The following is a 121,896-nucleotide window of genomic DNA, read 5'->3' as shown; positions in this document are numbered from 1 at the left end:
GTATATTGAGAACTCTGTGTGCTGCACTGTAGAATTCCCATAAATCTGAAATTTATTTGGAATAAAAAGTGAAATCTTTTGTTATTGATTTCTAAATAATTACACTGTGGTTGGAGAACATGTGGGTATGGCCCAGCTTGGGCAAATTATAACCTTTCTCTACCTCAGTTTTGCCTTCTGAAAAATGAGAATAACAGCACCTGGCTTGTAGACTGTTGGTGAGCAAAAATTCGTATTTTTAAAGTACTCAGGATCTAGCCTGGCATAAAGTAAATATATATAAAAATGTTGTAGTAGCCTGAATAGTGGCCCCCAAAGATACCAGCTCCAGATCCCTGGACCCTGTGAACACTACCTTATGTGGAAAAAGGTCTTTGCAGGTGTGATTAAGTTAGAAGATCTTCAGATGAGATTATCTAAATGAGCCCTAAATGGAATCACAAATATCCTTAATAAGAGGACAATTACACACAGAAAAGGAGAAAGCAGTGGGACCTCGGAGGCAGAGATTGGAGGGACGCAGCCACAAGTCAAGGAATGCAGTCGGCTACTGGGCACTGTTAGAGGCCAGCAACTGGATTATTTCCCAGAGGTTCCCGAGGATTGAGGACCCAGCTGACACCTCGATTTTGGACTTCTGGCCTTCAGAACTGAGAGTGATCTTGTTTTAAGCCACTGAGTTTATGGTAATGTTACAGCAGCCATGGGAAACTAACACAAATGTAAACCCTTTACTTTAACCAATTCTTAGAAAGTTTTTGAGATGTATTTTATGTCTAGGTATGGCCAATTTTTTAAAAAGTTTTTTACTTAAATTCGATTTAATTAACATATACTGTATATTAGTTTCAGAGGTAGAATTTAGTGATTCATCAGTTGCATACAACACCCAGGCCTCATTACATCTTGTGTCCTCCTTAATACCCATCACCCACTTACCCCATCAACCCTCAGTTTGTTTCCTATGATTGAGTCTCTTATGATTTGCCTCCCTGTTTTTTAAAATGTACCATATGTGCTTAAGAAGAATGTTTATTTTCCAATTGTTATCTTCTATATATGTACATTAAGCTTACTAGTTGTTCAAATCTCCCCTGTCTTTACTAATGTTTGTTTGCCTGACCTGTCAATAATTGAGAGAAGTGTTTTGAAATCTCTCACTATAATGATGGATTTTCAGATTCCCTGTTTTATCAGTTTTTGCTTTATATATTTGGAGGCTATCTTGTTAGGCGAATAAAGTTTAGAATTATGCCTTCCTGGTGGGTTGAACTCTTTTTTTGGTCATGCAGTGACAGCCTTATTGCTAATGCTTTTTGCCTTAAAATCTGTTTTCTGCGATTCCAAACATCTGCTTTATTTTGGTTAGTATCTAGTAGTATATATTTTTCAATTGTTTTACTATCTATTTTTCTATGTATTTATGTTATTCTTTCCTGTAAATTCCAATTGTTTCTTGAAAAATCTACCTTTTTCAGTTTTCTTCTTTTCCTCAGTTTTTATAAATATTTATGAATTGTTTAAAGTTCTCTGCTTACTCCTACATTTGGATCCTCTGTAAATCTACTTAATTTGGTTTTTTTTTTTCTCTTGATGATCGGTCATATTTTTCTAACTCCTTGCATGTCCCATAATTTTCTTTTATTGTATGCCAGAAATTCTATATAAAAGAAACATAAAGACTAAAGTCAGGGCACCTGGGTGGCTCAGTGGGTTAAGCCTCTGCCTTTGGCTCAGGTCATGATCTCAGGGTCCTGGGACACAGCCCCGCATCAGGCTCTCTGCTCTGCAGGGAGCCTGCTTCCCCCTCTCTCTGCCTGCCTCTCTGCCTACTTGTCATCTCTCTGTGTCAAATAAATAAATAAATAAATAAATAAATCTTTAAAAAACAAAAAAAAAGTCTAAAATCAATGTTTTTATTCTTCAGAGAGGACTTGCCTCTTCCCTATTGGATAGAGTAAGGACTAATCACTCCAATATAAACAGGTGTTCAGCTGAGTTAGGGCTGGGTTGCCACTTTTTTTTTTTTTTTTAAGATTTTATTTATTTACTTGAGAGGGCACGAGCAGGAGGAGTGGCAGGCAGAAGGAGAGGGAGAAGCAGGCTCCCCGCAGAGCAGGGAGCCCAATGTAGTGTTTGATCCCAGGAGCCTGGGAGCCTGAGCTGAAGGCAGATGCTTAACTGACTGCGCCACCCAGGCGCCCCAAGTTGCCACTTTTTTAGACTTGGTGCCCTGTAGTTTCAAATGTCAGCAGAATGAAACCTGTCATATGTTTCTTGTGGACTCTTCTTTCTCAGAACCTTTTTTTTTTTTTTAAGCACTGTAAGACTATAAAAGCTTTCACCTTGTCTTCCCAGTCCAGCCCTCTCCCTTCTGTAGCCCTAGTACTCAGCAAATGCGGCAAAGGGCAAACTCAAGCATTTATGGGCTCCTCTAGCTTCCAATCCATCGTGCCATCCTGCTGGTTGTCAAAAGGTCTGTTGGATTCTCTTTCCCCTCATAGAGATGCCACTGCCTTTAGCAAGCCCAGTCCTCAGCTGTCACCCTTAGAAAATGTCCCCAGAGAAAAAGATGGCCGACTTATCTGGCAAGGGTTCTTTCGTTAGCAGTTAGTTAAGGTAGTCCCCATCACATCACAGAGTTCCAAAGTCTTCAAAGAAAATAAAAACTAATTTACTTAGTTTATTTTTTATGTTATAATGGAGTAATTGCTTGCTACTACCATGACCCACCCAGAAGTAGAGTCTTTATTGGGTTTTTATTTTTTTTAAGATTTTATTTATCTGAGAGTGAGGGAGCCCCTGACTGGGTTCTTGATCCCAGGGCCCCAAGATTGTGACCTGAGTCGAAGGCAGACGCTTAACCCACTGAGCCACCCAGCTGCTCCTTCACTGTGTTTTTAACTTGCATTGTTATATTTCATTCTTTTTTAAAAATAGCTTTGCATTTTTGATGATTTTGAACTCATATTTTTCATACTTTCATTTATTTATTAGGCATCCTTATGTTGTGTATGTAATAGTTTCAATAATCCAATAATCTTTTAAAGACTTATTTATTTTGAAAGAGAAAGCAAGCTTGCACAGGAGTAGGGGAGGGGCTTAGGGAGGGGGGGAGGGAGCAAGTGGTATTAGAAGTCTGAAAGATTTAAGGTGCCTTTTTTTTTTTTTTTTTTTTTGGACAGAAAGAGGAACACAAGCAGGGGGAGTGGGAGAGGGAGAAGCAGGCTTCCCTCTGAGCAGGGAGGATGATGAGGAGCTCGATTCCAGGATCTTAGGATCATGACCTGAGCCAAAGGCAGATGCTTAACCATGGAGCCACCCAGGCGCCCCTAAGGCGCTTTTTAACATGCCCAACTTACTGTTATCCCGTACATGGGAGTAACCTGGGTTCATTGTATTTTTCATCCGTGTGCCCACCCTGGTGCAGATGTTGGCTACATTTGACCGTCAAGCACTACACAACCTATTCGTGTAAGGGGAACCTCGCATAGCTATGCTGTCTGGTTCTTTCAGGGCAAAAGACAACCTAGGCACATTGGCTTAGTTTCCATGTTTCTCTACGTAATGAATTTGCTTCTAAAAAGTGGTTAATTTATTCCTAAGGCAAGAGAGGACCTACTCCACTAATCATTCACTTAATAATTTCAGCTGCTTTAAAATTTTTTTAAATAATAGGCTTTTGTTGCATATTTGCTTACCAGCATCCTAACCACTCGAAAGAAGGTATCCCTGTCTTAGGCACAGCACCAAAAACAAGGTCTCAACAATGGTTTCAAAGTATTCTATAAGACGGAAAGGAAGGGAAGGATGGGAGAATGAGTGTCTAATGTTAATCATAGGCTTCATACCATATACAAACACTAACTGCTTACTATGCCTCTCAAAGACTGCATGGTCTGACTCCTCTCTAGCCCCTCCCTATTCCTACAGGAACCCTCTTTCAGTCTTTCCAATACACCCCTTCATTCAGTGTGGTTGAACGATTGCAAAAACAGCTCCCATACTCTACTCCTCCCAGGATCCAGACCTTTTGCACTGTGACTTTGCATCAAGTCCAGTCAAGAGGTGAAGTCTATTTCCCCACTCCTTGAACTTGGTTTAGCTTGCTCTGGCCAGTAAATGAAATGCTTTGTGCCACTTCTAAGCCTAGACCTCCAGAGATGTGTTTGCACACGCCTCCCCTGACACCACTATTAGAATATGCCTGGTGAGCTTGTTCAAGGACGAGACGGCACATGGAGTCAAGGCTAGTCTACATCAGCCAACCCCCAGCTGCTGATGCACCAGCTGAATCAAACACAAATCAGAACTCCCAACCAATACAAGACTCGGCATGCATTGGAGATACTACTCCACTAGGTTAGGTTCTCCCATGAGAGTCTCATATCAAATACAACTACAATATTTATGTGTTTTTAAAAATGTCTACCTCTCCTGCTAGACCACAACTTCCATGAGGGCGGAAGTTGGGTCCGTCTTTTTTTTTTTTTTTTTAAAGATTTTATTTATTTATTTGACAGATCACAAGTAGGCAGAGAGGCAAGCAGAGAGAGAAGGGAGGAAGCAGGCTCCCTGCTGAGCAGAGAGCCCGATGCGGGGCTCGATCCCAGGACGCCGGGATCATGACCTGAGCCGAAGGCAGAGGCTTTAACCCACTGAGCCACCCAGGCGCCCCGCTGGGTCCGTCTTTGATCACTACTTTGTCCTTATATCCAGCACAGTGCTGTCTACAGTCAGTACTCATGACATTTGAATCAAGACTTGCCTGACATCCCAGTTCATACACTTGAAATAATGTGGTTCACGTGGCTCTGAAGACTTGGTGACTCCAGAGAAGAATCTGCTAAACCACCTAGATAAAGCCATCAAGAAGGATTTATAACCTAGGGTCTGCCCAATCCTTCACTTTCAAAGTCTCTGAAAGAACCCAGCTATTAGGCCCCAGGAAATGGCGCCATCTATCATTCCAGGAATAGTCCTGTCTTTCCTAATTTGGCTTTGCATATGCCACATATTTGCAGAGGAGGGCACGGTGGCCTCATGTAGCATAATGGTTCAGTTTTTTCCTTTGTAATTGGGACTAAGAAAATTGGATCAGTGTATGCACGTAACTACAGCATTACTCGGCATGCTCTCAGGAAATGTTAATATTATGTGCTATTATTTAGAAATCAGATGCGTAAATGGTGCCTGCTCTTTTTGGGAGTAATGTGACTATCAATATCTTAGCCACCGAATGCTCCATACTGTTTAATACTCTTGACATAACTTCCTGTTTGCCATATGCCTTCGCGGATGCCTGTAACCTCTAGTGACCTCTCTTGTCCTCGATATTTGTCCGCTCTCCACAATTTCACATCCGATTATGCTGTTCTTTCATTGTTCCTCACAGTTGGTGCTATGGCTTACTGGCAGATTTTATCTTGAGCAGCATCTGTAATTGTGCTGGGTGCTGAATGGGAGGAGTTCCTGTCTGGAGTCTGGGGAAGCATCCTGTCTTCCTCGATGTTGGTTAGAGTTGGTGGAGACTTGAAAGGATCCTTGCCCGCCTGCTGCAGACTTGGCGGCTTCCTGCCCTACTCTCCCCCAACTTCAAGCTGGGAACCGCTAAGCCTCTGGCAGTGAGACACGGGCTGGGAATTTCTCTATGTAGTACCTTCACTGAAAGCTATTAGCATGACGTGCCATTATTTTCCCTGGATTGGATTTTCTCCAGAATTCTCAGCGGGCACTCCACAAGCAGCATATGATCAAAACAGGCAAGGTTTGGCAAGAGTCTGGTGTGAAAATCAGCAACTGAAAATAAGCAGCAGTGTGTAGCTCATTCAGAATCCTTTTGGTAAAAGCTACCAGCACTTCAAAAGCATCTATCAGTTTTGCCATCCAAGGGATGGTGTATCTGTTGAGTAGTCACCTGCAGAAAGTAGGCAGCTAGAAAAAGTAGAAGTCTGGCAGGTTCTTGGAAGACGAAACAAGGCACAGTTAAATATCCAAGTTGCTTGGCCCTGCCCCAGACCCACTAACCCAGAATCTCGATGGGCGGCCTGGAATGTTCATTTTTTACAAGCATGCCCTAGGGACTCCAACGCAGATAGTCTTCCAACCATAAGCTGAGAAATGCTGGTTTCAGAGTAGAGGCAAGGCAACCAGCTCAGCAGAACTTTCAGAAGGCTGTCTTGGGTGAAGGAAAACAAGAGAGCAACACGAGAGCAAAGGACTGGGGTTGATAGTGTCCAAATCAGAGCCAAACCAATTGCTCACAGTTTAAGCGCAACTCTGGGGCCAACCACTTGGTGGCTATTGCTTCCAACCCCTGATATCACAATCACTCTGTAACAGTTAGGAATCAAACAGGAGACAGAAATTATATAGTTTCAGGGGAAAAATTAATAACCACAATAGGGTATCACCTACAAGGGGAAAGTAAATTCTAAGAATACAGAAACAGCAGAGGGAAGAGCCACTACCAGCATCTAGGTCCAGGCAGAGGCATGCATATGTGCGCGCACGCACACACACACCACCACCACCACCACCACCAAGGAAGGCACAGATCTGGGGGTGCTCTCCCATCTGTTAGGAAGTTCAGATCTATGCTGTGCATTTCAAGTCATCTGCTCCAGGTGAGGGTTTCACAGGGTTTTCAAGCAAAGGACTGCTCACGTCTTCAGACACAGGAGAGCAAGCTACTTCCACTGCCATGGGAAGTTCAGGGTGACTTGGGTGTCCAAGAGAGGTCAGTTTCCTCTAGGTCCAAGCAGATGTCACTATTTCAAAATTTGGGTTCCCATTCCTTCCCAATCAATGCCTTAATTTCACAATAGGAACTTAACAAGGCTGTCAATGTCACTAACATTGCAATTCAGCCCACAGAGAAATGCCAACCACTGCTGGCTGCTCTGCATTACAAAGCCAACTCAAAGGAGCGCTTAAATCAGGAAGAACCCCTTCCTCCTCTAATGTCCCTCCAGCACCCTCTACTGATGACGCTTCACATTGGACCAAATGGCAAGGGAGAAATGTTCCAGTATTGCAAGCAGGGCTGTGGAGGATGGGTTTGGAGCTGAGAATCAGTGGGCTGGTAACTGGCAAGACACCTCACTTTTCATTCCCTCTCCCACAGTCTCCACCACCACCCCCTGATAAAAGCACAAACACTGCCTATAGAAATGGGGAAACCCAGGATATAAGACTCACAAAGAACATCTTTCTACTACATACTTGCATGTATCTGGCACAACCAACCAAGTCTGCCGCCCAGTTCTTTCCTGCCTTTAGCATTTGAAGTCCTATGTCCTGGAAGCCCTCTCAGTACCAGACAAATGGGGACGATTTGACACCCTACATGCATCCTGAAGGTTTCTAAACGTTCTCTGCATCCAAATCACCTTGAACACTTGGTAAGAATGCAAGTGATTTTGTTAAAAATACAGTTATTTTGGATGCAAGCAAGCCATGGCTGGATTTTTGAGAAATGTTCTACGTGGAGGCTGAAAAGGTGTTAATCACTACTTTTAGGGACTCCTCAATCCAAACTTCTTTGTCCCTGTTCCAAAACCATAATCACTGAAAAGAAAGAAATAACATCCTTTGGAAGACACAGCCAAGGTTCCTGAACCAGAAACAGACACTGACAAATTACTAGTTGATGGAGGCAAAAAAAAAAAAAAAAAAAAAAAAGGATAAAAATTACAGTCTGGCCTTACCACTTTTCTCTCCTTTCAGTTCTAGGATAAATCATTTTCCTTCAGTGTCACAAAGGATAACAAAGAATGATGGATGCTGTGAAAATTAGATTTGTGGGATATACCGAGCTTTTGCGGGTAAGCAGTATATAATGCAAGACTTATTTTAAGGACTCCGACAGTGACTGTTGTTTGGTAGATCTTAGAGAATAAGCTGCACAAAACAGTCAATTCAGTGCTACTTTTTCTATTTTCACACTGTAAGATACATGGTTTAATACGGCCATATTAAAGATGCTTCTCAGAAACTCGGAGGCGGTGAAAAGAAGACACTCTTTGACCCCACTGGTCAAATTTATTTATTTATTTTTAATTCTATGTTTAAAAAATATTTTATTTATTTGACAGAGAGAGAAAGAGAGAGAGAGACAGCACAAGCAGGGGGAGCAGCAGAGGGAGAGGGAGAAGCAGACTCCCCACTGAGCAGGGAGCCTAATGTGTGGGGCTCGATCCCAGGATTCTGGGATCATGACCTGAGCCCAAGAGAGAAGCTTACCTGACTGAGTCACCCACATGCCCAAATTTATTCTATTTTTTATTTTTCAAGACACTCTTTTTTTTCTTTTAAAGATTTTGTTTATTTTTTATTTGACAGACAGAGATCACAAGAAGGCAGAGAGGCAGGCGGGGGGGGGGGGGGGGAAGCAGGCTCCCCGCTGAGCAGGGAGCCTAATGTGTGGGGCTCGATCCCAGGACCCTGAGATCATGACCTGAGCCGAAGGCAGAGGCTTAACCCACTGAGCCACCCAGGCGCGCCTTTCAAGACACTCTTAATATTAATTGAATTTCTATTGTGTTCCAAGGACCTGCTACATTCTTTATGTGCATTACCACATGTAACCCTCCCAACAAGAGCTACGCCCATTTCCTAAAGAAGTGGAGTACCGGGACACCTGGGTGGCTCAGTCAGTTAAGCGGCTGCCTTCAGCTCAGGCCATGATCCCAGAATCCTGGGATCGAGTCCCACATCGGGCTCCTTGCTCAGCAAGAAACCTGCTTCTTCTCTGTCTCTGCCTGCTGCTCTGCCTGCTTGTGCTCTCTCTCTCTTGCTCTCTGACAGATAAATACATAAAATCTAAAGAAAAAAGAAAAAAAAAAAAAGAAGTGGAGTACCTGCCCTATATCCAGGAATGTCTAGGATGCCCTAGACATCCAGTAACTGGTGTCGTCTGGCTCAAGCAACACGTGGTTAAGCACCGGAGAGGCAGGGAGGAGAAGGCGTGGTCCCGTGCCCTGCTGTGTTGTTGATGGAAAGACGCACGGGCTGCGGTGGGAACGCAAAGGAAGTGCCTGTTACACTCTCCAGGGCTTCCAGGGTAAAATTCAAATCCTTTTACTTCGCACATCACTACCTGGTTTCCCAACCCCCTCGCCCTTCCCCCAGCCCCGCTGGGACCGAGTCACTCTTTTTGCAGAGACCAAGGATGCCGGCGCTTAGACGTCTCCGGCTTGGTTTGGGTGCGAGGGGGGTGGATTATGGTCCGAGGGACCTCGGCCTACGAAATGCGTCTTCATTCCCGCCTTCGCCATGTCCCGGCTGCCGACGGGGCTCCAACCGCACCTTCAGTCCGCGCTCTGCTCCTATCCCGGCCCTCATCGGCACCTTCACCGAGCCGGACCTCTCGGCTCGGGGAACACGTAGCTGCCCGGACTCCAGCTAACGGCGCCGGAAGTAGTGGCGGCGGCGCGTGACGTCAGAGGAAATTCCTGACGCCGCAGCCTGTGGTTGCGAGCTGTCGGAGTCGGTGTTCCACTGTTAAGGGTCCCCGACAGCCGGTGGCAGCGCGGGTGTGGGCCAGCGGGGTTCGTTCCAGGACCGAGCGGGTTTGTACCTGTGCGCCGGGGTCCGCCGGCTGCCGTGGGGCCCCGGCTCCCCGCTGTGTGGCTGGGGGTTTGGGGACCGCCCCCTGAGGGCCCTCCCGGGTCGACCTCCAGGACCGCGTCCCGGGGCTCCTGGAAGAGAAGACTCGAAAATAGGGCAAGTTGCTAGCGCTGCTTGAGGACCAGGCTTTTTCACCGTCGAGGATCTCCTGATCTGCGCTTCAGCCGCGAGAGAGGTCTTGGTTCCGCTCATTACAGAGGAAGAAACTCGGGCCGGGAAAGGTGAAGTCAGCTGACAGGTCATGCAGCCGGGAGCTGCCAGATTTAGATTCGGAGCGAGTCAGGCTGGCGCCCGAGCTCTCGGCGTTTGCCTTCTGCGGGGTTCTCGAGCTTTATGTGGGTGAAGAACCCCAGGCTGGAAGGTGGGCTTGGTTAGCAGTTTCTGGGCCACAAAATCGGTTAGGTCTGGGGTAGGGCTCCGAAATCTCTATTTTCAGCAGCTGTGCCCTGGCCCATAACAGCGTCCTACTCCCCTGGGAACAGAGCGAGCCCTGCAGCTAAGTGTGTTCAGAGCTTTTGACCCTCCCGTTGAGAGAAAATGTAAGCTGTCTCGACACATCTTCTCTGTGTAGAAGGTTGTCATTTGACTCTGCCATTAGCTCTTTTGGGGCAGATGGCAGTCTCCGTCGTCTCCCTACCTATTAAAGGAGAAGGAATTATATACTTACCACCTGGGAAAATTTGTTTAGTGTACATATTCCTGGGCTCATCCCAGCTCAGAAGGTCTGGGGAAGGTCTGGACATTGGAGTGCTAAATAAGCCATAAAATGAGCTTGTCACCTGCGAGGACTTGAAATTTGAAGCTTTCTTAGAGCAATAAAGAAATGGATCATAGGTTCAGAACATGTGGCTTGAACCTCCCTGTGTTGGTCTCTTTAGTAGCTATGCTCCTGTATTTGCTGTAAGCTAAAATTTTATTGGCAGAAATGCCAAATTAGTATACTGAGTATTAGGAGGTGGGTTTTTTTTTTTTTTTCAGTTGATTGAAAACTGGAAGTTAATAAAGTTTGAATGTTAATCTACCTCCTGTTGACTTCCCCAAGTGACTCTGGGTGAGCCGCTTAACCTTATGGTCATCATTTGTGCCCCCTTAGCACCATCTCCCACGATGCTTGTCACAAAGACGAACACTTGTATCCATCCTGAGATGGATCCATTCTGAGACAGACCATGGGTATTTTTTTAAAAGATTTATTTATTTATTTATTCGACAAGGAGAGAGACATCACAAGTAGAGAGGCGGGCAGAGAGAGAGAGGAGGAGGCAGGCTCCCCGCCGAGCAGAGAGCCCGATGCGGGGCTCCATCCCAGGACCCTGGGATCATGACCTGAGCCAAAGGCAGAGGCTTAACCCACTGAGCCACCCAGGCGCCCCGACCATGGGTATTTTTAACAAGCTTCCAGGGAAGTTTGATATAGCCAGTTAAAACGGAACGTGGAAGTGCCCTTGGAAACGAAGTCTGCGCTATTTCTCAATATCCATATAGGTGAGAGAATATTACAGTTCCTTTGACACTACTAAGACTAATGTCATTTATGATAGATCTTAGAATTTCTAAAGGTGTACTTTCTTGGGAAAGAAGCAAATGTACTCTTAGGTCGTTGGGACGCCTGGGTGGCTCAGTCTGACTCTCAGTCTTGGCTCAGGTCATGATCTCAGGGTGGTGAGATCGAGCCCTACATGGGCTCTGCACCAGGGTGATAACTGTTTAAGATTTTCTCTCTCCACGGTGAACCCTCCTACACTGTTGGTGGGAATGCAAGCTGGTGCAGCCACTCAGGAAAACAGTATGGAAGTTCCTCAAAAAGTTGAAAATAGAACTACCCTCTGACCCAGCAATTGCACTACTGGGTATTTACCCTAAAGATACAAACGTAGTGATCTGAAAGGGCCCGTGCACCCAAATGTTTATAGCAGCAGTGTCCACAATAGCCAAACTATGGAAAGAACCTAGATGTCCATCAAGAGATGAATGGATAAAGAAGATGTAGTGTATATATACAATGGAATACTTTGCAGCCATCAAAACCCCCAAAATCTTGACATTTGCAACAATATGGATGGAACTAGAGGGTATTATGGTAAGCAAAATAAGTCAATCAGGGAAAGACAATTATCATATGATCTCACTGATATGAGGAATTTGAGAAACAAGACAGAGGATCATAGGGGAAGGGAGGGGAAAATGATGATGAAACCAGAGAAGGAGACAAATAGTAAGAGACTTAATCTCAGGAAACAAACTGACGGTTGCTGGAGGGGAGGGGGGTGAGGGATGGGGTGACTGGGTGATGGACATTGGGGAGGGTATGTGCTATGGTGAAGGAAAGAAAAAGAATTTCTCTCTTTTCTACCCCACCCCCAATGCACGCTCATTCTCTCAAAAAAAAAAAAAAAAGGTTCTATAAGATTGCAAAAATGAACATAAAAACCTGCAGTTCTAAGTGACTTAGTAGGCTCCTTGATTGAGATGTTGTGATGACAGAAATTAATTTTGTATAGAATCTCCGATTGCGTTGAGCTTGAAAGGATTATAATGACTTCCTTAGGTGGTTCACACTCACAATCCTAACTAAAAGCACCTTTTTTTTTTCCAAACAGATACCCTTGTGTGGTTTTAATCAGGAATGAAATGTGAAAGCTAAGAGCAGAAGCGTTTTGGTCAATATGGAGGACAAAAGACGGCGAGCCCGAGTGCAGGGAGCCTGGGCTGGCCCCCCTAAGAGCCAGGCCCCTGCTCAGCCAGGCAAGAACTCATGGGGATCTTGTGTGAATGCACTTGTGTTTCAGTTGATGTTAAGGAGTTATTTAAAATGTAGCTGATGCCTTGATTTTCTTGATGGTCATCTTTTTTTTCTTTTTTTTTTTTTTTAAGATTTGATTTATTTATTAGAGAGAGAGGGGTCACAAGTAGGCAGAGACAGGCAGAGAGAGGGGGAAAGCAGGCTCCTGGCTGAGCAGAGAGCCTGATGCGGGGCTCTATCCCAGGTTGATCCCAGCTCGATCATGATGCTTAACCATCTGAACCCCAGGCGCCCCATTGGTGGTCATCTTTTATTGACGGTTGAGGTATAGTGTTCCTCATATTTAGTCACAGGTCTCACAACTTTCAGTGTGTGTAGTGGGATCTCCGACAGACTTTACTAATTAATTTCTAGGTGTCATATCGGTTATCTTCAACTAGATTTTATTGGCCGTTGCTCCCTAGAGCAGACTTTTTGAGTCTGGTTCACGTCTCTTCTTGCTCGTTTCAGCTACCACTGCTAAGAGCCATCTCCACCAGAGACCTGGTCAGACATGGATGAACAAGGAGCATCATCTTTCAGACAGACAGTTTGTGTTCAAAGAACCCCAGCAGGTAAGTTCTTAATTCTCCTACAGTACTAACAGATTTCCTTATAAAAGCTATATTTACGTAGTAGACACTCCAATAGTGACTGAATAAATTCACTAATAAAAGGAATGTGAGGGGCGCCTGGGTGGCTCAGTGGGTTAAGGCCTCTGCCTTCGGCTCAGGTCATGATCCCAGGGTCCTGGGATCGAGCCCCGCATCGGGCTCTCTGCTCCGTGGAGAGCCTGCTTTCTCCTCTCTCTCTGCCTGCCTCTCTGCCTACTTGTCATCTCTGTCAAATAAATAAATAAAATCTTAAAAAAAAAAAAAAAGGAATGTGAAAGGCCTTTAATTATAATGAAATGTGGAGTATCAGTTCCTCAGTATGTCTGACGATTCTTTATAGTCTGCTCCCAACTGATGGGCAAGTATAATTCCCATTTTGGGGGGAAGGAGGTTATACCATGGTTAGCACTTGCATTCGTTATCTGAGTTCTAACATGGTTCTAACAAACCATGCTGTCTTTAGTGCTAGTGTAGCAGATGTCTCCAGGTTGGGTTGAAATTTTCAGCTACTACAATGCCTGATTTTTTAGCCTTTTTCCCCCCTGTGGGGAAAAATTATAAGAAACAGTGAAGATTCACTGTTGTTAATAACATGGAAAAAGCTAAAAATTAGTCATCTTGCTGTAATAGTGATTGTATAAATAATGATTAAAACTTATTTCTTAGTTTATCTTCTATTTTATTTTTATTTTTATTTATTTATTTATATTTTATTTATTTATTTGACAGAGATCACAAGTAGGCAGAGAGGCAGGCAGAGAGAGAGAGGGAAGCAGGCTCCCTGCTAAGCAGAGAGCCCGATACGGGGCTCGATCCCAGCACCCTGGGATCATGACCTGAGCCGAAGGCAGAGGCTTTAACCCACTGAGCCACCCAGGCACCCCATCTTCTATTTTATTTTTAAAAAGATTTAATTTAATTAATTTATTTGAGAGAGAGAGCATGCATGTGCATGACTCAGCAGAGGGAGAGGGAGAGAGAATCTTTGAGGCCAACTCTGCGCTGAGCACGGAGCCCAAGCAGGGCTCAATCTTACAACCCTGAGGTCATGACCTAAGCCGAAACCAAGAGTCGGACGCTCGACCAACTGTGCCACCTAGGCACCCCAGTATATCTTCTATTTTAAAAAGTCTCCTGGAAAAATAATTAAAATAAATAAATAGTCTCCTGGAAAGAAGGTTTTTCCAGAATTACTGGCGGCTCTGAAAATGAATTAATTCTACTTTTATTATTTTTTTCTTGCCCGCTAGTAACTGTGAGGTAGTTCTAAGAAAAGCAGACAGGGGTCTCTGGTAGGATCATAAAAGCTTGAAATAAAAAAAGGGATGGTTTTAAACTTGACTTATTTTTATCAGAAATGAGAAGATGTGGTAATCCTGCACATAAGCCTTTCCAAGGATTAGGGATCATTCCAGAAGTAAAATCTGCCTTTTTCCTTGCAGGTAGTACGCAGAGCTCCAGAGCCACAAGTAATTGAGTAAGTAATTTGTTGCCTTTCTGTATTTGTTGCCCACAGGGAAATGGAGAGCCCAGATCTTTCCCTCACTGGGTTTTCCATCTGAAAGAGATAAGGGCCCAGTTACTGTATTAATTTTAGGCTGGGATAGTTGTATCTTAGATGTCTTTAAACTTGGTCTTTTGGGAAGCCTTTCTCAATTTGCTGATGGTGTGGAAAATGCAAGAAGATACTTATACCTTAAACTGTGATTTTGGTGTGTATTTCCTGACCCTGATTCATTAAGATATCTGCAAACAGTAAGCTAAAATATCTCCTAGGTAAAGACAGAGGGGGATTTTTCCTGAGTCATTGAAATATGGCATTTTTTGTTTTTGTTTTTTTAAGATTTATTTATTTATTTTAGAGCACGCACAGGGAGGGGCAGACGGAGAAGGAGAGAGAAACTTTAGCAGACTCCTCACTGAGCTTCGAGTTCCACACGGAGCTTGATCTCAAGACCCTGAGCTCATGAATGAGCTAAAACCAAGAGTCGGATATTCAGCTGACTTTGCCACCTAGGCACCCTGAAACTGGCCTTTTTTTTTTTTTTTTTTTTTTTAGTAGATTTTATTTGTTTATTTGACACAGAGATCACAAGTAGGCAGAGAGAGAGGGGGAAGCAGGCGGCTCTCCGCTGAGCAGAGTGCCCGATGCGGGGCTTGATCCCAGGACCCTGAGATCATGATCCGAGCCGAAGGCAGCGGCTTAACCCACTGAACCACTCAGGCACCCCTGAAACTGGCCTTTTGAGAAGATTTTCATCAGGTACTATTTTACTAGCAATACTTATGAAAACTGCTGGAAATCTAGAGGGCCTTAAATGCTCATATAATTGTTCTAGAGCAATTTCATTTCCTCTTATGTTGATCTGTATATAAAATGTCATCTTTAATTTGTAATTCCTCTTACATTGATCTGTATATAAAATATTCTTTTCCAAAATTAATGAAAGATGCTTTGTGGGGTGCCTGAGTGGCTCAGTCAATGAAGTGGCCAACTTTTGATTTCCGCTCAGGTCATGATCTTAGGGTGGTGAGATCGAGCCCGACATCAGGCTCTGTGCTCAGTGGGGAGTTGGAGCCTGCTTGAGATTTTCTGCCCTTCCTCCTGCCCCTCCTCCTGTTTGAGGGCGTGCCCACACGTTCTCTCTCTCTCTCTCTCTCTCAAATAAATCTTTAAAAAAAAAAAAAAGATGCTTTGACTTCTCTTTTCTTTCTTCTCAGTTTCCATCTGATATGGATAAATTACCTGTAGAAAGTATCCTTTTATTTTATAAACAAATTAGCGTGTGTATGTTACTGCTTAGGAATAGTCTGTTAGGCTGCTTGGCTGTTTCCAGGTTGACTTGTAAGCCCAGGAAAAATTTGAAACAGGAATGTCGTACTTTTTTATTTTTATTTTTATTTTTTAATTTATTTGTTTGACAGAGATCACAAGTAGGCAGAGAGGCAGGCAAAGAGAGAGAGGAGGAAGCAGGCTCCCCTGCTGAGCAGAGAGCCCGATACGGAGCTCAATCCCAGGACCCTGGGATCACGACCCAAGCCGAAGGCAGAGGCTTTAACCCACTGAGCCACCCAGGCGCCCCAGGAATGTCATCATACTTTCAAAGAGGGTATATAGTTGTGGCCTGGCCACTAGTTAGCTATGTAACTAGTCCTTAGGTACATTAAGGCCATCTCTCTGAACTTTAGTTTCTTTGTCTGTAACATTAAAGGTTTGGACTACAGGATCACTTAAGCAGAGTCTGGTGGCTCTAACAGTCTTGGATTTGTTTGTGAACACCATGTGACATTGCCTCCATTGGTGATAAAGAGAATTAAAAAACCATGAAACTTGTTACTAGGTACAGATGGGACATTCAGGCTGAAAAAATCGGCAGTTGTGAATATTCAGGTCAGAGCAAAATGACAGAACTTCCTGCTCGACCCCAAGGTTTGTTAATTCTGGTTATCTAAAGTTAGCTCTGTTAGATTTTTATTTAATAGCCAAAAATGTCACCCATGTTTGAAGTGAGCCAATTTCTAAACATGGCCCAAAACATATCACACTGAAACATTGTAATTGTAATTTATAATTGCAATTAAACATTGTAATTTACACTCCGGGGAAACCATCTAGAGATGTGATAAATATATATGACAATAACCCTGCCCACATTTTTGCTCAGAGGGGCTCTCACATCTGCCCAAGAGCCCAGCTCACAGATCACAAACTACTAACTCACATGGCAGAGGGTGATGTGAAAACTGTCCCTTTATGTTCTCTGTAACTGAGCTCTGTCCAAGAAGGGTCTGACTGTTATCCTGGTACAGGAACCTATGCAGTCTAGATCAGTTTTCTCACTATGGACCTGGCCACACTGCATTTCCGGAACAATTTTGTATTTTTTCACATTTTATTAAATTCTGAGCTTTTACTGCTCATCTACAATGTGCAAGGCACTGGGAAACAGAACAGTAGCCTATTCCTTGCCCCTCAGTAGCCCACAGTTTAGTAAATGAAATAGATCTGTGATAAGAAATTGCAGTCATCTATGTTGTAAAACAGTAGACTTGTAGTAAGGTCTAGTGGTAGCACAGAGGATGAGATGGTTAACATTATTTGGGTGGGTTAGAGGTCAGGAAGGCATTACAGAAGGCGAGGCTGAACTGAGATGTTGAGGAATGAATTAGAATTTTCTCCCAGACTAAAGCTCAGGTGGGTTGGATTGGGGGTGCTGGATGGCAGGGAGCATTCCAGCTTGTAGGAAAGCAGGATTAGAAATACCATGGTGTAGAGTGCCTGGGTGGGTTCATTCAGTTAAGCATCTTCCTTTGGCTCAGGTCATGATCTTGGAGTCCTGGGATCAAGCCCCACATCGGGCTCCCAGCTCAGAGGGAGTCTGCTTCTCCTTTTGCCCCTCCCCCACTAGTGCTTGCTTGCTCGCTTGCTCTCGAAAAAATAAAATAAAATAAAATAAAGGAAAAAAAAATATTGTGGTGTATTCAGGAGATTCCAAACAGCAGTGGAGGATCATGAGTGAGCGGGAGCTGTCAGGAAGCGGAACTACATCATGGGGACCTTGAATACAATGCTGAAAAGTTGATGGGGAGCCTTTGAAGGATGTTAATCAGAGCGGGAACCTCATTAGACATGTATCTGAAAGCAGCAGAAGCTCAGAGCTCTGAGATGTATTTGCTATCTGTAAATGCACCTATTCCAGAGTCTCCAAAGAGGTGCTCTATTTGGTACCCCTTTATGATAGATCTCTGGACCCTATCAGCCTAAACTATGGGTGAAGTATAAAGGGGTAGAATCAGAATGTATTTTATCCCTGTCTTTGTCTCCATGGCCTGATCCTCTCAGGATTCAGTTCCCCGTGACGTCCGTTACCTGCCACCGCCTTGCCCTTCATCTCAGTAGTACAAGAGGTGGGGATGTGCGTCCCTCACAGTGCGTGCTCATTCTGAAATGGTGTAGGTGACCAGAAGTTGGGGAACTGCAAAGCACAGCTCTCCCTCTGGGGGGGAGTGTAGTATTTGCCTGGTACTAACGAGTCTGTTTTCTTATTTTCTGTAGCAAAGAGGGTGTGTATGAAATCAGCATGTCACCCACAGGCATATCTAGGTAAGTGTGTCTTCCCTAGAAAGTGACTGTAATTATTATCGAGTTACAGTCTCTTAAAATATTCTGCTCCCTGACTTGAAATAGGTAACTTCCGCCTCTGAAATTCTTGGGTATGTAATATCTCTTTTTATATAGCATTTCTAACTTCAGAACATTTTCACAGCCTCTCCGTCAGGTATGGTAACTGTTACTTCTGTAATTTTTTAGATGAGGAAATGTAGGCCAAGGAGATTGAGGACTTTTTCCTAGTGCCACATAGTAGCTTAAAATTCGAGTTGATCGGGACGCCTGGGTGGCTCAGTTGGTTAAGCGGCTGCCTTCGGCTCAGGTCATGATCCCAGCGTCCTGGGATCGAGTCCCACATCGGGCTCCTTGCTCGGCAGGGAGCCTGCTTCTCCCTCTGCCTGTGCTTGCTCTCTCTCTCTCTCTCTCTAACAAATAAATAAATTTAAAAAAAAAAATTAAAAAAAAAATCGAGTTGATCTAGCCTTCACTTCTATGCTCTGAGTGCTACATTTTATTATGTTACATTATATGTATTACTACATTCATTATCGTATTAATCATATTACTGCATATATTTATATGCAACATATTAAGTTATGTTAACCCTTAATCTGCATGAGTGGATCAATATCTTTATATTAAGGTAAGTTTTAGTAAAGGTAAAGCATATACAGTTTAGGGTATAGTTGGCATTAATCATTATTAAAAGTATTTTGAGGCGTACCTGGGTGGCTCAGTTGATTAAGCATCCACCTCTTGGTTTTGGCTCAGATCATGATCTCAGAGTCGCAGAATCAGGTTCAGCACGTAGTTGGCTTGAGCTTCTTTCTTCCTCCCCCTCTGCTCTTTCCTCTGCTTGCACATGCTCTCTCTCTGTCTCTCTCAAATAAATAGATACAATCTTAAAAAAGTTTTTTTGAAAACATCCCCTTAATTCAAGAATATACTAATTGTCACTATAAAATAATGAAGCATTTAAAATAAATGTACCTAAACTTGCATATCTGACTGCATTGCTTAGAAAGAGCTTCAGAGCCTCCCTTTCAAAGCCAGTTTAACAGTCACTCCAGAAACCCAGTTGCATTATTTTGGTCGCATCTCATTGTTAACCAGACATGGCTTCAGGTGAGCTTTGGCTCTTTCAAAAAATCAAACACACCCTCAGAGAGTGAAATTCAACAGAATGTTCCAAGGGCTTTGAGAACATTTCTTAAGAAGGATATCCAAAATGATTTTGAGCTGACTTGGCATTATTGAAATAAGTGTATATTCAGTGAGAGAAAGAACCCTCATTTGGAAATGTTTATTTTGATAGAGTCATAAATGATCCTTTTCCTTACCTGGCTTAGTCTCAGAAGACAACCAATTGTTAAAATAACACAGGGTCAGGCATTTTATTAATTATTCTACGTTCCATAGTGAGCCTATGAGGCGGGTATCATTTTTGTGTTACAGATAAGAAAAACCAAAGTTCAGAGAGGTTAAGTAATTTGCCCAAGATTTCACAGCAGGTGGTGGTAGAGCAGTATTTGAATCCTGTCTCTAAAAGCCCTCATGCATTATTTTTCCTTTATTGCCTCTTTTATTTGTCTTAACATGAACGTTTATTTCACGTTTGGAGCATCATGACCTGGTGATAATTAGGTTCTGCCATGAGAGATGTAAGATGATTTCATCTACCCATTAGGAAACATCCAGATTGACTCTCTTCATTAATGGTTAGAGACTAGCTCATCTTCTCTGTGTGTTTTTTTTTTTTTAAGATTTTTATTTATTTTGAGTGATAGAGAGTGTGCATGAGCAGGGGGAGAAGCAGAGGGAGAGAGGGAATCTCAGGCAAACTCCACACTGAGCACTGAGCCCCTGATGGGGGGCCTGGATCCCAGAACCCCGAGATCATGACCGGAGCCGAAATCAAGAATCGGATGCTTAACTGACTGAGCCACCCAGGCTCCCCTCTTTTCTATATTCTTCAGTTAATAATGGTTTAGTTATTTAGTTATATTTAGTTGTAATTATTTTATGTATATTTATATAAATATATTTATTTAGTTATATTTTATATTTAGTTATAATAATGCCTTAGTTAATAATGGTTCTTTCTGCATCAAGGGTGTGTTTGTATCCTGGCTTTATTGACTTAAAAGAAGCTGACTGCGTATTGGAACAGCTTTGTGAGGTCATTCCCTGGAAACAGAGGACTGGCATCAGAGACGGTAGGTAGATGTCTGAGATCGCACTTTTTGCTGCCTGGTCTCCCTTTCTAGAGTGTTTTCTGATACCGTTGCCTTTTTCACTATGCCCAGTCTTACGTAAACAGATTTAAAACCTAACAGAGATCCTAAGGATGAGTAGGGATTTGCCAATCAAAAGGGACAGGGAAGAGTATTCTAGGCAGAAGAAACAGCAGACAGCAGGCTCAGAGATCAGAGTGAACAGGGCAGGAGCATGGAGGTGGGATTCAGGCAACCAAAGGATGTTTGGTTTGGCTGAACTGTGGTTGATATCTCTCTTTTTGAGTTTGTTCATTACCTTTATTACTTTATATAGTGACAGTTTTCCTCTTTCTTCATAGAAACTTCCAGAGCTTTTCTTTTTCTGATTCCATTTGGCATATGTTCTTTTATGATCCTTATTACCGGCTTTTTATTCTCATTTTCATTTCATTAGAGGAGTCCAGTGTCCTTTAGTTTCAGCATTTGTGCTCTGGGAGTTTGTAAAGATTGCCTGGCTTGGAACCTGCTCCTCTGTGGGCATCCACAAGCCAACAGTACCTGCTATACTAGAGGTGGCCACTGGAGGACGTCTGTGCTCTAGCATAAAATTTCCTTTCTGGCACTTTGAATGAATTCAAATTTTCTGTAAAGAAAGAGGCAAAGTATACAGACTTCATTTTTGTGACTCAGACATCAGAATAGGAATCCACTTTTTCTCCTGACTCCCAGAGTGTCCACAGGAGGGCTTTGGTGGCAAGTTTGGCGTTGATCGCTGGCCTTGCCATTCAAAGTAATTGTTAATTTTAAGCAAGTTCTGGTTAAGTAGTTTTCCGATTCTTGGGTTTTTTTTTTTTTTTAAGATTTATTTATTTATTTGACAGACAGAGATCACAAGGAGGCAGAGAGGCAGGCAGAGAGAGAGGAGGAAGCAGGCTCCCTGCTGAGCAGAGAGCCCGATGTGGGGCTTGATCCCAGGACACTGAGATCATGACCTGAGCCGAAGGCAGAGGCTTTAACCCACTGAGCCACCCAGGCGCCCCTCGATTCTTGGTTTTCTGATCTGTAAAATGGTCTAATAATAATACCTACCTCGTAAGGTTGTTGTGATAATTAAATGAGATACAGCATGAAAAGTGCTTAGCAGAATGACTGGTACATGGTAAGCCTTCGGTGAATGTTAGCTACCTTTATCATTATTGTTCTTATTATAGCAGTTGATTTCATTTGTGGGGAAAAACAGCAGATCTATGGATAACTCCCTTCTCGATAAATTGGACATCAAAAACTTCTGACTGCTATCAACTTTGTGCTGTGGTTGGTCAGAACCCTTTTCTCTTAAAATCAAAAGGTGGCACGTGGATGAACAGTGTGTCTTGTTTTGTGTGGATGTTGGTGCCACAGATTCCTGCCTACAAGGGTTCAGACTCCATAACCTGCACTTTTTAGACCCTCTCTAATCTGAACTGTTCTCTGCAGTGTGACTCCACTCTTTTTTTTTTTTTTTTAAGATTTTCTTTATTTATTAGCGAGAGAAAGAGAGATCATGAGAAGGGAGAGGGTCAGAGGGAGAAGGAGACTCCCTGTGCAGGGAGCCCAATGTGGAACTCGATCCTGGGGCTCCTGGATCATGACCTGGGCCAAAGGCTATTGCTTAACCAGCTGAGCCACCCAGGAGCCCCTGACTCCACTCTTGCTTATGTCCTCACTGACACAAACAAGTCATATATACTTTCACCTCAGAGCTTTTGCTGCTATGGTTTGTGCCAGCATACCTTCTCTTGTCTTCTTTCTTTGAACTCTGAGTCACTCTACTCCTGAAATCCCGTGTATTCTAAGAATGTGTGGAACCCCGGGTCAGAGCTCATCTTTACTCTGCCCTTGTATTTCTCTTAGTTTCTTGCACATTGCATGGCGCTCAGGAGGCACACCTTAAGTAGCATTAAACCATTTCAAAGGCCCTGTATTTTCTTTCTTAGATGTAACTTACAAGCAACCAAGACTTACAGCATGGTATGGAGAACTTCCTTACACTTATTCAAGAATCACTATGGAACCAAATCCTCACGTATGTTGGAATATTGCTGTTGGTATGGTTTTATAGACTATGCACTATAAATGTAGAGTACTGTAAAATAATAGTACATTATTTTGCAGAGTTGCATGATGGTTCCTAGTAGCAAAAATCCTCTGGGTTCAAACACTGAGTCTTTGTGCTTATCATTCTCCCTGTGTTTTTTGATCTAGAGATGAACTCTGACGATGAGAAAAAAATTGAAGCTAGAATAAACAGGAACTGGGCTTAAGGATTTCAGAAAAATGAGCCATTTCTTCAAATCTTTCCCTTTTGCCTGCTTTTCTGGCCATAGCCTTCTGTGTACACCCTGGTACACGTTTGCTCTGGAACCAGATTCTTAGGACTGGCCAGTGAGGTCAGAACATCTCTTTCCATTTCTCAGGCTCTTTTGCCATTTGTGAAAAAAACCTGGTGTTTTTCTTGTTGACTTTGTACTCATTCTGTGGCTGCAGTTCTTAGACTTTGGAAATCTTATCGTGGGTTTGGCTTATTTCTACTGTTTCTTTTGTTTTTAAAAATTTCCATGACAGTAGACAAGGAGATTCTAGTATATAAATTAAGCTTGTCCAAAGGATAGAGTTAAGGTCCAAGAAATAGCTCCCTGTTTAGTTCCTGGAATCTTGCCTTTGGCAAATAATCTTATGCTTTACTGAACGAGACTTTGAAGAAAATGGAGTTTTGCTTATGACATTGGGATAAACAGAAGTATGACACATTTTAGAGCTTCTAGTAATTTGTAATAATAAACTCCCACTTGACTAAAATGTTCGGGAACAAAATATTGATGGGAGTGGGAGTGCGGATATGGCTTTTTCACGTGAAAAGATAGCTGCATGCTTTTGTTTGTCGGGCTGCGTTTAGAATATGACCCAGGAAAGTGTCGGGACCCTTTATAGCTGAGGTTGATTTGGAAACACGAAGAGAATTGAATTAGACCAATCCAACAGATGGCTGGCCATGTTTCTGTCAGAATTAATTTACCTTCTTGTCAACAGTCATAACAGAGAAGTTGAGGATTAAACAGGCTCTAGGGAAGAAGTTCTTTCCCATCATTTTAGTTAATCTTTTAGAACAGGATTTCTCAACCTTGGTATTAGTGGTTTTTGGGCTGGACAATTCCCTGTTGTTGGGGCTGTCCTGTACATTGTAGGATGTTTAACAGTATCCTTGACTTGTACCCAGTAGATGCTAGACATTTGCTAGGGAGCAGAACTGCCCTTGGCTAAAAACCCCTGCTTTATAATAAACATAAGGCACATCAGATATGCTGAGTAGTATGGCCTCTTATGCTTTGAGGACATTTTGACAACTCTTCAAAAGAATTCTTTAATGACAGTCTTTTTCTTATAATGTATGTAATATGAATTTATTTTTAAAAGTCTTAGAAACTACAGAAAATCCTGAAGAATATTAAAATTTTGGGTAATTCTTCCACCTAATGTTTGGTTCCAGTCTTTTTATTTTTTAAAGCAGGCTCCATGCCCTACATGGGGCTTGAACTCACGACTCTGAGATCCAGAGTCACATGCTCTACCAACTGATCCAGCCAGGCGCACCTCCCTCCCCCCCCCCTTTTTTTTCATTTTAAGGAAATAAACAGAATTTGTCTATAAAAATACCAATTACGTATAGTACATTTCATTTAACTGTATCATTAACATGTCTTCGTATCATTGAGTATTCTTTTAAATCATATTTAATAGCTGTGTAGTAGTCCATAATCTATATGTACATAGCATAATTTATTCAAACAAGCTTTTTTGTTGGATATTAAGGTCATCAGAATTCTTTCATTTGAATTTGGCTGGCTCATAACTTTGTATTCATTGGTTAAAGATTTAGTTTGTTTATGTGGCACTGTGAACAAAATCAAAAGAGATGCCTCTTAGACTTTTTAAAGGTATATATGTGTGTTGGGGTTCTTATATAATTTTAACTTGTTTAATTTTTGAATTATTACCTCAAGCTTAATAACCCAAAGCGCAGGCGCAAATTCAGTCAGAGGTTATTAAACTTCTTTTAGTCTTTTTTGAACTAAATCTTATATGAACCCAGTGTATGAAAATAAAGAAGTGCCTTGACTGGCTGGGAGTCCCACCAGCTTGACCTCTCCTTTCTCCTACTGTAATCCCAGAGACACCTCTGTGGTACCTAAGACTCTACAAAACACTTTTTGAAAGCCACTGAATAGGTCCTTTTACTTCTGTGATTCATATTTTCTCATACTCTTTTCCTCAAATGTCTTTTAAGGATAGAATGTCTTCACTGAACAGTGAGATGATGCTGAATTTTAATTTAGACATTCAGTTCTGAGGGATCTGTATATAGAGTATTGGTTGGAGAGTCTAAATTAATCCTCTAGTTCATTATCCCCTTTTTTTCTCCTTACTTCACCACCAAAAATAACCAGTAAAAATATATACCCACTTAGAAACATAAAGCAAACTTGGAGTTATCACAGTACTCAGTCCCTAAGCAAGTCAGGGAAGTGCTAATTAGTTTCTCAGTCACATTGCAAAAAAGCTATCTTCCTCTTTTACATTCTTGTTTTTCTTGCTAAGTGTATAATTCTAGCATCTGATCTTTCTCTCCATGAAGATAAGCTTAAAGCCATAAAATAAATAGGAAATACAGCTTGCTAACATTATTAGGAAAAGTTCCCTTTGAAATTTATTCTCTAGAACATAGGTTAGTTTAATAACATTTCTGTTTTACTGATCTAAGTTTGGTTTGTTGTTGTCATTGTTTATTTTTAAAAATTCTCTGCTCAGAATGTAATGCTAGTATCTGTAATAAGGAATCCCAGCTTACCACGACTGCTACATCACAGCAAAGCTGAGTGATTCCCACATATGCTTGCTTGGCAGTTTTACCTGACAGTAGCCATGGGATATACTTATAATATTATGTTTTCCTTTGCTGAACATCTTTTCCTTCACAAGCATACATAGAACATGATTTTGAAGGTGTTCTGTAAGGTGGAGTTTTAAAAATAGAATCAGTGGATATCTAGAGGGGTCCATGAAGTCCTTTTGGGAAGTGCACAGGTCAAAACTATTTATATCATACTTGGCGTGTGTGACGTTTTCACTCTGTCGAATTTTCACTGATGATACGAAAGTTATGGTGGGTAAAACTTCTGGTGCTTGAGCATCAGTCAGGTCATTGTCATCAAACTTTACTAGTAGTCATGGTATTCTTCACCACCATTCACTTCCGGTTTAAAAAAAAAAGGCTGTTTTCATTTAAGAACGTTCCTCAAAGCAATAAACATTATTAGTTTTATTAAATCTCAGTGTTTGGATTCATGTCTCTCTAATAGTTTGATGAAATGGAAAGTATGCATAAAGCACTCCTGCTACAAGCCAAGTGTGATGGTTGTCAAGGCGCAAAACACTTGTGTGATTCTTCAAGCCATAGCTGAACTGCCCACTTCTATTGTGGACCATTTTTGTTTGGAAGAACAACTAGCAGACAAACTGTAGTTATTCCAGCTTGAGTATTTGGTTGCCATTTTCTCATAAATGAGTGAAGTGAGTGTCCCTTGAAGGAAAACAGTGGATAGATTTTGTTACTTATAAAAGTTGAGTTTTCAAGAGAATTAGAGTTTTGGAAAAAGTCATACCCGCCACTTTGATCCTGACCTCTTTCTGTTACTTAGTCTTTTCTGATGAGATCAGTGGTGATATTAATGGATGTGATTTTTTAATATTGTATAATGAAATGTGTCAACAGTAATGTCTGTCTGTATTACTCATTGGATCAATATTTTCCACATGACCAATGCTTGATGTTATAGAATCATGAAAGATGAAAAGACTCATTTGAACTGCAAGCCGGACCAGTAGATTTAAATGTAATTGTTGGTGTGGTTTCCAGTTCCACACTGCAGCTGACCTTTAGGAAATCAGTACTTGTTGAGTTTTTGTGTAATAGCAAAGAATATCCACAATTATTTGGAAAGGCTGGAAAAGACTCCTGCCCTTTTCTAACTACATATTCATGTGAAGCCAATTTTCTTCACATACTTCAGCAAAAACAACATATTGTAACAGACTGAATGCAGAAGTAGATGTGAGAATCACCTCTCTTCAGTGAAGCCAAACATTAAAGAGATTTTCAAAACAGTGCCACTCTCTTCATGCCAATTTTTTGTATTGGAAAATAGAGTTATTTTTTGTAAAATAACATTTATGTTAACATGTCATGTGTTTGTATTTTTTAAAATGAATTAATAGTTTAACTTTTAGGTTTTAATTTTTAATATGATAAACATCATAGCTGTAACCCATGTAAACAGAAGTTTTGAGGTCTTTAAGTTTTGATGGGGGTGTGAGGACAACTGTCATGAAAGGAAGTTTTATTTAAAAAAAAAAAAAACAAGTTCTGTAAAGTACTTGAGGTTTCGTGGTGGGAAGACAGAGTTCTAACAAGAACTAATACAAGCTATGCTGATTGTAGCTCCCAGCTACAATCTAAGGTCAGGGGTCATAGCTTTCTGTACTGCATGTGGCAAGACATGCGTTTCAGAGACAAACCACACGAGTGGACTGGGTGCTCAGGAGGCAGGGCTGTGGCATCTCTGTAAACCGTCTATAGCTCATGGCCCAGGTGTTTTTCAAGGCCACGTCATAATTCTATTCTGTAGAATGTTTTTTCCCTTAGGTTCTATTTTTAGGAAGTTAGCCACTCTGGAAATACTGAATATCTTTTTAAAAAAGCAATTCTGTCATTCGTGATAAAATAGGAGTCGAATGAAGAGGGCCACCCAGCAGGAAAGTTGTTTCCCTCCTCAGACTTCAGTCTGTATCTGCCATTCCCCCGGCAGCCCGTCGGCTGTGGCGGCAAGCCGGGCTCCGCGCTCCGCTTACCTCCTTACTGACTGACTGTGATGACAGTTGCTGCTTTGTGAGGGTCATGAATTTCGCACGGACTGAAAGGATGAGATGGGAAGAGAGGGTTGGTCCTCATGACATTGCTATACCAAGTTTAGTACCTTAATAAAATCGTGGAGGTCAGCTTGCATCGAAGTAGAAATAACAGGCGGGGATCGACTCCTCTTGCCTGTGGCTGTCGCATTCCCAGCGTTTTGCTTACTCCATGCCCCTGTTCGTAGCATGACTGATTTTACCCTGCCTTCCGTTTTACCTGTGGCTGCCACCTTGTGTCTGATGGGAACCATCTCTGCCCTTTCTCTTGGCCTCCCAATTGCAGTGGCATCCTGTGCTGCGCACACTGAAGGACCAAATCGAAGAAAACACTGGCCACACCTTCAACTCCTTGCTCTGCAATTTGTACCGAAACGAGAAGGACAGTGTCGACTGGCATAGCGATGATGAACCTTCGCTAGGGAGATGTCCCGTCATCGCTTCACTGAGCTTTGGTGCCACACGCACTTTTGAGATGAGAAAGAAACCCCCACCAGTGAGTATTCGCTTTATGTTTTTCCTGCCTTCTAATACTCTGTGAAAAGAGTAGCGCCCTGTAAAGCTCCTGTGTTCAGATTTAGAGAATGGGAGTACGTGTTTTACTGTTGAAATGTTTTCAACTGATTGCCTACCCCATGGTTAACGTTAGACTCCCTTCCCTCCCTTCATTCATTCATTCATCATCTTACCCAGCAGAAACTGCTTGCCTTTTGCCAGGTGCCAGGGGCCCGTTTCCATTGGGTGGAAAGGACCATACACAATCCCTGTCTTCATGGACATAGGAGATATTGAAATAATTAGAATTATGATAAATGCTGTGAAGGAGAGTTTATAAAGGGAAGGCTCAAGCTAGTAGATGCAAGATGGGAAAGGAAGATGGTATGAGGAAGATGCCCCTGGGACCTTGTCGTGCGTAAGTCTTCTGCATAGCCGTGTTGCCTCTTTTCTGTGAGGGAACATTGTAAGCATCCTCCTTGCCTTCTTAGTCATCTTCTGAAATACAGATGAACCTGTAATTCTTTCAGAAAATAGATACTCAAGCCAAATTATCAGAGGTGGTGGTCTGTCCACGTTTGGAGAAGCAGGGACTAAACTGTGTAATGACTTTAGTTTTCCGTCCCAGCTTTTACCTGTATTACATGACATTTGAGGGACATGAAGACCATTAATTTTCTTTCTTAAATCCAAAAATTATAGGACCTTAGAACTAAGATAGATAGAATAGTAGGAACTCAAAAGAGCAAACCTCTACCAGATTATGTTACTATCTTTGTGTCTTTTTCTTACCAAGCTTCCTGATCATTTAGCTTATCACATTAAAGCAGACCCAGTCTGCAGAAGGGCTTATAAGGCTGTGTTTAGAATATGACCTAATCCAGACCAAATAGTTAGTGTGTCAGGGCTCATGTCTGTTCTTCATCAGATATGCTGCTTCTAAGAACATAGTTAATGGGCCAGGCTATTTTCCTGGCATGTATTTCAGTTTCCAAGCATGGTATTTTGAAGCATATTGTGTTATTTGCATTTACACCATTAAGCAGCTTTTGTTGGTGTAATTTCCATCGATTAGGTTTCCTTTGGTCTGAGTCAGCAGGGGGCTCGTCAGTTGCCAGTGAGTTACAGGGTGAACTCGCTCCTCAGCACTTGGAATAATCACATGGGTGATTAGCCTTCTCACACACCAGGAGTACCACCTGAGAAGCAGACAACCCTACCTTTGCCATATTCTCTTCGAGTATGGTTGTGCTTTTATATGTAGCCTTCCACTCAGTTAAAACCCAGTTAAATTATGTGAATAATTCATCTTGCCCTTGGGAAGACTCATGTTATATGAACAGCAGAGGAACACCGTGTGTCTCATTTTTAAGTTCAGGTCCTCTTCTCAAGCCGGGCCTAAGGAACACCAACTTTTTTGTCAGGCATAGTCATGGGAGCTCGGGCAGTAGCAGTGATTGAGTGAGATAAAGTCCCCCTTTCCCTCCTGGAGCTTATGGTCTAGCACATGCTGGTGCTGTGCCTTCCTACGGGAGTTCTCCTTCCCCCTCTCTGACTGGCACGTAAGCTGTGCTAGATGCAGTGTAACGTTTGGTGTAATCCTAGCCTCTCGTTCTTGGCGTTTTTTTCTTTGTTGCCAGGTATTTTAAGTGCTCAGTTACTGTTTCTTTACACACATCCATTCACCACCACCACCCCTCTTTTAAAAACATTTTTGGCCTATTTATAGATTTGAAGCCTAAGGATTCCCAAAGCATGCTTTCTGGATAATTAGTTTTACTGTAGAAGCAGTTTCCAGCCATTAAGCATTAGCAGTGTTCTGGTGCCCAGGATACACCCCATTCCCTTTCCCCTCCAGGCAGCCGAAGGTCTTCATTTTCTTATATAAAAACATTATTCATGGTGACCAAGAGCTCTTTCTTGGTAATATACCTGACGTCTGTTATAGGTTAATTAGTGGATGGATAATACAACTGCCACACAGCCTTGAAGGCAGCCGTTTGGAGGAAAATCTCAGTTTAAGAGGGAGACCGCCCATACTGAAGCTTTATCTTCTCAGGGCTTCTTATAGTTTATTTTGATGAGTCTAGTAGTGAAAGCATAGGCCATGAAATACTAAAAATGTGGTACTGTCCCTTTAATTATCTGCCAGTGGCCAGGGAATCTGTAATATACCTATGATGGCTGATTTAATAAAAATATAGACTTCCTAAGTAAGAAAATTCACCCGAGGGGCACCTGGGTGGCTCAGTGGGTTAAGCCACTGCCTTCGGCTCAGGTCATGATCCCAGGGTCCTGGGATCGAGTCCCACGTTGGGCTCTCTGCTCAGCAGGGAGCCTATTCTACCCCCCCCCCCCGCCCCCGCCCTCTCTGCCTGCCTCTCTGCCTACTTGTGATCTCTGTCTGTCAAATAAATGAATAAAATCTTTAAAAAAAAAGAAAAAAGAAAATTCACCCAAGATCTTGAAACAAAGTTGGCTGAGGACACAGATCTGGGAGGAAGTATGAAGGTGTCAGTACCGTACCTCCGGCTATTGACTCTAGTAAGTCTTGGCTTCCTGCATAATCTAAACTATGACTGAGTTTGATATAATTGTATATCCCTTCAGTTCTGGCTTTTGTTTAAGATGGGAAAATTGAAGGTTAATATATTGGAAATTATCATCATGCATTACTGAATACAGTTTAAAAATGCCCCCCCCCCCACCCCCCGCCAGAAGCTGTAAGTTCCATTCTTGGGTAAACAAGACCCAAGTTTAAACTTTTGGAAGGACTCATTTAGGTTTCTTTAACAGATTCCAAAATCTAGGGCTGCACAAATCTAGCTAAAGCAGAAGCACAGAAGCCTTTCTTAGAGTTGACAGCATTAGGCATGTGTGTTAGAGTACATCAGCTCTGTCTTATTATAACGATCCCTTTTCTGAAGGATTGAAAGGAAGTGGTTTTTGCAAATCTGTGTCTACTTTTCTTTCTAAACTCCGGTGAGGGCTCTGAGAACATGACTCATGATTCATACAACTCAAGGTAAAAGCATAAATTAAAAAAGTATAAATTACGTTAGTCTTCTGTGCGGAATTTGTAGGAGTCTGACTTTCTGTCAGGAAACTCTTAGGAACCGAACTTAGTATGCCACTATAGGCTGTAATTTTCATGTCTGTCAACAAGACATTCAGAGTATGTTAAGAGGTTGTAGGAGGGAATCTCTTTCAAAATCTGGTTCCTTTTTACCTATCAGAGGAGAAGCTAAATACCTGTTTGACTTGAGTCAAAGTTTCTCATCTGAAAGTGACATAGAAGAGTCATGAGATTTCTGTGTACTTTATTCAGGTATGTGGTTTTGAGACCGAAGAGCATCTGTTTGGGGCCACTTTGTTGTTGTTGTTGCTTCCTGCCATCCCCTCCAGCCTGCAGCAGCTGTTCGTTGTGCCGTCTGGCACCTTCGGCCGCCCTCTGTAGCTGCTGATCTTCTGAAAGCTGCCCCAGTTTTACACACGGCAGTCCTCACTGTGCTCCCTGTGCTGAGAGGGCAAGGAGGTCTTTGTTTCCTAAGTCCGAGTGCCCTCCGATTCATGTAGTTGGCTCAGCGGGCTTCATGCAGGCCTCGTCCCTGGGGTAAACGTTTCACCCCTCCAAGCTGCGAATCTTGTTTCAGTGTTCTCTAGTCCAACCCAGTCTACTCCTGCCCATTCATTTTGATTTTAGAGTAAATTACCATTTCCTTTAATGATAACAAGGTACACGGTGGCCGAGTAAACTTGCCCGATCTTGCCGTTCCATTCACCCCATTCCTTCTTTTGTTAATTCAGTTAAAGACAGAGTGAATAGCACCATATCTGTCTACTGGCCAGTGTCAGGATATACTATCTCAAGACAAAAGTAAAGCTTACCAAATATACTTCGGTGGACACGTTTTTAGAAACCAAGAACCTTTTTTTATTCCTTCAAGCTGGGCTCATTAAAGTTTGTCTATACTCCTTGTCCCAGACCCAGTTGTACTTTCCAAAATGCGTCGTGTCCCTGCTGTAAAGATTAGTCTGGTTCTTTTCCCAGCTAGCTTTAATTCTATACGGAAAAACAAGCTGGAAAAGGAACTACAAAAGCCATTTGGCAGGCTGCTATTTCTCTGTCGGTTACCATGGAAACAGTGATGGCTGAGTTGGGGGGATATTAGATAATAGCAGGAAGTTTGTGATGTGCTGGAGGTTTAGATGCCAGAAGCCTTGTTATTCTAGCACATTACCCATGGATAAGCTCTGTCCTTCATCAGCTGAATCCTGAAAATGTGAAGGGCTTCTGTCCACCTCAGGCCAGTCAGTTGAGGCAAGTTCAGCATTTCGCAAGCCACTTCTCTCTCTAGCACCTTCTGAAGAATGTGAACTCTGTTCATAGGACCAGAAGAGGTGGTTGTAAAACCACTTCCAATGGTGGAGGCTCTGAGAGCTCCCAGTGACTTGGAGTTCCTAGTACCTCCCTTGCGCATTGGTTTTTTTGTCTGCTCTGGGAAGAGTGGAGTATGAAAAGGTCAGTTTGATCATAAATACTGATATTTTTTCAGGACTTTACAAGAAATGAGGATATCAGAATCCAAAATGCTGTAATACTGACTAGCTTAAATTTGAAAGCTGGATAAGCTACATGGGGCAATATTTCATGGAGTGGTGATGGACCCTCCGCCTCAGCCAGCACCCCACTGCTGCTGGTCGGTCATCCAAATCTCTTAATCAGCCCCGCTTCTGATTACAGCGTCTGTTCTGAGAAGTTACAGGAAATACCAGAAAGAAATTGTTGATGACCGTCGTCTTTTTAATACATCTCTAAATGAAATCTAGAAGATCCGTTTTCATTTCCTGTTTCTGTCACTGATATTGGCAAAAAGCACCTATCCACCTCATTTACATTTTCTTCTTTGTTTGTAAATGGGGTAATAATTGGTAGCTACTTTATGAGAGCAGAGTTACTGGAATAATCCGTGAATTTTTAAGCTGTTAAAAATGCTAGATGCCACAGTGACTTTTCAGATTTGGAAATTGGAAAAGAACATGAAAGGCAGTGAAGCCAAAACCCCAAGATTCCTTTGGCCTGTGAAATGGCATTCATTGAGGGAGTAGAAGGGAGACTTGGGGAGGGTGACACGTGGCCTGTGGACCAGGAATTTTTGAGCTCCTATTTCTAGGGCCATTTAATGGTTTGGAGAATGTGAGTCAGTGGATGGGTAAATGAAAATGTACATGTTTGAGCCCATAAAGCTGAGTAGTTCTGGTAGGACTTGAATTATCTTCAGACATGAACTCCTGTGGGAGCTGGAATCATCAATTGCTGCCTTGGGGCCTTGTCTCAGCCGGAATCCATGCCCTGACTGCCACTGGGAAGAATTAATTTTTGCCACGGATGGCCCAGTTTTGTAGTACACTGGCAGTCCTTTTAATCTTGGAAGAACAACCTTTTCCAAAGTGATTCATCATGTTTACATGTGCCATGATTAGGAATGCCGTGATTAAGAATGGGTTCTGCTTCCAAACTTGACTTTTTTTTAAAAAACATATAATGTATTATTTGCCCCAGGGGTACAGGTCTGTGAATCATCATGCTTACACATTTCACAGCACATCCCCCCCACCAATGTCTATAACCCCACCACCCTTTCCCTACCCTGCCGTCCCCCAGCAACCCTCAATTTGTTTCATGAGATTAAGAGTCTCTTATGCTTTGTCTCCCTCCCGATTCCATCTTGTTTCATTTTTTTCCTTCCTGCCCCCCATGGCCCCTCACCCTGCCTCTCAAATTCCTCATGTCATAGAGATCATATGATAATTGTCTTTCTCCGACTTAATTCGCTTAGTTATACCCTCTAGTATAATACCCTCTAGTTCCATCCACGTCGTTGCAAATGGCTAGATTTCGTTTCGTTTGATGGCTGCATAGTATTCCATTGTGTATATATACCTCATCTTCTTTATCCATTCATCTGTTGATGGACATCTAGGTTCTTTCCATAGTTTGGCTATTGTGGATGTGGCTGCTATAAACATTCGGGTGCACATGCCCCTTCGGATCCCTACATTTGTATCTTTAAGGTAAATACCCAGTAGTGTGATTGCTGGGTTGTATGGTAGCTCTATTTTCAACTTTTTGAGGCCCCTCCACACTGTTTTCCAGAGTGGTGGCACCAGCTTGCATTCCCACCAACAGTGTAGGAGGGTTCCCCTTTCTCTGCATCCTCACCAACATCTGTTGTTTCCTGACTTGTTAATTTTAGCCACTCTGACTGGTGTGAGGTGGTATCTCATTGTGGTTTTGATTTGTATTTCCCTGATGCTGAGTGATGTTGAGCACTTTATCATGTGTCTGTTGGCCATTGGATGTCTTCTTCTTCTTCTTCTTTTTTTTTTTAAGATTTCTATTTATTTATTTGACAGAGACCACAAGTAGGGAGAGAGGCAGGCAGAGAGAGAGGGAGGGAAGCAGACTCCCCGCCGAGCAGAGAGCCCAATGCGGGGCTCCATCCCAGGACTCTGGGATCGCAACCTGAGCCGAAGGCAGAGCTTCCAACCCACTGAGCCACCCAGGTGCCCCGGATGTCTTCTTTGCAGGAATGTCTATTCATGTCCTCTGCCCATTTCTTAATTGGATTCCTTGTTCTTTGGGTGTTGAGTTTGATAAGTTCTTTATAGATTTTGGATACTAGCCCTTTATCTGATACGTCATTTGCGAATATCTTCTCCCATTCTGCCAGTTGTCTTTTGGTTTTGTTGACTGTTTGCTGTGCAAAAGCTTTTGATCTTGATGAAGTCGCAGTAGTTCATTTTTGCCCTTGCTTCCCTTGCCTTTGGCGATGTTTCTAGGAAGAAGTTGCCGTGGCTGAGGTTGAAGAGGTTGCTGTCTGTAAAACTTGACTTTTTAAAATTGTGTCCCAGTGGTAGAATTTTTTTCTCCCCTTGCCATACCCATAAGAACTATTCCTAAGCCTTGTGGTGATGGTCTCCTCTTTCCCAAGTACTGTTTTCATGGTAGATGACTGCTTGGCTGGGGCAGAAGAGGGCTTAGTGAGTTTGAGGAAGGAGAAGCAGGCCCCACACCAGAGTGCGCAGTGGAGCAGCAGAGCAGGTGGGGAGGTGGGGAGAGTGGGCAGGGGCCAGATCATGCAGAGGCTTCATGAGCCTCAGGAAGGAGCAGATTTTAAGCCCATTAAGAAGCACTGAAATGTGTGAAGCCGAAGAGTGACATGATCTGATGGATAATTTTACAAAGTCATTTGCTGCCGTGTGGAACCTGGACTAGAGAGGAGCAAGATGGGAAGTCAGGGGACCAATTAAGAGCTTGTTATACCTCGTGTGCACCAAGGCCGGGAAGGACAGAGGTGAACAGATTCAATGACATGAGCTCAGAGGAGCAGGGATTTGTAAGAGAGGCATGGGAATAATGGTCTGAAAGTGTTAATATGGAGTATCTCCTGGCTGGCTGGATGTGAGAGACATCACTTTCCATGTGAGAGGACTTTAGGCATTTGGAATCCTGGAGAGAGCAAGGTTTCAATTAGGACATGCAAGTCAAGGGAACCTTCAGAGCACATGAGGTTGGGAACTAGGGGTGTTCGCTCATCACGGGATTAGAATTCCAGAGGACACAGAGGAAGGGTATAGGAGGGGAGATCAGGCCTGATCAGGTCATGTCTGGGAACAGTTTGGGAATGAGTTTTGTGTTTTTGATGGATGACTGGAGAACCCTGCACTTTTGCTGGGGGCTGGGGTCAGCTGGATGTCAGGCATGGGTGACATTTGTTTCTGGTGCTGCAGTGTTGCGGGGGAGCTCTTTCAAGATAGCAGTTTCTTTAAGTTGCATTTCTTAGAAATATATTGCCAAAAATGGAATCATTATTACATTAAGCCTTCTGGTTTCAAATGTGTATTCAATGTTGCTAGAAGGACTGTAACAGTGAGGGTAAAGCCACATTTATTTTTGCTGAAATTCAGTAACTTCTTACTCCCACACTGCCCCTGGTACTATGTTGACAAATCCGGACAATAGACACTGTCAGCAGTATTTCGCTCTGTTTGCCTTTCCACGTGTTTCCATCCAGAAGGAAAGGCAGGAGTTCTCATGCTAGTCTGGTCCCCAGTGCCAAGTTTTTGCTGCCTACAGAGAGAGCCTCTGTTGCACTGAACAACTGCCAGACCTCCCAGGCAAGACCTTGGTGAAGTTCTGACTTACTGAACTATGGAGGTCACCGGGTATCCCTGGTATAGGATGACCAATCACCCGTGCCAGTCCTCATGCTTCCTTAGTGTCCTCACTCATCTCACCAGAACCTTCCATGCCGAATCAGTGCCAAACATCAGGAAAGAGTTGGATAAAAATGCAAAGATTTGTTTGTGGCAAATGAGCTTAAACCTGTTTTGGACAGATAACCTCAGTGATTTCAAATCTGTATTTTTCCAGCCAGCCTTTTACTTTAGCAGATCTCATTTCAGAAACAGCTGCTTCTCTTTTTAAAGTAATGTATTTCAGATCGATATTGAGGATACAGTCATTTAAAGTGTGGTTTGAGTCAGCAGAGTAATAAGTAGAGATGACATTGTGGGCTCCTAGCTTTATTCTCTTTCTGTAATTTCCATAAGTAATGTATTTTGTTTATGTCAGATTAAAAAAAAACACTATGTTACCACTATGAAGAGTAAGTCCAGCTGTGTTCTTCATCGGCGCTGTAGGAACAACGTTGCAGCCCAAATATAGCCACAAGCTTAGATGATCCCTGGAGCCCTCCAGAAGCCAGCCAGCCAGGTTCTCAAGGGCAAGGGAACCCCACATTCTGATTGCGAAAACAAGCTGAAAAAAAAAAAAAAGGCAGGTTGGGCGGGGTGCCTGGATGGCTCATTCCGTTAAGTGTCTGACTCTTGATATCGGCTCAGGTCATGATCTCAGGGTTGTGAGACTGAGCCTTGTGTCAGGCTCCACACTTACTGGGGAGGTTGCTTGAAGATTCTCTCTCTGTGCTTCTCCCCCGCAATCCGCCCCCATGCACATGCATGTGCGCTCTCTCGCTGGCTCCCTCTCAAATAAATCCTTTAAAAAGGCAGAGAGGGAGACATTATTGGCATAATCATAAGTTGGAAGGTAGGGCAAGTAGAGGGACAGGTGGCCCTCAGCAGGTTACGTAGTGGTGGCATGGGCTAACATTCAATTTTCAGTGATCATTTCAGTCTGCAAAAAGCCTTGACTACTCGCCAAACAGCTCCACCATGTATCTGGTCCTTGGACCGGAGAGCTAGGGAAATCCCTTTATATCTGTTACCATCTTCAGAAAATCCTTTCCTTGACTCTTACTAATATCTGGGGTGGTTTTTTCTTTGCTTGCTTGCTTTTGAGGCACAAATTCTGGAATAAGTTTTCTATGTCTGCAGTTTCCGTTTCCTTACAACTCACTCTTGAAGCACCTGCCCTGTAGGTCCATCCCCACCGCTTTGCTAATATCCAGATGCCATTGTCTGGAAGAACCTTTCCTTGATCATCATTCTGTTCTTCCTTGTAATATTAGTCCCCAGTATTGATCCCCGTATCCATCCCCTCTCTGCTTGAGATTTAACCATCTCTTAACTTTTTCTCTTTTTCCTGCTGGCTGGGATGCTGTGTTACTTTAGCTACTCTCAGACTTTTCTCACTGCTATTTCCCTGCCTCCTTTAAGGATTTTTCCTTTACATTCACCCCTATGATGTGGACATTCAAGATTATTTTTGATTCTGTTATCTTTGTTTAAATTAGTTTTTAGGAGATTATAAAGTGGCTATAGATTGTAAATGCCATATGGGCAAGGTCCATTTTTGTCTTACTGTGTCCCCATCATTTAGCACTGTGTGTGTGTGTGTGTGTGTGTGTGTGTATTTTGGTTGAATAAGTTAATAAACATGGCTTCAACTGTTCCTTCTTAAGGTGGAGTGACTTCTGAATCTCTTATCTCCAGCCTTGACTTTTATCTCAAGTTCAAGTCATCAGTCGTATGTGTTCAGGGGACATTTCCACTTATTTATTTGTGGGGGGAACACTTCCACTTTATAACAGCACAGGTGACTTCTGACCTGAAAGTATAAAATCAGATTTATTATTGTTCTCTCAGAAAACTCCACAATTCCACCTGCTGATAAGTCCATTTATGTTCATGATATCACTGTTCTTGGTCAGGTTCACACATGTTATTTTTTATTATTATTATTATTATTTAAGATTTATTTATTTATTTCAGTGGGGGAGGGGCAGAGAGAATTCCAGGCAGACTCCCGGCCGAACATAGAGCCCAGTGCAGGACTCAATTTCATGACCCCGAGAAAATGACCTGAGCCAAAGTCAGGAGTCAGACCCAACTGATTGAGCCACCCAGGTGCCCCACATGTAAGTTTTTTTTAGTTCTTCCTGTTCTCTTAATTATTTCAATTTCCAAATCTTCTTAATTTGTTCTTGAAATGGCTGAAGAATTCATCCCTCACCTAGTGACCATCTGTATTCCAGGCTCTATTTACCACGTGTCTAAAATACTAACATGTCTTTAATTCCCATCTTTTCTCTCTCATTTCTCTCTGATACCCAGATGCCAGATATTTTCAGGAAGAGGTCGATCTCTCTCCCTCTCCTCTCTTCTCTGTCTCTGTCCCGCAAATACTAACTGCCCACTTACTGTATGTCAGGTGCTGTGCTCAACTCTGAGCAGACAGCAGTGAACGTGGCAAACGGGGGGCCCACCGGCATGAGGGTCTTAGGAGCTAGACAGTAATCCAGTGAACAGAGAAAGAATTACAACTTGTAGTTAGAGCTCTGAGTTTGGATTTTATTCTGAGTTCAGTAGGAATAAATGAGGTTATGACATGATCTGGTTTGTATTTGGAAGGATTGCTCAGGCTGCTGTGTGGAGAATAGTCTGAGGAGCGGCGAGAGCAGAAGACTAAGTAGAGCGGGGAGAGCCGGTGGTGGGCTGCTGGTTTGGACTAAGGTGGTGGCAGTGGGATGAAGAGAAGTGGATGAACTTGAGGTGTGTTTTTGAGGGTGCAGCCGTAGAAGTTGCCACTAACATTTTAGATACAAGGGTAAGAATCGAGAATGACTCCCAGGTTTCTGGCTGAGTAGTTGTTGGGTAGAGGTGTTATTCACGCAGATGGAGGAGGAGCAGGGATTTCTGCTTTCAACTGTGGCCTTGTTTACAGAGGATATGTAGATGGAATCAAGAGTTCTTTCCACATGCTAGGTTGGAGATGCTGGAGACTTCTGGGGGGGAAGTAGGCCACTGGCTGTTGAGGTCTGCGGGTCAGATGACACGCTTGTGCTAGAAACATCGTTTGGGGAATTGTCAGAATAACAACAGTAAAGTGATGATGATAAATAACAAATGTGCGGACTCTATGCCTGGCCCTGTTCTGAGTGCGTTACGTTCCGCCCTCCAGTAATCCCGCGACGTCGGTACAGCCGTTAACCCCGTTGTTCGGATGAGGTGGCTGAAGTACACTATTAAACCACTTGCGCAGCGTGTCTTCAGTAACTGTTCGCTGAACTCATCATGTAGGTGTTATGGGAAGCTCTGCGGTCGCACGTCATCAGTTAGAGCAGGAGCATAGCTTGGGGCGCCTGCGTGGCTCAGTCAGTCAAGCGTCTGCCTTCGGCTCAGATCATGATCCCAGGCTCCAGGGATCGAGCCCCACGTCGGGCTCTGTGCTCAGCAGGCAGCCTGCTTCTCCCTCTGCCTGTCTATGTTTCTCTGTCTCTCTCTGACAAATAAATAAATAAAATCTTGAAAAAAAAAGAGAGAGAGAGAGAGAGAATAGCTAAAGAGGAGCAGAGAGCCAAGATTGAGCTCACTGCTTTCATCACTTTGTTTTCCAACTCAGAAGCCTTTATTTGCTTCTTCTGGAACAAAAGATAAAATAAAATGTCAGTTCCTTAGTCAGACTGTCAAATCTTTACATAATCTATGCCCAACCTCCTTTAGCGTCTTGCTGTTCCCTGTGTGCTTGCACCATTCCTTGAGATCATCTCTCTGCTCTCCCTTAGGCTCGCTCTCCACCTTCTTGTTCACTGAAGTCCTCTCCAGGATTCAGGGACCCACTGTAGTCTCGAAGCCTTCCCTCATGCCTCCAGTGCAGAAACTAATCATAGTTACTGCATGTCAAGTGCTTCTGGAGAGCTCAGGAAATGAGAGATACGTAGCAGGCTCCTACTTTGTTCTTTCTGCTCATTTGTGTTTTGTTTTTATCAACATCTTCTTGTAAAATGATGGAATTTTTTAAAATAAGTAGCTCATCTACTCTTCAGAGGATCAGAGATGACTTGGAAAATCAAATGTCTCACTGTAAATTGAGATCATTAATTTGGAAGTGTATTTTGCTTTGAACGGCCTTTTCTGCTTGAGTTGGGTCACTGAGATTAAGAATATATACTTGAAATTGCATGTGTGCCCTGAGCTTTCTATCAGGTACTACTGTTTGGAATGGCAAAGCAGGATCAGGCAGATTACAACTGGCCTTGATTGGGAGCTTCCAGGCCAGATAGGATGACAAGATGTGGGCATAAAAGGAGTCATACGATGGGTCCATCAGCAGACAGGTGGGCAGCTCTTGTGAATCTGGTCCTCAGACTTGTTTATACTGCTTAGCGTTTTTAACAAAATTTGATTATTTGGCAAAATTTATTAACTCAGGAGATTTCACATAAAAATCCCATTTATTAGCTTCCCTGGAAAACCTTGAAAATCAGACAGCCCTGAGGGAACAATGAGCCAGAGCTACACCTGTCTGCACACCCCATGCTCTCTGGTTCTCCATGGTCTTCACTCCCTACTGCACCGAATCCTGCGCTCACTCTTCATTTATGCTGCTTGCTGGTGTTTGTGACCCTTACGAATCAGTCAGGGTGCCATGTGATCAGGACAGGAAATGTGACGGGATTTCAGAAGGAATGGAGATCCCTTGGAGAGCACAGTATAGTGGAAAGAATATAAGCTTTAGTGCTAGACAGATCTAAGTCCAAATAGTAGCCCTGCCTTCCTCCTGCCAGCCTGCTGCCTTAGAGATATGCTTTCCCTGCAGCTCCCTTTGCTTGTGATAAAATGGAAAATACCACCACCCTTACAGGGTGGTGGTGAGCATTAGCAGTGATGTACATATAGTTCCTAACATGCCTGGCATCTGGGCAGCATACATTGGTTGATCCTGTCCAAAAAGTCTGGTAGGGTGCCTTGGTTTAAGTATTTGGAAAATGTTACAAAAAGAAGCCTCGGGGTGAGGAGGAAGCCAAATACCAGGTAGATGAAAGAGTTAAGTCTAAAAAAGCGTATACTTTTTTTTGTTAACCAAAAATTTGGAAATGCAGTTGTATATTTAACTTCCCCCAGGATGAGAAAAGACTTGCTAAGCATAAAAACCATGAAGGAGAACCAAAGAAAGGTCAGAGTTGACTCTAAAAGTTTTTGCGCTACTCTGTGTTAAATATCAACATAGTTAAAGAACAAATAGCAAATGAGAAAAAAAGTATTTGCACGAAGTACAACAAAGGGTAAGTATCTTACTGTCTGTGGTTACAGGTCAATAAGAAAAATGCTAACATCCTGTAGAACAATGGACAAAGAATGTGAACAGAGAGTTCACAACAGAATTAATGCAAATAGCAAATAGGCACGTGAAAAAATGTTGAACGGGGTTAGTAAAGAACTCCCTGTTTGAATAATGAATTGTTAGTTTTCCCCTCAATTTTTTTTTCATCATTGTCAGTTGGTAATGTTCAGTATCAGTGATGTGACCAGAACGTAGGTACTGTAGTATTTTCCTGATGGAATAATAAATTGCCACAACCTTCTTAAGAAAGCAGTTTGCTAGTATAAGTCAGACTGCTTTAAAGTTCATATCCTTGGATCCCATCATTCCATTTTTGAAAATTTATCCTTAGAAAAATACTCAGAAATGTTTTGCCTGGGATCTAGTTGTAGTAGGCTTTGTTTCTCTGTTTCTTTCTTTCTCTTCCCTTCTTTTCTTTTTTTTTTTTTTTAGCAGTACCAGTGTATTAAAATCTCAGTGTCCAACAGTGAGTACCTCGTTGCTATATTCTTAACATTAGCACAGTGACTGACATATACAGTGGTCAAAAAATATTTGCGGGTGTAAAGAAGGAAAGATGTGTACATATAAAGGAATATTATATAACTCCATTTCTGAAATACCGTATATTTGCGGCGTAAAAACATGCTCACAATATAATGTTCAAAATGTAAAGTATATGATTGTATATATAGAATGTTTCCTCTACATGCATTGCATGAATTCTGGATGATAGGATTATATTTTCTTGGTGCTCTTCCTCATTCAGCACATACGTACTGATGTGTGTAATAGGCGCTGAGCATGTTTCCAAAGGGTATGACAACACTCTGTTCACGGAGTTTATCAGAGAGGAGGAAGGCAGGCAGCAAACCAGTAATTTCCATGTGTCATTTACTTTAGTGAACTCGTGTCACTTTTATTTCTGTAGAGAGAAAAACTCTGCTGCTGCTGATTTTCAAACATCCATTGTTGGTTGTAATTTCTAAGGCATGTTTTTGGGACAGGAAAGGAGCAATTACATGAAGAACCTACGTAGAGCTTGTGAAACGTGAAGTTACCTTTCCAGTGAAAAGAAACATGTTTAGGTTTCCTGTCTGTTGATGGTTAGTAGTGACAGAACGACAAATACACCCAGACTTTTCCCCTAAATACTGTTTTCCTAACGGAAACCAAATAGGCTGAGGTGGGAGTATAGAATTTGGGAAGGCCCAGGGCTCCTTGGGAATCATAATTCTGTGTTCAAATGAACTGGCTGTGCTTGGGGAAGTGGGGAGAGTGTTGGTCAGCATTAATATAAGAGTATATATTTTTTGCATTTTTTTCATCTGCTTCTGTAATTTTGTGTGGAAAACCAAATCATCAACAACAAAACCCACCCTATAGACTGACTGTGATCCTAAAAAGCCTCTTTTTTTTTTTTAAACGTAAGCTTTATGCCCAGCGTGGGGCTTGAACTCATAGCTCTGAGAAGAAGAGTCACATGCTCTACTGACTGAGCCAGGCAGGCGCCCCTGAAAAGCCTCTTTTAACTGGGATCATGGATGGAAAATTTTATCCCAAGCAATGTTTTTTTTTAGGGGTGTGTTCTGTTTTGTTTTGAAGAAGGACCTGAGTAAATCAGAAGGGTCACAGAGCCCTGTTTTGATAACTTAACCATGCTTAATGGCTGTGAATGCACTCCTCTAAACAGTCTGACCCTTGCTTCCAGCATGGCTTATCCATCTATCAATTTGAGCCTTTAAGCACAGCCACGTGAGCTCTGTCGGCCTTTTATCTGCTTCCTGAGTGGAAAAAGTCTCCCTGTGTCTTGGTTAAGTTGAAGGGTAGCCCTGGGCTCTGTTGGCACTCTGGCCTCAAGACAAGAAGGACGCATTTCTGAGCTCTCTGTTGCCTCAGTAGAATCCCTTGCCCTCTTTTCTGTCTCCTTCTGCAGATGAGAATGTGCTCTCTGAGCGCAGGGTGTTGGAAGGGACAGATAGCAAGCAGCAGAGTGATGACTTCACCTCGTGCAGTGGGTGCCCTGGGCATCGGCGTCTCTTTCAGGGACTGATCAGGAGTAGCTCTCTCCCAAGTGAAGGGTCTCCCTCTTTTGCTTTTAGTTACAACTAAACATTATACTGGATGTAGTATGTGTAAAAGCAACCCGAGGCTTTCTCTCATTGGAAAATGCAGATCTTAGGAACGTAAAGTGGGACATGGTGCTGTGGAACGTCATTTTCCATCGGGGCTGGTATTTCCCCTTTGCATGTGGAACTCTCTCTCACTTGCTGGCTCTGTTCCCACTTCATGTTTCCAGGCAGAACTACAGTGCTTACCCCTCCTCTTCCACTGGCCTTGGCGCCCCCTCCCTCCCAGGAATGCTTTTACTGTTCAAAGAATCTTCGTCGCAGTCTTGGCTTCATGTCTGGGTAGCGCCTTTCCTCTCTACTTTGTTTTGCGTCCCTGTCCTTGTGTCTGTGCTTGAGCTACAGATGAAGGTCCCACTGCACTCCTAGAGTATGCAGTGTGCAGAGGGCAGGAGAACATCTGCTCCTCCCTATGTTGAACCTTGATCTGGTAGCTGACTTTGCAGCTTAAATCAGGGAACCTTGAGCCCTCTAAGTCTCATGGACGATGCACTCCCTTCTGTCTCTTTTCTCCAGTAGGACGTGCATCTCCTCTGGTTGGAATCCTTTCTTTCAGAGAGCCTTCTCTTGCTTCTCTGGATGCAGCGGGACCACCCAAGGACAGGGTCACCTTCCCACCACTCTCTGGTTGACTGAGGGGTCAGAGGTTAATGCTGCAGTGCTTACTCGCTACTGGAAAAGAAAAGGTGGCAGGCACAATTGAAATCAGTCACTGAAACCAAAAGTTGTTTCAGATATTGCTTTTATCTTCTGCCTGTTAAAGTTATGACTGTGCTCCACGAAGTCCCTGCCAAGGGTTGGGACCTGGAACTTAAACTGTTTATGCAAGTTCATTATTGTTTTGATTTTGTTTTTCCTGAGGGAAATCATTGTAAATAATTATGTTCTCAGAAGCACCCCTACAATAATAAACATAAACGCAGTATTGCAGGGAAATCAATCCTGCAGTAACCTAAATGCAGTCCCTTGCATCAGAACTGAAGTAGACGGATGGGTGGATCTGCCCAGAATGGAAGCGGAAAGATCAGGAAGCTCGGGCCTCAACTCTTGACAAGCTCTTTGAACTCACCCCTTTGTCAGCTGCAAAGGAGGAGTGACCCTCACCTACTGGCTGTTTTGCAGGCGGGGCTGAAGCTTCATTAGAGTACTGGACGTGAATTAACTTGGAGCTCTCTGGAAGAGAGGGGCGATGTAAATACAAGGCATTTCTGTGTGAAGTGGTCAGGAGCTGTGGTCTGTGCTCCAAGGCTTCAATGGCCAGCCTCAGTTTGCAGCATTGTTCTGGGCAAGCCAGAGCTTCCTTCTTTAAGAAAATCTTGCTGTTGACTGTTCTGCAAAGAAACAAAATTATATCTCCTAGACACCAGAGGAGCTACAGGAAGAGTTGTAACCAGTTTTAACATAGGCACCGATTAGTGAATTAGCAGAAATTGTAAAAAGGTAATGAGAGCTCACTATACCGTGTCTTGTTTAAAAGCCCATTTTTTCCACACCGACCGTGGCAAAACACAGAGCACAGCATAAAGCAGATGTAAAGAGTTCTTATATAAATAACTTAATTCCTTCACAGGCCAGAATGGGCTCTTCTGCATTTTAGATGCGGATGACAGTATCTGGCCCTTAACGCTGTACTTAGTGTGCGCCAGTCTCCAGGTGACTGATGCAGACTGCATCAGTGGAGGCTCACAGCAGCCCTGTGTGGCAGGTCCTGTCATCATCCCCAAACTAAGGTTACAGAGTGGTGACACAACTTGCCCAAGGCCAGATGGCTGCCGCGGATGGAGCCAGTAGATGAACCCCGACTGTGTCGCTGCGGAGAGTTTTGTACTTCTAGACCACTGCCAGGTTCCATTGCATCTTGATCACACAAGCAAAAAACGTAGTGCAACGAATGCTGTTTTCTAGGAAGAGAACGGAGACTACACGTATGTGGAAAGAGTGAAGATACCCTTGGATCATGGGACCTTGTTAATCATGGAAGGAGCGACACAAGCTGACTGGCAGGTGAGAACATGCATGGAATTTGGATTCACTTGGAGGTGGTGCCCTGACGGCTTCTGATTATTCATTTCTGTAGTAAATGTGAAAAGCAAGTTGCTTTTATCATGAGCAAGAGGTGGTACAGTGACACCATTTTCCAGAAGTTTTGATTCTGACAGTCAAAATGGACCTCTGCAGCAGTGGCATCCAGTAGAACTTTCTGTGACAGTGGAAACATTCTGCATCTTCTAAGGCCCCATGTTGTAGCCACTGGACACACACAGCTATTATTGGTCTTCTGAAATGTGGCTAGTGTGTCGAAGGACTGAATTTTTAATTTAATTTAAGTTCATTACAATAGCATCGGATAGCCAGTGGGTGGCTACCGGGCGACACAGCTTCTCACCTTAGGCCGGGCTCTCTTAAAACCGGGTCATCTTTAAGGTGTGCAAGTTCATGGAAGAACACTTAGCTTGGGAGCAGAATCTCATGTCTGTCTTTGGTCTCAGTCATTTATGTGTTGCCTTGCGAGATTTGGGAACATGGCAGGAAGCTTCGAGGAAGAGCAGCAATTAGGAAAGATAAAAACAATACCTCAGTGTGAGGGCGCTGGCTTATTGGAGTGATGGGGGTGGAGGGAGGATTTGCTTCAGAGAAGAAAACCTTTCTCCACAAGACTTCAAAGAGCTTACTGATGCTCGTGGGGGACTGAGGGGGGATGAAGTCAAAATATGTCCATGTCCTCATAAATGTGTTTATGTCAGAATTATTTATATTTCCGTTTAGCATCGAGTGCCCAAAGAGTACCACTCTAGAGAACCGAGAATAAACCTGACCTTTCGGACAGTTTATCCAGACCCTGGAAGGGCGCGTTGGTGATGGTGAGAGCTTTGAGAGAGAAGCTATGCTGAGACTGAACAAATCTTCTGCCGTGAAGAAACTTCCAGAGGCTGGTCTGGCTGATCTCGCAGGGAGGCTGTTCAGAAGACAAGGGTGGGATTTGCTTCCCGGCTTGGGAGTCCTATTAAATGACAGCCATCGGGTCACGTTCATACTATGTTTACTGTGGGAACGGTCCTCCCTAATCACATCTTGAAATCACAGAGCTCCTTTAGGCAAATTAAAAACTGCTGTGGCTGTGCTCGCGGTGGGTTTGACTGTAAGCAGTTTCTCTCCTGCCCCCCCTGCTTCATTTGAGGCACTGTGAATGGGCTTTGCCTCCGGGGTAAAGGCGCACGTGTTTGTTCCTTGTGACTTTGTGAAGTAGGATATAAACATGTGTCAGTGACCCCGGAGCCCTCCGCAGGCAGACAGCTGCCGAAACCCAAACAGAGGGGGCCTCACAGAGCCTCGTGGAAGCCTGCCGTGACTCCTCAACATCTTGGCTTCAGTGCTTTTGTAATGGAAAGCTGCATATGCTAGGAGCACTTTATTTAACCGAGTCTCCTTCCTGGGACAGACCCAGACAGATTACAGGCCTCTGAACAAAGAGTGGAGGCCGTGTCTTGTAACCCAGCCATCTTTAGGCAGCAGTCTAGATGCTTGTAATACGAGAGGAAACTGTCCCCTCCGAGACAGACGTAATAGAGTGATGTCATGAGAAATTTAGGCTGAAGAGCAGCAAATGTCCTGCTAGTGACAGCTGTCCCACATAGATGAGTTTCCCCTAGAGACTGACTTGAGTCATTTAAACCCAAGCCAGTGAGAAGCAGGAGCAGCCCTCTGGGGTTAGACTCGGTTACCTAATAGTTGTCTTTACCTTAAGTTCCGGGAGCCCTGTGACGAAAGCTTTCTTCTGACTCAGTGCTCTCTTAGACATGAGCTCCTGAGATTCAACAGTCCATGATGTCACCAAGGTTCCCAAAACAGAACAGAGTGGCTGCCCTTTCTTGCATCATAAAAATCACATGTCTTCTTGACCTCTTAGGAGCACTGGGCTGGATTGATTCCAAACCAAGATAGGGAAAACTTGAGAGAAAGAAAATGGAATCAAATGGATGAAAACAGGGCAAGAAAGTTAGTGTTTACATAGCTGCCTGCTGGGAAAACATAGAAAGCTTTCTTGCTTTCGATCTTGTTTCCATTCTGTTCTGGAAGACGGATTGGCTTTGGCAATGGTGGTAAAGTGCCAAAAACTGGCCAGGCTCTTCCCTGGAAGTCAGATGTAACACCAGGCCTGGCGGGCCCTGCTTTCTGACAAACTTTCTGGCTTTTCGCATTGGGGTCCCCCCCCCCGCCTCTTTTTAATGTTTTACATGTGGATGGCTCCTTTCTGTAAGAAATATTAAACGCTTTATAAAGTCTGAGCATCACACCAAGCCTTTCAGTGAGGGCAATGCAAATCACCATAAAAGCCAAATAAAACTTCTAATTCCTGGCTATTTTCCTATTAAACAAAACCGACCAGGGTGGTACAGCCGGCTTCAGTTGTGAGTTTGATGCATGACATTGGGAAATTCTTCTTCCGCTCCCACAGACGAAAGAACTGGCAGATGGTTCCCAGTGTCACGGCATCCCTCCTAATGTAGGGTCACGGCCTCCCCTTGTGTCAGCTGCACATTTGATCTCTTCACTCATCGCTGCCATGGCTGTCGGGGAAATGAGTTCCTACTTGACAGCCGACAGCCTGAGCCACTGGCCGGGCTTCTTCAGCTGAGAGGAGCAGTCTTGGCTCTTGTTCCTTGCTGCCCAATGCTAGAGCTACCCCTTATACACACACACCTTTTTTTTTTTTAAACCACGAAGATAATGTCCCTTTTGAAATGACAAGTAGATACTTGCCATAGAGTTAAAGTACAGGGTTTAGGACTGCACGGGGATTTTCAGAACCTGGCAAAGGATGCCCCGGGACTGCACTGACCTGTTGCTGTGTTTTACTGGCCTTAGATCCTCCCTAGGAATTAGGGGCTGAGCTGCTTTGCCAACATTACTTGTAAAGCAGAGGAAGCAAATAAAACAATGTAGCATGAAGAAAAACAGATTTAGTTTTTGCTTTTTTTGAGCTTTAATAACCTACCAGGAACTGTCTCCTGGAAGCTTTTTCTATGTAATCCCTTATCCTTCCAAAGCCCGGCAGGAAAGAGGTGCTCTTCCCATTGTAGAGACTAGGCAGCTGAGGCCCCCACAAGAAGGGCTAAATGATTTAATAGGACTTCCAGGCAGCAGAACCAGAACTCAAACCACAGGTGAATCCTTAAACTGCGTGCTTTTTCCTCTGCTTTGATGATTAGGCAGAATTGTTGACTGGGCATCCCTGCCCAGCTCACCCCTGGACCCCATTGGCAGAGTGGACCACCCGGCCACCTTGTTTGTCCTCTGGCTTTTCTTTGTCCTCAGGCATCTGCATCTCCTCTCTTCCTGATCAACGTTAGCAGCTCCTAGTCAGAAAACAGGCTGCCAACTGGACTCCTAGTCGGCCACTTAACTAAGGAAGCTTATTTTGGGGGGAGAGAATCCAGTTTCTGGCAAGTTAGACAAATTCTCATCCAACCTTCCTGTGACCCAGAGCAATGTTTCTGATCGTATCCCAGCAAACTCTCTGAGGTGGATGCGTGATCCCTTCCTCTCTGGATGCTCATCTGTGAGTCCCTCTGGGGGCTCTGGGTGACACCCAAACTCAGCATCAAGCTTCTTCGTGACACTTAACGACAGCACTGTGGCAGTCAGCACACAGCCCAAAGAACACAGGTCGGCTTGTACCCTAAAGAGGTCTTGACGACAGGCAGCTTGCCTCAGAACAGTGCGCACCCAGTATCCGATTGTATCCTCCATATTGAAATCCCGACTCACATTGTTGACTAAACCACTAGCTCTGGTGGCGTGGACAGTTCATGTTAAGTTTGGAGTTATGCAAGCTCATAAACCTGACATCGCCTATGGCACTCCATCTATGCGGCCTCCGTGGCTGATAATGACCTTGCCCTCGTGCCTGGTAGGTCTGCCTGGACTTGGACCGCAAGTGGCCCTGTCTCCTGAATGGTGTCATGGCAGCCCCACTAGAGGGAAGCGGGTCCTGTGCTGGGCAGAACGCTCCCGTCGGAGGACTGTAGAGAAATCCTCAACACGTGACGGGCCCCTGCCCTGCTGGGAATACTTCTTCCTTGAATTCTGGCAGCTTTTACTTGGCTGCAGAATATCCAAGACCCACTTTGCCTTTTCTGGTCATAAACACTTGTAAAGTGTTGAATCTGAAGCCTTGATTGCTTTATTTTTCTGAACGATGCTTTTGAAAAAACTGAATGTTTCCATAGCGATGCATTCTGTTTGTTTAAATCTTTACTTACACGTGGTTCCACCCACTCGCTCTCCTCAGAAGGACATGGTCTACAACTGTCCCCTTCCCACCTCCCCATTTTCTCCTTGGAAGGAACCGTGGTGGGAGAGCCTGGTCAGTTTTGTGCTGCTGGAATCCAGTCTTAGATATGGCGATTCCTGAGTCTGAGGGTCAACAGGGAATGACGTTGATGTTTGTTTATTAGAGCGGAACACAGACTAACAGTGCCTTTTCCCGCTGGCTTAGTACTGCTCCGCTGATTTACAAGTGCCTTTCCCAGCCTGTGAACAGAGCCCCCTCTTGGGCTGGGCTATCTTGTAGGGTTAAAGCTGGCCGAGGGACCTGGTGTCAGAGAGCAGTACAGGACAGGCTAAGTGAGGCAGGACACTTGTAGCCAGCGCTACAGAAAAGATTGCTTCTCAGATGAGCCAGCGCCATGCTGACCAGGGTATGTGTATATGCTGTCACATATACACCCCCCCACACACACTCCCTGAACACCAGGGACAGTCCCTTTTCTCAGGGGGCCTCCAGAAGTGTGGGCATGTTCAGGCAAGATCCTAGCCTCTGACCCCACTAGCTTTTAACTCTGGACACCAATTGTAGGTTTCTGGATGGGAAGGAAAGATGAAAGCCAGAAGGGAGTTTCCAGAGTATACTGGGTTGGGTCTGGGGTGCCTGGGTGGCTCCATTGGTTAAACATCCAACTCTTGGTTTCCGCTCAGGTCATGATCTCATGTGTCATGAGATCAGTCCCCGCATGGGGCTTGGCACTCAGTGCAGAGTCGGCTTGGGTTTCTCTCCCTCTCCCTCTGCCCCTGCCCCCACTCTTGCATTTGGGTAGGCACGTGAGCATTCTCTCTCTCTAAACAAAACAAAAACAACTATATTGGACCTATAACATCCTTAATCTGATTTCTTCCTAAAAGTGACCCTAATGAGTTCGTTTTCTCATTTTTTAGTCAGCTGGAGGAGCATGTACCTAGAGGATGATCAGATCCTGAGATCTGGTGTCCTGGGATGGGCTGGAAGAGGCCCGTGGGGCTGCAGGCCTTCTGTGTTGTCTTTGGGCTTTCCCCAGCCCTGGCCCCAGGCATAGGGGACAGCTGCAGTCCCTCCAGCCGCAGGAGAGACTGCTTTCTTGGTCCCTTCACCAGAAGCAGTGTAGAGACACCAATCGGAGCCTGGGAGCCTAGGAGCTTTTCCCCTTGGACAGGAACCAAAAAGAAGTGGGCTCTGGAGGGGCTGTGTGATCAGGTTACAGGGAGCTGCCTCCTGCAGGACGGGCCTGCCGAGCAGCACACGTGATAATCCAGATGCCCCCTGAAAAGGCCATCAGAACACACATACCCTCCTGGCTTGATGTGGCTGAAATGTTTCCGGCTGCTGCAAGGGGCTACCTCCCCCATCCAAGAGGCTGGGGCGGGAAGCCACCCTCCAGGCCCATCTCCAGGTGCTGTGATGGCCGAGTCTGACCCTATGCCACTGGCTCCCACCCTGCCCTTTCCGGTCTGAACTTGGAGAATAGGCATGAGTGAGGCTCTCCAGGAGCAGAATCCACACCTCCCAAAACAATGCTGGTTTGAGGGCTCTATCCTCCCTGCCTAAAGAATGTGGGATGGGTGGATAAGGATGCCACAGGCCTGGGGCGGCTTCCCAGACTCTGACCCAAGTGTGTTCAGGCTGCAGACCACCCAGGCAGGTCTCAGGAGGAGTGTCTTCCTCTGCCCTTGTTGGTTAGAGAAAAGTTTTCTGGAATGTTTCCCCTGAAAATGTCTAAGGGATTAGCTACTCATTTCCTCCCAGCACCCTCTCTCACATAGTAGCTTTTCGTCTCCATTCACCTGCAGTGAAGGGGAAGGGAGGACAGCTAGTCCAGAGGTAAGAAATCCAGGTAGAGTCTTAATGTCTGGCTTCCCTCTCACTGTCCCCCTCTCCCCCAGTCTGCCTCCTCCAGCAGCCTCCTGCCTCGTGCTGGGAGGAGGTGGGCCCGAAAGGAAAGCGGTGCACTCTTGCATGTGCCTTGCCCTTTATCTCCCCAAGTACCATGAAGGTGAAGGTTAGGAACTGCTCTCTCCATTGGACAGATGAGGAAGCCAAGGTCCGGAGGTGCTCATGCTGGGGGCACCTGGCCTGGAAGGCAGCAGAACCAGCAGGAAGACCAGTATCAAGTGCCTAGGCCATGGTTCTTTCCACCACTCAGATTCTGTGACCTCCTTTGAGATGTCTGGCCAAAGGCAGCACTTGGGGACAAGCGGAAACACAGACACAGACAGCCCAGAAGGTCACACTGCCTGCGGGGCTGCCCTCCAAGGAGAGGTCTTGGCCGTCTGCGCTGCACCGGTCAGGGGGCTCCATGCATGGCCAGAGTCCCTGCTGCAGCTGGAGGTGGCCGCCTCCTGCCGAAAATAGTGCAGGCCAAGCCCCGGAGCAGCCAAGGAGGGCAGGGAGCTGGACAGTTTTGGGCAAGATGGGCCTGAGTCAGCCTTGTGAGGGGGCGAGCCCCCCTCTTCCAGTGCTGCAGGCACAGGGGGAATTAGGGAGCAGCCGTGACACCCCACGCCTGCCCCAGCCTCCATGTCTGCCACGGCCTTGTGAGAGAAGCCTCCACTTGAGGCCGGCAGACCGGGGCTCGAGTCCCACTCTGCCCTTTCCAGCCAAGGCCCCTCGGACCACACAGCCCCCGAGCCTGTTTCCTCAGCTGCGGAGTGGACACAGAAGAGCCACCTCTCCGAGCTCTCTCGAGGGCCGAGATCACAAACGTAGCACTCCTGACGGTAGCGTGCTTGCTAATGTCTGTCACAGGCGGGCCGTCCCACGTGCCCTACTGACCCCCGCCCCTGGCTGAGTGATCCCTCGGCAGCTGACACTGACAGAGGCCCTGTGACCCCGCCTTGCCTCTTGGCAGGCTCCCGAGGTGCCCACACCTCTGTTGCTGGCCGGGCTGCGAGGAGAGGCCCAGAAGGGGCCAGGAGTGGGGGAGCGGCGCAGATAGGGACAAAACGAAATTGTCCCCGAGCGGGGCTGATCACATTAAGATCTGGCTGCACTTAAGGGTCTCCTGGGAAGTTGTTCAGACCAGGCTGACGAGAGCCCCCAGATGCCAAAGTGGCCTCGCGGCAAGGCTCCGCTCCCTCTCAGCAGCCCCGCCACATGCTTCCCAGGTGACTGGTCTCTTAATGTCCCGTCCCTGGCCTCATTCCACTGCCCCTTCCCCCTCGGGGCAGTGTTCAAGCCTCCCCAGCCTGGGAGACAGGCCACCAACCAGGCGCAGGCACACCCCTGCTGGTCACATTGTTTTCTCGTCCTTGCTGGCAGTTTCTAGATTCTGTACAGAACGCCTTAGCCTGGAAGATTGAACCAGACTGTCGGGCTGGAATTCTGTTTGAGACTGGGGCTTTTATGCCCGCAGATTGTGTATCAGATGCGGCGGGAACGTGTAAAAGGAGGACACGGTCCCTTCTATTGCAGAGAGGAGGAAGCCAGTGGGGACTTATTCGCTCTCAGAATTAGTTTTTATTCCGGACTACAAATGGAGTGTTTTTTGCAAGAAATTAAAAAGAAAGATAAAAAGGAAAATCCCTTGTAACTTCACAACCAGAAGCAACAGATCTTCACATTTTGCAGTATATTTTCTCTACATATTTGTATCCTTAAAAAAAGGGGGGGGGACAACTTCATACTGAACTCATCATTTTGTAGCCTTTTCCCATTTATCAAGAACCTGAGTGGGCAACATTAACCGCTGTCCTGCAACATGGCTCTGAATGGCTGCATAGTATTGTATGTAGTTGTGGCGTCGGGTAACCAGTCCCATTATGCTGGGTGTTTAGATCTTTGCTGTTGTCATCGTCGGGGTGGTGTTTGCTATTATTAGTAACTGTTCTGTTGGTTTGGGAACACAGGAGAAGGGATGGTGGGAGGCAGGGTGGTGTCATAGCAAGGAGCCCAGGATTTGGCCTCATTCAGACTTAGTTTGAATAAAAAGAACAGGTAACGTTTCCATAGAGCCTGGATCTGGTGCCAGGCACTGTGTTAAGTGCTTTATGTTTATTACTCATGATTTATTAACCCTCATAGCAGCCCAGGGGCTGGGAGCTATTTTTATCCCCATGTTACTATTCAGGAAACAGAAGCACCATCCTGTCACTTATGTGACCATCCTTGTGGCTAAACCTTCATGCACATCTATTATTTTTTCTTAGAATACATTCCTAAAAGTGGGGTCCTCGCCCGGATTTGGAAGGCTGTGCCTATTTCTAAGACCTTGAATTGATCATGTAAATGGCTTTCCAAGAAGATGGCACCACCAACTTCTCCTCCCAGGTGTCTGAGCATATCTGGAAACTCATGCTGTGTTTTAAGAACCAGTAACAAGCCAGGCCCTGCACTCAGCATTCTCCAGAGCTTCTCTCGGGGAAGGAGAAGCTGTTCGTGCTCTGCCCAGACCAAGCAAGCACTGGGGACATCCTGGGGAACATTAGCATTGAGGTCAGATGTTGTGTCGTTTGTTGAGAAAACAAGACAAACACTTGAAACACCTCCGTGACAAGGTGACTGGGAAGCAAGGGGCCCTGACAGTGAGGGCTGCAGGGCTGGGAGGAACAGGAGATACGATTTGGGTGGTGGTCAGGAGAGGCTGCCAGGTGGAGGAGGCCCTGGGAGAACGGGGAGGACTGGGAAATGACAGTGGGGGTCCTAGGTGGCTTGTGTTGGGGCGGTGGGGGGGGCGGTGAGCTGGAGGACGGACAGTAAGGGAGGGAGAGGGGCCCAGATCAGGCCTGGGAGCCACGGGGGGCTGGGGACAGTTTTCAGGAGGGATGAGGGGTGGGGCTGCCGGTGGGAGGACCCACGGGGCAGGAGCCCAAGCAAAGAGATGGGGATCCCCAGGACAGCTGAGGAGAAAAGATGTTGTTTTTTTTGGTGCTAATAACACCCTTTCTTGCCATGAATGCTGAAGCATGAGTAAAACAGACGCAGGACTCAGCTACAAGATCAAAACACCAGTGTTCTTACCAATAACCCTGGATGGGAGACCTTGGCCTATAGCCATGATCACCGTCAGACTTCTTGCCGCTACTCCTTCACAGAGTCTAGGGGCACCCTGGGGTACGTGGGGCACCCTGTTCGGGAACCAGCACAGCAAGCCCTGTCCCTACCAGCTGCCAACCCTCCTGAGCCTGCGACGAGGGAGATTGCCCTAACCCGGTTCCTCCTCCCAAGCCTCCCTCTCAGGGAAGTTGTGCTGCCCTCCTGGAGAAAGAAAGGGGTGCAGGAGAAGGGTGGGTGCTGCCTTTCCGGTGTTCTGCCCTCCTGAGAGCGGGGCAGTCATTTCCTCATTGCAGGGTAAAGTGAGACATACTCGCTCCCATCCCCTTGGTGTCGTCTTCCCGCCCAGCCCAGGATGCTTTGGGGGAAGGTGTGCCAGGAATCAGCCCAGCAGGGTAGTGCCCAGGTATGCACGTTGGGGCCATGTAGACCTGCTTCTGGAGTGAGTTGCTCTGCTGACGGCTGCGTGGTCTTTGGCAAGTTCCTTCCCCTGAGTGTTTCCACCTATAAAACAGGGCCGCTGTAAGAATTGAGTATGATGTGTGTATCTGGGGCAGCTGTTATCAGATAGTGTGTAGATGTGAAGGAAAGTCCTGGGCCCTGGAAACAGGGTCGGGTGAGGCTCACACTGGGCCTCAGGCAGATCTCACAGCCTGTGGAGCTGGAGTCACTTTGTAGAGGGGTCTAGGACAAGGCCTCAGGGGAGAGAGGGCCCAGCATGGCCAGGAGGGACCTGGGAAGTGGCCGCACAGAGGCATTCGTGGCGGCAGGGGGAGTGTGAAAGGACCCTGGTTCTGGGATGTTCCTATAGAGAGGGAGTCGGGGGGAGGAAAAGAGGCAGGGAAAGAGCCCGAGTAGGACCAATCTAGAGAAGAAAGGGCATGAGGACATTCTGTCACGACACCTCCATGCAAAGCCCCGAATTCTTCCTGCTTCTAGCCCGGGAACAACATAGGGTAAGAGTGGCCAAGGCTGAGAGTGTCTAAGGTTGAAAGATGAGCAAGGAGTCAGGCCTCTGAAAGCAGCCTGTGGCGCTGGGGAAGTAGTGTCCAAGCATCAGGAGATGGTTCTTGTCCTGTGTCTGGACTGTGGGCTGAGCCTTGTCCTGCCCTTGGCCCCAGATCTCCATCTGCAGAATACAGGGGTTGAACCAACTTAGTGTTTTTTGGAGCTTTTTGGACCAGAACCCATGGTTAAAAAAAAAAAAAAAGTTTACACACACACACACACACACACACACACACACACACACAGTTTAAAACTAAAGCTTTATTACATGTGCTTACTCTCCTGTTTTCTGTACTGTTGTGTATCATTAAAAAATGCTGGCCGTGGCCCCCTAACCATTGGTATGGCCCACTAATGAGTCACACCTCTTGGTCTGAAAACACTGCCCCAGCTCATCTGGAAGATTCCTTTCTCTTCTGGCAGCTCGCAGTTCTGTTCCATTTACTCTGGCCTCATGACCTCTATCAGCCAAGCCTTTGGGGTTTTCTTCTCAGTATCTGCAAACAGTGGTTTCCAGTCTCAGGTGTGGAGACTCTTGGCCTGAAGGTGCTGGCGTGCGCTGCTCTGAGTGGCCTCCCGCCCGTGCTCACGGTGAGGGGCCCCGGCTCATCCATCTGGCCGCGCGCTGCCCACTCTGTCTTGCATCCCTGGGCATCGTGAGTTGGGAGGGGCGCCCAGGCCTTCTCCTGCACCTCCACATGAAATGAGTGGGCTTGGATGTCATCCACACTCCCCTCCCTACCCCGCCCAGCTCTACTGCTTGGCCCAAAGGACACCAGTCTTCTTTCTGGTACAGCTGTTGGGCAGTGGAGCCTGGCTTCCAGTTAGAGTTCCAGACTCTTCCCCGGACCCAGCCCTCTTCATCTAGTCCTTCCTCCCACTGAACCCCTCCCTGGTCAGATTCAGGAGCCACTGTCATGGGGATAACTGATGGATGGGAAGAGCTTTGGCAACCGGTGGACCTGGGAGCAAATCTCAGCTCTATCTCTGCTGGGCTGTGTGGCCTTGGGAAAGTTCCTAAACATCTCTGAGCCTGTTGTCTGAACTAAAGCTTGGAGATAGTAACACCTATCTCAGAGGCTAAGCTTAAGGGTGCAGTGATAGGTTCAGGATGCTTTGTTTGTGACCAGCATTAAGAAAGACCGAGGAGGGGGCGCCTGGGTGGCTCAGTGGGTTAAAGCCGCTGCCTTCGGCTCAGGTCATGATCCCAGCGTCCTGGGATCGAGCCCCACATCGGGCTCTCTGCTCAGCAGGGAGCCTGCTTCCTCCCTTCTCTCTCTGCCTGCCTCTCTGCTTACTTGTGATCTGTCTGTCAAATAAATAAATAAAATCTTTAAAAAAAAAAAAAAAAAAAGAAAAGAAAGACCGAGGAGATGCCTTCCATGACCAGTGACAGGCAGGGCAATGTCAGAGAGAGGCTGCCTGAAGTTGGGTACCGCGGGAGTGACTGCCCCCCGCCATGTCCACAACATGCAAAGAGACTGGGGCACAGCAAGCATCTCATATCCACTAGGCAGCCCGAGGCCGTGTCTGAGGAGGAACATGGGGCCCGAAGGAGGACAGACTCTCTGGGCCCCCAAAGTGGGCCAGTAGCTATTTACGAGACTGACGGTGTGTGCCCTGTCTCAAGGCCAGGCTCAGAACACATTACGTGAAAGGGCATCTTCTTGACACTGGTTTCTTGGAATCTGTTTAAAAATTCACCCTCCTACAGGGCTAGTTTGACCTCAGTATGTTTTAATAAATCATCTAGTTTGGTCCGGGAGAAGGATGGGGCAGGCATGAGGCTTCCATAATCACAGAGTAGTGAGAAGAACTTTCTAGCAAACACCAGAACCAGGGTATCCAAGCAGGCAGTCTTGAGCTGCTGTTTGCTTATTCTCGTGCTGTTGTCTCTTACTAAGGCTGCAGGAAAGTCATCCCTGCAGGCTGTCTCCAGAGCCCACAGCACTTTCCTGTTGGTGCCCACCCCCTCCTGCCATGCTGGTGAATAATTGAAAGGTAGATGTAAGCCGAGCTGGAGACAGGCGTGAGGCTGCCTCTGTCCTCTGAGACTGCAGTTCCAGGGTAGCTGTTTCCCGGAGCTTGGGAAGTAGTTCCTCGGAGGGCTCCCGGGCACTCTGGCTCTCCACAGCTGCAGAAACAGGGGCTCCCACAGCCCAAGGCCCCATGGCTCCCATAGCAGGAGCTGGGAGGCTCCGAGCAAGATGTCCTTATGCAGCTGGGACTCGGCAGCACCCCAGCAACCTGCTCATCTCCCTGCCTCTGGGTCCCCGGCCGGCTCCAGCTGCCCTCTGCTCTGTTTTGGCAATAATCCGAAGACCGTCCTTCCAAGGCTGGCACTTAAACCCGGGAACAGAAATTTAAGTCCCCGAGGCTTGCTTTAAGGGGCCACCTGGGGCTGCCTGATGGTTTGGTAAAGGCAGTGACAACTTCTGGCTTTATGCTCATTAGCCGGGGGAATGTCTATGGGCCTCAGTTTCCCTGTCCATATGTGAAGTGGGTAGTGCCAGATGGACCCATTCCAGAGAACCTGTCTTCCATGAGGACAATGAGGCTGGGGTAAAGTCCAGGGCTGGGTTCCATCCCAACTCTGCCTCCGCACTGCTACTTGGTGTGGGAATTTGTTCTGTTTCCCGCCCCTTTCTGGGCCTCTATGACCTCATCTCAGAAGATAGCAGAGATATCCCTGCTTTGGCCAGAGAGGGGAGAGAACACACTCTGCAAAGCTCAAGGGCCTCGGATGATGTGGGGTTTCATCCTGATCCATATAGTGATTGTCACACCAGTGGTCCCGAGAGGGACACTCAGACCTGCAAGAAAGCATGTAAGAAAACCAGAAGCCCAGCCTCTGGACAGCCCAAGCCATGCCAGGAAGCAGGCCCCTGGCAGGGAAATGCGCTGCCATCAGCCGCGTCAGCAGAGTCAGGCCTGTAGGCTGGGCATGATTCTTAGGAGTCTTCCCAGGGCTCTGGCTCTGTCTGAATCCCTGAAAATCTCCCTGCCTCCACTCCAGCCTGGTACTCCCTGGGGCTCATCCTGAGAGTGGAGGGTGGCAGGGTGCCTCCCCCAGTGGGACCGGCTCTGCCCTGCCAGCCCTGGCAGCCTGCCAGCCAGCAGCTGCTGCCCCACCGCACGGTCTACAGTGAGCCCCCGGTGAGATAGAGAGCTCACTGCTGCATGAATGGGGCCACTGGGGTGTGGGCACTGAATTCAGGCTGAAGATCTGACTTGGGGAGATCGCGGGGGTCTCCCTGGCTCCTCTCCCCACCTCTCTTTGTCTCTCCCTCTTTGTGTCTCTCGCGCTCTCTTCCTCCTCCTCCTTCTCTCTCTCTCTCTCTTTCTCTCTCGTGCACACCGACACCCCCTCTTGGAACTTGCTGGGGATTGTCATGGCAACCCTCCAGCAAAATTATCAAAACACTTTTATGCTCACACTTGTACCAGACGAAGTGCTAATTCCAAGTGAGGCAGAAGCAGTTGGTAAAATGCTGGAGTCCCAGGCTTGGTATGGATGGCTCGCTGGCGGGGGCAGAGTGGCCCCAGCAGGAGGTGAGGGTGGGGTCCAGAGGCAAGAAAGGCCCTGCCACAGAAGGTGTGTTTGTGGCTGACCCCTCCCCACCCCTTATGCCACATTCACATTTGCATTCCACCTACACACACCCAGAGGCATGCACACACGTGTGCGTACACACATACACACAGTGGCTAGACCAAATACACCCTTAGTGCAGACTGACCCAAACGGCAACATCTGGAATAACCATCACCTCATTCAGCCCTTGGAGGCATGAGATTGACTCTGGGGAGACTTCTGGGTGAGTGTAGGGAGGAAGCCAGCTGACTAAGTCTTCTAGCTGACCTGTGAAGGTCCATATGCCAGGATGGCAAGGCAGTCACGGGAAGGGGTCTGACCCTCCTGCCTCCCCCTCACCACACCGCCCCCCGCCCCAAGGAAGCGGAGGAGCATCTGGGCAGAACTGCCCCAACCCAGTTCTTTCTGCTTTACTGTGTGTCCTCCCCAGCTCACTGCCTCTCTGCCTCCCAGGACAGACTTGGCCTCCCTGCCCCCATCGGACCCAGGGCTAGGGTACTGCAGGCTCCCTTGGAAACAAAGCCCTGTTAATAGCTGAAGAACTGGTGATTGCTTTTTTTAATCCTAGGCTCTGCCCAAAAGCCAAAGTGTGGGTGGGGACGGTGGAGGAGGTGGTGGCACGAGCCCCTCCCCAGCTGCTACCATCTTCCTGCCCCACCTGCTCCCCCAGCTACCTCCTCCGTGGAACCGAGCTTTCCCCCACAGCCTTAACCCGGGCTCTTTGCCACTCTTGGGCTCAAGAGAAAGCATCTCCTGCTTGCAAACGGGTCACCTCATCCCTGATCCTCCTGAGGATTTGAAAATGTTAGAGCCCGGTGAGCCCCAGTACGTGAGTCTGGCCTCCTCACGTCACAGATACGGAAACTGAGCCTCAGAGGTGGGAAGCAACTGGTTCAAGGCCACAGAGTACACGGGTGATGGAGCAGATACGGCATCGCGCGCGTCTGACTCGGCTGGTGCGGTTCCCGCCCCGTCGGAGGCGCAGGGAGATGGGGTGGTGCGGGTGAGGAGCAGGGCTTTCTGGGCCAGGCACACCTACCTGGCTCCTGGCACTGCACGTAGCACTGAGAGTGACCCGGGTGAGCTACAAAGCACCCTGAGGCTATCGGCAGAATGGATGTGATGGCTAGGCTCCCCCTCAAAGGACGCCATGAGGATGATTTTAGGGGAGGTTCGAGCAAAGCACCATTGACAGAATGCCAGGCACATAGTGAGTCTTCAACAAATGACATTTCTGTGTCGCACCTCTGTAATCCCAGGGCTAGGGGTCTACTAAGAAAAGGAACCATCCTTCATCCCCTTTAATGGCTATCCTCTGCCCCACTGGGCCTGGGGAGGCAACTTAGCCTGTCCCGGCAAAGCCCACATGGACCCAGCAAACTCAGCAATGGCCAGAGGGCAACGGAGCCCAGGCCTTGACCCCCGGGCAGACCCCTCCAGAGCCCCCAGATCTGCCCACCCCTCCTCGACACATGCAGCTCTCACGCACCCCATACCCCACCCCCTGCATCTTTGGAGGAAGGTAGATATGGGCTGGGGGTGCTGTCGAAGGAGGCTAATATCCCGTGCTGCCCCCCAGGACCGCCTTTGGGCACTGGTAGTAACGCCAGACGATGGAGACATTACTTAGTTGCTCTGAGAGCTTGACCTTGCTGGGTCTGGTTTCCTCCTCTACCTTGTGAGTCAGGCAGAGGATAAGTCACCCAAACCCTAAACGCCCCCTCCCCCCTCCTCCCCGAGCAGGAGCTTCTTGGTCCCTGTCCATCTCCTCAACCATGCTGGGGGGAGGGGGAGGTTTGAGCATGAGATAATGAACACGAAAAAGAACTGGATTCTCATGTTTCCGCCACGCTGGCCACTCGTCCAGGTGCTTTCCATACACTCATCGTGGACGCCCAGCATTACTTCTGCGCTGAGGTGCAAAAGGGAGTCTCAGAGAGTAGGAACTGCTCAAAATCATAGAATGAGCTCAGGGCCGAGTGGGGTTGGACTCTAGCTTCGTGTTCTCCTGACCCGACGGTGGCCGCTGGCTGACTCCTGTGGATCTGGAGGGCACAGCACATTTAAAAAGACCACCTAGGAAAAAAAAAAAAGGCCACCTAGGGCTGGGGTTGGTCCTGGAGGCAGCCCGAGAGGTAGAGCTGTGGATGGGGGTGGGGGAGGTCAGTGGTGGAAAAGAGGAAGCTAGGTCATGTGGGAGTTCAGATGCCATCCCCCCCTTTTTTTTTTTTTTTAAAAGATTTTACTTATTTGACAGAGCGATCACAAGTAGGCAGAGAGGTGGGCGGGTGGGGGCGGGGGGGGGTGTGGGAAGCAGGCCCCCTGGTGAGCAGAGAGCCCGATGCGGCCCTCGATCCCAGGACCCTGAGACCATGACCTGAGCCGAAGGCAGGGGCTTAACCCACTGAGCCACCCAGGCGCCCCTCAGATGCCATCCTTGAGGCAAAGACCATCTCCCTACCCTGCCCTCTCCTCTTCCCGGAAGTCGCCTGTGAGCAGGGCCAGACTTGCAGTGGAGCGGAAGTGACAGGGGCCGAGCTGGTTGCTAACCTGGGCCCGTTGCTTTCACCTCCCTGGGGCTGAGGATGGGGAATCTTCTATCCAGGGAAGCCAAGAGGAGTGACCTAGGGTACCCCAGTCCGTGGCCTGGGGACTTGGGGTCCGGAGGAGCTGTGCCTGTTGGGAAGGAAGCCCCGGTGGAGATGGTGTCGCCAGGAGCTGTGGGAGCAGAGGTCACAGGGAGGCGAGGAGAGGGTGGCAGTCCACTTGCAAAGAACCCGGAGCTACTGCTGTGGCCAGCGCTGGCTGGGGTACTGGGGAGGCGGAGGCTGGCAGGCCGGTGGGGAAGGTAGACAACACTGTCGAGGGGAACAAACATGTGAGAAGGCTGTTTAGTTAGTGGTACAGAGTGACTGAGGGACCACTTGGAATAGGGTGGCCAGGAAAGGCTGCTCTGATAGGGCAGCATTTGAGCGGAGACCTCAGTGGTGCAGAGAGATTAGTGGCTTGCCCCAGGGCACACACGAAGTTCAGGTAGAGCTGGGCTAGGTAGGACCTGTCTCTTGACAGCCGTCCTAATCATCCTTGTAGAAACATCCTTCTCTTGCCTTCTGACATGTTCTTCTGGTTTCCATCTTAACCCTGTTGGACATTGCTTCTCTGAGGACTGGCTCATCTGGGTACCACCCTCCACCTCCCCCCCCCCACCCCCGGCCAGTGTTGGCAGCTCCCACCCCTTCTTTCTCTGGAAGGTGGCCTTTCATCCACTATCCCTTCTGTACCCCGAAGACTCCCAAACTGCGACTCCATCCTTCACCTCTCCCTGAGTTCTTCCAGTGTCCTGCTTGACCTTGGATGTCTATGGCTCTCTTGGTTAGGACAATGAGTTGATATAATAGAGACCTGAAATTAGAGGAGTTTAAAAATACTCAGTTGACTGTTTTCTCATGTAAGAGCTCCAAGGGAAGTGTTTCAAGTTGGTAGATAGCTCTGCCGCACGGGGTCATGTAGGGATCCAGACTAACAGGAAAGATCCAGCGTCTGTGGTAATCACTCTTCCAGTCGGTATGGGGAAAAATATGGAAGCTTAGCTTGGGACTTTCCTCTCAGGCAAGTGGGACAGGATTCGAATCGTTGACTTCTGCTGACACTGCACAGATGACTTTTTCCACACACGGCCCAACCTTAGCTGCAAGGGAAGCTGGGAAATGTGACCCAGCTGATGGACAGCTGGCAGTCTCTGCCACAGCCCCCCTTCTGGAACCATGAGGACTTCCCTGCCCTGGTGGTGCAGGAAGTTCTTGCCCTGTGTCTCCTTGGCCCTTGACTTTGCCCTTGGCAAGTCCCTTCTTGTTTATTACTCTCCACTACCGCCCTATGGGGGTATTGAAGGTCTGTCTTCTTTGAGCACATATTTGGACTGGAAGGATCATGGGCTTTTGAAGTCCAGCCTTGCAATTTTGTTGATAATAATAATTCCTTCAGAAAATTGGTCTGCCTCTAGTCAGTTCCACATGCCAGCAACCACACCCAGAGCTCCTTTCTTGTCTGAGTTATTAAGGCTGTCTGCCTTGCCCAACTCCTCTCTCTCATTGTAATGAAAGCTATCCTCAAGGCATCTAAAATAATGGACTTGAATGACAAGGCAAGAGTGCTAATACAATACTTCGCTGCAGGGGTGATCCCTCTGCATGGTGTCACAGACAAGCTTGGAGAGAGGCTGCAAACCACGACAGTCTGATCTTCTGCTCTTTGGACAAAACCAGCTGGGCTTTGCAGCCCTGACAATAGCGCTTCTCTGTATTAGCTCCCCTTCTGCTCATCTCTGCTTGCAGACTAGCCAGTCTCTTTGCTGGAGTCTCTGGCTAAAAGCATCATTGAGCAGCCAACATGTGCAAATAAATGTTTGTAGCTCGTTGCAGCCATTTTTCTGGAATTACAGGCTCAGTGGACATGTGGCCCATCTTCTGAATTGTCACAGGTAATGTTTTTCATAAATGTTTTGTCACAGCGTACCAAGGGTCACCAGCTTTCCATCCTCCACATCCTGGTTTCTGTACTGCTTACCACCTGTTGCCAAAGCCAGTGCCACAGATTTTAGGTTTTTATACATGGCAGCTTTGCATTCCTGGTACCAATTTCTGTATTAGAGTATTGCTAAGCTGCTGTTAAAAGAAAATCCCAAATACAATGGCCTTCAGATTACATAAATTAATTTTTCTCTCACATAACATTGTTCTGATATGAGTATCCAGGCCTCGCCCGCATAGGTAGAGGACTTTGATGGCAAGCCAGCAGACTCCACAATGGCCCTACCCATCTCCAGCCTTCTCACCCCCCACGGCCACTTCCCCGTCTACCACTTGCTCCGGCCAAATCCATAAAAGTCAACCTTGATTCCTCCCACCACCCCATCTAATCCATCAGCAAGTCCTCTCCTTCTCTCTTCAGACACATCCCAAATATGGCCTTTTCCCGCCCTCTCTCCACCCAGTCCACATCTTCAGTGTCTTGTATCTGGGTGATGTCTCGATCTTGTAAGTGGGTTTCCTTCTTCGTCCCCAACCCTCTCCAGTCTGCGCCTCACATGGCAGCTGGAGTGAGCGCTTAAAACATGAATTGAAGCATGTCGCCTGCCCCAAACTCCCCAGTGCCTTACGGTTGCCCTTAGAATAAAATGCTGTTTCCTTAACATGGCCGTCAAGGCCTTCTGTGACTGTCCCTGCTTCTCATCGCCCCCTTCCCGTCTGCTTTAGCCACATGGCTTTTCTCACTGGCTCTCCCCTCCTTGGTGCATTTGCCCTAGGATTCCCTTTGTCTGAAACACTCTCCTTACGCTCTCACTTGGTCACACTCTGGTTCCTTCTTTGTACTCCATAGGACAAAGGGCTTCAGTGTAAGTTAAGAGTGAGGGCTCAGGAGAGGAGTCACCTGGGTTTGAATCTCAGCTCTGTTGCTTACTAGCTGTGTGACCTTGGGTAAGTTGCTTACCTGTTCTGTGCCTTGGTTTTTCTATCTGTAAAGGACATTAATAAAAGTATTTGTTTCCCAGAGCTGTTGAGCTAACACATTAAAAGGTACTTAGAGCATGGCCCATATTAAGCTCGTAGCAGTGACACTATTGTCCCTCAGTGTCACCTTAAAGATCGACCACTCTGAGAAGCGTTTCCTGGCCCCGCCTTCTGCACCTTTCTCCATCTGCATCTCTCCCACATCACCCAAGATCAGGGTCTTGTTTTGAGATTTATTGTCTGCCCCGAGCACTGGAATGTAACCCCTGAGCTGGGACCCAGGAGGTCCTTAATGAATCTGTTGAATGGCTGTGGAAGGAAAGGAGGCCAAATCCACTGACTCCCTCCTTTCCCCCTGGCGCTGTGAGCCTAGCTGGGTGCCTGTGGGGAAGATGGAGGCAGGGCGAGCTGGGTTCTGTGCCTGCCACCCTTGAGACCCATGTGGTCTGGGGGGGGGGGGGGCGGGATGGTCACAGTTCCTTCTTGGGAGTCAGGGAAACCAGGGGACCTGCTCTCAGAAGCCCCAGGGGCACTGGTGGGTACCAGCCCTCAGCACAAGGCAGTAATAGCGCAGGCTGGTTCCATCCATTACTAAAGGACTAGCTACTTATCCTCTCTGTGCCTCCACTATGTCGTATGTAAATTTGGGAGAATACCAATTACCTCACAGGGCTGTTATGAAGATTAAGTAGGGTAATATATGTAAAACGAAGCTCACTGGGTGGTTCGGAGTGAAGCTCTCCAGACTGTAGTTATTATCATTGTTATTAGTGCCTATCCAAGTGTCATTCTTCTGAGCCTGAATAGGGGGCTGGTGCCCGAGGGACCTGGGGGCGGGGTTGTGGGGAGACAGAGCGAAGATGGCTAGGGAAGGGGAGAACCGGAATGGAATAATCGGGCTGTGTTTTTATTCGTCCATGGCTCTGTGCGTGTTTGTGTGTGTATATGGATTTGGTTTGTCTGGGGAGGGGTGACAAGGATCCAGAGAAGAAACCCAACCTTTTCTCCGAACTCAGTTCTGGGGAGCTAGGTGCCCCGCTGTCCCGGCGCCCGGCTCTCCCCGCTGCGAGGAGGGCTGGGAGCTGCCTCCACCACGCGCCCAACGCAGAACCCGCGGCGGAATCACCAGCGTCTGGAGTGTGTGCATTTGGGATCTGGGAGGGGGAAGGGGACCTGCGCCGCCGCAGCCACCGCGGTCGGTAGCAACTTGCGGATCCCAGGACGGACAGTGGCAGCCCAGTGTCCGCCGATCCGAGCCCCCCGCCCCCCATCCGCCGACTCTCCGGCCACCCCGCCCCGCCGCGTGCTCCCGGGGCCTCGGATGCTCCCGGAACCCCGCGGGCGGGGCCTGCCTTCCGGAGCCGGGTTGGCTGGGGGCGGGCGGGCGGCGCTGGGGAAAGGGCCGTTACTTTCCCAGAGCGGCGGGGCGACGTCAGGCGGAAGGGCGCGGGGCGCGCACGCTTTAAATGGCATTCGCTGTCATCCGAGCTCGCGGCCGTGTGGGCAGGAGCGGGCTATATAAGCGGCGGGCCGGGCAGCCGCGGGGCAGACGGTGACTGCCGCGGCGGCGAGCGCCCGGGAGCGCAGCCCAGCAGCGCGCGCCGAGCCCCGCGCCCCCCGACGGGCTCTCCCGCCCGCCCTCCCGAGAAAACGCCGACCCGGGCCCGCGAGGGCCGCCGCCACCCCGCAGCAGATTTGGATCCCCCGCCCGGCGAGCCCCAGGCTGCTGCCTCCCGGGGGGCCCCGGCGCAGCGGCCGCCCCCCGAGAGCCCCGGCGCCCCGCCGCCCGGCCCCGAAGACGCCGGCAGCGCCATGGCGGCCGCCAAGCCCGGCGAGCTGATGGGCATCTGCTCCAGCTACCAGGCGGTGATGCCGCACTTCGTGTGCCTGGCCGACGAGTTCCCGCAGCCCGTGCGGCCCGCCAAGCTGTCCAAGGGCAAGGGCCGGCTGCGGCGGCCGCGCCAGTCCCGCTTCAAGACGCAGCCGGTGACCTTCGACGAGATTCAGGAGGTGGAGGAGGAAGGGGTGTCCCCCATGGAGGAGGAGAAGGCCAAGAAGTCGTTCCTGCAGAGCCTGGAGTGCCTGCGCCGCAGCACGCAGAGCCTGTCGCTGCAGAGGGAGCAGCTCAGCAGCTGCAAACTGAGGAACAGCCTGGACTCGAGCGACTCCGACTCGGCCCTGTGAAGGGCGCTGCCCGGGGACCCGCGAACCCGGCCCCAGAGGGCCGCGGGGGCCCGCGAGGACCCGGACCTCTCGCCGGGATGCGAACTGCTCCGTGCGCCCCGCGCTGCGCCGCTCCCGGGCCGGAGCGCGCGGGGCTGCCGGGGAGGGGGGCCGCTTTCTTTGCCCTTGTAAATGTTTATTTTTTAACTCTTCCCAGTACGGACTCTGCCGTGAGTGTGTGCGGGAGGCGCGCCCGCGCTGAGTCGGCGCTGGGTCGCCGGGGCTTCCCCGAGAGCCGCTCCACGCCCTTGTCTGAGGGTCTGCAACTCCGATTCCGCTCACCGCTCCGCCGTGCCCCCCTCCCCAGCGCACACCCGTTCACACTCACGCCAACACACTCTCGCTGAACACTTTTATAATTGTTAGGCGCGGCTGATGGGACTTGGGGCGCAGCTGCTGCTGCGGCCGGAGGACTGATATTTATTTTTGCATTGCGATGGCTGACGGCGTTTATTTAACGATCTTTTTACTTGGATATGTCTGTGAGGCTCCCGAACGGAGACAAATAAAGTCAATATATTTGCACAGTGCATTTCTCCAGGCTCTTGACTTCTTGAACCTTCGGGGCTCAGGCTCCTGAGACTGGGGGAGGTGGGAGAAGGATGTGGTTGGAATGGGGGGGGGGATCCCCGGGTAGAGGTAACTCCACAAACTTCAATCACCGGAAAGAGGTCGCGCCCGCGGTTCCCCGGGGCCACTACTCGCCTCCCCAAGTGGATCCATTCCCGGCTCCGAGCGCTCTTGCCTCCCTACTCCGTTCCCCATCGCCGGCGTCCGGGATGGAGCGGAGATGCCCGCGAGGCGAAGGTCGGCGCTGTGAGGACGGAGAAAACGTTCCTTGGTGAGGTTGACTTCTCAGGGAGGCCGGGTCAGGGTCATCGTCCCGCCTTCACCGCAGAACACCCCACTCCCTCGGCGCCCCTTCCAGGAGGCGGGTGGGGCGCTGCCCGAGCCAGCAGTGGGAGACCTGGGAGGGGATATTTGGGTGGTGGGACCCGACAGAGTGCTGCGTGTCCCCTGCGCTGACTCAGCCCCGTGCAGGGCGCCCCTGCACTGCCCCCAAGCAGACAGCGGCCGTTTTGGTTCTTCGTCCCCTTTCTCCAGCCTCCTTGGCCTTCTTAAGGGCTGTTCAAGGAGAGTGGGGCATGTCTTTGGTCAGAGCCTGAAGGGCGCTTGGGTACCACTGAGTCTTCCCACCCCCTCTGTTTACAGATGAGAAAACACTTAGGGGAGAGGGAGAGGTCACACAGAAAGTAGTGGCGGCGCAGTTAGCTGTCCTGACTCGCGGCCAGAGCTCTCTCCATCATGCCAGCCCCTTTCCAGTGTCTCCGGCAGCTGCCCCGCACCCCTGCCTACACCCTAAACCCTCTGAGTTGGCAGTGTAACACTATCACCTGGCAGTAGGTGGCGATCTATGTAATAAACAACATCCGGTGGAAGAGGGCAGGTCCCCACACTTGGGGCCCCCACCCAGCCAAGCCCTCCAGGATTGCTTCAGATCTGACCCACCGTGGCCAGGCCCTGGGCGGAGTAGTTCAGAGATCCGTGCAGAGTTTGGGTGCTTTCCCTACTCCGCCTGCCCCCTCTCTGGAGATTGCAGTTTCTGTTCTCGGGTGCCCTCTCGTGGTGGGGCTGGTGCTGGAGCTCCGCTCAGCACGCAGGGCATCTGTACTGCCTCTTGACACCCCGCCTCTCCTAGCCCTGGACTCTGCAGAAGAGGGGAGCCCAGGAAGTGAAACAAAGAAACAAAAATAGAACCCGCAGAGCCTGAAAGAATGTCCTCCCATCTGGGAGGCCAGCCCAGGGCCTTGGGGGTCTTCAGCACTGCCTAGCCCATGGGAACACACTGGCCACTGCGGTCCCGGGCCACAGCTTCTCTGTGCTGGGGGTTCCTGACAGAAGGCCCTTAACTTCACAGGCTGGCCAGGCAGCCATGAGTTCAGGCTGTGACTCCAGCAGCATGGCTAGGCTGGTTTGAGCTCCTTGGGGAGAGAGGAGGCTGGCTAAGACTTGGAACTGTACCTCCACCCCAACCCTGTTCTAGTCCCTCATCCTCTTCCCCTGTCTTATCTTCTGTCTTTAGCAATAGGTCCTGTTTCTCCTGTTTAAGTGGTGGGTGCCCCAAGCCTTCTTGGGAGGGTGGTTCCACACCCTTCACGTTCGAGATCCTAGCTGGACGGCTCCCCTCTGGGTGCCGCTCCCCTGCCAGTACCCTTTGCCACTGAGAGCCTCTTCTGTTCACCTTCAGCACTGGCCCCAGCCGAACACCTACCTGAAGGGTCTCTTTGGGTCACCCTGGCCAGTCTCCGGGGATTGTCGTGGGATCTGTCACATATCTGATCACTCTAGTTCCTGTTTAGCCTCTGGGAGGGGCCACCCAGTTGGGGCTTCAGAAATGTTTGTTGGGTTAAAATCAATAAAGGGGCAGCGAAGAAGATTGACGCCTATCTTGCTTATGTCCTGGTGGGCTTTATTTGTTCATCGCAATAAAAAGTTACTCATACTCCCACCACCCTGAAATACATATGTGATTTTGGACATTACGCATATTTCTTGTCTTTTACAAGACAGATTTATGCCCTAAATACTACTTTTAATCTGCTTTTGACTTACGTGGGTTTGTGTTTTACACCCGTATGTATGGCTCTACTTCATAATTTTTATAAAATTCTCTTGAATAGATACCGAACACTTAATTAAGCCAATTTCCCTCCCTTTGGTGTAAAAATGATGTCCTATTTGTCCCAGTTTCTTAGTATCACCTGTAACTAGCAGTGAGCTCTAAAGGTTGGATGCAGAAAGACGTTTAGACGAGGCAGTGACCCCGAGAGGGCCTGGGGGAGGGAGAGGAGGTTGGAATGCTCTATTATCAGAGCAAGCAGGCTGGGGCAGGGGTGCTGGGGCCCTCTGGTTCTGAGCATGTCCACCATACACAGAGGAAGAGGGCAGATGGGGGATGGGGGTGCTGCTCCAGGGTCCCTATGGAAGTTTCAGGACTCAGCTGCTCCTTGTGGCTTGAAGGCTTTCCAAGGCAGCACACAGCTCCAAGGAGGCAGCTGGGCTCGGAGGTCAAATGGTGGAAGAGGAGGAACCAGAGGGAGAGAGATGGGCCGAGGGAGCAAGAGAGCATGAGAACCAGCAGGGCAGAGAGGAATAAGGCCGCTCTGGGAGACAGGGAGACTTGGAGACCTCCAGAGATGGGGAAGTGCAGAGAGCTACACACTCAAGACTCAGGAGCCCCGGAGGGTGTCAAGAGATGGAGAAGAATCAATCGGGGCGACCACTGGAGAGAGAGAAGAAAGGCGGGTGGGGGGGGGGGAGGGCCTCCCCCCCCCCCCCAGAGTAGGAGGGAGGGAAGGCGGCTGCGAACGCGCTCTGGAGAAGGGGCACTGGGGGAGAGAGAAGCCAGAGACAGTGCCTCTCAGGAGCTGTAGAGCCGGCGTGTGCCTGGGGTGGGTGGAAGCCTGCCCAGCCGTCTGCCGTCTGCCGCCGGGATTTACAGGCTTGTCCAAGGAGCCGCCTTCTTCCTTCGCTTCCCCACCTGGGCCTCAGCCCACAGTCCTAGCCTGGGTGATGAGTTTTCAAACAAGCTGGAGCCCAGGGGAGGTAACAAGTGGCCGTCTCAGGCCTGGCCGGCAGTCTCTTCTAAATATTTCCCTTCGGCCCTGGGGGAGACATTTATCAGGTTGTTTCTGGGACTGGTTTGCAAGCCAGCTCGGCCTCTGAGGCCCGCTCGCTGTGGGGCAGAGAGGGAAGGCCTATCTGCTGTCGCAGGGAATTGGGGTCTGCTGTGGACTTGGGATTCCTTCCTCAGGAAGCACGTGTGGCGTACCCCTCGACCCACCGAGCTCTGGCAAAATGGGGAGGGGATAAAGAAAGGCCACCGTTTAGTGGGTACCTCCTGCTGAAACTCGACTTTCGTCCTGATAACATTTCTCCGGCATTTCACACATGAGGAAACTGAGAAGGATCAGAGAGGTTCCGTTTCTCGCCCAATGCCACACAACTTGTCGGTGGTGAGCAGGGTGGCAACCCAGTGCGATTGTTTTTTTTTTTAATTTCAGAATTTTTAAATCCTGTGCTCTGTCTAGAGTGTGAACCCCAGATCTAACCATAACCTCCCATGGCAGCTGTGAGAAATGGCCTTGCAGACTTCTTGGGACAGGCGCGATATTGATCAATGCAGCCCTAGCTCTGACATCCATCCCATCCCCTCCCCCCACGAGCTGCTTCCCACCAATGACCATGTGCACAACTGGGGACACTAGTGCAGAACTGTTCTAGGAGACACCGATTTGTTTCTTGGTCGACTTTGGTTTGAGGATTTCCCAGTGGCTCTGTTGAAGCTTTCTTAGATTGCCACGGTCATTTCTCCCTGGCCCCTTCTCTGGGGGTCGCTCTTGCATGGAGGCCTGCCCTGCTGACTCCCTTAGACCTTCACTGGCTCCTTCTAGTTCATTTCCCACGTGCATGTCTCCTAATGACATCCTTGCACACATAATCCTCTCTGGGCATCTGCTTCTTGGAGACTCGAGGCTAGCACACCCTTCTGTCCCTCAGCAGGTTCCTGGGGCTGCCATGCGTCTCTCTCAGGCACCCACCGGTACAGGCTGGGCATCATTTTAGAGGATACTGTAGAGTACATTCTGGATATGGCAAAGTTGGCCAAGCAAACGTGTGTCATTGTGGTCTGCTGGCCCAGCGTTCTGGATGGGCAATAAGCACGTGCCTGGGGTGAGGGGGCCAGGGCCTCCCACAGAGACCGACGTCCTCTCGGCTTATGCTCAAGGCCATGTGACTCATGAGGACAACCTGCCCATTCAGCTCCCAGGCGCAGGGAAGAGCCTGCCAATTGCCCACCAACACTGATTTCCCCCTTCATCCAAGGCACACAGCCAGCCTCTAGGTCCCTCCTGCACGTAGGTCTCTCAATGTGATTACATTCTTGCCAGTGGCATATACTAGCAAGGGAACTGGGTTCCTCCCAGGCCTTGGCCTTAAATCGAACCCTGCTACCATCCCCCCTCCCATGCCCTTTTTCCCCTTCCCACAAGTGGGAACGTGCATGCGTCTGCGACCCAGTGGTGATCAAACCGCTGAGGCCAATGGCCTAGAGGATGGCAGGGCAACAGTACGGAAGGCCCCCAGGCTCCTGGATGACCTTGTGGAACCCAACAGCCTGCCAATCTGGAATGGTCACCATAGACTATTACATGTGAAACACATTTCCATCTTCGTTGAGCCACTAAATCATTATAGACTCTCATTCTTATAGCCGCCTTCCCTGACCCTAAGTAAACAAAGAACAATACTAGCATATTGGCAGTTTATTACTGCTGTTTTAGCAAAACCCCTACAATACGAGGCATTGACTTAGTGGTTTTGATGCAGGTGGGAAGGGTACCGGCATTGCAGGCTGGGAAGTTGGATAGTCTTGTTATACCTTGGAAAAACAGCAAAAAAACCATTTTTATGACGCTTGGGAAGGCTGGTCATATACTGGCTGAGCTCACAGCTCTAGAAGTGCTTAGAAAGAGCTGGAACATTAGTGTATACTGGTTGCTGTTCTTTATGACTTTGAACAGATTATTAAAGAAAGACACGAGAGATGGAAAGGAATAGAGAGTATCTAGAAACATGGTGCCCGAGAGGTGAAAGCCCTTTGTCATCCACATAGAAGGAAATCAGTTGTTGAGGCTCAGCCTTTCTGGAAGACCACCCAGGAGGCCCAGTACAGGATCCAGCCCCGGAGCAAGGTTAGGTTAAGGGTATTGTCTTCCCACTCAGACTTATTGTTTTAGAATTCCCCCGAGTAGCCCAAATCAAAGTTAGCTGGGTCAGAGCAGGAAACAAAGTAATAAAACAGGCTTCAAACTCTGCTGAGAAAACATCTTTGGGTGTGGTTTTTGGCACCTGGAACTAACTAGAAGCACCTAGATCAGAAGCCTTTTGAAGGCATTGCCAAAAAAAGTAGGAATTGACCGGTGATTACAATTGTTTGAGCCCCAAGGAGGTCAGAACTTTTAACACCTACTTCAGAAGTGGTGGTCGCAGAGGATGATGGGGAAAGGAGAATTTTCCAGAACTGGGTTGGCCAGATTAGCCTCATATGCCAGAGTGAGTCCTCACTGGTTGCTACTACAATTCATCATGTACCAGTGACTTCTTTTTAAAAATTTTAATTCCAGTATAGTTCACATACAGTTATCTTGGCTTTATTTGTGCAATATAGTGATTTAGCAATCTAAAAAAATTTAACTCCTCCCCTATTTTACCCATCCCCATACCCCTTCCCTCTGGTAACTATTGTTTTGTTCTCTATAGTTCAGAGTCTGTTTGTTGGTTTTTTTTCCCCTCTTTCTTTTTCCCCCTTTGCTCATTTGTTTCGTTTCTTAAATTCACATATGAGTGAAATCAAATCGTATTTGTCTTTCTCTGACTGCTGACTCAGCACAATATCCTCTAGCTCCTTTCATGTCATTACAAATGGCAAGATTTCTTTTTGCTGGTTGAGTAATATTCCACTGTATGTATCTATCATGCCTTTATCCACTCATCAGTCGATGGACACAGGGGCTGCTTCCGTATCTTGGCTCTTGTAAATAATGCTGTTATAAACAGGGGTGCGTGTATCCCTTTGAATTAGTGTTTTTGTGTTTTATGAGCAAATACCCAGTAGCGCAATTACTGGATCATAGGGCAGCTCTATTTTTAACCTTTTGAGGAACCTCCATACTGTCTTCCAGAGTGGCCACACCAGTTTGCATTCCCCCCAACAGTGCATGAGGGTTCTTTTTTTCCCACATCCTCGCCAGCACTCGTTTCTTGTGTTTTTTTGTTTGTTCGTTTTGTTTTTGTTTTTGTTTTTGTGTTAGCCATTCTGACAGGTGTGAGGTGGTATCTCTTTGTGATTTTGACTTGCATCTCCCTGATGATGAGTGATGTTGAACACCTTTGCATGTATGCACTGGTGACTTTTCAGTGTTTCTCTTCTTCCCTTTTCTACATGAGAATCTGTGGTTTCCCCATTCCTGTCCACCAATGTATTTGGGTGTGCAGGGAGGGGGCCATTGGGGTGGGGTAGGATGGTGTGGACGGAGGAGCTGTCTTGAAGTTTACATGTTCCTGGGCCATGAAGAGCCATATGTGGCTCTAGAGAAGTCTTCCTTTTTCCCAATAAACTGTCTCCTATAGCCAGTTGGACAGACCAGAGTTGAGACCGCTCACGGTCCACTGAAATCCATTGTCTGCCTCTTTCTCTGCACGTGGCTAGACTGAATCTCTCAGGCCCCCTTTGCCGTGAGCATGGCCATGTGCCAGAGTTTCCTGGAATAAGCAAGCAAGCAGGGCAAGCCATGCTGGGCTGAGGCTTTGGACTGTGGGCATGTCCCTCTTGTTCTTCCCAGAAGAATGTAGGCCTCCCTGCAGTCTGCCTTTGACCCAGCATGAAAGCAAGGCCTGGGGACCTCATGACATTGAGCTGCCTGTGGAGGTGGGATGGGGACTCAAGATGGGCCATTGGCTGAAATGAGCCCCTGTCCTCCCCCAAACCGTTGCATTCCCACTGGATCTCTCCGCATTAGCTGGGTCTTCCCCTCCATCTGCAGCAGGGCCAGAGGCTGTTCCCCACCAATCTGACCCAGAGCAGATTTTCCCACACCAGAAAAATGTCCCATTCTCCTGACTGGGATGGGGACATCAGTTTCCCACCCCAAATGTGCTCCCGCAGTGGGGGTGGGGAGGATGACAGGGGCTCAGGACCGGGCCAGGAAGCAAACAAACTGTGATCCCTAATAAATCACCCAGGGAATTGTTTTTCTAAAGAAACCACAAAAGCCCATAAGTGTTTAGGCCCCAGAACAGCCCTAAAGGAAGACATATTTGCTGACATCCACTTCAGATGAGGACAGAAGACAAGGGAGGAGCTTCCAGAGGACTGAACATCTCCGCCCTCGTCAGGGGTCCTTACAGTTCCTGCCCAGGACTGGGGAGCATTGCCCGTGCTCGTCTTCTATAGTTGGTACCTATCACAGTCTTGTTCTCTCGGCTTCACCATTGCCTGTTGGTCAGGCTGGTGGGACACATGAATTGTCTTGTAGCCTACAGGTCATCAGACCACAAGGAACCACATCTGAACCTGGTAGAGGGGTCTGTGCCTCACTCAGAGATCTGGAGTACGGTAACTTTGGTGTCTCTTGGAGAGGAGGGTTGAGTGTGTCCGACTCAAGGGGGAATGAGCACACTCAGGTGTTTAGTGGCTACTGATCAGTAGTGGTCCCCTAAGATCTGTTCTGTCCTTTATCCCAGGCATGAGACTCAGCCACTCTCAGCCCACCCCATGCCTTGGATTTAGTTGTACCCAGTGACAAACGGCAAGTTTTCTCTAATCAAATGTGAGGGTGAGTTGTATCTGCCACTTGTGAACCCAGGTCTGAGATTGTGGGCTTGCTAGCTCTGTGATCTCACCTCCCTCCTGATAGGATCAAAGTGGGCATATAGTGGTCATTTGGCTTCCACCAAGCAAAGGATGGCATGGTCTCAGGGATGACAGCGCCCCAACCTTGAAGGAACTTAGGCCTCTGACCCACTGAAGGAACAGAGCCATCTGCCATCCTGGATTGTTACAGGAGAGAAAAATAAAGTTATTTCTTCTCTCTGGGGTGGTGCTGTAACCCTCTCGCATTATAGCAGGGCTGCCTTAGTGACCATACTACTTGGGCAATGAGAGATGAGCTCCAGTCTCCTGCTCACATGCTCTGAGTGTCCTCGCACTGCTGTGGTTAATCTGGCAAATTCCGGGGCTATCTGCTGCACAAGTGTCCACGGTTGTATCAGCATTTGAGTGGCAGCTGATACACGATCCTTTCTATTGTGCTTAATTCTCTTTAGGCCAAACTGCACTTTGTTTGATACTTAAATCATGACTTCTGCTAATCATTTTTTTTTTCTTTGCCTGGTATGGCTTTGTTTGTCGTTTAGTTTCAACTTCTTAGGTGTGTCTCTTATGTACAGTGGAGAGTTGGATTTTATCTTGAGATTTAATCTGAAAAAAAAAAAAGTATATTTTAAAAATTAGTTAAATACAGACCTATAACAAGTAAAGAGGTTGAATGACTAATCAAAAACCTTCCCACAAAGTCTCGGGCCAGATGGCTTCACTGGTGAATCCTATCAAACATTTAAAGAGTTAAAACCAATACTTCTCAAAATCTTCCAAAAATCAGAAGACAAAGGAACACTTCCCAACTTATTTGATGAGGCCAGTTTTCCTTTGCTACCAAAGCCAGACAAGGAAATGTTCTTTGTCTGGGTGGTAAAGTCAGTTAAGCATCTGACTCTTGGTTTTGACTCAGGTCATGATCTCATAGTTGTGAGACTGAGCCCCCTGGGCTCCCTGCTCAGCTTGGAGTCTGCTTAAGATTCTCTCTCTCCCTCTCCATCTGCCCCTCCCACTGGTGCTCTCTCTCTCTCTCTCCTCCTCTAAAATAAATAAATCCTTGAAAAAAAAAAAAAAGAAGCTATGAGAAAACCACATGCCAATATCCCTTATGAATATAGATGCAAAAATCCTCAACAAAATGCTAGCATACAGAACCCAGCAGCATATTAAAAAGGATTGTACACCAGGACCAAATGAGATTTATCTCAGGAATGCAAGGATGGTTCAACAAACCCATCATCTTTCTGTGATAAAAACATTTAGTAACTAGGAAGAAAAGGCAACTTTCTCAACACGATATGAGACACTTATGAAAAACCCACAGCTAACATCATATGCAACAGTAAAGGACCAAAAGCTTTCCCAGAGATCAAGCACAAAGTAAGTGTGCCCACTCCTGTCACCGCCATTCAACATTGCACTGGAGGTCCTAGCCAGAGCAATGAAAATTCTCATTGAGGAAGGCTTCTTTGTATTTTTCCTAGTGTTTGCCTTCATAATTATGATACTGTAGAGCAACCTTAGTTCCCTGTAAATCAGGCAGTATCTATTAATCTCCTAGAACGAGCCATGAAAAATTGGCACGTTCCCCCCATCCCTTCCCTCAATGCAATGCATGTTTAACCTTGTATTATTAATATGCCGTATTAAATATGCTTCTACTATTTGATTTCTCAGTTCTTGATGGTGTTTTTTAACTCCTAGCTATCACAGACAGGGCCATGAGGAAATGTTCTCTATTCTCATCTTCTTTCTACTTTCTCCTCTCACTTCCGATTAGATATGTCATTCCTATATTATGGCAGCCTGTATATATGTACACAAGCAGATGCCCAGGCTTCCTTTTATCTTCGATCTACTTTTAAACATATATTCTGTGCTTGTTCCAGGTCCTCCTTTTGCCGTGGCTTCCCTGGTCACCTCCTGGTGGTCTCTGATTGTCCTCAGGTAGTTCCCTCAACAAGGTCCACGCACACGATACTCCCCGAGTTCCCGCATGTCTAAGAATGTTTGTTTGTAGCTTTTATGCTTGAGGAACAACTTGATGGCACATAAAATCCTTACATACCCTATGAGGGTTGTGCCACTGTTTGGCATTGAATAATGCTGGGGCCGGCTCGATTTTGTCCCTGTACGAGTGATCAGATTTGCTTTTTGGTTTTTGTTTATTTGTTTGTTTGCTTGGCCTGGCTGCTCAAAGGCTATCTTCTGTATCTCTGAAGTCTGGTAATTTTATTAGGAGAGTCTCGGAAAGGACTGTTCTAGGCCCACCTTCTCTGGCACACATGGTGTTCTTCATAGACTCACATATTTTATTTCAAGCACGTTTCCCTCAATGCTATTCTCAAGTATTCATTGTATTTCATCATTTTGTGTTTCACGTCTAGAGACTCCAATTATGTATATGTTGGCTCTCTTGTCTTTTTGAAATATCTATCATTTTCTCTCTAATTAAAAAAAAAAACCTTTTTTTTCCCATTTTGTCTTATTTGGTCACTTTCCTGTGTCTGTCCTCCATTTTTATTGTGTTGTGCCTGAGTCTTCCTCCCAAGCGCATCCTCGTTTCTGAACTTATTTTGTTTTTTTCTTATCCCTCTGTTCTTCCAGTTCTCCCTTCATCTCCTCCCATTGCCTTGCTGTCTCTTCCCAGAGTCGTTCCATTTCTGCTTTGGGGGCTTCCCTCCCGGAGGCACCTGTTTTAGTAAGATTTGTTCCTTCGTAGAACGATGTTTAGTCAGATTTTTTCATCTATTCTGTGGGAACATTTTTTTTTCCTGGTCATTGTTCTTTATGTGGCAGGCTTTGCCGATCTTCCCACCCCGTTTTTGTTTGTTTGTTTGTTTGTTTTTTGTTTGTTTGTTTGTTTGTTTGTTTTTTTAGCGTCTTTGTATTGATTCTGTGCTAACTCAATTAGAAAAAAATTATGTGCCATGAAATGAGTTGGATTTTCACGCCCCGGATATTTATATGTAGAAGGTTCTTTCGGGGAGTATAGCTTTGCTGGCTCTTTCTGAGATTTGCTGCCACTGGGTCATTGTACTATTTTCTCTGGACCTTCGCTGCTTCACCCCACCTCCCACCACCTACAATAAGGCCTTCCCATCCCTACTCTGGCTTCTCAGATCTGTGGCCTGTGTTCATTATTATTATCATCTAGGTTCATCAGTTTAAGTTGGTGGCTCTCAACCGGGGGCAGTTTACCCCTTAAGGGATATTTAGCAATGTCTGGAGACATTTTTGGTTGCCACAGTCCGGACTGGGGATTGATGCTCCCGGCATCTGGCGGGTAAACCCCGGGGATGTTGCTGAACATCCTACAGTGGGTCAGCCCCTACAACAAAGAATTACATGCCTGAGGTTGAGAAACTCATCTCTGCAGTGGGCTCTTGGTTAAAGGTGAAGTATTTTGGCCCGAGTTCTTTGAAGTTGGCCACTCCTGGGCTGGCTTGCTCTTCGCCTCTCCACCTTCATGGCTTTTGTGTGAAATCTTTGTTTCCGCCAGTCTTTATGTATTTTTGAATCTGTGGTCTATGTCATGGAGTCCGTGTTATTTTTTTCCATTTATATTTTCACTTTCTGAACATCCAGGAAAGAAGAGGGAATTTGCTTCTTCCTGCTTTGACGCTCGTACCCAAATCTCTGCGGGGTTACTTCAGTCTACAACTTCGGCTTAGATGTTTTTGTTGAACCGGGGAATGTGAATTCAGGTTTCAAAACCACCAGCCACGCATTTGAGGTTATGAATTCTCAGGGAAAATGCTCGCCTCCTCGACTCAGTGCTAAAATCTCTTTGTAGATTTCAGTGGGGATGATGAGTGGGGCAGGCATTGGTGGAGGTGGAGGGTGTGCTTCTAGTTTCTCCCTAATCTGATGGAGATCAGCTTTGTGCAGGGCTAGATTCTTGTGTTAGTTTCCCACCTTGGCTTGACCCTTGTTTCTCATCTTTATCGGCCCATCAGAACCCAAGCCAAGGTCAAATTATCTGACAAATGCCCTCAAGGTGAAAGGCAGCCCTTCTGCCCTCCCACCTCTCTGGGCTCCTGATTTCACCTGGATTTTGACTTCAGAATGTTTTATATTTTCTTGCCAGATCCTTGATTAATTTTTTAAAATTCTTATTTTAACCGGCTTTTTTGTTGTTGTGGCTTTCAGCATAAAAATCAGTGAGCATCTCTAGTCCACCGTCCTGCCCCCACACAAAAGTTCTGTCCTTACCCCTCTGAGCCTCTACTTCCTCCTTTCTAAAATGGGAATCATAGCAGAGGTTGTCTCCAAACCTCCTGTGAGGATTAGTGAGGTAATAAACGTAAACCAACCAGAACAGTGCTTGGCAGATGGGGGGGTGCCTCGTGAACACTGGTCGTTCCCTTTCTCTTTTTTCCAGTCCCTCCTTCCCCTTTCCCTGCAGTGGGAGAGAGCCCCCCTGGGCAGCAGATCCCTGGTCCCCAGCAAGCCCTGCTGGCTACGGGTCCCGCGGGGACCCCACGTCCTGCCCACGCCTCGGCTTCTGGCGCCAGCATCTCAGCCCTACGGAGCTTTCACTGTTTCCTCTCACTGTTTCCTCCCACACTGGCCAAGGGCCAGGAATAATGTTTCTCGCTGTCAGCACCCTTCCCCAGCCCGCTGGAAATGGCTCAGTCTGCAGAGAGGTGCAGCCACCTGGGCGGGTTTGCCCGGTCTGCAGCCCTGGGGTCACAACTCCCTCTCCTCCCCTCTGCCCTGCACGGCTCCCCCAAAGAGGCATGGGGGCAGGGGTGAGGTGTCCTTGATTTTTTGACAGCTTTTAATTTCTAATAATCTCATATTTAGGGAAAGAAGGTGCAAAAATAGTAGAAAGAACTTTTGTATGTCCTTAACCCAGACTCCCCAAGCACTCACCTTTTACGTCATTTGCTCTATCATTTTATCTATTGGTTTATTGGTCTATATCTCTCTCTATATACACATACATTATTTTTATTATTATTTCTTTTTTTCTGGACCATGTGAGAGATGCAAATATGAAGTCCCCTTATCTTTTAGTACCTCTTAGTGTGTGTTCCTAAAAACAAGGACATTATCTTTCCTACCTACAGTGCTGTTCTCAAATTCAGGAAATTAATATAAATGTACTATTATGATGTAATCTACAGACATTCATATTTTTCCAGGTGTCCCAGTAATGTCTTTTATAGCCAAAAAGAAAAACCCTGTTTTTCTTGTCCCGGATCCAAATCACACGTTACACTCGGTTGTCAAGTTTCTTATCTGGAATTGCCCCCCAGTCCGCCCTTGTCTTTCATGATCTCAACATCTTTGAAGACTATAAGCCAGTTCTTTTGTAGAATGTCCCTAAATCTGCGTTTGTCTGCAATGTCTTCATGATTAAATTCACGGTCATGCATATTTGACATGAATACCACAGCCCATCAGATCAGGAGGCACATGGAGTCTGTCCCTCATTGGTGATGTTCACTTTCATCACTTGGTTAAGGTGGTATCTGCCAGGATTTTCTACTATAGAGTCAGGATTTTAAAATAACTGAGCATAAGGAGGAAAAAAAGAGAGAGAGGCAAACGAAGAAACAGGCTCTTAACTACAGGGAACAAACCGATGGTTACCAGAGTTGGAGGTGAGGGCAGGGAGGGGGAGGGCGGGGATGGGTGATACAGGTGATGCGGGTTAAGGAGTGCACTTGTCGTAGTGAGCACTGGGTGCTGTGTGGAAGTGTTAAACTTAAACTAAAGCTCTAAAAAAAAAAAAAGTTGCAGTTAACTTAGAAAAAAAAAGATAGGATTTTCCTCTTGGAGTTAACTATTTTGAGAGCAGGTAAATATCCTATTCCTCACCAAACTTCACCCTGTGGTTTTAGCATCTGCTAACAATTCTTTTTTTTTCTCTTTTTTTAAAGATGTACTTACTTATTTAGAAGAGAGAGAGAGCACAGTGGGAAGGAACAGAGGGAGAGAGAGAGAAACTCCAGCAGATTCCATTCTGAACGCAGAGCCTGATGCGAGGCTCCATCTCGATCACGACCTTAGCGGAAATCACGAGTCGGCCACTTGACCGACTGCGCCACACAGGTGTCCCCGCTGATAATTCTTGCCTGTATCAGTTTCTACTGTGATGTTTGTCAATGGGCAATTTTTCAAAAACTCCACCGTTTCCTCTGCATTCATTCACTGGCATCCTAACATAACAAAGAACCTTCCCCCACACCTCTATCTGTGCGTTCACTTACTTATATCAGGATGGACTCATGCATTTCTGTTTTATTCAACACCTTGTCATTTTTACTATCATTGTTTATGTGGAGGCCCCAGTCGTCCCAGGCTTGGTCAGTGGGGGCCCAGGAGCATTTTAACCGTTCTTCCTGCATGTAAGGACAGAGCCTGTGTTTCTTCTGCTCATTGCCAGTCCTAGCTCCTAGCACAGCACCTAACGTATTTTTTTCTCTCTTTTTTCTTTTTTTAAATCCAGGTACAATTAACATACAGTGTTATCTTCATTTTAGGTGTACAATACAGTGATTCCGCACTTGTGTAGATCACTCAGTGCTCCTTGTGATAAGCGAACTCTCCATCCCTCCCCCTGTTTCACCCATCCTCCTCCCCATAACCATCTATTTGTTCTCTAAACCGAACATATTTTTAAATGAATGATAGAACTCTTATCTATAAAGTATCAGTAATAATAATGACTGTCATAGGGTTTTTGCAAGAAGTGACTCGAGCTATGACATACCAAGTGATTAGAGCACCATTAACACGAATAGCTCGTATTTGTTCCTCGCTTCCTATGTGTCAGGTCCTGTTCGACACACTTCGACACGTACTAATTCATCATACCGGTCTTGTGAGGAAAGTGGTACCATTTCCTGGTTCCAGGCTGAGAGAGATGCCGCCTGCCCGAGGTCGCACAGCAGTGTGCGTGGCTCCGAGCGGAACACCGAGTCTGTTTGCTGCACGGCCTGTGTTCTGACCACCGTGCCGTATTGCCCGCTTACACCTGTCACGACAGCGAGACGATACTCTGACGAGTACACAATGGGTTGGGGGATGAAACGACTTCCAGAGGGCACAGCGTGAGGGCTGTCACACCCATGGCAGGGCGCAAGGTGTGAAGGTCCAGACCCCATGGAGTCCTTCCCACCTGGCTCCCTGGTCGTCGTCTTGTTGAACTGAGCCGCCCTCCTCCAGCTTCCCCCTTCCGGGCTCCCTTCCACCCTGCCTCCCCCCAGTCCTGCTGCTGCTGCCTTCCCTCAGCCAGGCAGTGGTTCAGGGGGAGCAGCTCTGGGTCATAGCCCTCTCAGTGCTCCTTGACGGTGAGCTCCCTGCCTATGGGCCCGTGGCTTTGACCACTGACCTTTGCTTCTTTGCGCCGACCCCTGTCGCAGCTTCGGTCATTTATTTGATTAGTCAGTTCATGTCTGCCTACCCCGATGCACTCTAAGCTCCCTGAAAACAGACATCATGTCTCCTTTGGTTGTCATTATACCTCCCCAGCCAACCTGCCAGATAGTAGGCGCCCCGTAAATGCGCGTGGAAGGTGTGAATGACTGCAATTCTTCACTCTCTCATCTACTCTCTCCCTGACGTCCCCCAAGTCCTGCAGGAGATCGTCCTCTGCTATAAAGAAGGAAGGTACCCTTGGTGGCTCCGAGAAAGAAAGGGCCTGTTTCCCAAAGCCCACACCAGGCAAGGAGCAGAGCTGGAACCCAGGCCCACTGCAACTTTGTGACTTATGTTCCCCAGTGCCCTTGACCTCAGTGTCCAGATTCCCAGCCCCATGGAAGTAGCTCTGGGCTTCTGGAAACTCATGCAGAGGGACTCTGGGTAATAATTAGTTCTCAGGAAAATGGAGTTATTTATATTTCTAATACTTAGTTTTGAAATTGGTGTAATCGGAGTGTTTCTGGTGAGTCATGCAGACACCCTGAGTGGCCTTACAACCTGTCTAAAATTGACAACTATGCTTGGCTGTGCAGACCTGCCGGTGGCCAGAAGAGACCTTCTGGGAAGACAGTCTTATGCCCCCATGAAGTCCACACCCACCTGTAGGAATCAGAACTAAACCCAGCAGATTAGGAGACATACCCTAAGGCACAGGTGATTTGCTGTCCCTGACAGGCACAAGAGAGAAGTTTCTGTATGTGGTTTACCAGCAGGACCAAGTAAAGGGTACATATCGATTCCAAGAAAAAGTTCACTTAAAACCCAAGCCATGAGCCAGGACCAGGAGAAGAACACCCACGAGTGGAACTTCTCTGTAACAGAATCAGAGCGAGCTGGTTCATGCAGACTCTTGGGCTCTACCCCAGTAATGCTGAATCATGATCTCTAAGAAGAATTTTTCTCTTTCATAAGCATCTATCCACCTAAAGGGATGCTGGTTTACACCAGTCGTTGAAGCCCAGTGTCATCGAGAAAAGACTATGTGATGTGACCCAGCATGAGAACTCTCCAGTACCAAATATATGGGTGGGGACGAAGACTTTGCAAGGTAACCTGACACTATTTATCCCAGACAGCTAAGTAGCTATTGTATAATATGCTCTGCACACTATATGATTCCAAGTGGTAGCTGTAATGTGTGACCGTTTCATTTTATGCATCCTACCTGCATCTACGTTACAGAGTCGTGTGTGTGTGTGTGTGTGTGTGTGTGTGTGTTTTAATGTAGATGCTCTGTTCTATGGTTGGTTTTGATATCTATGGGGGAAAAGAAACCTCAGAACATGTAATAATAGTTTGCAAGGTCATAATGCTTAATCAGATACCATCCCCATGTTCATCATCTAAAGAATTGCTTTGGTCTGCCTTCAGCCCCTGTGGTGGGCGAGGGCAGGACAATTTGAATGCAGTTGATAGACAAGGGAGCTCCTAGATCCCGAAAGAAAAGAGAAATGTCTAATGAAGGAGACAAGGCAGAGGAGCACTGCAGCGGCTGCTGGAAGAGTTGAGAGTAGCTCTGGAATCCTCCATGGAAGAAGGGCGTGGGGGCCGTTTGCTGGCCGTATTTCCCTCGGGTTAGGCAATGTCACAGCATTCTGTTTGCCTTCATTTATTAGATGCAAGCTCCCAACCCAGAACTTTCTATCTTAGTTTTCCTCCAGTGGCCATGTGGGGTCCAGCATGGGTGAGGAGGTGCTCACACACCTGCCCCAGCCCAAGGGTGGTGCCTCTGGAACTTTCGCACAATACGGGCCTCACTTGCCTCACCTTGGTCCTGGCTCTGGGCAGGAGAAAGCAAATGAATAAATACGCTGGGGTCACTGAGAACCACAATTTTTGGTGTGCGAGGGATGAGTGATAGTAAGTAAACATGCTGGACTCCTAAATTTGAATTGCAAGTATCAGTATCAAGTCATGATGTTTTTCTTCTTGAGATATATTTTATTTTAAAAATAAAAACATATTTTCTAGTTCTGTCCATGGAAAAGTCCAGAAACAAGGACCAACCCAGTTGTGAAAAGTACCCCGGGTGCCCAGATTATGGTCTTTAAATACCACTGGCCACCAAAAAACTACTGTGGATCTTTGGAATATACAGGGTGAGCCTAGAATATTTTTTTCTCACCAAAAAGCAAAGAATCTGTTAAAGGCTACGAGAGTCCGTCCAAAGGACTCAGGAGCCAACCTGAACGAGCTCCTGCTGCCTATTGATGGGACAATTGGAGCATCAATAAGGATAATAAGTGTAGAGGATTGAAACACACCAAATATGTTTAGTTGCATAATTTCTGTAGTGATAAAGATCTCCTTAATCATCTTTGGGAGATACCAAAGATGTTTGGGAGAACAACTCATTTTGGAAATGGCGATGATAGGGAAAGAATCAGTTATTCTGCCTTTTCTATATCAACTGTACTTCACAATCACCAAAGGACTGATGAGGGAGTTCCTGTCCGCATGAGGACTCCAGCCAATGGATGGAGAAGGACGGCTAGAGTTAGTCTTTGCTGCCACATCTCACCTCTGATGGAGTCGTGGGTCTAGGCAGTGATCATCCTTCCTATTTATATTCCCCAGAGGGAAACAGCCAGACAATACGTGCTTCTTGGTGGAAGGACGCAACCTCACCTAGGAAGTAGTCTTGCCAAGTAACTGAGCCTGAATTTGAGGACATCTCCAGATCCCGTCATGGATGCACGGGAAAACGCGGAACAGAGAGGTGTGTTAGATGACAGTGAAGGGGTGTAGTTTGCAGAATCCAGACTGTCTCTGCGATAACAATAGCAACAGAAAATGAAAGACAAAGAGGAGATGGGGAGCATCTATAGAGGTGAAGAAGCAGAGGTGGCAAGTTAACCATTAATAATCCAAATAACTCATGTATCCCCGGCTTACACAGGTGAACAGTAGGAACAGAAACTAGTGGGACAATTGGGGGAATGTAAACATCAAGATCCGTGATGATATAAAGGATTGATTGCTGATACTTTCTCCCCCGGCTGGCATTTTTTTTTCAGTCTTATTGTAATATAATTGACATATAACGTCCTATTAGTTTAAGGTATACAACATAATGATTTGCTATATGTACGTACTGTAGAATGATTACCTCCTTAAGTTTAGTTCACATCTGTCACTGTTATTTTTTTTTGGTGGACAGTATAGTTTTTTTTTAAGGGAGTCCCCCTTCTTAAGATACACATATTTACAGGCAAACCAGTATGATATTGACCACTAACTAATTCAGGGTAAATAGGCATGGGTGGTAGTTTATGCCTAAAGTTTTCACAATAAAGAGTTTAAAAAGAATAAAATCGAAATAAAGATTTTTCAGAACCGCTGTGATCGAGTTTCAGGCAGAAGGGAGATTGTGCTGCAAAGTTAGAAATGCAGGAGTGAAGGGTCCACAGAAGGTTGCACCGTTTAGAAAGAGGATTAGGTATGCAGTTGCACCAGGCTCTGGCAAGTTGGGGACACATGTTGTAACTTCTAGGATAAGAGCGTAAGGAATGGGAGGATTGCATATTGTCTGGTGCTAACTGTGGGGAAGGAAAATGGAATGAAAGCAATTGCTCAATCCATCCAAAGGCAAACAAGAAGAAAAATGAAAAAGAAACACAGCAGGTGGGCTAAATAAAAAGAGCAAAATAAGGCGATAGATTTTAAACCCAAATACATCCAAATAAATAAGCCCAAATAACCCCAATCAATTTACATACTCGTAATGATAGACTAATGACTTCAGTTTGAAAATAAGGATATTGGGCGATTGAAACATTGAACTCTACGCCGTTTCCAGGAGATGAATCGAAAGCATAAAGACATGTTGAAAACAAAAGACTTAAAGAAAGAATCCCATGTAAAAACTAAACAATTAAAAAAAAATAAGCATAGTTACATGAATAGTAGACAAAGTAGGTTTTCAAACAAAACAAAAAATAGAGACCAGTAGAGATAAAGCTGGTTGTTAAAGCAGGCTCAGCATCTTGATTACAGTTAAGAGTCTGTGCAGGGCTCATCTCTGGGGTGGGGGAGAGCGAGGGGCTGCAGTGTGGACCAGTCCGGTGGATTTAACCATTGCCAACGATGGTCAGCTTCTTAGCTGGACAGTGATCTTATGGGTGTTTGCGTTATCATTGTTGTGCACAGGAGATAAGGTACCTTTGCTTTATGTCTTCTTCTGGATTGTACTTCACAAAAGAGCTTGTTTTGGTTTCGTAGATGAATGAATGATGAGGACATTTCTGTTCCAGGCAGCCTGACATCAAAGCATAAGCCTTTAGTCACATTCAATTCTGTGCTTTCTAATTACCTAATAGTAAGTAAAGCTCTTTATACCTGTTAACTTATTTAACCCTCATAACGACCCTATGAGGTAGATTCTATTTTATTTTTTTAATCCCCATTTGAAGATGTGCAAACAGGGCATCAACATGTGAAGTTCAGAGTCAGAGCACTAGAGGACAGAGCTGGGAAGTGAAATGTGCAGTCTAATTTCTGAGCCTCTGTGCCGGGCCGTGTGCGCTAAAAGCACCTCGTGGTCATCACAGCACTCTGGAAACAAAAGAAAGAGGTTTTGTGGATGTACTGATAAGACTTTTATATCTGCAAATAAATCTCTGCTACCAGATTGGGGGAGAATTCTTGTTAAAGACCAATTCATTTACAAGAATAAAGATAATTTTGGAAAAAATTGGAAAAATCATCCTATATGATACTAGTATTTACTAAGGCAGTAATACTTAGGGCACCTGGGTGGCTCAGTTGGTTAAGTGTCTGCCTCTTGGTTTCAGCTCAGGTCGTGATCTCATGGGCTGTGGGATGGAACCCCACAGCAGGCTCCTCGCTGTGTGGGGAGTATGCTTGAAGGACTCTCTCCTTCTGCCCCTCCCCACACTTGCACACATGCATACACTTGCTCTCTCTCTCTCTCTCTCAAATAAATAAATAAATAAATAAATAAATAAATAAATAAATCTTTTAAAAAATAATTATTAAACACTGTGTTTTAGGGGGAGGGGTAGACAAAGACAGTGGAATGGAACTGAGAACCTATAAACAGACCCACATAAGCATGGGAATATAGACTCAGTAGAAAGACATTGCAGGGGCACCTGGGTGGCTCAGTTGGTTGGGCATCTGCCTTTGGTTTGGGTCATGATATCCAGATCATGGGATTGGGCCCCACATCAGGCCTCCTGCTCAGTAGGGAGTCTCTTTCTCCTTCTTCACTACCCCCCACCTCTCCCCATTGCTCGTTCTCTCTCTCTCAAATAGATAAATGAAAATTAAAAAATAAAGACATTGCAGATCAGTGAGGCAAGTATGGACAATTTAATATATTCTGTTGGGGAAAATAGCTATCCATATGGAAAAACATAAAGCTAAGTTACTAACTCACACCACATGCAGTTATAAATTTCACACAGATTTAAGACTTTTTTTTTTAGCAGAACACATAGAAGGAATGTCTTTACGTCTTTATGACTTTACTGAAATTTTTAAAAACCCAATCCTGCATATACAAAAGATACATTATATATCAAGTTAAAAGATGCACCGCATATGTCCTAGGCTTCCTGTGTTTCATCTGGCAGCTTTACTGAAAAGATGCTCGACCTCCCTAGAAATCAAAACATACAAATTACAACAACAGTGAAATTTCACATCCACCGATTTAGCAGTAATGATCTAATCTAATAGTATTTGCAGGTGGGTGTGTAATAATATTTGCAGGTGGGTCTCCCCTTAGAGAGACTTTTGTCATACCTGCTAAATCTGAAAATATTCATTGCACTGTGACCTAAGGATTCTACTTCTAGGTATCTATGGAGAAACTTTCTCATCAGTGCATAAAGAAACACACACAAGGACATTAATTGCATGCATAGAAGCAACAAAATGAAAGAAAACAAAACAAGTTGAAGACAACCCTATTATCCCTCAGTGAATCAGACCTTTGTGATCATGTAACGTAACTGTATCCTCATAATCATAGAACAAAAAGCTAATCAGTTGTTAAAAATGAATGAATTAGATTTGTGTGTTTCTACATGGAGAAACTATAAATACATTATATTGAGTATTTAAGGCAAATTACAAACAGATGCTTTTTTTAAAAAAGTATTTATTTATTTTAGAGTGAGGGTGCGCGCATGAGCAGGAGGGGCTGAGGGAGAGAGGGAGAGAAAATTTTTTTTTTTAATTTTATTTATTTATTTGACAGAGATCACAAGTAGGCAGAGAGGCAGGCAGAGAGAGAGAGGAGAAAGCAGGCTCTCCATGGAGCAGAGAGCCCGATGTGGGGCTCGATCCCAGGACCCTGGGATCATGACCTGAGCCAAAGGCAGAGGCTTTAACCCACTGAGCCACCCAGGCGCCCCGAGAGGGAGAGAAAATCTTAAGCAGATTTCGCTCTGAGCGCAGAGCCCGATGCGGGACTCAATCTCATGACCCCAAGGTCATGACCTGAGCTGAAACCAAGGACACTTAACTGACTCTGCCCCCCAGGAGTCCCTACAAAGGCATGCTTACAGCAAACTCAGATACTCAGAATCACAGAAAACGCTATGTGTTAGTGTGGATGTACACTGGAAGCAAACGGCGAACTTACGTGTGAGAATGCGTCATGGCGGTTACCTCAGGTGAAGATGGGAGATGTGAAAGTGGAAAGTGTAGGTGAGTTTCTCACTGTATTTTTGCTGCTGTCTTCCTAGGATAAAATGTTAAATCTGTTTAATCTGGGTGTTGGGGTACAGGGGGTGCTGGTTTTCACACTTTCCGTATCTTTGAAGTGATTCAAAAATAAGAGTAAGAAGTAATTTTTTTTTTTATTAAAGGAGGGAAGTGACCCAGTCAGCCCCATAATGCCCAGATGTGCTTCCAGCTCACGGGGGATTTTTGGTGTCATCTCTGGCTCAGGTTGCTGATCTTGTGGCTCTCCTTGGGTCACCGCCAAAGGGAAGGGTGTTCCAGTGAGTCATTGTCAAGCTGGTGCTGCTGTCAAGGAGGGCAGGTGTGTGTCTGGTGGGAGAGCTGGATGCGTTGCAAGGACGGCACCGAGATGTCTTTTGCTTGTGTCAGTCCCGCCTGAGCTAAAGCTGAGGGGTGGTATTGAGAAGTCCCTTATTCGCACCTAACTTGTCGCAGCAGGCTTTGGTGGAGGCCAGGGGCTGTCAACTCCAAAGGTTGCTCTGACCTGTCCTAACCCAAGCCGGGCGTCCGTGCAGTAAGCCGAGCTGGATCCCTTGCCTTCTGTCAGCCTCCTCCTCCCTCTTGGCATCACCCTGCCGGTCGAGGGCCTCTGAGGCCAAGACTTACCTGGGCCACAGACTGATGCTTCACTGCACTTCCTCCGCCTGCCAAGAGAAACAAGGAGCGCTGGGAGGAGGCACAAAAGTGGTATTGGAGAGGAAGGGAACCAAAGCTGGGATAAAATGTAAAGCAGCCGTCGACTTAGCCCCTCAAGGAGGCTTCTAGATACACGCATCTTTAGCAGCAGGCCTGTGGGTGCCAGTTCTGAAAAAGCTTAGCTTTCCACCCAGCACCTCCATTTAATAGGGAAGATCAGTACTTAACCTGAAGACGTAAGTTCTAGTTAATTCAGTGCAGCTTTCGAGATCAAACCTTCAGTTGTTCCTAAGTTGTCTCCCGAGTTCAGTGCAGACACCTAGCCTGGCGTTCAAGACTCCTAACCTGCCTTTCCCGCCTTCTCTTCCCTGCTTCCAACCTAGCTCTGGGCTCTCACCAGGCCGGACCACCGGCTCCCCAGAGGCCAGGTGCGGAGGCGAGCCTTCTGCCTCTGGAACGCCAATGCCAAATCCACTGTCCGTTCACAGGGGGATCTTGGGAAAGCCAGTTTGAGTCTCTGAGCCTGTGTCCTTATCTGTGAAATGGGAACAAAACAGACCTGAAATGTCTCGATGAGTAATCCAGAGAATAACACCAGGGACGTGAAAATCGCCCAGAGCCTGGTGTGTACTTGAACATGAGTTCCCCTCCCCCACATCTGTTGAACCCTCTCTTGACTTCTCTCAAAATCCGCACTTACTGACCATTCTTCCCTTTCCCCTGTTGGCGTTTTTCTCACTGGAAACTTTCCTTCTGTCATCATTGATGTGGCTGTCGGTGCTAGACGTAGCCCTCTCTATTGACCTTAAAAATAATTCGTATTGTGGTAAAATATACATAACATGAAAGTTACCCTTCTGACTGTCTTAGGCATACCATCCGATGGCGTTACGTACCTTGACACCATGCAGTCACCACAACCAGCCATCTCGAGAATGTTTTCATCTTCCAAAATGGGGACGCTGTACCTCCTGAGCACTGACTCCCCACCCCCTCCTCTCCCCTGGGCCCCATTCTACTTGCGGAAGTTTCGGGAGTTACTGCCCTAGGAACCTGATGTAAGAGGATTCTCATAGTATCTGTCCTCTTGTGACGGGCTTGTTTCACTTCCCATGATGCCATCAGGATCTATCGGTGCTGGGCAGCCGTCAGAGCACCCTCCTTCTCCCACTGTAGATGTATACCACATTGTGTGGATCCCTTCGTCTGTTGGTGGACACTGGGGTTGGTGGGGTCTCTGGGTATCTCAGGGAGCAGGGTCAGGTCTCCTAACAGAGCCTGGCACACAAGAGGTCCCAGCAGTCTTTCTGAGTTGGAGACGAGTTCTCTGGCAACGTGAGCACGGAAGGTGAGAGAGGCCCCCACCATGTCGAGAAGGAAGCCAGGGGAATCCAAGGCCAAGTGGTGGGAGCAGCTTTCCGGTTGGTCCCTCTGCCTCCACCCTTAGCCCTCCCAGCTATAGCTGATGCAAAGGTGACCACATCAGTCCATTCTCAGGACCTTCGATGGCTCCGTAGAACCCTCCGGAGACAGTGCGAGCTCCTGATGATGGCTCACACAGCCCTTCGTGCCAGCCCCATCCTATCTCCGCCATCGTCTCTTAGCGGTCTTCTTGCCAGCTGGCTTCGGCCGCTTCTAAGTGGGGAAACAGCATACGCAGACACCCGCCACCCTGTCTGCCTAGAACACTCTTCTCGGGGCTGATTCCTCTTTGTCCTTCAGAGTCCAAGCCTACCATTTGAATCCTTGCCTCTCTGCATGAGGGTTAACTGCTACGAAGCATGTTTTCAGTTGCAAGTCATGGAAGACTCAAACCATGGCGGCTAATTAGGAAGGCTTGCTATTGTCTCATTGCAAGAAGTTTGGGATTGGTGGCGTCTAGGTTCCAAAAAACCTCCATTTTTCCCCTACACCATCCCCAGGCCATCCGCTCATCCTTTTGGCCTCGCTCCCCTCCTGATGCCAAGGTCCTTGCCACAGCTCCAGGCAGGATCAAGCCTTGTGTGTGTGTCTTTTTAGGCACAAAGAAAGTCTCCTCGGAAGCCCCCTGTCCGATGGTCCCGAATGTGTCCTTGGCCAGAATTATGTCCCATGTGCCGCCCCCAGCTAGTCACATGGCCCAGGGAGTGGGATGATGCTAAATACTCAGGTGGCTCAAGGACCAGCCCTCTGCGGGGTGGGGAGGGACCCAGCACAGAGCCACAGGAAGGGTGAACAAAATCACTTTCTTTTGGAAAGAAAAGGAGTGAAGGAATGACTGTCTCGTAGTCTCCTCTGTACCCCAGCGTATAGCCAGTGCTTGGTACATAGTAGGTATTTATTTAATAATTATTTCTTCCATGATGTCATGAGCCCAAAGAGAGGGTGTGGCATGCTTTACCCTGCTGTAAGCATCCACGAATGTGTCAATGCCGGAAGTGGGCTCCGTCCTGTGTTAACAATCGTCCTTTGGGTGTTTCATGGCATGGATGTCCCTCAGGACCATCCATTCCCTACCCTGTCCTACCGCGCTCACCAAAGGACTTCAGGATGAAAGCAGAAACACAAACCACCAATGCATCTTATTAAAACTGAGGCATATTAAGGCATGCCAAGGGAAATAAGCTGCCACTTCTTATCTAACAAGTTGGCAGAGATGAAACAGCTCGATGGCACACAGCATTGGCAAGGGTTTGGGAAAACAGTCCCTTCCATTCACTATTCATTAGCGTTGACATTGGTACAAACTTCGGGGGAGGCCAATTGATGACAGCCCTTACATTGGGTAGACGAGTCAGTCTTTGATCCCAGCAGTTCTCCTTGTAGGAACTTGGCCTCCAGGAAGCCACATGAGGCTGAGCAGAGCTGTATGTACAGGGAAGCCCAGAGTGCATTATTCATACTATCAAAAAACCGTGATCATTTGCAACATCTATGAAGGGCGATTGGCAACGTAAATTATAGGGCAGCCGATACCAAGAAATGTGATGCTACTAAAAAAAAATAAGTAGATACACTTCTTTGCCCGAAGTCTGAGAAGCAGTAGAGTCTAGAGTTAACAGTATAGCTTTGTCTGCTTCACAATCTGTTAACAAGGCAGATCTCATGTCAGGTACACACACACACACACACACACACACACACACTCTGAAGGAAACCTTGAGAGGTGCTGGATATGCCTATCATCTTGATCATTCCACGAGTGTTTGCAGATCTCCAGGCTCATCAAATTGTACCCATCAAATATGTGTGGTGCTTTGTAGATCGCTTTTACCTTAATAAAACTGTTCCAAAAACAGCCAAGTCGATCTACAACCATTGAAGGATGCCCTTGGTCTGTTGTTAAATGAAAAGAACAAGTTGAAAAATAACATGTCATGGTACAATTTCTATATTTGTCCTATAGGTATACGCTATATATTTGCCTGGTATAAGTCATTCTCAAAGATTTAACAAAAACCTCCTAGCCATTTGCGACGACATGGATGGAACTAGAGGGCATTATGCTTAGTGAAATAAGTCAATCGGAGAAAGACAACTATCATATGATCTCCCTGATAAGAGGAAGTGGAGATGCAATGTGGGGGGCTTGAGGGGTAGCAAAAGAATAAATGAAACAAGGTGGGGTTGGGAGGGAGACAAACCATCAGAGACTCTTAATCTCACAAAGCAAACTGAGGGTTGCCGGGGGGGAGGGGGGTCGGGAGAGGGTGGTGAGGTTATGGACACTGGGGAGGGTATGTGCTATGGTGAGTGCTGTGAAGTGTGTAAACCTGGTGATTCACAGACCTGTAACCCTGGGACTAATAATACATTATATGCTAGTTAAAAAATAATAAAGTAGTGAGAGCTGGTATGACCAACTACCAAAGCCACCTACTATATGCAGTAGAACTTCTTCTCTGGCTCATGAAGTCAGGAGCAGGTGTCTTGACCAGTGATGCAATGTTCCAGATCCATCCTGAACTGCCATTTTCTGTACTGGGTGTCCCAGGAGGATGCCCTCTAGGAGGCTTTCTAGGACCAGGTCTGCAAGTGATACCCTTCACTTCTGCTTGTCCCCCTGGGCTAGAACGTGTGACATGTCCACACAGGACTAGAGGGAAAGCTGGGAAGGGAGGGCCAGCTGTGTGCCCCACTGAGAGCGAGAGGCGGGTTCCCATGAACACATTATGGTGCCTCCCAGACACACGCTTCTGTAATGTTTGACTATGTTGCCCGAGCAGATATTACTTTTGTGAAGTCACCATGAATAGGTTTGGGTAGATAATCCTTACGCCGGGTCTTTCTGACACTCTCAGGACCAGACAGCCATGCTTCCAACTGTGACGTATCACTGATGTTCCTGGCCTGGAAATCAGTCTCGGGCATTTTGGTCAGGATGAGTCAGTTTCTCAAATGGCATACGTGGGTGAAAACCAGACCCTGACTTTGGTGGCTTCTTGAAGTCACTATAGGTGAAATAATGCACCCCCCTCCAACCACATGTCTGGGACCTAATCCAGAACCTGTGAATAATAAGCTTTGTTACATGGCAGAGGGGAATTAAGGCTGCAAATGGAAGTAAGGTTGCTAATCAGATGACTCTGAAAAGATTCTCCTGGATTACCTAAATAGCCCGGTGTAATGACACGGTCTTGACCTGGGGAAGAGGGGCCCAGAAGAGTGAGAACCAAGGAGCTGGCATCATGAGAAAGATACTATGGCCTTTGCTGGCTTTGAAGATGCTGGGGGAGGCCACCAGCCAAGGAATGCAGGCAGCCTCTGGAAGGCGGAAAGGACAAGGAAATGGATTTCCCCCTAAGCCTCCAGGAAGGAAGACAGCTCTAACAGCACCTTGAGTCTAGCTCAGTGAGACCAATTGTAAACTTCTGACTTCCTTCCAAATTCTAAAATAATACATTTATGTTGTTAAGCCACGAAGTTTGCGTGATTTGTTGCAGCCACAACTGGGAACGGATATACTGGGTATCCTGCCTAAGGAACCCACCAAGATTATTTGGAGACATCTGTCCCTCAATCTAACAGTGGTTACCGGTTGTGGAGCTAGATTGACTGGGTTTGACTCTTGACCTCACCACTCACCAGCTGTGTGATATTTAGCAAGTCACTTCATGTCTCTGAGCCTCATTTTCCTCATCTGTAAAATGGGGAGATAAATGCTTTCAGGGTTGTTGTGGGTAATAAAGGGCATCATTTTCGTATAACACAGAGGATACAGTCTTCATAATGGGTAATAATAATGGAGACTCATGTCACTGGATGGGAAGAATCTCTCCTTTACTTGCCAAGACAATTGAGGTCCATCCTTGACCTGCCATTTTGTCAAGTGTTTTGTAAGGCACTCACTCACGGGTTACAAGAAAATCCCAGATTAGTACTACAAGTTCATACAGATCACTGCATGAGTAATAGAGGTTTTTCTGAGGTCCTGGCAGGGTGGTGGGGACAAGGGGCCCAGAAGCTCCCTCCTCAGGCTCCCCACTGCCAAGGACTTTTGGCCATGCCTACAGGTGGATTTTGTTCCCACCTGGGCAGGGAGGCACCGTATCTCTCACCGCCCCATCATTTTGAGGTGGGGAGATTTGTTTTCCTCTTTCAGTGAGACAGCGCTCACTGGGGTTGATGAAACACCTCACGTACTTGATGCCAAAAATAAATAAATAAATAAGTAAGTAAAAATAAAATGTGTGCAACTTCCTGCTGGATGAGGTGGGGTTTTCACCGATAAAAAGAAGGACTGCTCTTCTCCCAGCTCTGAGCCTGTCCTGTTCTCGAAGGTCAGCTGGTCTGGTAAGGAGTTTTCTCTCTTTTAACTAATGTGGCCCCACTTTAACCCTAAATGGGAAAGATTTTGAGTTGGGGTTTCATTAGGGAAGACTTTGGTACTGAATATTGTTGTCGTTATGATTTCCAGGTAAGGAATGTTTCCAGTGGCTTTCCCTTAAATCTGGGTAAAGGACCAAGGAAGAGCCTTCATGCACGGGTTCTGGGTGGTTTATAGCTGGTCGAAGTCAAACGCTGATGGTTCCTGTTGCATTCAAGCCTAATCCAGACCAAAGCTTGATGAGTCACAGTGACATCTCATGGGGGTTGGGGCAGAGGTCCTGTTGTGTGGTCGTGGCCCTTCGTCACAAGGGAAAAAAGCTGCAGAAAATAGAAAATAGAAGAAATAACGAAATACAGAAAAAAAAGTAGAAAGAACAAAAAGAAAGCCACCCGTGTTGCATCCCTGTTAATATTTTTGCACCTTTTGTTCTTCCTTCATATTAATAGTTTTATATCCTCACCTTATGGTACATATAGTACTTTATGAGCTTTCATCGCTTGAAACAATCCTGTTTATAGGGGCATTTCTGACAAATGCTTATACGTTAAAGGAAAACCCCTCCCTCCCAATACAACACTATATATTCCCCTCCCAACTTCAGTCAATGACCCCTTCCCACCCCACCACCATCCACGGGTGTTTCATAGGAAGGAATTCATCTTTCTTGCTCTTACTCTGAGTAGTTTGCCTTCTAAGCTCCAGGAAGCCGGCCCAGAAGCTAAACCCTAGGGACCCTTTGCTCAGGATCCTCCTCCCGATTTATCTTGGCAGAGTGCCTGGGTGGGGAGGGGTGTAGCCTACTGCCTGGGCTTGCTATCAGCTTGCGGGGGGGTGGGCAGGTTCTGAGGAGGCCAGCCTGGCTTCCTTCTGCCCCAGGCCCTTCTTCTGTACCCCTCTCCCTGGGGTGGGGGGAGGCCACTTCCCAGTCTCCTTTTCTGTCTCCACTGCCGTTCAAAACACCCTCTGGGAGGACCCACAAGGAGAGTGACAGGTGTTGGGGTTAGGTCTGTTTGTGACCTTTTTTTTTTTTTTTTAAGATTTTATTTATTTATTTGACAGACAGACATCGCAAGTAGGCAGAGAGGCAGGCAGAGAGAGAGGAGGAAGCAGGCTCCCCACCGAACAGACAGCCAGATGCGGGGCTCGAACCCAGGACCCTGGGACTAGGACCTGAGCAGAACAAAGGCAGAGGCTTTAACCCACTGAGCCACCCAGGCGCCCCCTGTTTGAGATTTTAAGGGTGTGGGGTAACCAGAATCCATTTGCTGAGAAGGCTTTGGTGACATAGTCAGCTCACTGGAGCACAGGGGGTGGTCAGAGGGGGACCTGTGGGGTATACCAACAACCCCTTTCCTAGGTCACAGGGGGCAAAACCCGAGGGGCTCCCAGCAGGACCTTAGTCAGAGGGCTGTGGGCCGAGTGGGACCCTCAGCTGACCCCATCCTTCCCCTTCGTCCCCTCCCAGAGGCCTTCCTGGGGCCTCCAGTCTCACCTGCCTCCCCACCCAAGACCCTCATAACCACTTACCCATTTTGAAACTTTTCTTTATACAACGTAACGCCACTTTAAACTATCCGCTTTCTTAACTGGTGTGTGTGTGTGTGTGTGTGTGTGTGTCTCACAAAGGGGAGGAAGTAGAGAGGCAGGCTGTGAGCACACAGTCCCTAGCACTCAGACTGGGACCTGAGCACCCAACAGTCCAATCCTCTAGTGCGGACCTGGGATCCAGGGGTCCTGGAAGTTCTTCCTCCTGTCGTGGGCTAGGTGCCCAGGAGCCAACTCTGAGAAGGAGATCTGTGTGCGGGGCATAATTAAAGAGCACTTTTGGGACCCATGCTTCAGGAGGGAAGGGAAGGGAGCCGTGGGCTCAGGCACAGCTGACCTCTCGCCCAGGTCAGTCCGGGGACGGGGTGGCCTTGCAGGGCTGTTCCAAGTGGGAGCCCCAGGGCAGGCCTTTATCTCCTTAGCCAGCCCTCAGCAGCAGCCTCCCAGGAAGATACTGAGAGGAGGCTCTCTCGGCCGAGGCACTCCCCAAGGGAGGCCAACCGCCAGGCATGGGTGTCAGGCCCTCTGCGTCGAGGGGCTCTGAGCCTCCACCCCCAGCTTCTTGCGCTCCATCCCACCCATCCCTCAATGGAGGAGATCGTATCTCCTCTCCCCCAAGCTCTCTAGGGACTTGAGAAGGCAAATAGGAGAATAGATTTGGTTAAAGGGTTGCTTTATTTTTTTAATTTTTATTACTACTATATATATATATAATATATATAAATAAATAATTTTTATTACTACTATATATGTATATTTTTATTTATTTATTTATTTATTTGGAGAGAGAAAACAGAGAGGGAGAGAGAGAAAATCCCAAGCAGACTCTATCCCCAGCGAGGAGCCCGACACAGAGCTTGATCCCACAACCCCGAGATCATGACCCCAGCTGAAACCAAAAGTCAGGTACTCAACCAAGACTAAGCCATCCAGGTGTCCTGGTTAAAGGGTTTTAAATGAAGGTACTCCCAGCAAACCTCAGTTCATTGGAAGTAATGACAGAGAAATCGGAGGCCAAGTTTGAGTTAAGAATATTTTTAAGAAACGAAGAATTTCATTGTTTTCATTTATTCATTCTTCCATAAATACCCATTGAGCACCTATTATGTGCCTGGTATGGGAGACTTAGTCTCTGTCTTCATTCATCTACCTTCTTTTTTTTTTTTCTTTTAAGATTTTATTTATTTACTTGACAGAGAGAGAGATCACAAGTCAGGCAGAGAGAGGGGGGGAAGCAGGCTCTCCGCTCAGCAGGGATGCTGAAGCAGATGCGGGGCTTGATCCCAGGACCCTGAGATCATGACCTGAGCCGAAGGCAGCAGCTTAATCCACTGAGCCACCCAGGCGCCCCCATTCATGTACCTTCTAACGGGGAGACAGATGACCACCAAATACAGAGGATCCTTTTAGGTCTTGATCGCTGCTGTGAGGAAGGGAACAGGGAAGCCCAGAGGAGCAGGATGGGCTCGGGGGCTCGTTCAGACAGTGGGGTGGGGAGGTCTCTCTGAGCAGACCTGAACGCAGGGAGAGAAGACCATACATGGCTGGGGGTGGCCACATGGGAAAGAAGGCACAGAGAATGCTGCTGACTGAGGTCACAAAGGGACATGAGTAACTTTTGAGAGAACACATGGAGAGATCGGAGTATTCTGCCAGGGTCACTTCTGTGAATCGTGCCTTAAATGTTGTTCTTCAAAATAATCTTGGTGGGGGGCAGGGAGAGGCAGACAGACTTGGGGGGACTGCTGCCCCTGCCCCACAGATGGTGGCTTTGCTGGTTCTGTAATCCTGCGGGACCTCCATTTCCTCCTCCGTGGGACCGAGGAGAAGAGCGAACACAAATCACCAATATCAGGATGGAAGGAATGGACGTAACTAGAGACCCTACAGACATGAGATGAGGGAGGGGATATTATGAGCAACTTTCTGCCAGTACAACTGAAATTTTAGATACAAAAAATTCTGCGAAAGACATAAATTGTCTTTCAGGAAGTTTTAAGAGGAGATGGAACACCTGAACAGCCTTAAAGCAATTATAGACATTTAAAAAAAAAAAAATCTGCCTTGCCGAGATGCCGAGATGAGAAAGAGACCGAACCTGTGTAAAAGCCCCAGCTCTGTTTCTGGCACGTGATGGGTGTCTAACACACATGACCATTATTACGCATTATTCCAAACAACAATGCCAAGACTGCATCAGCTTCAGAACCACATAACAGTAGAAGAAAAAAAAAATGCTCTGTAGTCTTCTCCACCGTTGCCCCTAGTAGCCCCAAATGACATTACCTGCTTTGTTTACTAGACCTGATACAAAATGACTTTTTCCTTGTGACTGAAAACGTTACTTGCTTGCCTTGGGAGAGGGTGCCCAGATGACTGCGCCGCAGGCTCAGCTCTCTTCTAAGCACAAACAAGGGGTTTGGGAGTGTGGAAGCCGCAAGCGAGGCCCTGCCCCTGCAACTCCATGCATCCTTGACAATGACCCCACAAGGCTCCGTATTTAGGGATGCTGTGGGGACACAGCCACTGCAGCCAACCTCTGAATTAATTAATTAGCAGTGACCCAGAGTTAGCGGTGTCCAAAAGGACATTTCTCTGTGGGTCTTGCCAAGATATTCATTTCAAAGAAGGCCCTGGCTCCTTCAGATGGCCTTTCCCGTCGGCCACGTGCCTCCCCTTTGCAGTACGGTGTTGCACAACTGGTTTTCCAAGCAGAGGTCAGGTCTTGTCCCTTTCCTGTCACAGCCTTGCCTAACAGAGGGGAATTTCTCCAACCCTGGGGCCACAGGACTTGGATGTGAAGAGCAGGTGGTGTGTGTCTGCCGGACTGCGCAGTGGCTGCTGGGAAATGACCAAGGCCTCCTGTAGCCTCCAGAGGGCTAGGTTGGGGGATGGACTTCAGATCCACAGCCTTTAGAACCTTCTGAGGCGGGGGAGCCTAGAGCTGGGGTCCAGGGACCTTCAAATTAGAGAGATTCAGAACTAAAAGGCAGGAGGGGAGACCTGGGCAACTACTTCCTACTCCATTTGTCAGATGGGGAAACTGAGACCCAGGGAGAGAAAGGGAGTTGGCCAAGACAGCATGGCAAGTTCTTTCCAGCATCCTCCACAGAACCCTCTGCCAGAGCTAGTGGGAGTTGTTTTCAGGTGGAGGGTGAGCCTGGATCACGGAACATTGTGGAACGTAAAACAATGTAGAGGGAGGCTAGCTTTCCCACGGAATCCTATTCAGAGGCACAGAGCGCTGTGTGTAGAGAGGTCCTGTGTGCCCAAAGCTTTCCCCAGCCCTGCGTTCTTCTTGGCCGGATGTCCCAAGACCTATAGGGCCACCATTAACACTCCCTCTTTTTAGGGGTTTCTCTGCTATTCTAAGGGCAGTGTCCTTGGGGAACACAACGCTCCCAGACTCTCGGAGAATTCTTGTGAAGGGAAGGAAACAGAGATCCCGATTCTGCCAGCACCGCTCTGAAGGCTTCTTCCCTCACCTCCCCTCTTGGCAGAGGTGGGTGGGCGGGCGTGGGCGGGCACCGCCTAGGCCCCCCTCCCAGGCTGCTTCCAAGGATCATTCGAGATAATGGAAGGCAGAGTGTTTTGAGGACTGCAGTGCAGCTCCCTTGTAAGAGGTGATTGTAGTTAATGATGTATGCCTGGGGGCTGCTGTTTCCTGGCAGGAAGCTGGCAGGAGGGGAGGAGACCAGACGGAGGGGATGGGAAAAGGGAGGCCCAGGGCTGGGTTTCCCAGGGGACCAGGCGGGACTGTTGGCTTAGGCAGGGTCTGTCCCTGGTGCCTCGGTTTCCAGTTCCGTCTGCACACCCAGTGGCCTCTGTCCATTCAGCTGCTTATTTGACAGATGTTTATTGAGCCCGCACGTCCCCGCGGTCAGGTCCTAGTGCAGCAGTGGATTTGAGGCGGAGAACAGGCATAGGAGCAACTCCGGGCTCAGCCCCTGCCCGAAGGGACCCGGTCTGGGGCGGGAGGCCCAAGGCACACTGGACAGAAACAGGACTCAGAACTTGGTCACCATGATTCTTATCATTGCTCCGAATATCCAGATGCCTTCTTAGCCTCTCCCCTTGGAAGTCTAATGGCTTCTCTACCTTAACTCGTTTGAGGCTGAGCATTCCCTTTGCCCCTCCCCGGTCTTTCTAGTTCCCCCTGGGAGCCTTCATTATTCCTCCCGGTCCAGCCAAAGCTCTACCAGCCAAAGCTCTCTTCAAGCAGTGAGAGGCACAGGGATGGTGTCCCCAGGCCAGAGGCGTCACCTCCCATCCTGACTGATGTCCCAACAGCCCCCTAATCAGTCTCCCTGCTGCCTCTCTCTCCCATCCCGCCCCGTCCCCCCTTACTCAGAGCAACAGAAGGTTTTAGAACATAAACTGGATCCCATCCACCCCCTGGCATATAGCCTTTCCCCGGCTTCCTGGTGCCTTCACTGCGCTGGTTCCTTCTCATTCGGTGGGCTCAGCCTAAATGCCACCTCTTCGGAGAAGCCGTAGAGACCCCTCCTGGTCCTTTTCTCTGCCAAGCGCATCCCAGCACCGCTTGCGTCTGTCATGTGTCTGTCGGGTTGGTCATCTCTCATTCATTTCTTTGCCTGCTGGATAGTTGTCGCCCCTACAAGCGCAGGGACATTGTCTGGAGGGTTTGTAGTGCGCATTCCACAGCCAGCGTGATATGCCCCCAATAAACTCCTCTCAGGTAGGCCTTGGAACATGTTCCCTCACCTCCCCCATCCCAGAAGACGCGAAAGCTGCAGCTTCTTGGAGCAAGAGAAAGGGTGGCTCCAGGACTCCAGCGACTTCTCACGACACCCCCCACTCCAACTAGCGGCATGGCGTGGGTACGGCAGGAACCCGGGCCTCACTCCCTCTCCCCGGGGTGCTGGTCTCGCAAGTCTGACTTTAAGAAGAGCTGTTTCATGGATCCTTTTTACCCCTGCTTCACCGCTGTAGGGCCACATGCTTCAGGATTTTCATTCGTGCATTTATTCCGAACATCCTGAGAATCTGGATTCATAAGTCCCGGGCTTAGATGTGACCTCCGCCACCCACCCATTGTGTAGCTTTGTTGGGTCTCTTCCTAGCTCTGGGGCTTAGTTTGTTCCTCTGTCAAAAGGAAGGTAAAGGCTGGACCTCGCGGGCTGAGTCCCTGACTCCGTCAGAAAGGGCTGGGGACATGGCCCAGGGGCACCGTGAGAGCTCTGGGATGTCTGACCGCCGCTGGAGTGAGCCAGGCGCAGCCTCACTCACAACAAGGAGACATTCGGTTTCCTGCCGGCCCGTGCTCCAAGTGTCCAGCCCTAGCTAGTGTCTGGGAATGAAGGGAAGCGGGACAGGAAGTGAGATCTGGGTCACCAGCCCACCGAGCCTCCCCTGCCCACGTTCCCAGGCCCCCTCTGCCTCCCTCGGAGCCGAGCTTCCTCACGGCCCCGGCCGTGGAGACCGCCTGTCCGGGTCTCCTCTGGCTCAGTAACCACCCCGAGCTGCGGGAGGAGGGGGAGCACAACAGGAAGCCTGGCCAACTTCCCAAAATAGTCTCACATCTCTTCCCCAGGGAACAGAGTCCAGATAATCCAGCATTCTGAAGTTCAAGGCCAAGGCAGGGCAGAAGTCCCAGCAAGAAGTCGGTTGGAGGCTGGGGCCCCGGGCGGGAACAATCATACGCCATTTGGCAGGCAGAGGAGATTTTTTCCTTTCAGGAGCTTCAAGCGGATCCTTCTTCCTGCACCTCCTGTAGGGAATTTCCTTAGGCCAAGGCCCAGCAGACCCTGGAAGAGTCTGCATGGAAACTGCCTGGTCTCCTTGGTTTCTGTCCCGGGGGTCAGATCTGCATCCCCATTCCAATTCCAACAAAGCAAAACAGGATGGATGAATTCTCCTGACGCCCTGGCCTCGGGCAAGAGCTTTCCTCCGTGTGAAATCCTTCTCCTACAGACATGGTCATCTCACTAGAAAGCCCCCTGCCCCCTTTCAAGGACAGTAGCTTATTAAACTAGCTCATCCCTGCTGGCTTTCACCTGCCCTGCGCCCTTGACTATGAATTCCTGCAGCCCGGGCTTCTGTTTTATTCTTTGTGGTTGCAGTTGGGGAATAAAGTTAGTGTTGTATCAATAATGATAAAGATGACAGCAATAGTGGGTAATAAATATTAATGAGGTAGAAATGTTGGCGTTCGGAGCCGATGGCCGAGGAAGAATTCTCGAGACGTCTTGGGTGCAAAAAGGTGGTTTTATGAAAGCACAGGGAAGGACCCGTGGACGGAAAGAGCTGCCCTGGGTTTGTGACGTGTGACTGGTTATATACTTTCAAGTTGCGGGGCGAGGCGGGGGGGTGTCGGGGCTAACAGAAGTGTCTAAGGAATTTTAGAAGCAGGGTTTCCAGGACCTTGAGGGGCTAGCTGTTGTTAGGAAAAGGTCATTTATTGCTGTTTAGTACAGGCTCGGTCATGAGACCCTTTAGATGTAGATCAGCGTGACAGATGGCGGGAGGATGATTGCCAACATGTATCTTGTGGGGGTGGGGCGAGTAGAGATAAAGGAGGTTTCCAAAGGAATTTTTATATGTTAAAGTAGACTCAGGATCCTGGGGAGTTGGGATAATGTGAAGCTGAGATTGCCTTTGCCCTTAGCCAAGTATTAACACGGAGGCAGCTGAGCTCCCAGAGGAAGGTCCCTCTACCTCTTCCAAGGACTTATCAATGGGCTGCAGGCAGTAAGGAAATTCAACTTTTCCTTTTGCCTTTGTTTCCCACGTCAGTAACAGCTAACAATCACCGAATATTTTCTAAACGCCGCACAATCCGGTAAGGGCTTTCTGTGTCTTACCTTATCTCACCTCGCCGTAGGTACTATGTTCCCATTTTGCAGACAGGGGAAACCAAAGCTCAAGGAGGGTAAATAACTTACCCAGAATCTAACAGTGGTGGAGCCGGGTTCAAATCAAGACAATCTGGCTCCAGAATGCAAATGTTTACCCAACAAGCTAGGTAAGTTTGAACCAAGATTAAATAGGCTTTCTCTCCAAAGTTCCCCCTTTATAAGCTAACACTTGCCCCCCCCAACAGGTGTCTCTAATGGTGGAATTTTAGGCACGTTCCAAGGCTACTATGAATGGGTGGGAGTGATGGTTTCTTCCAGGAAGTCCCCAAATCACAAACAGTGACTTGGGAGAGGACCTAAGAGAGGTCAGTTGATAACGCTTCTCCTTCCTACCCTCTCTCTGGCTCCCACCTGACTGGTGAAAAGCATAGCGGCCCCGGGGATGCCCAGCTTCATGGCAGGCTGGGAGAGGCTCAGGGAAGCCCAGCCTCGGCTGGAGAGCAGGGAGCCTCATTTTGGGTTGGCTCTCAGCCCCCATGTGCCGGAGGTCTCCCTTCTGCCTTCTCATGATGGCATCCTTCGGGTCACTCAACCCATTGTGTTCAGTCTTGCCTTTGCTGGTGCGTCTCCCCCACTAGACGGTGCTCCAGAGGACCCCCGGCCCAAGCACGGGTGCGGCATACTGTAGATCTTCACAAAACGGTGCCTGTTACTTTAGGAGCTGACCCTGAGCCTCGGGGGCGCCCCTGATTCCACACCCTCTGGGGCCCCGGAAGCCAGGAAGGTGGTCATGACTTTGTGTTGAAAGGGAGACCCCGCAGAGATGAAGCAGAGCTATAGCCACAGCAGGCGTGTGCCTGCAGAGACTGGAGGGGGCGAGAGCCACAGCCTCCCGGCCCATCTCCATCCTCTGGGTCGCAGCCCTCCCCCTCCAGGAAGCCCACCCTGGTGAGCTGCACCCACAGGATCTGCTTCTGCTGCTCAGGCTCCATGAGGCTCTAGGTGGCCACACACCCGAGTTCTGCCCTGGGGAGAAGATGAGGTAAAGACCAGGACGGTCAGTTGGAGCTCCCAGTTCCACTTTGTCTACCTGCTCCCCACCGTGTCTCTTGGCAGAGGCTCTCGCATTTATCTCACCCGCTCCCTCTGTTTCTTCCTTCTTTTTCTTTCGTGCCTCTTCCCTTCTTTCCGTCTCCCCCTTCATCACCTTGCCCCCTACTCCTACCCTGTCTGTGAAGCACTTGAGGCTACTGCTGCCCTCGGCTCACCTTCTTCTGGGTGACCAGAATGGCCCGAGGTCCGCTCACAGGGATGCCCGGGGCTGCTGCTGTTCCTCTGGGCTGAGGGTCCCCGCAGGGAGGGTTGGGGACAGCACCCAGTTCCAGCACGCCCCTGCCTCTGCCTGGCCCAGCACTGGAGCCAAGACTCCCGGGCGGGGTGAAGCCACCCCTCCCAGACAGATGTGTGAAGGAAGCCGGGGAAGGGGAGAGAACACTGGAGTAGGGGTCTGGAGCCTGAATTCCACACACGCTTGGCCTCCATCTAGATCCCCAGACACGGCAGGCACGCCACCAACATTTGCTGAGTGACTGAATGACAGCCACAGACCGCAGTCCTGACTGCTCACCCTCCCTCGGACCCATCCCTCCGTCTCCCTGAGCCTTGGGACCCTCTTGGGTAAAATAGGGAGGAGTCGCTCTGTCCTCCTCCAGCCCCTCGGGGCAGCTGAGAGGATCAGGTGCCATAGTGCCCGGAGCTGGAATGCTGCTGCCACCAGGGGTTCAGGTGGCGGTGGTGGCACGTGGGAGGGGGCCGAGCCAGGTGCCCGCTCTGGAGGCAAAGACGGACCTGGGGCATCTGCCGGGTTTGTGCGGAGTCCCCTTCTTCCTCTCAGGCAGAACCTGGGCAGGGCCTGCCCGGAGGGTCCAAACCACCCTTCTCTGCCAGGTTTCTTGTTGCTGGGGCCCTCGCTGCCACGGACTTGTCCTTTCGGGGCTATCATGGGTGAGTCATAAACTTGGCTTTCAAGGGAGCTGGTCTAATGTCGGGTTTAGCCCAAAGACAGGAGACTAACAGCAAGTTCCAGGGCAGATGACAGGCCTTGCCGTCCGGCCCCGTGGCTGTGAGGACAGCTCCACGCTGGGCGCAGGCCTCCTCAGCTCTGCCGCTTGCCTACGGTGTGGCCTTGGACAAGTCACTTTGCCTCTCTGAGCCTCGGCTTCCTGGTCGTTCTAATGACAACCGCGCTCGCCTTGCCACTGTACCGTAAGAGTCCTCAGAGGACGAACAGAAAACCTGGCAGGGAGAGGTGCTGGGTGAATGGTGGGCGCCCGCTTGGCTCAGGGCTGGCAGCCCATCCACACTCTGGCTCCCCCCTCCCCTGCCGCGCTTCCGGCCCAGGCTTGGCCAGATGGTGGGACCTGGGAAATGCAGCCGAGCTGCACGCTCCTGGTCTATTTTGAGAATCCTCCTGTTTCCTTTCCTGCCTGGGGCCATGTGGTGGCTGTGGGTCTCCGCTCACAGGACAGGCTCAGAGCTGGCCTTTATCCTTCCTCTGCCCCTCACTCTTAGCCCTTCCCTTCCTCACAGCCTGGTCCCCGTGACCCCCCACATCCCGGCTCCCGGCGCAAACACCACAGCCCCTACCTGGAGGGGCCGAGGTTAGGCCCCCAAAGGGGCTTGGGGGTGGGGCTGGCGACTTGTCTACACTGTCGAGAAGGCGGGGAGCTGGAGCGGGCCCCTTGTTGCCCTGGCCCAGCCCACGCCAGCCCCTGCCCCCCTTTGGCAGTGTCGGCACCCCGTTATCACTGCCGGGGTTGAGGGTTGGCCGGGGTCATCTGTATCCCACACACAGCTTCCCTCACAGACTCCTTGGGGTCCTACAGAGAGACACAGCCTCCCAGAATGCTGGCCCAGCCAGGAGGTTAGGCAGCTCCCTGGCCTGGGGCCTGACTGGTCTAAATTCCAGGCCAGCAGGGGAAGCAGAGGCCCCACATCCCTCAGTCGTTATGCTGGAAACAGCGGGAGTCACCCTTGCCTCCTCTCCCTTCCTCTGGACACAGCTCTGACCCCATCTGCCTGGCTTTGGGTCCCCCCTTCCTCGCTTACTCGATCACCTTTCACCTCTCTGTGCCTTGATTTGCTCATCCGTAAAATGGAGCTAAGGCAGATTCCTACTCCGTGGGCCTGTGGGGAAGTGATACTGAGTTGATACTGGGGGAGAGCCTAGACCAGTGCCTGGCGCACAGTCACTGCTCAAAGTTGGCCCACAGAGTCTGCCCCCTCCAGTTCTTCTGCATGGGTTTTATCTCCTCTACCGCTGTCCTCGTTCAACCTTTCCTTCTGCTCACCGGCTTCACCCTCTCTGTTCCCCACCCTGCTAAAGCCGGGGCAGCTTTCTAAGTAACAAGTCTGATTTGTGTGGCAGGGTTTGGGACTCTGGTAGATTCCCTCATTCCCTCAACATTCCCTCCTTGGGTACCTACTATGCGCTCAGCCGTGTTTTGAGAGCTGGGTGCACTGAGTGCCCTAAACAAAGGGGGAAGCGTATTTTCCAGGCTCAGCCCTGCTGCTGGGGGGCGAAGGGCAAGTTCCTAACCTCGGAGAGCCTCAATTGTGACAGCTACGGAAGGGGATCATGGGGAACCTGGGCCGGCCGTGAGGACTAAGTATTTAGTGTGTCAAGCAGAGTGTGCAGAGCGTGTGAAATGTTGTCCCAGTGCCAGCTGCGGAATAAGGACGGGGAGGGTGATGTCATGGCACTCCTTACAGCCTTCCAAGTTTCGTGCTGGCCTCAGGCACGGCATTCAAAGCTCTGGTGATCTGGTCCCAGGAACCGCTTCCCCCATCTCCAGCAGCGCTGACTCCAAGTCTCTGCGCTCCTCTGGCCAGACCAGGTGTCCCAGCCCTCCCCAAGCAACTGGGACTGTTCACACCCCTTGCCTTTACCTACACTGTTCTCCTTTCTTGGAATTTCTTGCCCCTCCCCTTTCCTTTGCAACCTCTCTTCATCTTTTAAGGCAGCCACGGTAACATGCCCCTGCTAAGGAAATAGTCTCTCCAGCCTCCCACCCCGGGTCTGGGCTCCTCGTCCCAGGTGTTCCTGCCTCAGGTTCATTCCTTCCGTGTCATTCCTGTCCAGCCACAGGCTGTCCCCTCAGCCCCTGGGCAGGAGCGCCAGCTGGTTCGCCCTGTGTCCTAGCCCCGGCTTGGCATGTTGTGGGATTTGGTGGCTGCACGTGTGAGGCCACCATCTTGGGGCGGGGGGGGGGGGATCGATGTTAGAGAGTCAGGCTCCCCTGGAAGGGGAAGGCCGGGGCCAATGCCATTGCCACGGCCAGCTCTAGTGGACAGGACCCGAAGGGCCCCACGTGCTCGTGCAGGGGAGGCTGTCAGCCGGTGTAGGCCATGGCAACACACAGGCCCCCCAGTGGGTAATGGGGCAAACGTGGTAGGTGCTTATTTCTCACTCAAGTCTGAGACGAACGGTGCTGGTCTGCACGTGGCTTTCCTCCACACGGCGACTTTAGGGTACTGGCTCCCTCCGTCTTGTGGTGCCACCATTATTTAGGTCCTTGTTGCCATCAGCATCCGACTGGCAGACAGAGAAAGACTGTGGAGGAGGTACAGCTGCTCTGAAAAGCCTTGGCTCTGAATTAGTACACGTCACTTCTGCTCACGTCCCGGTGCCCAGAACTCCCGGGAGCAGCACAGGTGGGAGACAGGGTGCGGCCATGTGCCCCGGGAAGTAGGGGACAAGACGGATTTGGGTGATCACTGACGGGATCTCTGCCAATGCAGCCACGAGGCTGACTTGGTTTTTCTGGCTCCCGTGCGTGTGTAGATGGTCGGGCAGACCCCCAGGTCACAGTGAAGGGGACTAGGCTTCCAGCTGGGCTGCCCCCACGTGCCATAGCGTGCAGGACTGACACAGTGTGGGTAATGCCTGGGTGACCGTCTCGCGCAGAGATAGAGGCTGACCACAGGTCAGGTTGGGGTGGGGGGGCTTAGGGAAGCCCATGTGGGGTTGGAGGGTGGCTCTAGGTCGGGCACTGTTCTTGGGGGCCTGAGGCTCTGTCAGGGCTCCGGAACAGGGTTTTACGGATGCAGGAGTCCAGACCCCAGGCAGGCCGCAGTCTTCTCCCTTTGTTAAGAGTAGGCTGGTCTGCCTCCTGAGTGACATCCCAGCGATCTTTCCGAAGGTCTCAGCTTTGTATCTGCAGCCCCAGCCCCAACCAGTAGAGGAGACCAGGCCTATTTCTATGGCCCAGTGTGCTCGCCTGCAGTTTGAAAGGCTCTTTGAAAGCCAAGCCTCCTTTGCCCGCAAAACTTCCAGCCATGGGAAGCAGAAGCCAGCCCTCCTCCCCGCCCCTGTCCCTGGCCTGCCCTTGCCGGGGTGAGCGGTATCACTCAGCTGGGACACCTGGCAGCCCAGGCGGCTCCGCGGCTTCCCGCCCAGCCTCCGTCCACTGTGATGCTGGCCGCTGTTCTCAGCAAGCCCCGCTCCCAGGCCAAGCATCTCAGGGAACCTGAGCAGGGAGGATGCGACTGGCCACAGAGCCTGGTGGTCCCCAGTGGGGATGTCTGGAGCCGCGTGGGGGAATTTCTGCAGGGCCAAGGGGGTGGACACACTGGCCAAGGGGGTGGACACACTGGCCAGGGAGGCTACAGATTTCTGGGGACATGCAAGAACCGTCCTGCATCCCGCCCACCTGCACAGGTGTGGCCGAGTACTCCTGCCCAAACTTGACGGTGCAGGGCCTGAAAGCTCAGCTCGCCGGGCTCCGCCTCGCCGTCCCTGATTCACCAGGTCTGCAGCCGGCCGAAGTTCCCAGGTGATACCCAGAGACCACACTTTGAGAACAACTGTCGTAGATGGAAATCTGTTTTGGAGCATTTGAGCCGAGGATATAATTCTGTTTTACATCTAAACACACACTGTGTTTTGCATTTTTTTATATTCATGAAAATTCTGGGGATTGCAGCTGCTGTAGAGAGTAATCTCTTTTGTCCTTTTGGGAAATTTACCTGGAGTTTTTCACCATCTCAGAAAACAGCGTCCCTTGGCAATGCTGCTGGAGGCGTCCGGGCAGCCAGATTTCACGTTCACAGCTGCGACACGACGTGCGGACTTTGTGGTGCTCTGTCCGTGCCTGCCAGTCTCCGACTGCTTCCTCAGGCCTTCGGCGTACTCAGATTATCATTCAAATAGTTTTAAAATGCCCATGAGTGTAGCGCACAATACTTGCCTTTTAATTCTCTCTTTCATCAGACTTGGAGCAGCATGTGTGTGTGTGTGTGTGTGTGTGTGTGTGTGTGTGTGTTTCAGTTTAGTGAGTGGGTAATTTTTTGTTTCTAAGAATTTCATCTTCGAAGGTCAAGGGTGTGTTACTAAATATCTATTATAGAAAGGGGGCATTACTCCTGTTAGAATTGAGACCACTGGTTTGGTCCAGCTTCCACCCTGGGCAGAATAAAACAGAGCCCGGATGGGGAGTGACTGGGTCTCGGAGGCACAGGGAGCGCCCGCCCCTGCCCTGACTCCTGGTCCCACACTCCTTCTCAGCAGCAGAGAGCGCGTCTCCCCGAGAGCCTCCCGTGCGCTGGGCTCCTTTGTCCCTGCTTCTGGGCTACTACAGGAGACAGGAGAGGGTGTCGTTAGGCCCATTTTGCAGCCCAGGAAGGTTGGGTGACCTGCTCGATAGACACACGGCTGTTAAGTGGGTGGAAGCCCAAGACCCTGGTTCCATAGAAGACAGCTTACCGTGACGTTTCGGGAGGGTGTTCTCAGGGACTGCTGTTCTCACCAAGCGGTTGATAACCCACACGTGCTGAGGACGTGCACGAGACCCTGGTGTGCGACGGCTGTCAACAGAACTGATTTAGTGTCTCTCTTCGGGGAGCTTCTGCTCTCTTGGAGAAGACAGAGTGTAAAGAGCTTGTCGCGACGTAAATATTCCAACAAGGAGTAGATGACACGAAGAGCGTGTGCTAGGAGACGGGACCCGACCTGGCAGGGAGCACAGGATGGCCGGGCTGGGGACTGGGAGGGCCGGGGCAGTCGGGAAGGAAGCAGGAAGGAGAGAGACCTGTGCCCAAGGAGAGAGTAGCAGGAACTGTCCAATGTGACTGGTGTCCAGCTGTGAGGAAACCAGGGCATTTAAGAGGAAGGAGGCTGGTACGTTTGGAGCCTGGAGAGCAAGAGAGAGAGTAAAGCATGAGAGGCGGCCAGACCAGACCCCCAGAACCAGGATGGACATGGGAAAAGTTCGGTTTTTATCCTCAAAGCAATGGGAAGCCTGGTATTATGGTTGGATGGGCCCCTCCCTGCACCCCCCCCCAAAAGATGTTGAAGTCGTTAGCCCCAGTACCTGCGAATGTGACGTTATTTGGAAATCGGGCCTCTGCAGATGGTCAAGTTGAGATCATGAGGGGGACCCCAATGCAATAGACTAATATCCTTATGGAAAGTGGAAACGCGGACTCAGAGACAGACACACACAGAGGGAAGACCATGTGAAGACACAGGAAGAGCGGTCTCCAGGCCCCGGAACGCCTGCGGCTACCAAAGGTCAGAGTGGAGGCGTGGAACAGGGTGGTCCCCATCCCAGGCCTTCAAAGGAACCCACCTGCCCACACCTCGGTCTCTGGCTCCAGCCTCTACAACCATGAGACGATACGTGTCTGTCGTCGGAGCTGCCCAGCTTGTGGGGCTCTGTCGCAGCAGCCCCAGGAAACCGCAGAACCGCAGAGCCGCGGGGAGCTGTTGGCGAGAGCGACATGGCTGGACTTGGTGTTTTGAGATGTCCGGGCTTGGCCTGGTGTAGAGCACGGACAGAGTCGCAGAAGCGGCCCTGGGGAGAGGACTGCGCTGTTCTGGAGACAGCTGATGGTCGCTTGGTGTGGCTGGGGCAGGAGACAGAGCAAAGCAGACAGGTGTGGGAGACACGTGGAAGGTAGAGCTGCCAGGGGTGTCCGGGCTGGCTCCTAGGATGCCAGCTTCTGCTCAGGAGAGCACGGCGGAGCCGGTTCCTGAGAGGAAGACACCCTGGCCAGGTCTGAGGGTAAAGATCACAAGTCTGTGTCTGATTTTAAGGTGCTCTTAGAGCTACGGATTCTGTCCTTCAGAATACATGGACAGATAAAGTGTGGACTCTCATTCCAGATGTTTCCAGGAGCCTTTGTCTTGGGGACTCGAGGCACCGTCGATGGGCCTCTGGGGGTAGCTTATGGCCCCCAGTAGAGGTTCTCAGCCTTGGCTTCACATTATGCTCAAGTGGGGAGATTTTAAGATCCTGACACCCAGGCCATATCCCAGACCAAGTAAACTGGGATCTCTCGGGGAGGAAGCCAGGCATCAATGTTTGTTCTTTCTTTTTTAGCTGAACACAGAGCACCATGTTGCCGTTCCACTGTGAGGGAGTCGGAACCCGCTGGTGTCAGTAGTGTCTTTTGGGCCCTCAGAGTTCCCGAGAAGATTCTTCTGGTTTCTTCCTCTCCTCTGCTAGGGTGGGGCTGGGCAGGAGGGCCAGGACAGGAGGGGTTGTCCCACTGCAAGGGATGGAAAAGGGGATCTGGGAGTCTAACTGCTGTTCTAAAGTCTCTCAACCAGTCCCCTTTATCTTAGTTCACCTCTAGGCTCACCTACCCCCCACCCCAGCTCCCGCATGCGCATATCTGGATGCCTGGGGGATTCCTCAGTGCCAATCCCTGTATTTGACCCTGTGAAATAAATACTGTCAGCCCATTTCACAGACGAAGAGGCTGAGGCACAGAGAGGTTAAGAAAATTGAGCCTAGATTCAAACCCAGGCAGTGAGATTCCGTAGACCTTGATGCTGAGGTCTTTCCTTGAGATGTGGTAGCTGTAACTGTTAGTACTCAAACATTAACTAAGTACTCAAACATTAAGTACTCAAACATTAGCTAAGTACTCAAACATTAACTAAGCACCAGTTTTGCGCCAAGTCCTGTTCTGGACTGCACTAAGATACAGTCTCTACCCTCAAGGAGCTCCCAATCTTGTAGGGGAGATAGAAACATAAACAGACACATAAAACCAGGCAGTGTGGAAACCAGGAACAATTTACCAGCAGAAAAATCGATGGACAATACTCATTATTTGTATGCAAAATGAAATCACAACGGAGAATTGTGCTTGCATTCAGGAGCAAAGCTAGCTGCCCAGCTTTGGGTGGTGGCTTGCTTCCAAGTTCCCCCCACGGGTCTTTTCTGGCTGTTTCTGTTCAGGCTTTTGCTGGCAGAGAGCAGCAACAGGCATTCAAGTTTTTAAAAAAAAAAAAAAAAAAAAAAAGGAAAAATCCCAGAAATATGAAAATTGGGAAATGTTATAAGATTTGGGGGTGAGACTGTGTGGAAAGGGATGGAATGGAAGTCGGTGCCTCTTCTGACTTGCCAGTGGCAGAGTCTAGCCTCAGTTTGCCCGTCTGTTCAATGGAGAGCCATTCATGCGTTCCTGCGTTCATTCAAGAAACTATGAGAGAGATCCTGCACACCGCCTTCGGAGCTGAGTCAGAAATAGACCCTTTCAGTGGCCGGGAGAAACCATAGATAAGGAGGCTGGGGCTCTGCCTTGGGAGGCTGGCAGGGAGGGAGTGCCGGAAGAGGGCTATTGGGGTCAGCCTGCGTGTGGATGTGTAAGAAGGAGGCTCAGTCCTGCTTCCCCACAGGCTCCTTCTCCTGCCCCCCCCCCCCCGGCCCGGGAAGCTCAGAGTCCCTGTTTTCCTGGCGCCCCTCACCCCGCTGCACCCTGAGTAGCAGGTCCTCTCAGAGCCAGAACGGCTTGTTCCCAGTATTCTGGCACAGGGAGGGGGCCCTAGTGGCGGGCCATCAGGGAGAAGGAAATGGGTTTGCAATTACAGCATTGTGTTGTCTTTTTTTTCCTTTTTTCTTTTTCATCTGCAGGCAAGGAGGTAGGGAAAGCATTTGTCCCTGCTCCTTTGTCCCTGCTTCTGGGCCAGGTGACACAGGCTCTCCTTCCTCTCTTGCTCTGTGACCCCAGCCCACCTGGGGGTGCATTCTGGTGGGGGGCAACAGAGGGGCTAGGGTTTGGGACTCAGTCTCCCCATGTTGCTCTGGGCTTTGTTGGAGACTGATCTTTCCTGACTCCTTCCAACCCTCCCTGCCCCCGAGCTGGCTGAGGGACTCCCAGATGGGGTACAAAGGACCCCCAGGAATAACCCACTGAGGTTGCACCCCAGGTGGTTTTCCGGGTAAGCTTATGACACGAGGGTCTCTGTCAGTTAGCAAATATGTTTCCTCTGGCTTCTGTGTGTAACTAGTCCTGACAACAGAGGGCCAAACTCGTCCCTGCGGCCAGCTCAGGGTTTTAGACTGCACCTTGGGAACTGCCAGTGACTCTGAAGATGGTAGTCAGGCCATCACTTCCCAAGGGCCACCACTCACTCACTCAGGGTGGAAGGGACACTCCCAAGCCCCAGCTGGCATCTGGAAAAGGGCAGTTCGGGAATCTGCCTTCTAGGGGTCTGAATGCTATGTGGTGTCAGGCAAAATACTTAACCTCTCTGAGCCTCAGGATCCTCACTGGTGGAGTGGGGGTAGCCGCCTTGCCTGGCAGTGGTTTCTGTGGTGCAGATTCCCAGGTAATCTGCAAAAGCCCAGCTATCCCCTAAGAGGGAATGGCTGCTATGGGCTCGCTCAGGGCTCCCGGGTCTGGATGGGGCACGGGGAGGGCGGCTCTTCTGGGAGCGGGGAGGGAGAAAATGTGACCCCGCAGAGGTGCAGGGAGGTTGCTGCGCTGCTGGTGTCTTATGCTGAGAGTGGGTGGGTGTGTGCAGGTAAGACCTTTTGGTTCATCTGAATTATTTCATAATACACATTCTTTTTTTTTTTTTTTAAGATTATTTATTTATTTATTTGAGAGAGTGAGAGAGAGCGTGAGAGGGGACAGGTCAGAGAGAGAAGCAGACTCCCTGCTGAGCAGGGAAGCTGATGTGGGACTTAATCCTGGGACTCCAAGATCATGACCTGAGCCGAAAGCAGTCGCTTAACCAACTGAGCCACCCAGGCGCCCCATAATACACGTTCTTAAATGTAAAATGTTACTACGGTTTGCAGAAAGTAACTCAATTACTAGAAACCTATTTTTTTTAAAGTTTTTTAAGTAATCTCTATGCTGGACATGGGGCTTGAACTCATGACCCCGAGAGGAAGGGCCACATGCTCTATGGACTGAGCCAGCCAGGCACCCCAAGAAACCGGTTTTTAAAAGGAGTGAGAAAGACAGAGAAAAATTGCTACAATGGCCCAGGTTTAAGTGGCCCCTTCAGTCCTTGCTGATTCTCCCCTCTGACTTTTCACCTGCCCCTCTGGTTCCCAGCATGGGGAGCCAGGCCACGAGGTTTCCAGAAGCTCAGAACCCAGGTGCTGCCTGGGGGCTGTGGGTTGGGGTTCTGCTAAGGCCTGGAAGAACCTCACCCGGTCTTCCTGCTCTGGGCAGCAGCCCCAGTCGGGAGGCACTCCCGGAGGCCTTGCAGGCTGGAGAGGGGAAGGCGAAGGTTCTTGGTGGTGGGGCGGGGGGCTGTAGGCTGAGCAAGGCCAGGCCTTTGTCCTAGAAGGGGCTGGGGTCCGGGTCACTAGAACCAGCATCCTGGCCCCTGAACAGACTGCCTAGCTACCCCTAGTTCTGAGGATCAGGGGTGGGGTAAGGCTGCAATTGGGAAAGGGAAACTGAGGCTCCCAGGAGTGAATCAGGCGAAGGGGAGGAGAGTGTCCCAGGCAGCCAGAGCCACTGCCCAGAGGTTTGCAGCTGGAAGAACTGGGAGCAGGTCTGGCGGGCGTGCAAGTCAGAGGACGGACACAGATCAGGTTGTCCCAGGGACTTGCGCCCTGTCCTCCCGGGGACTCCCAAACCACCCACAGACCCCAAGACCACGAGGTGAGAGAAACAGTTTCACCAGCCCCTTTTGGAATTTGAACTCAGGTGGATCCCTACCCCCACCCAGAGTCAAGCTAATGTTGGCCGCCCCCCCCCCAAAACACCATTTTGCAGCCCAAGAGGGCACGTGCCCCACTATTTGCCTTGTTCTTAGGCAGCCCTGTGAGGCAGGCACCGTGTCCTCTCTTTTCTGTGTTAGGATAAGGAGGCTCTGAGAATTCAGGGGGTGGCCAATGCCACAGAGCAGGAAAATGACCCCAGGGGCTACTTTTCCCTTCCGCCCAGCCTGTCCCCAGAGGTGTGCCGCACCCTCGCTCCTCAGAGTGTGGGTCCACACGAGGACATCAGCAGCATCTGGAAGGTGGTGAGAAACGCAGGATTTCAGGACCCTCCCTGGACCCTGGAAACCAGAATCCACGTTTCAGGAAGAGCCTTGGTAATGTGCGAGCACTTTCCAGAGGGAGAAGCCCAGCTTTAGAGACGTTCTTTCCTGTTTAGATGAAGCAGCTTGCCGCGGGAAGGGGCTACCGAATTCGAAAGGGTGGACCCCCAATGAAGGACATTCAGACTCTTTCAGAAGGTCTCTCTTATGGGGGCTCGCTGCGGTTACGAGGGTGGTCTTGTCTTCAGAGACCCCGCCCTGCCCACCCCCCCCTTCTCCCCCCATGCCAGCCTGCCTGGTGCTTCTGGATTGGAGCTCTCACCCCTTCATTTACACGCCAGCTGTAGAGAGGGTGGGGGTGGCTGTCGCAACGGCTGCCTCCCCAAGACTCCCTCTGCCCCCAACAACCCTGCCTGGCGAGGCTGATTGTCCCATTCAGCACCCCCTCCCCGCATTGGCTGATGGGCTTTCAAATCCCCTTAGATGCCTAATTACCGCTGATCGGGGGCTGCACGTGCAGGCTTCTCTGAATAAGAGATTCTGTGATTACCGCTGGCACACAGCCTGCCAGGATGGGGAGGGAAGGGTTTAGAGGACAAAGGGGTTCCTCTGCAAGGAGGGGGGCACTGGGGGCAGTACTGGGCTTTGTTCTGCTCCTTGGCTCTGGGGCTCTGGGAGCCAGTTCCTCCGCAGCGCAGCAGAGGCAGGGCTGATGGAGGGAGCCGAGGCTGGGGAGTGGGTTTGTTCATGGAAAAGCGGTTTCTGTGCATTGAGCATGTTCTGGGCCCGGCCCTGTGCTCCTTGCTTTGCATACTGGATCTCAGAGGGTGACCGTTCATCCTGGTTTCCGTGGGATGTTCCCAGTTTTAAAACGTCCCCAGAACTTCGGGCCCCCTCCCCTCACAGTCCCAGGCAAGCATGGATGGGTGGTCATGCTGCGTCTCATTCTCTCTACAGCTGGAAGAGCCGGGAGGCGCATTAGCCCCATTTCACAGATGGAGAAACCGGAGCTCAAAGGGCTTGAGGATATTGCCAGGGCCAAACCGCTACTAAGCAGCAGGAGCTAGACTTGGACCCCGGTCTGTCGGATCCTCAAGGTCTATGGTGCAAGGCATCTGCCCAAATGCCACAGTGCAGGGGAGAGCCGGCAGGTGGGCCCAGGTTTGCAGGGTATCCCCCTGAGCCCCATCTTTTCTCTGAACCCTGGCCAAGGCCCACGGTCCCCACCCAACCCACGGGGCTTCCAGCCTTTCTCTAGAGGGGCTGTTCTCTCCTGGATTCCACAACTGGACCTGCCTGGCTCAGGATGGGTGGGCTGTCCATTGCCAAGACCTGGCGAGACTCTTGGGGACAGAGTGCCCAGGGCAGGGCGCCTGGATGAGGTAGGCCTGGATCTGCCGCCAAAGAGCAGTATGGGACCCCCAGGCTCCCCTGGGGGGTGGAGGGGTTGGCTTGGGCTCAGGCCGAGGCCCCTTCCAGCTCTGGATGCCAGCTGGATACAGCTCGTTCGAGGGGCTGAGAGCCAGCGCGCCTGGCTTTGCAGGCCCTCAGTGACTGCGTGACCTTGGGCAAATTACCCAACTTCTAGAAGGTGCTTGGTAAAGACAGGATAATGATGTTGCCCCCTCTCTGAGGTCCCAGGGAGACAATGCATGAAAAGCTCTTACACTGATGCCCGGTGGAAATAGCAGTGAGTTGTTGCTGTTCTTTTTGTTATTATTTTTAGGGATCTCCTCCTCCCTGAGTCTGGGGACTCAAACTAATCCCCCCATCCCCTGGCTGCCTCAAGGGTCCTGGCAGGCCTGGGTGGGGTTCTAGCCAAGGAGAGCTGAGGGGAGAGACTGACACTACCCTCTGGGCCTAAAATAGAGATAAAGCTGACTCCGAAGCAAGCTTGGCAGGATGATTTTGCCCGTACAAGGCCATACTCGGTGCCCCCTGGCAGCCCCTTGGGGCAGGGAGCCGTGGGGCGGACTGCCTCAGGCCTGCCCTGGCTTCTGCCAGATTTGCCTGGGGCTGCCCCAAGAATGTCACAGGCTCTTTCTCCCTGAGACGGATGACTCCCTGGGGGCTGAGTTTTATTTGAAATCAGTTTAAGAGGCCCTCGGCTCCAGGCCCCACTCCCTGCCAGACATGCCAGAGCGGGGACGGAAAGAGGCCCTGAGGTCCGAGGTTTCCCAGATGCCCCTCTTGGGCATGGAATTTGGAGCTGCCACTGCTGGGGAGAGTGTCTGGGCAAAGGCTGGGGGCTTCAAGATGCCTCCTAGGGGCGCCTGGGTGGCTCAGTGAGTTCACCGTCCGGCTCTTGATTTTAGCTCAGGTCATGATCTCAGGATTGTGGGATCGAACCCCACGTCGGGCTCTGCCCTCAGTGGGAAGTCTGCTTGTCCCTCCTCCTCTGCTCCTTCCCCAGCTCTCTCTCACTCTGTCTATAATAAATAAAATCTTAAAAAATAAATAAATAAATAATATAAATAAATAAATAAATAAAATAAATAAAATCTTAAAAAAAAAATTCCCTCTAGAAATAGCCTTCTAGGTGGCTGTTCAGTCATGGGTCGCTTCGGTCCTCTTTGCCCTAGAAGGAAGCTGGTCCACACACCCCGTCCCTGTCACCTCACAGAGACAAGGCCTTGGAGTCCGTCCAAGAAAAGGCACCTAAGTTTAAGGCGGGAGAAGCAGCTCTCGAACCTTGCCTCTGACAAACAGGAGTTGTGTGACCTTGGACTCGACACTTAACCTCTCTGTGCCTCAGGCTTATCATCTGGTAAATGGGGATGATAATGCGTGTGTTACGGGTTTGTGGTAGGGATTGAAGATACAGTGAAGGGCGGAATGAACAAGCCCAGGTGTGACACACAGTAGGAGTTCTGCACACACTCAGCTCTATTCCTCCGCTCACGAGACAGTGCCCACCCAGCACTTGTCTGGCCATGGTCTGGCCTGGAGCGGGGTGTCGCTCCCTGCTGATCCTCCAGCCAGCTTCCGGGTTTCAGCTCGTCATCCCCACCAACCATGCCGACATGTCAGTGCTTGAAGGACATCTCCCAAATGGTTCCCAAACCCCAGGATGTCATCCTGTGGGCTGCCCCTCTCTCCAGGCCAGAAACAGATGCCCAGTGACTGTTTTTGGTGGTGGGGGGGGTGGTAGGGATTCCGACTACTGTGAGTTTAGACACTTCCTCCCAGGGATGCAACCAGATTGCAGAAAGCTAAGAGAGGTGACCCAGCAGCCCACGACCCAGGGCTGGCTACTTGGACGGCAGGGATCTGTTTGCGCTCTAGTCACTTCTCAGGGCTGTCCTGGAGCTGTCAGGGCAGAGAGCAGTGTCAGGGAACTGATCAGACCCCCAGAGCCTTCCTATTCTGTCGTCGTGGTGAGCAGGACTCTTCTGAGCCTTGTTTTCTTTATCCGTACAAGGAGGGTTTGTTGAGACTGTGGGCGTGGGGCCAGCTGCCTGAGTTTGCAGAGTCAGCCTCCCACGTGGGACCTGGGTCCCCCCAGGCAGGTTATTTAGCCTTTGGGGGCCTCTTTCTCCCCGTTGTAGAATACCAGTGGTGATAGAATCTGTCTCCTAGGTTTGCTGCTTTATTTTTTTTTTAAAGATTTTATTTATTTATTTGACACAGAGAGATCACAAGTAGACAGAGAGGCAGGCAGAGAGGGCGGGGGGGGGGGGGGAAGCAGGCTCCCTGCTGAGCAGAGAGCCTGATGCGGGGCTCGATCCCAGGACCCTGGGATCATGACCTGAGCAAGGCAGAGGCTTTAACCCACTGAGCCACCCAGGCACCCCGGTTTGCTGCTGTAAATGGCCCGAGGCACTTGGTAACCCAGGCTGAATGCCTACCGGATGCCAGCCACTGACATTGGCGAGTTCCTGATGCTAATCCTGTGTATGGAGGAGGAAACTGAGGTCCAAGTTTGCAGAGCTAGTCAGTGTCAGAGCCAACGGGTTAGGCTCCAGACCCCATATTCTTAACAAATACATGTTAGCTTCTAGCGTTACTGTGGTTGTGTGGTTGAAATTGGCCACAGTGCCTGGTGTTTCATAAATGTACCCCGCTACTGTTGTTGAACAGGACAAGGGTGAGGTGGCCTCAGTGTGCCCAGGCCCGTGTTTCCCGCGGCTGCTAGAGGGGACCCTTACCCAGCCAGGGGGGTCTCCAGGTGAAGTGCGGCCCTGGCTGCAGCCAGGACTTGGAGAAGGACCAGGAGAGCTGGAGGGGAGCGCCGGAGAATTGAGGGCGGGAGAGAAAATTGGGAGAAGGAAAAAACTGAGCATTAAAAAAAAATGTGGCTCAGAGCTTATGAACGGGTCTCTTAAGCACAGATGAGTTAAAAACGAGTTGCTTTAACTGTGAACTGTCGTTTGTGCTATTTGAGGCCAACACCACTTAGAGATTGAGCCACGTGGGTCCCGCTGTCAGCAGGGTTACATTTGGTGCTGTGTCTTGGCCTCAGGGAAGCTCTGGAGGCCAAGGGGAAAGGTCAGGGAGCGGCTGACTTTTGGTGCCTAAGAACCACACGTGAGCCTTGACATATGCCTTCACTCTTGGTGAGATGAAACATGCCACCTTCCCTTGTCCTCAGGCCTTCTGAGGTCTAGTGGGACTGGGACTCAGACCCCACCCAGTGACGGTACACATTAGGGGTCCCGGCTGTATCCATCCCAGTGAGGTCTGAAGCAAAGTCCCTCTCCAGGCAACCCTCACTGGGCAATGAGGTCTGGAGGCCCGGGCCACTGGGGGAAGTGGGGATCCATCAATGTCTGGCTCAAAGGCTCAAAGAGCCCTTATTCTTAACACTCTGATGCAGCTAAGTGGGACTGTGAAGGATGAGGGCCACTGGGCAAGTGTGGGGGCGGAGGATCTGTGCTCCAGGGAGCAGACAATGGGGCTGAGCACGAGGGCCAGTGCACCTGCTCGCACCCCCCACCCCCCCGCCGTGGAGTGCCAAGAGGACTTGTAGGGATGATGCGATGAAATGGGCTGAGGACTGGGGTGGTGTTTTAAAAATGA

At 48.6% G+C, this 121,896-nt stretch overlaps 2 protein-coding genes across 10 annotated transcripts; both read left to right on the top strand.

Moving 5' to 3' along the window:
• The first annotated feature begins 9,431 nt into the window (after positions 1-9,431).
• ALKBH3 (alkB homolog 3, alpha-ketoglutarate dependent dioxygenase) lies at positions 9,432-81,762 on the top strand. Of its 9 annotated transcripts, none has more exons than XM_080816961.1 (10): positions 9,432-9,991; positions 12,231-12,375; positions 12,884-12,987; positions 14,469-14,503; positions 18,083-18,130; positions 20,249-20,352; positions 22,329-22,417; positions 27,641-27,850; positions 45,451-45,549; positions 46,312-47,939. In XM_080816961.1, the coding sequence occupies exons 2-10, from the start codon at positions 12,297-12,299 to the stop codon at positions 46,402-46,404; spliced, it is 861 nt and encodes a 286-aa protein (XP_080673087.1). In that variant the 5' UTR covers positions 9,432-9,991; positions 12,231-12,296; the 3' UTR covers positions 46,405-47,939. The 9 variants fall into 9 exon arrangements, with proteins under 9 accessions (XP_080673087.1, XP_080673089.1, XP_080673088.1 ...); XM_080816963.1 differs by having other exon boundaries at positions 9,461-9,868; XM_080816962.1 differs by having other exon boundaries at positions 9,464-9,805.
• Positions 66,427-67,715, top strand: LOC308350985 (uncharacterized protein C11orf96 homolog; the record flags this gene model as incomplete). The annotated part of the gene is given in 4 exon segments (XM_080816427.1): positions 66,427-66,490; positions 66,493-66,557; positions 66,559-66,606; positions 66,608-67,715. Coding segments are annotated over 4 exon segments (714 nt in total). The 3' UTR covers positions 67,145-67,715.
• Positions 81,763-121,896: the final 40,134 nt, after the last annotated feature.

The sequence above is a fragment of the Martes martes genome (assembly GCF_963455335.1).
Source record: "Martes martes genome assembly, chromosome: 10".
Classification (NCBI taxonomy): domain Eukaryota; kingdom Metazoa; phylum Chordata; class Mammalia; order Carnivora; family Mustelidae; genus Martes; species Martes martes.
This window is presented reverse-complemented; position numbering and strand designations above follow the sequence as displayed.

What these genes read in the sequence shown, in the direction of transcription:
- ALKBH3 (XM_080816961.1), top strand. Translation starts at nt 12,297, where the DNA reads ATGGAGGACAAAAGACGGCGAGCCCGAGTGCAGGGAGCCTGGGCTGGC. An exon ending in TCACCCACAGGCATATCTAG is followed by an intron (nt 18,131 to 20,248) that starts GTAAGTGTGTCT and finishes TTCTGCATCAAG; the next exon opens with GGTGTGTTTGTATCCTGGCT. An exon ending in CTATGGAACCAAATCCTCAC is followed by an intron (nt 22,418 to 27,640) that starts GTATGTTGGAAT and finishes TCCCAATTGCAG; the next exon opens with TGGCATCCTGTGCTGCGCAC.